Source organism: Patella vulgata, chromosome 1, assembly GCF_932274485.2.
Source record: "Patella vulgata chromosome 1, xgPatVulg1.2, whole genome shotgun sequence".
NCBI lineage: Eukaryota > Metazoa > Mollusca > Gastropoda > Patellidae > Patella > Patella vulgata.
The window spans coordinates 8,430,867-8,575,045 of NC_065879.2; the positions used below are offsets into that span (position 1 = coordinate 8,430,867).

The 144,179-nt window shown below is 36.6% G+C and overlaps 5 protein-coding genes, 3 long non-coding RNA genes and 1 other non-coding gene across 19 annotated transcripts; 8 read left to right on the forward strand and 1 right to left on the reverse strand.

Annotated features, from left to right (window-relative positions):
- Positions 1 to 20,655: 20,655 nt before the first annotated feature.
- Positions 20,656 to 40,743, forward strand: LOC126808398 (U4/U6 small nuclear ribonucleoprotein Prp4). The gene is made up of 16 exons (XM_050533085.2): positions 20,656 to 20,765; positions 21,754 to 21,974; positions 23,280 to 23,353; positions 24,094 to 24,166; positions 24,889 to 25,013; positions 25,699 to 25,778; positions 26,896 to 26,989; positions 27,946 to 28,040; positions 28,678 to 28,736; positions 30,511 to 30,634; positions 31,867 to 31,959; positions 33,016 to 33,138; positions 34,146 to 34,253; positions 35,646 to 35,764; positions 36,890 to 36,939; positions 38,761 to 40,743. Exons 2-16 carry the CDS (start codon positions 21,791 to 21,793, stop codon positions 38,917 to 38,919), a joined length of 1,560 nt encoding a protein of 519 aa, XP_050389042.1. The 5' UTR covers positions 20,656 to 20,765; positions 21,754 to 21,790; the 3' UTR covers positions 38,920 to 40,743.
- A 4,333-nt stretch (positions 40,744 to 45,076) lies between these two features.
- LOC130010251 (beta-1,4-galactosyltransferase galt-1-like) lies at positions 45,077 to 51,985 on the forward strand. Of its 2 annotated transcripts, none has more exons than XM_056098278.1 (2): positions 45,077 to 45,841; positions 49,870 to 51,985. In XM_056098278.1, the coding sequence occupies exons 1-2, from the start codon at positions 45,330 to 45,332 to the stop codon at positions 50,771 to 50,773; spliced, it is 1,416 nt and encodes a 471-aa protein (XP_055954253.1). In that variant the 5' UTR covers positions 45,077 to 45,329; the 3' UTR covers positions 50,774 to 51,985. The 2 variants fall into 2 exon arrangements, with proteins under 2 accessions (XP_055954253.1, XP_055954254.1); XM_056098279.1 differs by lacking the exon at positions 45,077 to 45,841 and adding an exon at positions 45,899 to 46,006.
- A 204-nt stretch (positions 51,986 to 52,189) lies between these two features.
- Positions 52,190 to 56,672, forward strand: LOC126808394 (uncharacterized). 5 transcript variants are annotated; one of them, XR_008785852.1, is made up of 6 exons: positions 52,194 to 52,622; positions 52,883 to 52,928; positions 53,158 to 53,415; positions 53,542 to 53,703; positions 53,823 to 54,011; positions 54,136 to 56,672. It is a non-coding gene; the product is annotated as an uncharacterized LOC126808394 (transcript). The 5 variants fall into 5 exon arrangements; XR_008785850.1 differs by having other exon boundaries at positions 52,190 to 52,622; positions 52,883 to 53,415; XR_008785851.1 differs by lacking the exon at positions 52,194 to 52,622 and having other exon boundaries at positions 52,802 to 52,928.
- Positions 56,673 to 60,565: 3,893 nt separating this feature from the next.
- Positions 60,566 to 81,177, forward strand: LOC130010250 (beta-1,4-galactosyltransferase galt-1-like). 3 transcript variants are annotated; one of them, XM_050533073.2, is made up of 3 exons: positions 60,566 to 61,405; positions 70,622 to 76,820; positions 77,796 to 81,177. In XM_050533073.2, exon 3 carries the CDS (start codon positions 78,305 to 78,307, stop codon positions 80,525 to 80,527), a length of 2,223 nt encoding a protein of 740 aa, XP_050389030.2. In that variant the 5' UTR covers positions 60,566 to 61,405; positions 70,622 to 76,820; positions 77,796 to 78,304; the 3' UTR covers positions 80,528 to 81,177. The 3 variants fall into 3 exon arrangements, with proteins under 3 accessions (XP_050389030.2, XP_055954251.1, XP_050389033.1); XM_056098276.1 differs by lacking the exon at positions 60,566 to 61,405 and adding an exon at positions 61,463 to 61,570; XM_050533076.2 differs by lacking the exon at positions 60,566 to 61,405 and adding an exon at positions 61,463 to 61,570 and having other exon boundaries at positions 77,796 to 78,621.
- A 344-nt stretch (positions 81,178 to 81,521) lies between these two features.
- On the forward strand, positions 81,522 to 89,056 carry LOC126808401 (uncharacterized). 4 transcript variants are annotated; one of them, XR_007674628.2, is made up of 5 exons: positions 83,374 to 83,538; positions 83,962 to 84,074; positions 84,741 to 84,850; positions 88,010 to 88,078; positions 88,499 to 89,056. It is a non-coding gene; the product is annotated as an uncharacterized LOC126808401 (long non-coding RNA). The 4 variants fall into 4 exon arrangements; XR_007674626.2 differs by lacking the exons at positions 83,374 to 83,538; positions 83,962 to 84,074 and adding an exon at positions 81,522 to 81,633; XR_007674624.2 differs by lacking the exons at positions 83,374 to 83,538; positions 83,962 to 84,074 and adding an exon at positions 82,352 to 82,540.
- A 4,936-nt stretch (positions 89,057 to 93,992) lies between these two features.
- Positions 93,993 to 96,176, reverse strand: LOC130010555 (uncharacterized). Its single transcript, XR_008785853.1, has 2 exons — positions 95,684 to 96,176; positions 93,993 to 94,891 (listed from the first exon to the last, which is right to left on the reverse strand). It is a non-coding gene; the product is annotated as an uncharacterized LOC130010555 (long non-coding RNA).
- Positions 96,177 to 98,249: 2,073 nt separating this feature from the next.
- On the forward strand, positions 98,250 to 100,220 carry LOC126829593 (toll-like receptor 4). Its single transcript, XM_050559578.1, has 3 exons — positions 98,250 to 98,328; positions 99,483 to 99,736; positions 100,212 to 100,220. The coding sequence occupies exons 1-3, from the start codon at positions 98,250 to 98,252 to the stop codon at positions 100,218 to 100,220; spliced, it is 342 nt and encodes a 113-aa protein (XP_050415535.1).
- Positions 100,221 to 131,755: 31,535 nt separating this feature from the next.
- On the forward strand, positions 131,756 to 134,252 carry LOC130010443 (toll-like receptor 3). Its single transcript, XM_056098277.1, has one exon. It carries the CDS (start codon positions 131,793 to 131,795, stop codon positions 133,446 to 133,448), a length of 1,656 nt encoding a protein of 551 aa, XP_055954252.1. The 5' UTR covers positions 131,756 to 131,792; the 3' UTR covers positions 133,449 to 134,252.
- Positions 134,253 to 135,233: 981 nt separating this feature from the next.
- LOC126808400 (uncharacterized) lies at positions 135,234 to 143,321 on the forward strand. The gene is made up of 4 exons (XR_007674623.2): positions 135,234 to 135,506; positions 140,281 to 140,458; positions 141,291 to 141,369; positions 143,184 to 143,321. It is a non-coding gene; the product is annotated as an uncharacterized LOC126808400 (long non-coding RNA).
- Positions 143,322 to 144,179: the final 858 nt, after the last annotated feature.

Below are 144,179 nucleotides of genomic sequence, written 5' to 3' on the forward strand. Positions count from 1 at the left end.
GGTCAGTCTAAACTCTTGGGGTTTTAGTTGTAATTTTGTGTGGTGTTGAAAGATGTTAGTTTATCCAAGTTATCATTTAGTACATAATGTTTGGTTGTATGGATTAGATAAAGAACAAGTGGCCCATTTAATATAAATAATACAGTATTTAAATGATTACTATGGAAACAATATGATTACTATATGAACAATAAAAACAATACAATATTCAAATGATTACTATGGTAACAATATCAAAAATACAATATTCAAATGATTACTATATGAACAATATAAATAATACACTATATCAAATGATTACTATAAATAATACAATATTTTAGTGATTACTATATTATGAACAATATAAATAATATAATATTCAAATGATTACTATATGAACAATATAAATATATGAACAATATAAATAATACAATATTCAAATGATTACTAAAAGAATACAAGATTTAAATGATTACCATATGAACAATATAAATAATACAATATTCAAATGATTACTATATGAACAATATAAACAAGACAGTATTTAAATGATTACTATATGAACAATTAAAATAATACAATATTCAAATGATTACCATATGAACAATATAAATAATACAATATTTAAATGATTACGATATGAACAATATAAATAATACAATATTTAAATGATTACTATATGAACAATATAAACAAGACAGTATTTAAATGATTACTATATGAACAATTAAAATAATACAATATTCAAATGATTACTATGGGAACAATTTAAATAATACAACAAAAGATTACTATAAATAATACAATATTCAAATATATTAACAATATAAATAATACAATATTTAAATCAAATTGATCAGGAGTAAATATCGGTTTGGTGGCTACTATCATTTAAAGAGAAGTGTTGACACGAGGGTGCGTTAATTAGCTCTCAATATAAACTTCTTCTTTTTTCATTTGCAAATTAAATTCCTAAATTATTAAGAAAACAAATAAAAGTACTGGAAGTGAATATAGATAAACAAAATATGTACTATTTAGTCTAAATGTTCACATAAAATAGTACTGGAAGGCGTAAAATAAGTAAAAGGCACTGATTCAGCCCTGGTCAGTTTGTATTACTACACCCGATGTAAAGAATGCACATGTTATCGGTGCCGTGTAGACCTGAGCTTTGCATTACCACGGGGGGGGGGGGGGGGCGAATGGTTAGCACGTGCGCACTGTATCATAAGTGCGATTCCACGGTTGTACGTGACAAGGAGTAGGGTCGCCTGTCCAACCTCGTCGGTTTTCTCCAGGACCTCCGGTTTCCCCCCACTGTTAAAAAGACCCTTAATTATTGAATTAAGATTGAACATATGTAAGTCCTGAAATGATCTAGTTTGTGTCGAGAGGGCGTTAAACTCTAACCTTTAGTGGTGTAAACCGATAACACCCAACTAGTGTAGAACATTACACCAATTCTGGTGGAAACTAGCTGCCACTTTCAGTAGTGTAACCTGCCTCGGGATGAGTGTTGCACTCAGACATTCTGATGAGGAACTTAAATAATTTACTTCCATGGGTGTGGATAAGCATTAAAGGGACTATCCCGTATTTGAACAGAGTCTCAAAACCAAAAGTCTGAGTATGTGTGAAATTTAAGCGCTAAAATATAGAGGAATGGTGTTTTGACCTTATCTCAAAATTTCAACTCAAAATTTTGAGTCGTTTGGACGTGACCGTCAAAACTGCTTATCCGGACACGTAACCCTTTTAAGTTTTCGGGTAAATTCTTTCGTTGGGAGACCTGATAATCGATTCCCGTTCATTGAGAGGTCTATACAGTGAATTACCCAACGAAAGGTAAATTGCACCTACACATTATTTTTATACAAAAAATGTCTGGTTTTATCTAGACACCGCATAATATAGCTTGGGACACTGGTCTCCATTTCCAGATGAAGACTGACGGGTTTCAGTTGTTTGAAAATTTATCACAAATATTAAGTTAGTTGCTCGGCCCTTAGGTAGAGGATTTTAAGGGATTTTAAAACAAAATTAAACAGTTTTATTCTCCAAAAAAATTATCGGGATTAGCCCTTTAAACTCAAAGGGTGTTTTGCAAATTACGCTTCCATATTAATTATTACACCACAGCGGGTGTAATTTGTTTTGTTGAAAACACTGTTGTAGAACAGTGTCGGGTTGGATGTTTTTTCAGGCCAACGTCTTCTATAAGTTCAAAAACTTAAAATTGGCTATGGAGAGAGAGAGAGAGAGAGAGAGAGAGAGAGAGATGGGGTTTTAACGACCACTCGACACAAACTAGGTTTAATTTTATTTCAATAATTCTTTAGCAGTGGGAGGAAACCGGAGGACCCGGAGAAAACCTACGAGGCGACCCTACTCCTTGTCACGTACAATCAGGGATTCAAAACCACGCCAGTTGACTCAATAACAGGCCTTATGATACAGCGCGCACGCGCTAATCATTCGGCCATCCAACCCCCCTAAAATTGGCTATGGGTCTCTATGATAATATGTATGAGTTTTAGTCCGACCCAGATTACATATAATCGTCGGCTACTTCGCTTCATTTCACAACGACATTAAATTGACAAATATCAAACTAGACCGATTCAAATTTATCTGCTGCTGGACAATTAGACAATCTGTATCAATTTAGAATTAATAAAAGCCATGAGGAAAAATCAATACACATATCCTTACAACATAGTTGAATAATGTGGTTTATTCATTTATCCACCTCACCTGAATTAAAGCTGAACTCCGGTTGCAAAAATACCGAAATAATTAAATAAAAAAAAGTTAACGCCCCCAAGCCGCCTTACTTGTTTCCAATCTGTGAAATAAATATGGCGGACATGGAGGCTTATGACCTGGAAAGGTTAGCCGATCTCACTTCCAGGTTGTTTCTTGGCGGCCAGCTGTACACATCCGGTGTTATGCTCTACACACACTTCACTATTGTTGATTCTGAATAGCAGTAATATTTAGCTTATTGGTTATTACAGCAGCTTTAGAAATTACGTTCGTTTTGTTTTTTAAATTGCTTTATCATTATCTGTACCATAAGGAGCGGCATCTTTTGGTTCAGTAGGCCTACAAATAATATGATACTAGCAGTAGTTTCATTTTACTTTTACAAGTTTCTTAAAACAATTGTTGAGTTGCCTAACGTGCGTGTTTCTAAATTCAATTTCTTGTTCCAGCTTTCTGTTATGTTTCGTAAAAAAGTAGTCTTGACTATCCCGGCCTGTTAATCAAACGTAGAATGGTCGGTAGACGGGTTAAGCGAGACTACGTTCAAAATGTTTGAAACTGATTTACAATATAAATATCGTGGTGTAATTGTCGAGATATTTGGAGACATTTATTTATGGTGGGACACCCTAGTATAGGTTAGCGAAATAAAGGCTCTTCAACAACAAACGAACGATTTCAGTTAGTATTTTCTGTGGCCGTGTCGTTTGGCTCGGTCACTTAATATAAACCAGGATGTTATCAACATCACGAGTTCATCACCAGGATTACTTTCCTATCACGGAATAAACAGTCTGTGTAAACATTGTGTTTAAAACTAAATCTCCTTAGACGTACATATATGATACGCAATATGTATTCAGTAAATATTTTGTTGTGAACAACTTTTTTTGAAGGTACAATTGAATAATTATTAATAAAATGTCGTCATTCAAGATGCCGGATCTCTCTGTTTTGGTTCAAATAGGGTGTTGATCTAGATAAACTACCAATTACCAATTTTAGTAGTAGTAGTAGTAATAGTAGTAATAGAGAGAGAGAGAAAGACCAGAAGTTGTTATATGGGACTGTCAGAGGATACCTGACAATTCAATAAAGTAATTGAATGTCATTAGATAAGAGAACACGAGAAAAATAGGAAATAGTCCGTACATTCCCTTGTTTATATTCATTCTATACCTTATAAAAACATGGTAATGCACGGACTTTTTCTGTTTTTCTTTCGTGTTCTCTTATCTAGTGGCAGTCAATTCTTTTTATGAATTGTCAGATATCCTCTCACAGTCTCACACAACAACTTTTGATCTTCAAAGGAATTGTTAGTGAGCAGAAATTCGGCCGTGTATCTGTTATCACTCGTCACATCAGTCAGTTATATAGAGGTATGACTCGTGTTTTCCTTTGGCGTTCGTCACTTCCGATTCAGGAAACCTGTATTACTCAGCTATCGTAGCAATGATATCTGTGTTAAAATTGTATTTGGAATGTGTTTAACCTCTATCACATATGTGATAATGACTAGCACCAATATTGTCCTTTAATACCAATCTGATTAAAACACAGATCCTATTTCGATTCGTTCTTTATAGTTTAAAATGAAGTTTTATTTGTCTGTAATACCCGAGGGTCTGGAAGAGTTGTTATATAACAGGCGTTCTGGATGGCGTGAGGGATTAGCCAATGAAACCATCTGTTACGTCGACTTCTTGACGTGCCATGCACGGAACTGTGGGTAAACCACTGAAAACAATGTCAGAGGCGAGGGCTGCTCGTACGACCCCTGACGCAACCTTCCAGTACAACTGGTCAAATCTTCATGTAGTGTAGGCGGGCCATCGAAAGCATAAAAAAACGAAACGAAATATAGGTCTGTATTTTAATTAGATTGCGTTAATAAATTAAAGATAGTTTCAGAAGTTTTACCCACATCAAAAATCTCATTTCAGTGTCATTGAACTGGGGAACCGCGATGACTCAATAAGTAAGGCAATGATTCACTACCCAGCAATCCAGAGTTCGATCCCGGTGATGGTCGAAAACGTTCCACGGAATTGTCAAGCGCGGTTTCCCCTTGCCAGTGGATATAGGACGGATGGCCTGCAAGGGCAGTGTCTAGTAGTTCGGATGGGACGAAAAACCGAGGTTCCGTGTACACGTTTGCGTGCACGTTAAAGAACCCTTGACAATAGGAATTCGAAGAAAGAGTAGGTCGTAGCACACAGTATGGCGTAGGTCCGTCTTCATTACAACATTCAGTGCAGAAAGTAGGACACAAGTTACAGCGAAGGACACAATTCTATACAATGAATTTTCTATTTATTACTGAGTGACGATTCGGCATGTACTTTCTAGTCTTTATCGTTTGTTTGATAAAGACATTTGTCAAAGCACTTATTATATTCAACACAATTCTATTCCGTGTACGTATTATATCCAATCATTCACCTTACTTAAAGCAGCCAAGTCTCTAACTCAATATCATCCAAAGTCTTCGACATTGAAAACACAAATTATTTGTCAATTTAAATCGACATTGATGTTGTGATCTTACCGGGAAAAGATGGGTTTCCAATATCCAATATTTAAGAGAAAATAAATATTTTACCATTGGTACACTAATCGTGTACCATAATGCTTTACAGCGCCATTTGTAACAAGGGACTTGAAGAACGAGGCTAGACATATTCCACGGTTACCTACAATCTCACCAACAATCACGTGTCCTAATCTTATTTACATCTTATTAACATACTATCCGTGTAGACTGGAATAATCAGAAGCTGGAGATAAAAATAGAAACGATTGAATGTAAATCAGTTTATATATATATATATACATTCATATTACATTATTATATGCGTTGCAACCCATTTGTGTCAATTTCTAGGCCCCAAATATTAGCGATTTAGCTCCTTTAACATACGCACTGTACCTGGGCGATACATGCATACAGAAAAAATAGGACCCACCTAAAAAAAAATTTGTTTAAAAAAAGGGTTATACTTGAAAGTTTTATAAATTGACAGACATTAGAAGAAAAAAAAGGATTAATGCACTCTTTGAAATTCTCACGTTCAGAAAAAAGATATCTATTAAGGGCAAATGCGTTGATGTTGACCTGGCTGTCTCCTTTTAACCGAGGCCAATTAATCCACATCTGATATATCGTAAAGTCCTACCAAAGCCTAAAATTTAGACATCTAATTTGCTGGTTGGGTTAGACTATCAGTTATATTATTCATGTCATTATGCATGAGAAAATGGTGGTTTAACGTCCTACTTGTCTGCACTAACCGTCATAATGAATACGTCAGACTTGTAATTATTTCCCCAAATTTCACGAATGTAGTGCGAGTTATAAATAGACAATTTTTTCCTTAATTTTTTTTTTCTCCCCTCTTCCTGCATTTTTTGGTTGACTTTTTGGTCTAGAATTGGAGAAAAGGGATCAAATTTGCCATTTCATAGCAGTTTTGGGTAATACTGATGATATTACAGCGGAGGGATAGGGGTGTAAAGTGTCTTTCTGCAGAGCAATCGTAGTGTCGGAAGTGAGATTTTCACCCCAGTCAACTCCAAATCCCCGTCGCAAAAAATCTAAACGGTCAACCCCCTACAAAATTATGATGAGGAGATTGCCTATAAAGATTGGAACCAACGGAATGTTGAGCAAAAAGCTACAGCCTAGCCTGTGATGTTACAGCCATTTAACATTCAAGTCAATGAGCAAATAATTGCTAGTCTGAGTCCATGTACTCTATGCATTGAAATTGCAATTGGTAAGGAACATAACTCGTGTATAAATCTGTATAGGGGTCAGACCACAGTTATTTAATCTGCGGGATTGCTTATTTAGAAAACTATCATCAGGAATGGAGGAATTTTAAAATTTCTAATAATAGTGGACACACATTCTGTTTGTATCCGTTTATTGAATGAAACTGTATTCACAAATTTTGATTGATTTTATAACAGACAGCTTAATCCTAGTGCGGATGGTTGGGGTGGGGTGGGGACGGTGTTGGATCGCCGAATGGTTAGCGGAAGCGCACTGTATCATAAGGGCTGTCATTGAGTCAACTGGCGTGGTTTCGATTCCTTGGTTGTACAGACAAGGGGTAGTGTCGCACGTCCAACCTCGTGGGTTTCCTCCGGGTCCTCCGGTTTCCCCCACCGCTAAAGACCCCTACGAACAAGCAAATTATTGAACCATATGTTAGTCCCAAAATGACCTAGTTTGTGTTGAGCGGACGTTAAACTCTCTCTCTCTCATTCTTTGATTGGATGGCCCCTGAAATGGATGCCCCTCTCTGCACCAGTGCACGCCACTTCGTCAGAGGGATTTTCGCTGTCTCCCAAAACTCTTTCTATACGTAAAACTGGCTGAAACAACTGATTCAAGGCGAATAACAAGGCCATAATAAACTAACAACTATCATATTTGATTTAAATTTGGTTAGCTTAGCAAATTTTGCTAAAGGCTCGTGACACAGATAATTTGGCCAATTTGCTGACAATAAAAATCACCGATAAAATATAACAAATAGGGTAAATATATTTAATACTCTATTACTTATGGGGTGATATTTATTTATTTATGATTTCTGAGATTAGGGTGGTCAAATGCGTACCGTTTGGGTTTGTCATGGGTCCAATCCTAGTGTTGTGAGTTTGAACCCATATACTTCGCCTAGCACTAGTTTGTGGTATTCGGTTGTCGCTCGCTCTCTCTCTCTCTCTCTCTCTCTCTCTCTCTCTCACACACACACACACACACACACACCCAGAGCACGATGTACACAACGTTCAAAGAAGTTCAATACGCTTTCACGCATGTATACAAGGCGTAGGAATACTATTAAACCTTTTGATCACACGGTCTACAACACGGCTGCTATATTGTCTAGTTTTGTCATTGAAAATCCTGGATGGTGAAGAATTGAATAACCGATAGTGATGAAGTAACGCAGTAGTATAATTCACATGTATTAGCTTATGGGCTCGCTTTTGTCTAGCCACGGTATGTATAGCCATGACGTCTATCAGTTCCGGCTTGCCAACTACTTTACAACGATTATTGTACTCAAATATATAGTTCTCTCGCCACACTTTTAACAATGTTCTCAATTTATAACGAGTCGCTAAATCTGTCTGACGATATCCTCTAGTGTCATCCGGCATATGTGTGTCAAAAAAAGTAGTCCTGAATGAAAAAGACGACGCTTTCGGTTCAGCTGGCGTCAAGTTGTCCATCATTTCCATCCAATCATTAAAGGTGTATGGAATTAAAATCTCGTCAATATCCACAACAACCACATAACGCGAGATACCGCGAGATCTATAAACACAGTCGTTCACTGCAGCAATTTGCCCAAAATAATGAACATCCTTCGTACCGATCAGTAATTTGTAGTTCAAAAGAGTTGCCTCCCCTCTTTTGACATAATCGTTTAAGACGATTTTGATTGATTGAGACGAAGACAAATGGTGGATTACGAAATGATTAGCTCCCAGAACTTTATCAAATTCAAGAGCTTCGACAAATCCCATAACATTCCCAAAGCTTGAATGCATCACAGAGAGACAGAGCGTGAAATTTCTCTGAACAGTTTTTTCTGGATAATGTAGAATCATACGATTGAGTGGTTTGTCTTTGATTGACGGTGTAACTGACACAGCATACCAAACCCCTGTATCATTTAGATCACACGTGACCATCATGGCACCATACCTGTATGTAAATGAAAAATACAATAACATTAGTGTAGCTTACAAAACGAAATCTAATTTCAAACACACAGTCTATTACGTTTCGTTTTTCATAGTTCAAAATTTCTCTTCAGCCATGACAAAAATTGAGCTGGCCTTAACAAATAGATGTAGCCATACACAAACGAAAACAAATCTTGATATTATTTTTACAGTTACAGACTTTTAAATGGTTTTCACAGAGTCAGAAACTAAATCTCTCGATTTAGGTCAAAATAAATGATTTAAGTTGTTTGTTCTAATCTGATCTGGTCTTATCTGATATTTCGCGGTCTCACTAATCACCGACAAGTACCGACAAATATTTCTAATTGGATTACATCACCAGTTACTATTATTTAACTTAATTACCATAACGTACAGAGTTACCCTACATTAACCGTTAATTGCAGTAAAACTGTTCGGCTGCACACAATCCAATATTGATTTTTGACTGTGTTAAACTAATAAATGATTTTGACCTAAATGAATCATGACCTAAAACATTCACGGAGTCATACTGGTTAATTTGATACCTCATATGTGGGAGTGGGGCACGGCGACGAAGTGGGATGGGCGAACATACATAGGCTACATACACACATACATATACACTTTATAGAGGGAGAGAGAGAGAGAGAGAGAGGTGTAGATAGATAGATATTGCTATAATTTTAGTACAGCATGTTAGATTCTGCATAGCCAGACACTGGGCTCAGAACTTTTCGTGTTGCATCTATTTTATTTTCGTATCTCCCTACTTAATTCTCACCGAATTTCAACATTACAATACTTACTAGAAACTTTTTTCATATTTATCCCCTGCCTTTAGAAGTAAGCAGGGGGGACTATTAAAATGTGTCCGTCTCTGTCCGTCCGTCACATCATAACTCTTGGGACACAATAACTCTTCTTCTAATTAAGCTAGATTGTTCCAAGTTGGTGTAGGTGTTTATTAGATCAATGCCTTGTGTAATACTTTTAGTAGAATTTTTGCTCGAGAAATAACATATTCGCATAATATGTGATATGTACTTAAAATACTTAAATCAACTTAGGGTTTGAATGACATATTGTGATATAAAAACACTTGTAGAGCCATAACATAACTGGTTCTATGTCAACAACATGTTAACAGATATCTCATGAGAATATTCTTCAGTAAAATTCCATTCCACCATATAAGGGTGGGTTGTCGACGTCATTGGGCTCAATTAACCAATCTCTATAATTATTTACATCATATTTGACCAATTGGATAATTGAATGTCCAAAACCAGTAGATACAAAATTAGGATACTGGTGAGAATTCGCCAGACTTCTATTAGGTTCCAGAGGGCTTACATCTGAGATCCTAGACAGCCGCGAGTCTGTCTAGGGTAGAGAAATGGTTTTAGCTTGTATTGTTATCGATTATGCTTGTATACCTGTATTCAGCTATATATATATATATAAAATATGTAGAAGCAAACTGTCGCATTGTTATTCCTGGTAAGACAGACGTCTTAAGAAACTGTAAGAAGTAAATACACAACGTGAAGCAGAAGTAAAGACAGCTAGAGACAAATTCTAGACGATCACAAGGCTACAGAAATATGTAGTAAGAAAAGATGCATGGGTCGTATGTAGGATGTGGCGACCGGTTTGACAATGTACGCTCTCCACGTCAGACAGAAGGCTCATGGTGCTACACTTGGTGGAGTCCGACGATGGGCATTTTCTGCTTAGGGTAAGCAGGGATAAACAATTTAATTGGCTGATGTTTTGGGACACAATAACTTTAGTTCTAATAAAGTGAGAGTGATGAAACTTGATGTATAGTTTTATCATACCCATACCTTGACTCAGTTCGATAATGAGCACGTTCAGCTCAGGGTAAGCAGGGCGATAATCAGTTTGATTGATCGAGATTTTGGAGCTCAGCAACTTTGATTCTAATTGAGTGATAGTGGTGAAACGTCGTGTGTCGTGTACAGTTTCGTTACATCAATACGGTAACAAAGTACGATGCTGAGCATTTTCAGCTTAGGCAAAGTAGAGACTTCAATCTGGTTGGTAGAGACTTTGGAACACAATAACCCTTCTTCTAATTGATGTAGAGTGTTGAAACGTGGTGTAGGTGTTTATTATGTGAGTACCTTGACAGAGTTCGACCAAGCCCATTTTCTACTGAGGCTAAACAGAGATGAGCAATTTGATTGGTTGAGACTTTGGTAAACGATAACTTTGGTACTGGGTGAGAGCAATGAAACTCCGAGTATAGATTCATAATATCAACACCGTGACTAAGTTTGATGAAGAAAATTTTCTGCTGAGTTCAATGATTAACAGCGGGAAGCAATTTTACTGGTTGATCATGCTTTGGGACAATATAACCTTAATTTTAACTGATGGAGAGTGATACTTCAAAACCTTGACTGAGTTTGATTGTGAACAATTTATGTGTAGACTAAGTATAGACAATCGATACTTTTGAAAAAAATAAATGTGCAATTAATTAATATGTGTCATCTATTTATTTTGTGATTTCGACGGGGGGGGGGGGGGGGGGCTTGTTCATTTATAAACATTATTCATTTCAGTTTAGTAGTGTGCCAATTTTTCATAATTGTTTCATACACTATTTCATTGCTTATGAGCTGTTTTGGGTTTTTTTTTAATTTTTTTGCAAAAACCTAATATGATCTACCCGATTAGATTTTATTACATACTTCGAGAAGGTATTTGTTGAGTAATAAAACCTTGGAGTAGTTTATCGAGGCTGGCCGTCCTTACCGCACGGTACAAATAAAACCTATCGAGGTTCGGGTGCTTTCGGAGTCCAAAATAGCCGCTTTATATAAATGAGAATTTTGGGGATAACTAACCCGAACCCTAACCCTTTTTAAAAGACTGAACATGGGTATAATTTAGTTTTTACTTCTCTTAAAAGGGTTAGGGTTAGGGTTCGGGTTAGTATTCCCCTAAATACTCATTTGTATAAAGCGGCCATTTTGGTATGAGTTCTGGCTTGTTCTGGAATTTGTTGCTTCTAGTGGTGATAATATTTGTACCGTGCGGTAAGGACGGCCAGCCCTCGATAAACTACTAGAAGGTTTTATTACTCAACAAATACCTTCTCGAAGTATGTAATAAAATCTAATCGGGTGTATGATCATGCTGTGGCGCACTATTGCGACGTAGATATTATTAACGTGTATGTCTAAATATCGCAGTTATTATCAAGATTTATTCAACTATTGCCCTCGTCGGTTATAAACAGTTTTTTTTACAAATACCTGTAGCTGGATCTGAATAATCATAAACTATACCTGTACAGTTAAAGGAGGCAATTCGCTAACTCAGTATCATCCACGGACATTGCAAACACGACTTATTGGTCAATTTTAATCAACATAGACGATGTTGTCTTACCATGAAAAGATGGGCTTATGATATCCAATATTTAAGACAAAATGAAAATTTTAACATTGACACATGAATCGGGTGCCAAAATGCTTTCGAGCGCCATTTGTAATGATGCAACTCGATGAACGAAGCTTAACATATCCCAAAGTTTGTTAACAAAACGACTTGTGCTTCATCAGTTGAACCGAATTCAATACTTTATATGGCCCTAAAGAGAAAGAATGGGGTTTAACGTCCAATCAACACAAATTAGTTCATTTTTGGGACTAACATATGGTACATTTTATTCCAGTCTTTCGCTTGGGGTTTGGGGGCCTTTAACAATGAATGAAAACCTGATAACCTTGAGAAATGTGGGACTGAAACTACGCCACTTGACTCAATAGCAGACCTTATGATCTAAAGCGATCGGGTTAAAACATATGGTACATTTTATGGAAGCACTCGAATTAGAACATTCGCAACCCGCCCTCCGTCTAACATACATTAAGAAGGTTTAGCTCCTTTTAAATTACATGGACACGGGATTACTGTAATAAATAACATTTTTTATGAGATTGTATTTCAGCAAACTGATACTCGGAATAGCGACACAATACATGTCAATTAATTTAATATAATAACAGTCTACTGTGAGGCTCGTCCAAGTGGCAATGTGACGTATTCGCAGATTATATAAAAGAAAATTTACCTATTATGTAAAATTACTCCTATTGTAAATAAGCATCAAGTCAGATCTAAATGTTTATTCACGTGTAAATTTACTTTAGGTGTATTCGGGTATAGTAAAAATACACGTTTATGTAAAAAAACTAAAAAAAAACTTGGACGCATCGAAAAATATGCTTTAAACATGGAAATAAAATTAGGTTTATCATCCTGCATAGATGAACAAAAACAAACAAACGCCATGCGGTGTGCCATATGTGTGACATTTAACCAGGGCAGTCAACTCTTCATCAATCTCCAACTGTCATTGGTACTTTTACGTGCACGCCATGGGGTACGTTGGGGAAGTACGGGTTTGGTAGCCACCCGAACGAATAGACGCCTTTCTTTCCAGACACCCCATCCTTACACGCATAGTGCAAGTGTAAAATCTAACCATCTGAACGGAGCTTAAATTAGTTGTCATTACCACTATTCCCTAATTTTATGCGAGTATTTTAATTGGAAATTCCGTAATCTGTTGTTATTGACTATTTTACAGACTTCTCTTTCGTTTAACATAAACTTATTTTCTTTTTGCCAGTTCCTTTGTAAAATCTAACCATCTGAACGGAGCTTAAATTAGTTGTCATTACCACTATTGCCTAATTTTATGCGAGTATTTTAATTGGAAATTCTGTAATCTGTTGTTAATGACTATTTTACTGATTTCTCCTTCCTTAACATAAAGTTATTTTCTTTTTGCCAGTTACTTACTGATTTTAGTTTAATTTTCTTTTTGCCAGTTAGTTATTGATTTTAGTTATAGATTCTAGTCCTATTGTACGGAAGCGTATAGGGGTCATGCAAAATTTTGTAGAAGGTCTCGAGATCCTGCGATCCTGTGATACTTTCTCGAAATCCCGTGATCACCTGGTAATTTTCTCGAGATCTCAATTTAATGTTCTCGAAATCCCTTGATAATTTTCCTGGGATATTGACATCCTGTGTAAATTTTCTCGAGAATTCGAGTTTATTTTCTCGAGATATTGACATCCTATGAAAATTTTCTCGAGATATTGACATCCTATGAAAATTTTCTCGAGATCCCGAGTTAATATGAAACCTTATATGATAGTGTCTCCACGTTGTGAAGCAACCATTGTCCCAATACTTCGTACCAAATTTGCTAAAAAAAAAATACTCCAACATTTGTTACAAAGGAAAGCTGCTAACTAATGAAAGAATAAACGGACAATCGATAGGGTACCCATGATTTACACTAAATTTGAAATATGATTAAACTCGATTGGGTTCTTCGTCATATGGCCCCAATACTTCACACCAAATATGAAATTCAAAACCTTACCACGTTAGCTTTAATGTGTAAAGCTTTGAATTACAGACTTGCTTGTTAAATTATTTCAATTTAATGTGTAGGAGACATTTAATTGAAAATGTCATATTTTGCATGGTTTTCGGACCATATTTTGTTTTAGAATAAAGCTGACATCGAGTTTATTGTCTTGTGGCACAAATGGTTCGGGGCAGATTTTAAATAAAAACTCTTTAAAAACCATATTTTGTTTTAGAATAAAGCTAGACAGAGAGTTTATTGTCTTGTGGTACACATGCTTCGGAGCAGATTTTAAATAATAAATCTGGAAAAACTCTGGGCTCTAACGCGTTCACAAGGTTTACCGGAAAATAGGAATAACGCTATAACAAAACTTCAGGGAGCGCGGCAAATCAATAAGGTTCATTGTTCCGCCGAAAATAAATAGGGTTCCTCTACTTGTGACTACGGAAGCGTAATAGGGCCACATATTTTTTTTATTATTCTATTTTCAAGTTACTAACTTGAATTTTCAAGATACTAACTTGAATTTTCAAGTTATTGACTTACAGGCTTTAATATTTAGAAAAGAATAAATTAATGGCCCTATTACGCTTCCGTAGAATTAACAGAAGGGGGAAAGAGTATTGCGTTTATACTCAGCTCTGATAAAAAAAACAACATGTCTTCTCTTCATAAACTGGCAGTATTGACCTAAATAAATGAATGAGTGAATGTTGTTTATAGCACGTCGACACCGTAAATCATGTCAATCTAAGTGTTATCGCCGATAATCTGCTTATGTTTTGGGAGTACCCCTAAGTGATCGGATAGGCTGCTCTCACACCTTGTCACTAAGATAGCAGAGAACGGGACTCGAACCCTCGACACCATTGGTGGCAGACCAAGGCGTAGCCTATCGGCCACCCGACCCTCTCCCCAAGAGTCGCCTTCTAGGACACGCTAGGAGTGGGGCGATGGACACATTCTACTATCTAACTCTGTACTATTGACCTGTAAAATAATGCACTGTAAAAGATTTATATTTATTTTACATTGTTTCTTGAAGTACCTCGTAACGTCCAGGGTTCTAAAGGGTGGGGGTGGGGGATGGCAGAGATGTCCTAGGGGGCAGATGTTCCAGAGCAAAAATGTCCGGGGGTGGGGGGAACTTTGGGGGTAGATGTCTTGGGGGGGGGGGGGGTAGATGTCCCAGGGTGGCAAATGTCCGGTGAGTAAAAGTCCGGGGGTAGATGTCTTAGGAGGGAAGATGTCTTCAGGAGGAAATGTCCTGGGGGTAAAAGTCCTAAAAGGGGGGGGGGGGGTATCCGGGGGCAGATGTCCGGCGGGGGAGATATCCAGGTGGGGTGGGGGGGAATGTCGTGTATTACGTTTGATTCGTCATTACGCACCACATTTAATTTTTTTTTGTACTTCAAAAAGGTTTTCTATAGGGCTCAAAACTGTTAAAATGAATGAATGAATGAATGAATGAATGGTGTTTTATGGCACGTCGACACCGTAATAATCTGGTCAATTTGCGCCAATCTATGTGCTATCGGAGATGATTTGCCTAATGCGCGGGGAGTAAATTCGCTGCAGGGGGAAACCAGAGTACCCGGAAGAAACCTGCGTGATCGAATAGGCTACTCCCGCACCTTGTCATTGAGGTCGGCGAGAACGGGATTCGTACCTCGACACCATCGATGACAGACCGACCACCCGACCACCCTCAAAACTGTTGGACTAGTAAAATAGAATTTAATGAGATGATTTAAACTGAAGGCAGAACACTAACACATTTAGAAATTAGAATAAGGCCTTTTTTGAACCAGCGAGAGTGGAATTATCCAATTTAGTATCTTGAAAATTCAAGTTAGTATCTTGAAAATTCAAGTTAGTATCTTGAAACTTCAAGTTAGTAACTTGAAAAATTGAAAATAGAATAATAAAAAAAATATGTTGCCCTATTAGGCTTCCGTATGTGACACTAATGTTTCAAAAGAAATTTAAACGATAGTCACGCAAAGTGTGGAGATACGCCCACGCGGCATCTATGCATCAACAGCAGACTATTCGAAAGGAAAACTTGGTTGTTTAATAAATTGTATAAGGGTCTAGCATTCATCAAGAAATTTAATCTCTATCGTGTTCGCGTGCTTGTTATATATCTCTCTGGGACAGAAATCTTATATTGCTGAAAATTAACAGGGGTTATCCTTGTCGCGGAACACTGAATATCGAAAATCCGTTAAAACACAAAATTTTAAACAAAACCGTTAAAAACTGTAGGCTCTATCGTGCTATTAAGGTTTTCGGGAAAGTGTGTGTGTGTGGGGGGGGGGGGGGGTAAACTCCGAAACAACAGGTTGTGGGGCGCTGAGAATACGTTAATACTACGCGCACACATAAAAATACCCGAGATCTCGAGAAAATTTACACAGAATGGCAAGATCCCGAGAACATTAACTCGAATTCTCGAGATCGTTAACGCAGGATGGGAGATTCTCGAGAAATTTATTAGGGGATTTCGAGAACATTAAATTGAGATCTCGAGAAAGTATCACAGGATCGCAGAATCTCGAGGTCTTCTACAAAATTTTGCATGACCCCTATACGCTTCCGTACTATTGAATAAATGTCATTTGTTTTAATCTGATCAAGTGTCTTTGTTTATATATTTGTAAAATTATTATTAATATTGTTAGATACATCTTCTTTAAGTGACATTAAGTAATTGAACAGTAACATACTAAACACTATGTATTGTTTAATGGTCGAGAGCGAGACATTAAGTAATATATTGTAACAACATGAGGGCCGTAGGCCCGAATGTTTTTACAATATATTACGCAATGTCGTAAGCTCGAGACCATTAAACATCTTAAAATACTGACACTCCGCACGAGCTTTTACGTCACACTAGTCCAATATCTCACTGGTATGAATAAAGTACTATTGGCAAGTTGCCCGTACGATTATTTGAAATAATAGTACGCCAACATCAAAGGGTGACGTCACATCTGTATTTTAATTATGGAATAACAATTACTGGTTTATTGACATGCAACGTTTCGAGGATGATACTCTCATCTTTATCAAGCAAATGATAAATCAAGACACTGTTTTGGTAGTCAAGTAGGAATGGGATCCAGCGTGCACGATGCTGATGCTGATGCTTTGATGATCTTAGTTATATCAAGATTAGATACGATTCTAAATGTTGAGAGTTGCACACCAGAGTTAGTATTACTATCCTGAGAGTCAGCGAGTGGATTTGTTCCAAGACCTGATCGTATAGTATCAACTTTGGTTGTAAAAAAATTAACAAAATCATTTGTCCCGATTAACTGAGAGAGTCTGATCTGGTCCGTCTTATTTGGGATTTTATTGAAAATCTTGTGAATTTCACGGTTATTACCGCAATTCTCAAGATTCATAACATGACGACGTTTTGCATTTCTTATTGTAGTGTTATTCTCATTTTTACATTTGATATATATTTGCCTGTGTATTTCTAGATTTGATATTCGCCACTGTTTTTCCGCTATTCATTTCCTCTGTTTACAGAGAGAAAGAGAGAGAGAGAGAGGGAGGGGGGTGTGTAGGTCATTTCGAGATTAACATATGATTCAATTTTATTTCAATAATTCGCTTGTGTGTATGGGTCTTTAGCTAAGGGGGGAAACAGGAGAAAACCAGAGAAAACCAGTGAGGTTGGCTAGTTAAAGTTATCTATGGGTAGTTTATCTTTTATATATAGTTTATTTTAGTGTTTGTATAATTGTTTTAATAAATATTATCTAACTAATATCTTCTACAATCAAACTTAAATGAGCTAAATCGCTAATATTTAGGACCTAGAAATTGACACAAATGGGTCGCAACGCATATAATAATGTATAGGAATGTATATAAACTGATTTACATTAAATCTTTTCTGTTTTTACTTTAATTTCTAATCACATGTGTTCGGAGAAATACGCCAGAAGTCTCAATTGAATGGCAATCTTTAGCGTCTGGTTATTCCAGTCTACACCGATGGTACTTATTGCGCATGCTCTCCAGATAAGAATATAGCGTCACCATTTGACATGACTTGTGGAATATGTCTAGCCTCGTTCTTTGAGTCCCTTGGCGCTGAAACGCATTATGTTACACGATTCGTGTACCAATGGTAAAATGTTTATTTTGTCTTGAATATTGGATATCAGAAGCCCATCTTTTCCCGGTAAGATCACAACATCAATGTTGATTTAATCTGACAAATAATTCGTGTTTTCAATGTCGAAGACTTTAAATGATATTGAGTTAGAGACTTAGCTACTTTAACGTTGTCTATCATTTTAATTAAAGTATTTATCATGTGGTTATTTCCAATAAAAGTATGGCAATGTTGATAGATATATATATATGGAAAGTAGAAACATCCAATCTTATTAGAAAAATACTGGATTCATTGAAACACACCCATAGAGAGCATACAGGACAAAAATGTAAGGGTTGCCGTAACCGGCAAAAAGTATGACCAGACACAATTCCATACATTTAAAACCAATCATGAATTTCTTTTATACTTACATAATAACATTAAAAACAAGTAAGATTTATGGAAGAAACTATCCCGTAAAAATAACAAAATGACAAAAAATGAGCTATGCTTTTCTTTTTTTGACGAGTATACATTGGGTGTACTTAATATTTATAATATCAGATGTTTTTGATTTAAATGTGGATAAATAATAAATTGTGTATTTTGATGTAATGATAGAGAGAGAAATGGGGTTTAACGTCCACTCAACACAAACTAGGTCATTTTGGGACTAACATATGGTTTAATTTTATTTCAATAATTCGCTTGCGCGTAGGGGTCTTTAGCAGTGGGAGAAAACCGGAGGACCCGGAGAAAACCCACGAGGTTGGACAGGCGACCCTACTCCTTGTCGCCTACAACCGGGGATTCAAAACCACGCCAGTTGACTCAATGACAGACTTTATGGTACAGCGCACACGTGCTAACCATTCAGCCATCCAACCCCCCCACGTATTTTGATGTAATGATAAATTGTGTAGGCCTATAATGATAAATTGTGTATTTTGATGTAATGATAAATTGTGTATTTTGAATATTTGATGTATTATGATAAATTGTGTAGGCCTATTTTGAATATTTGATGTAATGATAAATTGTGTATTTTGAAAATTTGATGTAATGATAAATTGTTGATAAATGATAAATTGTGTATTTTGAATATTTGATGTAATAGTCAATTGTGTATTTTGAATATTTGATGTAATGATAAATTGTGTATTTTGAAAATTTGATGTAATAGTAAATTGTTGATAAATGATAAATTGTGTATTTTGAATATTTGATGTAATAGTAAATTGTTGATAAATGATCCTACCTACGAACAAAACTGGCATGGGATCGATGTCAACAATTCATGGGTGCCCAAATCCTCATGTGCAACCTATGTGCTTTAATTTGGGGGTTCATAAATATCTTATTTTAATAATTCGCTTGAACGTTGGGCTCTTTAGCAGTGGGAGGAAACCGGAGAACCCAGAGAAAACCCACGAGGTTGGACAGGCGACCCTCCTTGTCACGTACATCAGGGGAATCGAAACCATGCCAGTTGACTCAATGACAGACCTTATGATACAATGCGCACATGCTAACCATTCAGCCATCCCCCCCCCCACTCCCCAAGCTTATAGTAATTATGACTGTTAAATAGAAACAATAATCATTTGTAGATTTGGTTATTTGTACATATTATTTTATTAGCTTAAACAGAGGCCAGTTATGTGCGTCCATTATTGTAAAAAAGAACACAACACATTTTACCTGCAGAAATTATTCATTCATATTTTAAACATTATAGCACATTAGGCCTACCATACATTATTATCTGATGGGCACCATATATAGCCAGGAAGCAATGCTCTAATTAAACACTTTTCAATGTCCGGCAGATTGGGTATTTTTTCACATACATTGTTATCAGCTCAACACACAGTGACCACAATCATTGTATTGTCCCAGTTTGTCAATTTATAATTGTTTTATAATATATTTCATTCAAAAGATGATGATGGTGATGGTGATGGTGATGTTGATGCCGGCAGTTTATGCATGTTATTTTTATCATCTGTGAATCGGCAGCCCAGATGATTGTGGCGTTGGTTTTGGGTCGTAGCCGATCCTGGCATGAATTGTTTCGGGTCTGTTCCCGAGAGGTAACATAATACCAAAACTATCCGCGCCAGTCAGATGCAAGGAATTGCCACTCTCTCCGATCGTTTTCTGTTGCCCTTCTAAATTCTCCTTTTTCACAATTTCATATTCCTCCAAATCATCAATTTTTAACTCAATCCTTGTTGGGTCATTTCTCAACATCGTTGTGTTTGAATAGTGTCCGTTCTATTGAACAATATCGATAATAAAAGTCAGAAGTTAAGGAAAGCGGCCAAATTTCATTTGTCTGGTAGTTATTTCCCTTGTATTTTACCCGAGTAACTCATATATTTCAATTCGCCACTAAGCATGGAATCGTACATTTTATTTCTAACTCCACCATTTTTTTGGGAAAACAGAACACTATTAATCACTTTCGCAATACCATTTGTAATTTAATTTACTTTATGTTCAATACAACCATTTACTGTACCCATTTTGTCTGGCAATATACAAAGCAAATATTGAAATGACAGTGAAACGTGAACCATTCGCGTTCTTAACAAAGATACGAGATTAAACGAGATTCAAGATGTCAGCGTCCATGAAAACGTTTTGAATACATGTACTTATACCAAAAAGTGACTGTAGTTTTATCTTTTAGGAAACGCAGGGTTCGACCTTCGAAATAAGGTACACGTATATATTTTGAGTGCGCAGAAACTTGCAACGGGTTTTAGAATGCAATTCAACCCATTTGTAGGCTGTCTATATTCCAGTTCTTACATATTCTTTTTTTTTATATTATATGCTATAGCCCAGGAAAACGTTGGGGCATTTTGCACTTTCGTACAAAAGGTTTTTATTTGAGCATTTGGTTTTCTTTTATATAAACATAATTCTAATATTAGTGAATAAATGCAGCTCCTTATAAAAGGATTTTATTTTGTTATACATGTAAAAACAACTGACAGAACTTTAATGACATTAAAAATTAAATAAAATATGAATGGTCTAACCTTTTAAATTCGCATGCAAAAACAGTTTTACCAGGTAAAGGTAAATGAAAAGAAGTATTAAGAATATCATAATATCCTAGCTCTATTCTTTGGAACATGAAAATGGGTCTAAACATGCCTCTTAATGTAATATGAATAAAATGATTTATATCCAAGTTTATTAAGCAAAGTTATCGTCAGTTCAACTCTGAACGTAGGTCTCATTACACTCGCCCTGTACGTTCAGGAACCGTCCTGATGAATCCTTGTTAGTGTCAGAATGTGCAACACAACATGCTGTTAATAATACGTCCCCTTCTGCTAAACGGCTTGGCAGACGCCATTGAAATCTAAATATAGGGTAACGCACAAATTTACGTAACTCGGCCATATAAGAGTAAGACAAAACGAAATTTATATAAGCAGGTGAAACAAAATTGGGATTTTTGAAAAAATTTGATTGTAAATTATTGTAATTGTGCTAGGCAAATCAATAAATGACTGAAGATTCTCAACTTTCCAAAGATTTGAATTTTTTTTATCCCAGGCTCACCTAAGAGGAGTAGGGTCGCCTGTTCAAGCTCATGGGTTTTCTCTGGATTCACCCACTTCTAAAGACCCCTACGTGCAAGCGACCCCCCCCCCTCTCTCTCTCTCACACTATTATTATTTATACAAAATAGAGTGCTTGGTGTGGAAACTTAGAAAAAGAAGCACAAGATGTCTGACATGTCAGATGATGAGGATGATAGAATAAAGATAGTGAAAAAAGATAAGGTTATCCAGTATGGTAGTCTTGAAGAAAAGGAGAAGGAAAGATTAGCTAATGCCGAGACTAGCGGATCTTTAGCTAATGACGCTCTTGAAGCCGGAAAAGCATCCGGCAATATCAATATATCTTCAGGTAAAAACAAAGAAGGGAATTTTTCTTTTCTCAACATTCGATTAATGGCTAAGACTCTTTGTCAGTGGGAAAAACAGGCAGTACTCTATGAAAAAACTAAAAGCAAAACAATTAAATTTTGATGGATTTCATAATGTACCTAAGTTAGTCTAAATATTTTGTTAACTTGTTTTGGAAGATGGCAATATATCTTCAGGTAAAAACAAAAAAGGGGATTTTTTTCTCACATTAGATTAACGGCTATGACACTTTGTCAGTGGGAAAAACAGGCAGTACCGGTACCATATGAAAAAACTAAAAACAAAACAATTAAATTTTGATGGATTTCATACCTAAGTTTACCCTAAAAATACTGTTAACTTATTTTGGAAGATGACAAGGTGAATGGAATATTTTATGTTTTTAAAATTGAGTGGTGGAAAAGGAGGTATTCAAATTAATTTTATGTAAATGTCCATAGCCAGGGTTCGATCTTGTTTCCATCCTGATTAAAATACAGATCCTATTTCGTTTCGTTTTTTTATACATGTAGTTCAAAATTTCGTTTTACTTGTCTTCACAACACTAGGATCTGGAAGAGTTGTTATACAACAGGTGTACTAGTTGATGTGAGGAATTAGCCAATAAAACAGTCTGTTACAGTGATTTCTTGACATTGGCTGACCAGTAAAATCAATTTGCATATATCCAATTTGCATATTGGTCAGCCAATCGAATTGCAGTATTTCTTAAAATTTCGATTGTATCTTAGTTTAAGTTTTCGTGAATAAGGGCCCAGGTCTATTAGTAGACAATTTACAGAATATAAAAAATTAGAATTTCAAAAAACTTAACCATCAAACACAATACAGTTATATTTATAGTACCTTGCAGGTTTCTTGTTTATGATGGGGATCACGGTGGCTAAGTGGGTAAGACGCTGGTTCGCTAGCCTGGAGGTCGGGTGTTCGATCCCTGCATTGGCCGAGAAAGTTAATCCAGATTTTCCGGCGTGGTTTCCCCTTGTCAGTGATGCAGGAGTGAGGGCCTGACAAGGACAGCTGTCTAGTCGTTCGTATGGGACGAAAAACTGAGGTCCTGTGTACACATTGGCGTGCACGTAAAAGATCCCTTGGCAGTTGGAATTCGATATAAGAGTAGGTCATAGTGCCGCTGCCCAGGCAAAATTTCCCTCATAGCACACTGTATGGCATATGCCCGTCTTCATTAGCCCAATTTAGGAGCAGAACAGTAGGATGTTAAACCCCAACTCATTTCATTTCTTTTGTTTATGATGATCATTTTGTCTTGTTTATATATTTACAGAACAGAGTCATTTTGATATAGATGATGATGCAGGTCAAGCTGAAGCCTTAGCTGTGTTTGAAAAGAGAAAGAGGGTAATTCTGATTGAAGTTTTATATTTTAATCCTTACATGACACTGGCTCATTAACTGTTATTGGATATCTTTTCACCCGTTGACCCCCAGTTGTACGTGACAAGGAGTAGGGTTGCCTGTCCAACCTTGTGGGTTTTCTCCAGGTCCTCCGGTTTCCTCCCATTGCAAAAGCCCCCTACATGCAAGCGAATTATTGAAATAAAATCAAACCATATGTTAGTCCCGAAATGACCTAGTTTGTGTCGAGTGGATGTTAAACTCTCTCTCCCTCTCTCTCTCTCTCTGGTATACATACCTGTACTACCTTATTTTTATGTTCCATCTGACCAACTAGTCACTTTTTCATGTCAGACCCTCCATTCTGACTATGGGAAACAAGGCTGAAGAATTCTGAGAATTTGTCTCAGCCAACATCAGGATGGAACTCATACTTTAATACATGCACTTTAGATCCTAAGGTTTGTCATTGAGTCAAGTGGTGTGATTTCCATTAGTGTCTCCTATCCGACGTGTTATTTCCGGGTCCTTTGTTTTCCCCCACTGTTAAAAACCCATTCGTGAAAGTCAATTATTGACATAAAATTAAACCATGTGTTAGTCCCAAAATGACCCAGTTTGTGTCAAGTGGACGTTAAACCCCATTTCTCTTTATCTCTATCTCTCTCTAAGATTATGTTAAAAAGCCAAATTCTTAAAGTAGATATTATTGATTGATGTATGTATTTTAATTGAAACTGTAGGCCAGACAGATCCAGGTATCCACAGATGATTTTGAAGTTAAAGCCACATTACGAGAGCTAGGCGATCCAATCTGTAAGTTTGTCTATATATACTTTATTAAATCTAAGCTTTATATGAATCAGTGATGATTATAAAGCATTGTAAGTTATATATTGATATATCGTTATCTTCTCGCAGTTAACAAGTAAATGTCTTCAGCCATTTTGGTGAGAATTCTGATAATTTCCTTAAAGGGTCATTCTGGGAGATTAGATAAAGAGCTGTCAGTTATCACTATAATAGTTAAAAACTAGATAATGTAAAGGGAACTTGTTGAAAAATTCAATCAAATTGATCCACTCTGAACCAAGATCTTAGCTTTTGAATTTTAGACCTAGCCTCGATCATCGTTACTTAAGTCGGTACGATAAAGAATGTAGTCTCGATTATCCAGCAGCAGCAGATTGGATTCAAATCCAGTAATTATTGCAAACTTACGATGACATCAAGAGTTGATTATGATCTGGATAGGTTAATTAATGTCTTATTAATAATTTAGATAACATTTCCAGCCTAAAGAAAGACCTGCAATAGGCAGATTTAGCTCTTGCATACTGTATGTTTAGGACTGAGATGCTTAGTGTATACTGTTTCTTACACAGTGGTGCTGGTGGCACAATACAGTGTGTAGTCTAATCACTACTTGCATTCTCTTCTTCTCTCCTCTCCATGACAAAGATCACTGAAACCCACAGCCTTGTTTAAGAAAGAGTCAAACTTTTTAAAAATTTAATAGGTTCGTTCTTCTTTTTAAGGTTTGTTTGGTGAAGGACCAGCAGAAAGAAGGGAGAGATTACGTCAATTATTAGCACAAATTGGAGCATATGCCTTGAAGAAAAAAGAGGAGGAAAAAGCTGCTGAAGCCAAGAAGAAAGAAGAGGTATGATAATATTAATAATGATATTTGTATCACACAACTATGGAGCCCCAGTGGCTAAGTGGGTAAGGCGCTGGCTCACTAGCCTGGAGGTCATGTGTTCGATCACTGCATTGGCCGAGAAAGTTCATCTGAATTTTCCGACATGGTTTCCCCTTGTCAGTGGTGCAGGACGGAGGGCCTGACAAGGACAGCTGTCTAGTCGTTCGAATGGGACGATAAACTGAGGTCCCGTGTACACAAAGGCGTGCACATAAAAGATCCCTTGGCAGTTGGAATTCAATATAAGAGTAGGCCATAGTGCCGCTGCCTGGGCAAAATTTCCCTCATAGCACACTGTATGGCGTATGCCCCATCAGAGCAGAACAGTAGGATGTTAAACCCCATTTCATTTCATTACAACTATTTAATCCACATGGGAATGCGCTGGAAAATATTCACACTTTGGATTGTTAATTATAGTGACTAAATAACCAAGTTTTCACTTTGGATTAAATAAAACTGACACAAAATTACAATCTCAGATATTTTTTGGAAGTGTATTCCACACAATTGATCCACTGTATACAAGATCTTAAAAAAAAAAAAGAAAAAAAAAAGGGAATATTATGTCATGTCCGTAAAAAAAAGAAGCTCTTTGTTTGATACTATTCTAGAGTTTAAATATTACTTGAATTTTTTTCTAAAGGAAAATGTAACATGGTATCATGAAGGTTCTGAAAGTTTAAAAGAAGCCAGATTATGGATAGGAAATTATTCTATACCCAGGTTAGTATTGTATTACTAATTTAAAGTTTGTCATTGAGTCGACTGGCATGGTTTCGAATCCCCGGTTGTACGTGACAAGGAGTAGGGTCGCCTGTCCAACTTGTGGGTTTTCTCAGGGTCATCCGGTTTCCTCCCATTGCTAAAGACCCCTACACGCAAGCGAATTATTGAAATAAAATTAAACCATATGTTAGTCCCGAAATGACCTAGTTTGTGTCGAGTGGACGTTTAACCCCATTTCTCTCTCTCTCTCTGTATTACCAATTGGAGCCACAGTGAATCGGGTGGGATGAAAAATGTGGTCCTGTGTATGTCTGAATTTGATGATGAGTAGGCTGGAATGCCACTATCCCAAACAATTTCCCTGAATGGTGTATTTCAGTCTTCATTGGTCCAGTAGGGAACCACGGTAGCTAAGTGGATAAGACGCTGGCTCGCTAGTCTGGAAGTCCCGTGTTCGATTCCTGCATTGGCTGAGAAAGTTAATCAAGATTTTCCGCCGTTGTTTCCCCTTGTCAGTGGTGCAGGATGGAGGGCCTGACAAAGACAGCTGTCTAGTCGTTCGGATGGGACGGAAAACCGAGGTCCCGTGTATACATAGGCGTGCATGCAAAGATTCCTTGGTAGTTGGAATTTGATGTAAGAGAGGCCATAGTGGCGCAGCATGACAAACTTTCCCTCAAAGCAAACTGTATGGCATATGCCCGTCTTCATTAGCCCAGTCGGAGCAGAACAGTAGGACGTTAAATCATTTCATTTCATTAGTCCAATAAGTGTAGAAAAATAGGACATTATATTCCACTTCATTTCTCTGATGGATGTTTATTCTTCTAAATGTATAGATAATAATTTGATGTATCTCGAATATTTAAAAAATATAGCCCCTCAGTAGACAAGAGATACGACTTGATGTTTGTATTTATATTATTTGTATATTGTAGAGATATGACTTGAAGTTTGTATTTATATTATTTTTATATTGTAGAGATACGACTTAATGTTTGTATTTATATTATTTGTATATTTTAGAGATATGACTTGATGTTTGTATTTATATTATTTGTATATTGTAGAGATACGACTTAATGTTTGTATTTATATTATTTATATATTGTAGAGCTAAAGAAAGAGTTGGTAAACAAAAAGAAGAGAAAAATATTCCAACTACTCAACTCAATGCGAAATTACAAGAATTACATAAACGAATTCGAGTAAGGGAAAAAAGTTTATTATGAAGTTTAATATATATCTGCGCTCAATTTGTACACAGTATTTACAGAGAAAAAATCACGTTAAAGTTATAAGAATTACATAAACAATCTGATTGAAATACAGATCTATATTTCGTTCCGTTTTTTATACCTTCGATGGCCTCCACTACATGAAGATCTGACCGCTTGTAGTGGGAGATTGTGTCAGGGGTCATACCAGCCGCGTCTGGCCCTATAACGTCATACATTTGATTAACCAATCAACGTATGGAAAAACAACTTTTGCTTTGTCTTCGCTGAAAATGTCTACCCACAGTTCCATGCACCGCATGACAAGAACTCTCCACAACAATTTCATTGGCTAATCCCTCGCATCAACCATCAACAACTTATACAATATCTCTTCCAGATCCTAGTGTAGTAAAGACAAGTAAAACAAGAAACTATATAGAATCTGTGTTTTAATCAGAATGGCTAAGCCTGTTCCCCAATCTCATTTAGACATCCTGAATAAAAATATTGTTTATAAAAAAAAAAAAAAAAAAAAATCAGAATGGGACATAAAGAAATGTAATACTGTCCATTTTGAAAAAATTTAACGAAAATTAATTAAACGGGTTGTCAGACTCTGTCCTTCCTTTCATCCTAGTTCTGTTTCTTACATACTCAATTCAATCTGTTATGAAACCAAATTTCACTTGGTATACAGGGACATCTTGTTGACTCAGTCCTCTAGGGTATTCTTGTTCATTTTAGGATTATGTCCCTTTATTAATTTTGAATTTTTTTAACATATTATGGATGTTTTTTTTGTTTCTAATTCCCTAAAAAATAACTACCAGAATAAATGTGGGAGATTTTTTCTCCAAAACTAAGTGTTAAAATGGTAAACCGTTTAAATGTGTTGTATTTTCAGAGTTTATTATTTACAATGAGATATGATTTATTTATTTTAGTCTGTTACCAATGATTGTAGTCAGATAGGAGACAGTAGACCATTGTCTTTCTGTGAATTCAGTCCAGATTCTAAACTTTTAGCAGTGGCCTCTTGGTAAGTTGACCATTAATTTAACAATATATACATCATGAATAGAAGGCCTAATCTTGGTTAGCATGTGTGCGCTGTATCATAAGGCCTGTCATTGAGTCAATTGGCGTGGTATTGAATATCCGGTTGTACATGACAAGGAATAGGGTCGCCTGTCCAACCTCGTGGGTTTTCTCGGGTCCTCCGGTTTCCTCCCACTGCTAAAGACTCCTATGTGCAAGCGAATAATTGAAATAAAAAAAATTAAACCATATGTTAGTCCCGAAATGACATAGTTTGTGTCGAGTTCACATTAAACCCCATTTCCCTCTCACTGCATTGGCCGAGAAAGTTCAACAGGACTTTCCCTCATGGTTTCCCCTTGTCGGTGGTTCAGGACGGAGGGCCTGACAAGCACAGCTGTCTAATCATTTGAATGGGCCGAATAACGAAGTCCAATGTATACATTGGCATGCACGTAAAAGATCCCTTGGTAGTTGGAATTCGATATAAGGGTAGGCCATAGTGCCGCTGCCCGGGTAAAATTTCCATCATAGCATACTGTATGGTGTATGTCTGTCTTGATTAGCCCAGTAGGAACAGAACATTAAACCCCATTATATTTGGTCATTGTAGTATTTTATATTGTGAATTATTTTAGGTCTGGTTTATGTAAATTATGGTCAATACCAGATTGTGAAATGGTGAGAGAATTGAGAGGTAATGAACTAGGATTAATTGTTTTAAATTTGATCTATTATCATGTAACTGTTGATTAAAATACAGATCTATAATATTCATTTCGGTTTTTTTACACTTTCTATGGCCTACACTACATGAAGATTTGACCGGTTGTAGTAAAAGGTTGCATCAGAGGTCGTACGAACGGCTTTTGACCCTGTGATGTCAGACATTGATTAATCAATCAGCGTTGAGATTTCTAGTGGTTTACCCACAGTTCCAAGAAGTCGCCATAACAGATGGTTTCATTGGGTAATCCCTCATGCCATGCAGAACGCGGGTTATATTAACAACTCTTCCAGATCCTTGTATTGTACAGACACATAAAACGGACTTTTGAACTATAATAAACGAAACGAAATAGGATCTGTGTTTAAATCAGAATGAGGGAGTCACAGTTGCCCAGCGAATAAGGTGGTGGCTCGCTAACCTGGAGGTTCTAGCTTTCACTGCCAGTGCTGGCCGAGAATTTTCTTCAGTTTTTTGTGGTGTGGCTTCCCCTTGTCAGTGGTGCAGGACGAAGACCATGACAAGGACAGTGTCTAGTCATTCTGATGAAAGACTGAGGTCTAAACATTGGTGTGCACGTAAAAGAACCGAAATAAGAATAAGCTGTAGCGCTATTGTTAGGGCAAAATTTCCCTCACAGCATACTGTATGTCATATGTCCGTCTTCATTATCCAACCTCGTGAGTTTTCTCCGGGTCCTCTAGTTTCCCCCCCACTGCTAAAGACCCCTATACGCAAGCGAATCATTGAAATAAAATTGAACCATATGTTAGTCCCGAAATGACCTAGTTTGTGTTGAGTGGATGTTAAACCCCATTTCTCTCTTTCTCTCCCGTCTTCATTAGCCCAGTGGGTGTAAGGCGTTAAACTCCATTAGCCCAGTGGGTGTCGGACATTAAACCCCATTAGCCCAGTCAGTGTGGGAAGTTAAACCCCATTAGCCCAGTTGGTGTGGAAAGTTAAACCCCATTAGCCCAGTCGGTGTGGAAAGTTAAACCCCATTAGCCCAGTCGGTGTGGAAAGTTAAACCCCATTAGCCCAGTCGGTGTGGAAAGTTAAACCCCATTAGCCCAGTCGGTGTGGGAAGTTAAACCCCATTAGCCCAGTCGGTGTCGGACGTTAAACCCCATTTTATTTATCTGTTGAAATGATAAATACTAAATGTTAGTCTCAAAATGATAAACGTCTCATGAGACATTAAACCCCATTTCCCTGTCTCCGTTAGCCCAGTCGGAGCAGATTTGGTAGGCCGTTAAACCCCATTTCATTTTATTTCAAAATGATAAAAGTATTGTGTTCATTAAACTCCATTTAGTTTAAGATGTTGTACATCTCTATATTCTTAAAAAAAATAACAACTTAAAACGCATTTATTTTAATCAGGCTTTTAACTGACTCTGTATACAATCGTTAACGTGTCCATAATCTAGTTGTTTCTTGATGATCACATTGTCGCTTTGTAACGTGCCCCTGAACATGTTAAATGTATACAATTGTTAACATGTCCATAATCTTGTTGTTTATTTATGATCACATTGTCGCTTTGTAACGTGCCCCTGAACATGTTAAATGAAAGGACGCACGATAACTGTATACAATCGTTAACATGTCCATAATCTTGTTGTTTAGTTATGATCATATTGTCACTTTGTAAAATGCCCCTGAACATGTTAAATGAAAGGGAACACGATAAATGCTGTAATAATAATAATAATAATTCTATGTATATTTATGTCTTTTACAGGTCATAGTTGTAATGTAGGAGCTATTGTATTTCATCCACAAGCTACACTATCATTAGATGATAATGCCTGTTGTATGGCATCGTGTGGACAAGATGGCACAGTTAAACTATGGAATCTAGTTAGGTAAGTTAAAATAGAGTTAAACTATGGAATAGATTCAGTTAAACTATGGAATCTAGTCAGGTAAACTATGGAATCCAGTCAGGTAATCTGTGGAATCCAGTCAGTTAAACTATGGAATCCAGTCAGGTAAACTATGGAATCCAGTCAGTTAAACTATGGAATCCAGTCAGTTAAACTATGGAATCCTGTCCATTAAACTATGGAATCCAGTCCGTTAAACTATGGAATCCAGTCAGTTAAACTGTGGAATCCAGTCAGTTAAACTATGAAATCTAGTCAGGTAAATTTCATTCCCGGGTTGTATGTGACAAGGAGTAGGGTCGCCTGTCCCACCTCGTGGGTTTTCTCTTGGTCCTCAGGTTTCCTCCCACTGCTAAAGACCCCTATGCACAAGCAAATTATTGAAATAAAATTGAACCATATGTGACGTTAAACCTCATTTCTACTCCCCACCCCCCTCCCCCCTTATCTATCCCATGAACAATATTCCATAAATATCAAGCACACATGCTGATTTAGTCAAATACAGTATAATATGAATGGTCATATGTCAGTGGTGTTCTTCAGATGAGATAAAAGTATGTTAGATATGTTTCAACAATCACTGTAACCCAGGTATCATTTAATCTTGTGTATCTAGCACTAATTTCTTTCATATTCATTCAATATCAAATCTTTATTTTAATTTCATAAATATTATTTAAAATAATTGAAAATCATCTAATTTGTATTTGTGTCCAGGTTAAAGCTGATTGATTAGTTTTGATAATGAGTGTCTAATTTACAAGTATTCAATTTCCTGACCAATGTACATCAATAATTAATTGGGTTGTTTATTTTTTAACAATGATCGAGAAATTAAATTGTAAATAGGACAGTTGTTATCAAAATTGAATTTTTTCAGCTTCAAACTGGACACAAGTGCAAATTAGATGACTTTTGGTGGTTTTAAACAAAAATTTGATATTAAACAAATATGAAAGAAATTTGTGCTGGATGCACAAGATTAAATGATACCCGGGTTACAGTGAATACAACCCTGCTTTTGTTCAGTCAAGTGTTGATTTTCAGTTAAGATTTAATTTAATTCTTAATTTGTGTGGTATGCATTACATTTTGGTGGTGGTGGTGGTGTGTGGGTGGGGGGTGTTACTATCTAATTTTTCATAGCTTAATGTCTGATAAAATGTATTCAAAATTGATAATTTTCATTGAATAAACATTTATTTCAGTGATGAGCCTATAGCTGATATAGAAGGACACGCACCATTCCGTGTATCCAGATTAGCCTACCATCCATCAGGTCGTTTTCTAGGAACATGTTGGTAAGACAGTTTATCTTATAGAAACAAGGGGCTTGGATGCATATGTTTTAGATCATAAGGTCTGTCATTCAGTCAGACGGGGTGTTTTCGAACCCACACGTGTATGTGACACGGAGTAGAGTCATCCGTCTAACCATCGTGGGTTTTCTCCAGGTTCTCTTGCTTCCTCCCAAGCAATATAAATCGCACATACATTAAGACATTCTTTAGACTCCCACCAATTCGAATTATTGCTCATCCAGAAACAGCAATTAAAGTTTTTTCTTCCTCTTTTGTCAAAAAGTATTTGGTTGCTCTCCTGAAAAGCGTTTAGTTCCAAATTTTTTACTTTTACAATTTTAGATAAAACATGGTTCAGAAGACTCCAGTGCATATTAATTTCTAAAAATTAAATTGGTTTGCCCTTAGTTACATAATACAACTTGTGATATTCTGTTTGCTTACTGGCCTTAATGATGTAACACAACTTATGATATTCTATTTGCATACTGGCTTAGTTACGTAATACAACTTATGATATTCTATTTGCATACTGGCCTTAGTTACATGATACAACTTATGATATTCTATTTGCATACTGGCTTAGTTACGTAATACAACTTATGATATTCTATTTGCATACTGGCCTTAGTTACATGATACAACTTATGATATTCTATTTGCATACTGGCCTTAGTTACATGATACAACTTATGGTATTCTATTTGCATATTGGCCTTAGTTACTTAATACAACTTATGATATTCTATTTGCATATTGGCCTTAGTTGTGTAATACAACTTATGATGTTCAATTTGCATACTAGCCTTAGTTGTGTAATACAACTTATGATGTTCTATTTGCATACTGGCCTTAGTTACATTGGCCCTAGTTACGTAATACTACTTATATGATATTCTATTTGCATGTTGGCCTTAGTTACATAATACAACTTATGATATAATCTATTTGCATACTGGCCTTAGAAATGAAATCTTAGTACTATAGTTATTTAATAATTAAATATTCCATTTTGATACATCTATTGTGACACCATTGTTATATTTCTATGTTTAGTTTTGATAATTCCTGGAGATTATGGGATCTTGAAGCACAAGATGAAGTTCTACATCAAGAAGGCCACAGTAAACCAGTTTATGATATATCATTCCAGATTGATGGTGCTCTCGCAGCCACATGGTAAATATCTCATAATCTGGGAGTCAAAATAAACAACGGTGTACAAACAATCTGATTAAAACACAGATCCTATTTCGTTTGGTTTTTTATAGGTTCAAAATTTTGTTTTACATGTTATATAACCCACGTTCTGGATGATGTGAGGGATTAGCCAATGAAACAGTCTGTTCCAGCAAGTTTTTGGCATTAGGTGCACGGAACTGTGTGTAACCCACTAGATACATCAACGCTGATTGGTTAATCAAATGTCTGACGTCATAGCGTCAAAAGCCGCTCATATGACCCATAACGCGACCCTCCACTACAACCGGCCAGATCTTCATGTAGTCGAGGCCATCGAAAGTATAAAAAAGTGATTTGAAATATAGAACTGTATTTTAATCAGATTGGTGTACAAAAGACATGATGTATGGTGGTTACGTAAATGTTCTCTAGTTATTGAGATGGGTGGTTTGGGGAGAGCAGGAGTAAAAAAAATGCTTAGACCATTTTCATTTGGATAAAATATAAAATGGTAAATTTCATTTTATAGCAGGAATGTAAATATGTGGTGATGCTATCTAGGGACGCCTCAATGGCTCTGTCCTGTGCTGTGGAGAATTCCCTTTGCTCTGCCCTGAGTTGTCACAAATTTAAATACACTTCCTACTGACTCGGTTGTGGGGAATTCCCTTTGCTGTGTTCTGTCCTGCTGACTTGGTTGTGGGTAATTCCCTTTGCTCTTTCCTGTGTTGTCATGAATTTAAATACTCTTCCTCTGATTTGGTTGTGGGTAGTGTCACCTGTCCAACCTTGTGGGTTTTCTCCGGGTCCTCGGGTTTCCTCCCACTGCTAAAGACCCCTACAAACAAGCAAATTATTGAAATAAAATTGAACCATGTGTTAGTCCCGAAATGACCTAGTTTGCATCAAGTGGACGTTAATCCCCATATCTCTCTCACTGTTAAGTATAAAATTTTGTGTTGATGTACTTGCGTATATATAATGGAGTGATTTGAATCTTACAGTGGATTAGATGCATATTGTCGTGTATGGGATTTACGATCTGGTAGATGTATCATGTTTTTAGAAGGTCATTTAAAGTCTATTTTATCTGTTGACTTTAGTCCTGATGGGTGAGTACATCCATTATATTATAGAGTATATGATATTGCTATTTGGGTTAAATGGAGAAATGGAATGTAGGGTTTTGCAGTGGTTGATCGAAACTGCAGTCATTTAATCTTTTCAGTCTGAGTGGGCTTATATATAATATATTGTTGCTATGTATAGTATATTGTTGCTATGTATAGTATAATGTTGCTATGTATAGTATAATGTTGCTATGTATAGTATAATGTTGCTATGTATAGTATATTGTTGCTATGTATAGTATAATGTTGCTATGTATAGTATAATGTTGCTATGTATAGTATATTGTTGCTATGTATAGTATATTGTTGCTATGTATAGTATAATGTTGCTATGTATAGTATAATGTTGCTATGTATAGTATAATGTGTATAGTATAATGTTGCTATGTATAGTATATTGTTGCTATGTATAGTATAATGTTGCTATGTATAGTATAATGTTGCTATGTATAGTATAATGTTAGTATAATGTTGCTATGTATAGTATAATGTTGCTATGTATAGTATAATGTTGCTATGTATAGTATATTGTCGCTATGTATAGTATATTGTTGATGATAAGACAAAAAACTGAGGTCCCGTGAAATAGGCCTTGACAGTTGGAATTCAAAATAAGAGTAAGCCTTAGTGCCGCTGTCCAGGAAAAATTTCCCTTGTTGCACAAAACATTGCATTACCTCATTTTCATTAGCCCAGTTTGAACAAATATGTAGAATGTTTTTAAACCCTATTTCATTTCATGCATATTTTTTATATTAATAATACATTATGGGAGATTCGATAACGAGTTGGCAGTTCTCACTATAATAGTTAAAAACTAGATAATGTAAAGGCAATTTGCTGAAAATTTCATGCAAATTGATCCACTATGAACCGAGAACAAAGCGATCGAATTTCCGCCTAGTCTTGATTATCATTACTAAAGTCTGTACGATAAACAGCATAGTCTCGATTACCCATTTAATCGTTAAATCATGAAGGAAAGTTTTGCAGTAAATCGGCTCACAATCCACCAAAGATCACAGACTAGCGATGACATCGAGAGTTGATTATGGTCTGGATAAGTTAATTAATGTCTAATTAATAATTGAGATAATATTTCAGGCCTAAAGAAATACCTGCAATAGGTAGATTTAGCTCTTGCATATAGGATTCTAATCCAGTAAATATCGCAGGCTAGCGATGATATCGAGAGTTGATTATGGTCTGGATAAGTTAATTAATGTCTAATTAATAATTTAGATAACATTTCAGGCCTAAAGAAAGACCTGCAATAAACAGATTTAGCTCTTGCATAATGTATGTTTAACTTTATGTTCTTTCATTTCATGTAAATTGTTATGTTAACTTGAAGCTCTCTCTCTATATCGACAGGTATCATCTAGCGACCGGCAGTGAAGATAATATGGCTAAAGTTTGGGATCTACGACAGAGAAAATGTGTTTATACTATTCCAGCTCATACTAATCTTATTTCCTGTGTTAAATTTCAACGTGAGTTATTTATTAATACAAAAGTACTAACTTATGTAAACTGATTAATAATTTCTAGAACTAGTAAGCATATCCTGCCTTATGGATGATACCCATCACTACTTATACTTGTAATCAGGTTTGGGGGATCACAGTGGCTAAGACGCTGGCTCGCTAGCCTGGAGGTCGGGTGTTCGATCTCTGCATTGGCCGAGAAAGTTCATCCAGATTTTCCGGCGGGGTTTCCCATGTCAGTGATGCAGGACGGAGGGCCTGACAAGGACAGTTGTCTAGACGTCCAGGCAAAATTTCCCTCATAGCACACTGTATGGCGTATGCCCTTCTTCATTAGCCCAGTTCGGAGCAGAACAGTAGGACGTTAAACCGCATTTCATTTCATTTGTAAACAGTTTTCTAGAACCAGTAAGCATATACTGCCTTATAGATGATATTCATCACTACTTATAGTCATATGAGAAGTGGCATCTAGAAGCAGTAAGCATATCCTGTCATGGGTATGACCAGTACTTCACGTTTAATTAAGGCGTGATTTCGCTCTTGTGCCTCCTGACATGCCTTGACTTATCTTCGGGGGAGTCATTAAATACACAAGCAAATTAGCTAAATCACTCTCCTAAATATTGAGATTCATAAACTACTGTACTTTCAGTTTTTGTTTATTTTTAAAACTGCATATGTTTGAGTATAGTGACCTTATCCTTAGAGCTTTGAGCATTTCCATGGTAAACTAGGGCTGCCATAATTATTCACCAAACATATTGAATGCTAATGTAATGCACGTTTAAATTGGATAAAAGTCTAAAATCAGCCAATAGAATACGATATGTAGCTGGATGTTGATGGAGAATATCTGCAGGAATGATAGAATGACACGTCTATTAATAATATTTCATTGTTTAAAATATTTTCATGTACCGCTTGTCTGATTGGCATTGTGTTGACAACAAACAATTCAATATAGTCACCAGCTTACCCCTGGTTATTCTAGACTATTCTAATGATAGAATGAAAGCACATCACCTGTGGTGGTAAGGTTTTGTAATTGACTGGGGCTAACTTAATAAAAAGGTCAACATAAATCTTATCAGAAATTATTTATCAAGTATATGATTCTGTTTCTTGCAGCTGATCATGGAAATTATTTAGTAACAGCTTCCTACGACGGTACAGCAAAGGTAATATTAAATATAGCAATTTGTTTTATTAAACATTGACTATACAAGAGCTAAATCTGCCTATTGCAGGTCTTTCTTTAGGACTGAAATGTTTTCTAAAGTATTAATTAGACATTAATTAACTGATCCAGGCCTTAATCAACTCTCGATGGCATCAGATTTCTCCGATATTAAATAGATTAGAATGGTTCACCGATACTTTGATTTAATCAAATATGGAGGACCAAGACTTAGCTTCGATCAACCAGTACAGTGGTTGAAATTATTGCACACGTCTGTCAAACCTTCAAAGGCTAATATCTTCGCTTGCAATAGAGTAATTTGAATGAAATTTTTAAATTATTCATTTTACATCATCTACTTTTCGAACTATTATAACAAGAATGGCTAGTTCTTTATCTAAATCTTACATAATGTATCTTTAACACAATCAACCATATTGTTCTGGCAAAACCAAGCACAATTGATTCTAACTAGTAGTCAAAATACAATGAACAAATTTGACAGAATTGAGTCATTACAGCGAGTCGTCTCACTAGTCCTAGGTGAGAAAAATTCCATAGTGGAAAGTGGTACCTGATGTTCAATTAAAGGTAGATATACTCTGTCATGCGCACAACATCCACCCCTTTTGTCATTTAATAACAGGGGGGTTGGGTGATCAAATGGTTAGCGCGTGCACGTTGTATCAAAAGATCTGTCATTGAGTAAAGTGGCATGGTTTCGATTCCCCACTTGTACGTGACAAGGAGTAGGGTCACCAGTCCAACCATGTGGGTTTTCTCTGAGTTCTCCAATTTCCTCCCACTGCTAAATACTCCTACACGCAAGTGAATCATTGAAATAAAATTGAACCATATGTTAGTCCCAGAAGTCATCGAATACCACATTGCCGAATGCTCTAGGCGCATGAAAGTGTTCACGTGGGTTAATTATAGTGACTAAACAGCCAGGTTTTCACACTTGATTTGAAGATAGACAATGTTTCACATTTTCGAATGGAAGGTGGTAGCGAATTCCATAGAATTGACGCATTATACTGAAACGTCCTTGAACCAAATTTCTTCATCTTATAAATCTGTACATCTAACAATAATTTATTCTCGGATCTCAGTGACCTTTTTGCTTGGTAGTGTGTCAAGAGATTCTGAAGATATCTTGGTGCTGTTTTATGTAACGTTTTGTATGTCAGAGTTAAAATTTTAAAATTAATTCTCTCACGCACTCGGAGCCAGTGAAGATTATTTATTATGATTATGGACAAATAACAAGTCAACTCTTGGCAAATCCAAGACGTGTAAACTGGTGAAATATGATTTCTACCAAAAAAGATAACTATTGGGTTAGGTAACATTGATAAGCATAATTTGAGCTCATATTTTCCGATATGGTAAATACATTCATTCTAATGATCTTTTAGAGGCATTTAGTAACTGGAAAGAGCAATAAACTATAACACATACTTATGGAAGAACAATTACTGATTTATTTAGGCGACATTTCGAGAGAATACTCTTCGAAACATCGCCTAAATAAATCAGTAATTGTTCTTCCATAAGTATGTGTTATAGTTTATTACTATAACATTCAACATTGAGAGAATACTCTTCGAAACGTGGCGTAAATAAATAAGTAATTGTTCTTCCATAAGTATGGGTTATAGTTTATTACATTCATTCTATATGGAGTGCCAGTTTGAGTTAGGTAACAACGATAAGCATAATTTGAGCTTGTATTTCCCGCTGTGTGATTGTGTTGCCAATCCAAACAGCCACATAAACATGTAATTATACATGTACTTAATATTATCTTTTTTTTCAGATTTGGGCACAACCAACTTGGACACCATTAAGAACATTAGCAGGACACGAAGGCAAGATAATGGGACTAGATATATCACCAGATTTAAAACACATGGCTACTTGCTCCTTTGATAGAACTTTTAAAATCTGGGTATCAGAGACTGCAGGCTCTTTATAGTCAATGATAACCAGACTTAACACAAGACACAATTCTATGGATTATTATGACTTGTTAATACTGAGCGATGTTTCCACTTACGTCTTTATCAGGGAGGTTGGATGGCCGAATGGTTAGCGCGTGCATGTTGTATCATAAGGTCTGCCATTGAGTCAACTGCCGTGGTTTCGATTCCATGGTTGTACGTGACAAGGAGTAGGGTCGCCTGTTCAACCTCGTGGGTTTTTTCCAGGTCCTCCGGTTTCCTCCCATGGCTAAAGACCCCTACGCGTAAGCGAATTATTGAAATAAAATTGAAGCATATGTTAGTCCCTAAATGACCTAGATTGTGTCGAGTGGACATTAAACCCCATTTCTCTCTCTCTTCTTGGTGTTTTACGTCAACATCCAACAAGGGTAATATCACAGACATGTTGCCTTATTTTTATTATCTTAGCGCACGTGCAGGGATGTTTCCTGTGGGGGTGAAACCCTAGTATCCATGGTAAACCTAAAAGGTTGAGAAGGCAATCCTATCTCCAAGGGATGAAAACCATGACCACAAGCCAGGGTAGACCAGACAGCTTAGAGCTTGAAGTGCGAAATTATCAGCATATTCTCTTTTGAGTATCTATTAAATAGCGAGAACTGTCAGCTCTTTATCGAAATCTTACCTTATATTGTTTTAATATTAGTCAAAACGGCTCAGTAATAAACCCTAATTGTATTCCATAAAATTGTGTCCCATGTATTTCCATTTCACTTATTAAATGCCATTGAAACAACCGTAACTAAGTAAGCATTTAATAATGAATAAATTTTGACAACATGTTAATCTGTGAACCAAATGCGCCAGTTTAATTTTGGCTGAAGTAGGCTTCTTCTGTATTTCTTTTTGAATTCGTATATTTTATCTCTACATGCTTGTTTTCAAATATCATTTAAATTATTTGAAATTCCGTTATTATCTTTATGATGTATTTAAACTTGTATCTAAACTCGACTGTCTGATCTTGAAAGTACTGCATTGACCAAGAAAGTTTTCTGACATGGTTTCCCCTTATCAGTGGTACAGGAAGGAGGAACTAACAAACCAAGGTTCCGTGTATACATTGGCGTGCATGTGAAAGATCCCTTTGCAGTTGTAATTCGATATAAGAGGAGGCCATAGTCTCGCTGCCCCGGGCAAAATTTCCCTCATAGCACACTGTATGACGTATGCCCGTCAGGTCTTCATTAGCCCAGTTGGAGTCGAGTAGGACATTAAACCCTGTTTCATTTTCATTTTGTAGTCAAAGTGTTGACTATTTCAACTAAAGTCATAAATAGATGGTGTATTCCAACAATTAAAGATGCATTATGTAAGATTTAGATAAATTTATTTATATATTTTATCAAGCATGCTTTTTATTATCTCATGTCATTATGTAAATATAATATTGTCTTACTCTATATAGCTTTTGTAAAGTGCACATGAGCACATTTATTTGACAGTTCTGTGCTATAGAAATGTGTAATAATAATAATAATTCTTGCTATAATAGTTCCAAAATAGATAATTCAAAATTAATGTATTGAATATACCTTATTCTGAGCAAAGTTATGACTGTTGAAGTTTTGACAGGACGTGGCATAGATTGTTTAATATCATAACAACGTTACTTGTTAATCAAGACTCAGCCTCGCTTCTCCATTTTTTTAATTAAATGGCAATCATATTTAAATCTACGACGTACGAGGGCCTAGGGTGTTGATTATAGGCTTGCAGGCCCGTAGCTAGTCGGGGGGAGGGAGGGGGAGCAGTTTAGCAGCGACCGGGGGCGGGGAGTTTAAATCTACGACGTACGAGGGCCTAGGGTGTTGATTATAGGCTTGCAGGCCCGTAGCTAGTCGGGGGGAGGGAGGGGGAGCAGTTTAGCAGCGACCGGGGGCGGGGAGTTTAAATCTACGACGTACGAGGGCCTAGGGTGTTGATTATAGGCTTGCAGGCCCGTAGCTAGTTGGGGGGAGGGAGGGGGAGCAGTTTAGCAGCGACCGGGGGCGGGGAGTTTAAATCTACGACGTACGGGGGCCTAGGGTGTTGAATATAGGCTTGCAGGCCCGTAGCTAGTCGGGGAGGGGAGGGGGAGCAGTTTAGCAGCGACCGGGGGCGGGGAGTTGCCCCTCCCCCCCCCTGCTAGCTATGGTGATAGGAAGATTAGGCTCTTACATAATGTATCTTTAATATAGTTAGAGAAAAGATCATAGTTTAACATTATGTTATTGAACATTGTAAATATATCAACATCATTATGTAAACTATTCATTATATATTTTGTACATGATTTTGTGAAAAGTTGATGACTTGAAATATAAAAGTTAAAACTAGATTAGAATAGTTAGGGGTTGTTCTGTTTTTGTTTTCATCTCGGATAGGTGGAGAGGTTTTAGTTTTGAAATGTTTAAGTTGTAGGTTGATTGTCCAAATGGAAACCAATCTCAGTTGTGTAAAATATGTCACAGTTCTGTTTGGATTCTTAATCAAAGTCATAGATGGGTGTGGAGGGATTGCAGGATGATTTATTGTATACTACCCAGTGCCACACAGTCGCGCCCAATACTACCACCCAGTCGCACCCAATACTAACACCCAGTACAACCCAATACTACCCAGTACCACCCAATACTACCCAGTACCACCCAATACTATCCAGTACCACCCAATACTATCCAGTACCACCCAATACTAAGCCAATGTTACCTCACTATTGACGAAGTTAGTACCTGAGAAAATGAGGTACTGTGTACATATTGTATTGGCGTGTACATAAAAGAACCATTGACAATAAGAGTAGGTGGTATTGTCGCTGTTTGGGCAAAATTCGCCTCAGCACTCGGAGATGTAGGATGTTAAACCACATTTCATTTCAACACTAACACTTAGCAACACTTCAATTATTTCAATATCAATGAGTTAATTCTCGGAAAGTTTTGTACGGTAGTCAGACAGTCAAACCCCATTTTTAAGACTTGACATGGAAATATAGTCCACCTAACGTTTTTTGATGGATTATATATCTTCAATACGTGTGCCAGAATGCTTTCGAGCGCCAGTTGTGTGAAGCGACAAGATCAAGGAAGCTAAAAATACCCCATAAAAGAAGAATACTACCGGCGTAGACTGGAATAACCGGACGCCATGGCTGTCATTCATTTCAGATTCTTAGCGTTTTTCACCGAACATAACTGATTAGAAATTACAGTGAAACGATTGAATGTAAATCAGTTTATATACATTCATATAGCATTATTATATGCGTTGCGACCCATTTGTGTCCGTTTCTACGTGCCAAAGAATAGCGATTTAGCTTTTTTAACGTGCCTACAGACAACGAACGTGCCTCTGGATAAAAAATCCATGCTTTAAAAATCTGAAATCGGTGCTTTGAAAAATTGCTATGTAGCCTTGTGAATCTGACAAGATTGTATGGGGAAACATAGCTATCATTATGATTATCGACAACTTTCGATTTCTATTTGGATCGACTTTACACTAAATAGGAAATAATTTTTACCTTACAAATACGTCAAACGTCTTTATTTATGTTTCTAATACATAAAAAAAATGTTTTAGAATTTAATTTGTATGAGGAAAAAAGTTAATATTTGTGGCTCATTAAGTCGCATCGATGTCATCCTTATCAGTGATTGTCGCGGCCTAGCGAATATTCATTGCTGATCAGTGTGGGAGTGGGGCAAAACCTGAAATGACCGAAAAGATTTCGGGTTATAGAACGATAATTGGTAGCCTAAGTTTGACGGCGCAAACGCGTTTTCCTGCTATTCCAACCTGGAATACAACAACTTCAGCAATGTGGCCCAGTATACCTTGCCCTAGGTGGCTGGCCTGGATCCCAAACAACCAATCGGTGGTCTCAGGGTATGGGGGCATCACGTTCCCCGAGAACATTTAAAAATAAAAACAAGCCGCAAATGCGTTTTCCTGCTATTCTGGAGCCATAAGTTAAGCAACTATGAAAATTTCCAATCTTTTTTTGCAAATGAAATCCCACTCTACCCCGATCTGAATTCCAATCATCCAATCAGACAGTTGCAGCTGCATTCACCAAAGTTATATTAATAATCTATGCCCAGAAAGTGTTGCACAAACTTGTTCTAGACAAAATGTTTTATTCCATAGTCAATTCAGTACAAATTCGTGGTATTTAATTAAAAGAAAAGTAATATTAGCGTTAGTTTTTTTATTAGATTTCGGGCACTTTATTTTGTCAAATAGATGAAATAATAATTTTTGTTTTCACTTTATCCGTCTGCCCAAAAAGCAGCTGTGTCTAGTTAGGCCTATTTGAAGCAGCTGTGTCTAGTTAGGCCTATTCCTTCGACAAATTAAATTCTAAAACATTTTTTTATGTATTAGAAAAAAAAATAAAGATGTTTGACGTATTTGTAAGGTAAAAATTATTTCCTATTTAGTGTAAATGAGTATTAAAAAAACAATCACGTAACTTTATTGCAGTGCAATAACTTAACAACTGGAGGGCTGAAAAGCCAAGTGATCCATGATCCAAGTGCACCTTTGAAGCAGATTCTTGATTGTATTCGTTGGCATGGTAACACTTGACGGCCATTTGACATCCACTAAATTGGATCGCTTTGCCGTGTACAGATTTTAATATATAAGTTTTTACCCAAGAGTAGTAGGAAGTGAACCGTTGTCGAAATGGATTATTATTATATTATCTTTATATTAGTCTCGGCCGAGAAAGTCCATCTTGTCAGTGATGCAGGACGGAGGGCCAGACAAAGACAGCTGTCTAGTCGTTCGGATGGGACGAAAAACCGAGGTCCCGTGTACACATAGGCGTGCACGTAAAAGATCCCCTGACAGTTGGAATTCGATATAAGAGTAGGTCGTAGTGCCGCTGTCCGGGCAAAATTTCCCTCATAGCATACTGTATGGCGTATGTCCGTCTTCATTAACCCAGTTCGGAGATGAACAATAGGACGTTAAACCCCATTTCATTTCATTCATTTTATATTAGTCTCGGTCACCCAGAACCCCGTAGCTTTATATATGTTTGGTTTGTTTTTTGATGGGTGCATGCACGACGGAGGGTCAGACACTGTGAATGATCCAAATAGATATGGATTAATCTTCCAGAAAGTCATAATAGAAATGCGGTTTTGAAAATATTTAGATCAGTAAATGTGTAACATAGTATCACATGACCTAATGTACAAATCACGTGCACTTCTTGTGTATTTTCTGGATTTCTCGTTGATGATGAAACAGAGACGTAACTACCTCAGAGCAACGAGGGTGTTGGGAAGTGTTCTCAGGGGGAGCTGTAAAATTGACGGGGGGGGGGGGGGGGTGAGTTACGGGCCTGTCATGAAATGAAGACAGGACTCTTGTGTTGATTGTTAATATTACTATATATTCTTTTGGTAAACAATAATCAACATAAAACACAGGCTTCACAGCAGACAATTAATAAAAGAATTATTGGTTCAATGCTTAATAGTAAATAAGCTCCAATGTGGATATGGGAATTGACATAAACTTATGTCTCCAAATATCCAAATACAGGTAAAAAAGGTCTGTCATTAGGAATGTGACCTAAGTTGATTTTTTTTTTTTTTTTTTTTTAGCCTTTAAAAATTTTAATGGGTCAATAAAAATACATCTTTTATTTCCAACATATTGCCAATATTGGTGGTAGCACGACATTTCGGCCCCGCGTCCATTTCAGACTCAACACAAACGTCCATTCGGACTCAGTTTGACGACGGTTCGGACTTACTTGACAACTTTTCGGACTGGAGACGGGTGATTAAAGAAATATAGAAGATAAGAAACATGAAACAAATATAAATAAATGGGTGTTAATTAGGTGGATTATGATCCATTAAATAATAGAGAAGTAGTGTTGTTGTGTTTTGTTATGAACATTTTTTACTAATAGAGTTCATTGCAGTAATCCAATTAACTATAATCGTACATGCATAAATGATATCATGAAATCCGATTATCTCACGATAAGCCTATACGACAGACTACATAACAATTAATGTGTGATAAATTATTGGACCACTATACATGATTATATAACTTGATCATTTACATACATCAGCGGGACTAATTGTATCTCAACTCACAGCTAGAAACCACAGCTGCTTAATATTATGTAATCCTTCTACGACATTTAGTAATTGAATGTATAATAATTAAACACAATTCATATGGAAAACAATCACTGAGTTTATTTCACATTACGTTTTAACAAGTTCCTGACTCAATGACAGAGCTTATGATGCAACGCGCACGCGCTAACAATTCGGCCAAACCATGTGACTTTTAAGCCCCCGAAAAATGTAATCGATTCGCATTAATAATACTTTTCGGCGTGTAGAGTGAATGTTTGAGGAAAATGAAACCCAGATTGAAATCGGCTTTATATTTGATATGCCTGCCATTTGTTCTTTTAATACTTTATACATACCAAAACTTTAATGGTGGAAGTATAACTTTTCAGCCGAAAATGTCGAACGGGAAAATTGGAACAAAATATTCCGAACGAATACCAGAGACAAGGACAAGCTCAAAACAAACGTATACAAAACAGGTTGTCGTCAAAAAAGCAATATCGCAATTTGACAACGAAAAACAAAGGAAGGTTGTGCCAGAGAAACAATGCGCCGTTAACCTCACCTGGCCTGAAAATAGTGATACATGGCAAATTGTTGATAATATGAACAATTCATTTGTTTTTTCTGCATTTGCGGAACCAGAGAATCATCGAGTGAAAATTATGGGATTACATCGCCTGAATTCAAATTCAAGCAAAAGTTGTATTTGCTGGTTTTACAAGGACGCAAATAAACCAAGGATTATTCAAACCAATGGCACCATAGTTCTTTTAAACGATCATCATGGCAAAACGTAAGTATAATTTATTCCTTATTCTTATATCCGGGCCTCGTTGGTTCATTGAGTTGGCTTTCTTGGATACAGTCAGGTTACGTCCATAGTAAGAAAACAAAGTGTATCTGACAATATTAATAATAATGTTGATAAATGTAGATAAAAATGAAATCACCATACGATGTAAGTTTTATTTATTCCTTATTCTTATATAGGAATCACGGTGGCTTACCGAGTAAGGTTCACCAGTTAAAGAAAGCTTTATTGAAAACAATCAACTACATCAACGAAACCAAAATGTATCTAACAATATTAATAATAATTTTACAAATATATAAACAAAGACACTTGATCAGATTCAATTCAATAGAATTAGAATCTATATATAATACACTAAAATCAATAACTAACTGGCAAAAAGAAAATTAAACTAAAATCAATAAGTAACTGGCAAAAAGAAAATAAGTTTATGTTAGACGAAAGAGAAATGAAATGAAATGAAATGGGGTTTAACGTCCTACTGTTCTGCTCCTATACTGGGCTAATGAAGACGGGCATACGCCATACAGTGTGCTATGAGGGAAATTTTGCCCGGGTTACGTGCATTCTAATGTATACACAGGACCTCGGTTTTTCGTCTCATCCGAAGGACTAGACAGCTGTCCTTGTCAGGCCCTCCGTTCTGCATCACTGACAGGGGGAAACCACGTCGAAAAATCAGGATGAACTTTCTCGGCCAATGCAGGGATCGAACACCAGACGAAAGAGAAGTCAGTAAAATAGCCATTATTAATAACAGATTACGGAATTTCCAATTAAAATACTCGGATAAAATAAAGGAATAGTGGTAATGACAACTAATTTAAGCTCCGTTCAGATGGTTTAATATTATACTTGCACTAGGTGTGTAAGGGTGGGGTGTCGGGAAAGAAAGAGAGAGAGAGAGAAATGGGGTTGGTTGGTTGTTCAGTCCCCTTAAATCTACTTTCAGAAATGTGATGACCGCCATCTTAAGATTATAAAATCATATGGAATGCTTATTGAAAACACGAATAGAGACTATTAGCATATGATACAAAACTTCTAATTATCATTCTTTACACAGTAGTTATTTAAATTATATTGTTGCTTTTTTATATCTCGAACAGATAGTTTAGTAGTATGATTTTATAACTCGAACAGATGGTTTGCTGGTATGACTTTATATTTCGACCAGATAGTTTGCTGGTATGATTTTAGTAGACATGATAGGGGTTTGGGTGCGTTCTATTCATACGATTTAATCATAGCCGACAAAGAATGGGAAATAAATAAATTTATTGCTGTTTTGCACACTGATCCGCAGTGAATATTCGCTTGGCCGCTACAATCACTGATAAGGATGACATCGATGCGACTTAATGACTACAAAATATTAACTTTTTTCTTTCGGCAAATTAAATTCTGAAACATTTTTTTTACTATAGCAAAATAAATAAAGGTGTTTGAAGTGTATCTTGATAAAAAAAATATTCCATAATTAGCGTAAATAGGTACAGAAAATAGTACGCGGAGGCGTAAAATGGGTAAAACGATATCATTCTGTCCGTACCGGTTCATATTACTACGTTCGATGTAAACAACGCACGTGTGACCATCAATTTGACGTTTTTTTTCTGTTTGTTTTCTCTGAATTCTTTCAGAAGTACATTTTTTACCGTCTAATCTGATTGACCTGCTCGTGTTTGTTTTAAAACAACAAAAACAAGCCACAGAAGTAATCTTTTTTGGCGTTATCGATGCCATCTTGCTTTGTTGGTAAACATTGTAATGTGACGTCACCCTTAGAACTACAGCGGTCTGACCTTTTAAAGGTCAGTCATCTTGGACAGAGATAAAAGACGGATGTCGCATTAGGTCTGTAAAATAGATTGGCTGTTTTGTTGTCGGTGTTATAGTAAATGAAAAAGGTTTTTGGTGCGTTTTGGTAGAGAAGTAATGAAACTTCGTGTATAGTTTCACTACCAGGTACTTCAAAACCTTGACTGAGTATGATCGTGAACATTTTATGGTTAGACTAAGGTCTAGATAATCAGTTCGATTGCTTGATACTTTTGAAAAAGATAAGTGTGCAATTAATTAATATTTGTCATCTATTTATTTTGGGATTTCGGCGAGGGACACCAACCTCACTGTTGGCCTTTTTTTCTTAATATTCAGAATCCATTAATCTGTCTTTGTTTTATGAATTGAGGAAATAATGTAGCCAGTGCCCTCAAAGTACTCAAACTGTTGTGGCGAATTACAGAAAATGAAATTGCCGAGAACAAATCTGTTGTTATTTTTTTTAAAACATACAGTCCACCTAACAACCTTATATAAAACTGCATCAATAAAAAAAAGTATTGAAATGTTGAAATTCGGTGAGAATTAAGTAGGGAGATACAAAAATCAAAACGATGCAACACGAAAAGTTCTGAGCCCAGTGTCTGGCTATGCAGAATCTAACATGCTGTACTAAAAGTGTGTGTGTGCATATGTATGTTCACCATCACACTTCGTCGCCGTGCCCCAACCCCATATATGAGGTATCAAATTAACCAGTATTACCCCGTGAATGTTTTAGGCAATGATTCATTTAGGTCAATATCAATTATTAGTGTAACAGAGTCAAAAATCAATATTGGATTGTGTGCAGCCGAACAATTTTACTGCAATTAACGGTTAACGGGAGGTAACTCTGTTTATTATGGTAATTAAGTTAAAGGACAATATTGGTGCCAGTCATTATCACATTATTATGTGATAGAGCTGGTTAAACACATTCCAAATATAATTTTGACACAGAGATCATTGCTACAATAGCTGGGATCTTCCAACTGCCAAGGGATCTTTTACGTGCACGCCAATATGTACACGGGACCTCGGTTTTTCGTCCCATCCGAACGACTAGACAACTGTCCTTGTCGAGCCCTCCGTCCTGCATCACTGACAAGGGGAAACCACGCGGGAAAATCTGGATGAACTTTCTCGGCCAATGCAGGGATCGAACACCCGACCTCCAGGCTAGCGAGCCAGCGTCTTACCCACTTAGCCCCAATATCAGATAAGACTAGATCAGATTAGAACAAACAACTTAAATCATTTATTTTGACCTAAATCGAGATATTTAGTTTCTGACTCTGTGAAAACCATTTAAAAGCCTGTAACTGTAAAAATAATATCAAGATTTGTTTTCGTTTGTGTATGGCTAAATCTATTTGTTAAGGCCAGCTCAAATTTTGTCAAGTTCGTTGAGGTGTAAATAAGGTTAGGGCACGTGATTGTTGGCGAGATTGTAGGTTAGAGTTAGGGTAAGCATTAGGAGTTAGGTCCAGGGCGAAGGTTGGGATTAGCGCTAGCCCTGTTTATATATCGTGACCTATGACGAAACATTAAGACGGCCTTATCATTTAGCACTAACAGTTTTTGTATACTTTCGATGAAAAGAAATTTTGAACTATGAAAAACGAAACATATGGATTACGGAAATAGTCTGCTCTGTGGTTTGCCAGCAACAACTCTTCAACCTATCCAAGGAATTCAAAATTTTACTGCAAAAATTCTTGGTGTTAATTACGGCCATAGCTCGACTGCTGCTCTGAAAGAACTTCATATATTGCCAGTTGAAGTCCGATGCCAATTCAAGCTACTGGTACTGGTGTATAAGTGTCTCCACAACCTTGACCCTGCCTACCTTTCTGAATTATTGCAGTCCCAAACTTCATCATACAATACGAGATCGTCATCAAAAAACATGTTATTTATACGCGGCTCCTGAATACCCTTCCAGAAAATTTGAAACAATGCCAAACTGTAACGGATTTTAAAAAGAAACTCAAAACATATTTTTTTCGTAAAGCATTTCTTTAACGTTTGTGTAAGACTTTGTGAAGCGCCATTGATCGCATGGCAGTAATGTGCACTGTGTCAAATGTAATATGTTATGTGTTATGTTATGTGTGTTTGAAATTAGATTTCGTTTTGTAAGATAAACTAAAGTTATTGTATTTTTCATTCACATACAGGTATGGTGCCATGATGGTCACGTGTGATCTAAATGATAAAGGGGTTTGGTATGCTGTGTCAGTTACACCGTCAATCAAAGACAAACCACTCAATCGTATGATTCTACATTATCCAGAAAAAACTGTTCAGAGAAATTTCACGCTCTGTCTCTCTGTGATGCATTCAAGCTTTGGGAATGTTATGGGATTTGTGGAAGCTCTTGAATTTGATAAAGTTCTAGGAGCTAATCATTTCGTAATCCACCATTTTTCTTCGTCTCAACCAATGAAAATCGTCTTAAACGATTATATCAAAAGAGGGGAGGTAACTCTTTTGAACTACAAATTACCGATCGGTACGAAGGATGTTCATTATTTTGGGCAAATTGCTGCAGTGAACGATTGTGTTTATAGATCTCGTGGTATCTCGCGTTATGTGGTTGTTGTGGATATTGACGAGATTTTAATTCCATACACCTTTAACGATTGGATGGAAATGATGGACAACTTGACGTCAGCTGAACCGAAAGCGTCGTCTTTTTCATTCAGGACTACTTTTTTTGACACACATATGCCGGATGACACTAGAGGATATCGTCAGAAAGATTTAGCGACTCGTTATAAATTGAGAACATTGTTAAAAGTGTGGCGAGAGAACTATATATTTGAGTACAATAGTCGTTGTAAAGTGATTGGCAAGCCGGAACTGATAGACGTCATGGCTATACATACCGTGGCTAAACAAAAGCGAGCTCATAAGCTAATACATGTGAATTATACTACTGCGTTACTTCATCACTATCGGTTAAAAAATTCTTCACCATCCAGGATTTTCAATGACAAAACGAGACAATATAGCAGCCGTGTTGTAGATCGTGTGATCAAAAGGTTTAATAGTATTCCTACGCCTTGTATACATGTGTGAAAGCGTATTGAACTTCTTTGAACGTTGTGTACACCGTGGGTGTGTGGGTGTGTGTGTGTGTGTGAGAGATGGAGAGGGGGTGAGAGAGATAGAGAGAGAGAGAGAGTCAACCGAATACCACAAATTAGTGCTAGGCGGAGTATATAGGTTCAAATTCACAACACTAGAATTAGACCCATTCCACTCGACACAAAGTCAAATTTATTTCAATAATTCGCTTGTGCGTAGGACCCAACCGAATGCAATGAAAATTTTTGCTACAGAATGTTGAACTCGACACGGCGAATTTGCACGCTTCAGTGGCTTGTTACGCAGTGCGATAACAGAGTCTACGAGTATAAAAATAGCTATAGTACGTCAAATTCTCTGCACATGTAAATAAATATATTGTTGGCGATTCTGAATAGCAATAATATTTATCTTTTTGGTTATTACAGCAGCTTTAGAAATTACGTTCGTTTTAATTTTTTAATTGCTTATCATTAACTGTACCGTTATTAGCGGCATCTTTTGGTTTAGTACAAATAATATCTCTGAAAGACTCGGGTTAGACGGGAACATGATACTAGAAGTAGATTCATTTTACTTTTACAAGGTTCTTAAACCAATTTTTGAGTTGCCCAACGTGCGTGTTTCTAAATTCAATTTCTTGTTCCAGCTTTCTGTTATGGTTCGTAAAAAGTAGTCTTGATTATCCCGGCCTGTCAAGACTTTGAATGGACGGTAGATTTGTTAAGCGAGACTAATGACAAATTGCTCGGATGATATGGCCGACACTAGTAACCATTTTTCAGTCTATTATTTACGGATGGTTAAATGGTCATAGCTTATTAAGTAAAGCATGACCGTTTATTTAGTGACTATAAATGAGCGAAACTGATTTAAGGCTTGGTATGTATCTAAATATTGTGGTGTAATTGTCGAGATATTTGGAGATATTTATTTATGGTGGGGCACCCTACCATAGTGCTAGGCGAAGTATAAGGAGTTCAAACTCACAACACTAGGATTGGACCCATGACAAACCCAAACGGTACGCATTTGATCTCCCTAATCTCAGAAATCATAAATAAATAAATATCACCCCATCAGTAATGGCGTATTAAATAGTTTTACCCTATTTGTATTCTTTTATCGTTTTTTGTTGTCTGCAAATCTGTGTCACGAGCCTCAAGCAAAATTTGCTAAGCTAACCAAATTTAAATCAAATATGATAGTTTTTAGTTTATTATTGCTGCACTGAAAAAAAACTTGTGTTGGATCTCAACACAAGTACTTGTGTGAAAATTATTCTACACAAGTTATGTGTTGTTTTGCATTGCATTAACACAAACTTGTGTTCTTTTTAATGCATTAACACAAATCTTGTGTATTTTCCATATAATTAACACAAGTAATGTGTTCCGTCAACAAATATTTTTTTTTTTAAAATTTGAACTCCATACAAAGTCTTAATCCGGGGGTCCACAAGTAAGAGAAAAGTATTTTTTACTCAGACAATATAGCCAGACAGACTTGAATGCTAATTGGTGTTAAGATGTCTGTAGTTAAAATAAAGTTGGGCCCAATAAACTGGTAGATCAAAGGCCTGTTGAGCGCTCATGCCCGGTGTGATTTTAACAATTGACTCCAAATGCGTTGACAAGAAAATAAGTGAATGTGATTGGTTGATAAAACCAACGTACTATAGGCTACATTTTGTCTGCGATATCATCTCGGTGGAAGCGGACATTAAATGAAGTGATTTCACACAATTAATTTAACATTTAACAACGTGCTGAAATGATTTTGGAGCAGTGATATGTTTGACAAATGTAAGTTAATGGTCAGATAGAATACAAGACCGCAGGTTTGTGAATATTTATATAAAAAAAAATAATACCATGTATGTAATTTAGCATCGATATTGTTTCTCTGTATAATATTAGTATTTCGTTTCCTTAAAAAAAACTCCAACAATTTTAACCGGAAGTTCATGTTTATAATATGGCGCGGTCAGGAAAAAAATTTCGGCATGTTATTATCAAATCTGTTCAATTTTTCTGAAATCATGCTTAATTAACATTAGTTGTTCTGCGCTACGATGTTGTTCAAATACTTACATTACAGAATCACATTATGATTAAAGCAGAAACGGCTCGACTTGAACCAGCAGGTAAGAATCTGTTTTGAAATTATATCTTGGGAGGTTGGATTGGCGTTGGAGACCCGATTGGCGGCCATTTTGATTCTTGTTTCATGATTTTTTTTATATTATAACAATTTTGCCAAGAGTAGACATAAACGCGGGCACAGACTAGAAAAAAATCTTTTTACACTTTTGTGTTAGTTAAATTGTAATCTAATTTATGTTTTAAAAAAACAACCTTAAATCTAATAAGCAGACGGAAGATATGGACGAACAACAAGAAGAAGTTATGGAGGCCCCAACAACTGAACCTATGGAAGTAGAAGAATCGTTTACAGCCGAAACCCGATACGATGTGCCAGTTCCGGTCATGGAGTCCTCCATCTCAGACGATGCCGACGTTAGTGTCTTCTGCGACGAAGAACCCGTAGTGGTGTATACGCAGGTAGAAGCTGGTACCTCCCGTGGCAAGTCCAAGTTGTTTGACAACCAAGGGTTTAGTTATACAATTAAGGTAGGGTGATTTATTTTACCTAGTTAACCTTGTTTTGAAATGTATTTCAGCTACAAAATGTAAAGATAATTAACTCGAGTTAACCTAGTTAACTCTATAATAATAAATGAATTTAATATATTTTAGACAGAGAAGAAAACTACGATTTGAAGGTGTTCCAAAAGAAGCGGACCAACACGATGTCCGGCAACAGTAATCCAAGATGGTGATACATACCAACCAGGCTTAAAGAACCATCTTCACCCAGCAGAACCCGGTATACAGACGGCTACCAAGATAAAAGTTACAGTAGGTTTAAAAATTATATATCAATTAAATTAAAAATTTATATATGTGTGTAAATAAATAAAATATAAATAAACCAATAATATATTTGTAGTTTAATATGTTTTATCTTATCATTACAGGCAAAGCATGAAGCCAAAGGAAATGTTTTTACCAAGTCATGTTCCTCAATAGCGGAGAGAGTTTTATCCAGTGTCGGTTCTGCAGAAGAACCCATTCATAGCAGACCACCCATGGCAGCACTTGTAAGGTCGCTACAAAGAACCCGACAGACTCTGCGACCAAAAGATCCCACTGACGTGTCGTCAAGCGTAAGTACTCATGCAATTAAATACCCATGTATATAAGAATTTATTAACATGTAATTAAATGTACAATTTTATTTATTTATTAACATGTAATTAAATGTGCTTTTTTATTTATTTTTTGTTTTAGCTTGACGAAGATTTCATCGATCATAGTGCACCGGGATTTTATCAAAAAAGAGTAAAAGTTGGGGAAAGGCGCCATCACATTTTTTGTACTGATAGACAGATGCAACTACTCGCACGCGCAAAAACTTGGTATATGGATGCAACTTTTCGGGTGGTGAACAAGCCATGGTCTCAGCTGTTTTCCATCCACGCCTTCATTAAGACTGGAGAGACCACCCGACAGTTACCATTGGTGTTTTGTGTAATGTCGGGTAAAAGCCAAGACGACTATTATAAGGTAAATAGCACTTACTGATTGAATTACTATTAATAGTAAAAAAGGACTATTATTTGGGACCTTGAAATTGTCACAAATGGGTCGCACTAACAGCGACATTTGTTTCAGGCATATTTGTTTCATCGGTGACACGTCTGGTGTCATGTGAATGCAACGACAACAGCCTGGTTGATTGATTTGTTGATTGGAGTTCAGATGTCTACATTAAAATCGACCACTTTCAGGTTGCCGTATTCACGGCCAGGCAAGATCGACTTGAAATTTCTAGAAATTTTTCTGGGGGAGACAGGCCCCAACAACTCCCCAGACGGTGCGTTTCACGACTTTGGCGCAAGACGGTGACCTTGAAGAGACGTGGAAAACCATTTAATAGACATAGTAAAAGTCATATCTTACGAGATTATCGCTGGTCTTGTCAGAAAATGCTATTTTATATATGACCAGTTTGTGTTTGAAAAATTTAAAAAGAAATTATTTATTCTCCCACCATTAAAGCACACTAATTACGAAATATCGCTCTCAGAAACTTCATGGTTTCTTTTGCAATTTGTTTGGGGTAAGACGTTATATAAATAATATCAATCTGTCTACCACAAAAATTTAACAGATACAAATGCATGTTATTCCACAGGTAGACAGACAGGGCCTCCTTTGAAGGGACTCAGTGAAGGGAACGCGGTTGGTTTAGAGTTTGTCTGACCCCTTTGAATATTTGCGTCTCATCTCCAGTGAAAACAATCATGTTGCTCTCATGCTGTTTTCAACCAGAATCAAACATATATCGTACCCGAGATTTGTTAGCATGTTCCACACAACCCAACATTTATCGGCACCGGGATTAAGGGTGTATATCTTTGTTTCTAACGCTTATTGGGAATACGCCACGGAAACTACAATAAAAACTTATTTACAAAAACATTCTAAAGAGTGAAAACTGACATATTTCAAGCTTTACTGTATTTAAAGAAATAATTTAAATCAGCCGGCTGAAACCCCGTCTCCGCTATTTGTTCAGTCATTCTTTAGGTATAGTGCCAGTTTCCACCGACAATGATATTGCAAACAAGTGTCCAATCTATAAAAGCATACATTCCTACAAAATGTTTCTTTAGTCAAGTGAAACAATAAATTCATAACTATGCGAGTAAATTCGTGGTAACAAGTCTGAAAAGGCTAATGTGACATAGAACAAGGTCACCTTGATGTTGACAAATACGTAAGACGATATGAACATCAACTAAAAAGATATGTAATGTGATTCAGCTACAAGGTGATATATGCATATATGCAGCATAGATAATTAAAACTTCTATTCAAGTTAAACCAACTGTAACTATTTATTTAAGTCTTACGTCGAGCTGAATACATTTTATGATTTATTGTCATCTATTGGTGGTTAACAGTGTAACTAAAAACTAAAATTGGATCTTATTATTGCCAATGATACAATGTACATGTAATAGCAAGTGTATATATATTTTTTGTTCAGTCTGTACACAGTAACATATCTGAGAACCATATTATTATCATTTCTGCCCAAGGCTCACTGTGCCTTATAGTTAGCAGTGATACAAGGCAATTACCAATTTTCCATGTTCTTGGCCTGAAGAAATAAAATAATAAAAGTCAAGTTTTTATTATTATGCAAGTGGAAAAATACAATTATTCATAGTATGATTTGAATAAATACAACTGATTTGAAGTTGGAATTATTATTTGTCTAAGATGACAAAATTAATGTATTGAATATACCTTATTCTGAGCAAAGTTATGACTGTTTGAAGTTTTGACAGGACGTGGCATAGATTGTTTAATATCATTAACGTTACTTGTTAATCAAGACTCAGCCTCGCTTCTCCATTTTTTAAATTAAATGGCAATCATATTTAAATCTACGACATACGAGGGCCTAGGGTGTTGAATATAGGCTTGCAGGCCCGTAGCTAGTCGGGGAGGGGGAGCAGTTTAGCAGCGACCGGGGGCGGGGAGTTGCCCCCCCCCTCCCTGATAGCTATGGGCCGGGGCTTGACATGTAAATAAATGTCTAAGGGTCACATTTGAAGCCGAAATAAAAATGGTGATAGGAAGATTAGGCTCTTACATAATGTATCTTTAATATAGTTAGAGAAAAGATCATAGTTTAACATTATGTTATTGAACATTGTAAATATATCAACATCATTATGTAAACTATTCATTATATATTTTGTACATGATTTTGTGAAAAGTTGATGACTTGAAATATAAAAGTTAAAACTAGATTAGAATAGTTAGGGGTTGTTCTGTTTTTGTTTTCATCTCGGATAGGTGGAGAGGTTTTAGTTTTGAAATGTTTAAGTTGTAGGTTGATTGTCCAAATGGAAACCAATCTCAGTTGTGTAAAATATGTCACAGTTCTGTTTGGATTCTTAATCAAAGTCATAGGTGGGTGTGGAGGGATTGCAGGATGATTTATTGTATACTACCCAGTGCCACACAGTCGCGCCCAATACTACCACCCAATACTAACACCCAGTACAACCCAATACTACCCAGTACCACCCAATACTACCCAGTACCACCCAATACTATCCAGTACCACCCAATACTAAGCCAATGTTACCTCACTATTGACGAAGTTAGTACCTGAGAAAATGAGGTACTGTGTACATATTGTATTGGCGTGTACATAAAAGAACCATTGACAATAAGAGTAGGTGGTATTGTCGCTGTTTGGGCAAAATTCGCCTCAGCACTCGGAGATGTAGGATGTTAAACCACATTTCATTTCAACACTAACACTTAGCAACACTTCAATTATTTCAATATCAATGAGTTAATTCTCGGAAAGTTTTGTACGGTAGTCAGACAGTCAAACCCCATTTTTAAGACTTGACATGGAAATATAGTCCACCTAACGTTTTTTGATGGATTATATATCTTCAATACGTGTGCCAGAATGCTTTCGAGCGCCAGTTGTGTGAAGCGACAAGATCAAGGAAGCTAAAAATACCCCATAAAAGAAGAATACTACCGGCGTAGACTGGAATAACCGGACGCCATGGCTGTCATTCATTTCAGATTCTTAGCGTTTTTCACCGAACATAACTGATTAGAAATTACAGTGAAACGATTGAATGTAAATCAGTTTATATACATTCATATAGCATTATTATATGCGTTGCGACCCATTTGTGTCCGTTTCTACGTGCCAAAGAATAGCGATTTAGCTTTTTTAACGTGCCTACAGACAACGAACGTGCCTCTGGATAAAAAATCCATGCTTTAAAAATCTGAAATCGGTGCTTTGAAAAATTGCTATGTAGCCTTGTGAATCTGACAAGATTGTATGGGGAAACATAGCTATCATTATGATTATCGACAACTTTCGATTTCTATTTGGATCGACTTTACACTAAATAGGAAATAATTTTTACCTTACAAATACGTCAAACGTCTTTATTTATTTTTCTAATACATAAAAAAAATGTTTTAGAATTTAATTTGTATGAGGAAAAAAGTTAATATTTGTGGCTCATTAAGTCGCATCGATGTCATCCTTATCAGAGATTGTCGCGGCCTAGCGAATATTCATTGCTGATCAGTGTGGGAGTGGGGCAAAACCTGAAATGACCGAAAGGATTTCGGGTTATAGAACGATAATTTGGTAGCCTAAGTTTGACGGCGCAAACGCGTTTTCCTGCTATTCCAACCTGGAATACAACAACTTCAGCAATGTGGCCCAGTATACCTTGCCCTAGGTGGCTGGCCTGGATCCCAAACAACCAATCGGTGGTCTCAGGGTATGGGGGCATCACGTTCCCCGAGAACATTTAAAAATGAAAACAAGCCGCAAATGCGTTTTCCTGCTATTCTGGAGCCATAAGTTAAGCAACTATGAAAATTTCCAATCTTTTTTTGCAAATGAAATCCCACTCTACGCCGATCTGAATTCCAATCATCCAATCAGACAGTTGCAGCTGCATTTACCAAAGTTATATTAATAATCTATGCCCAGAAAGTGTTGCACAAACTTGTTCTAGACAAAATGTTTTATTCCATAGTCAATTCAGTACAAATTCGTGGTATTTAATTAAAATAAAAGTAATATTAGTGTTAGTTTTTTTATTAGATTTCGGGCACTTTATTTTGTCAAATAGATGAAATAATAATTTTTGTTTTCACTTTATCCGTCTGCCCAAAAAGCAGCTGTGTCTAGTTAGGCCTATTGGAAGCAGCTGTGTCTAGTTAGGCCCATTCCTTCGACAAATTAAATTCTAAAACATTTTTTTATGTATTAGAAAAATAAATAAAGATGTTTGACGTATTTGTAAGGTAAAAATTATTTCCTATTTAGTGTAAATGAGTATTAAATTAACAATCACGTAACTTTATTGCAGTGCAATAACTTAACAACTGGAGGGCTGAAAAGCCAAGTGATCCATGATCCAAGTGTACCTTTGAAGCAGATTCTTGATTGTATTCGTTGGCATGGTAACACTTGACGGCCATTTGACATCCACTAAATTGGATCGCTTTGCCGTGTACAGATTTTAATATATAAGTTTTTACCCAAGAGTAGTAGGAAGTGAACCAGGTTGTCGAAATGGATTATTATTATATCATTTTTATATTAGTCTCGGCCGAGAAAGTCCATCTTGTCAGTGATGCAGGACGGAGGGCCAGACAAGGACAGCTGTCTAGTCGTTCGGATGGGACGAAAAACCGAGGTCCCGTGTACACATAGGCGTGCACGTAAAAGATCCCCTGACAGTTGGAATTCGATATAAGAGTAGGTCGTAGTGCCGCTGTCCGGGCACAATTTCCCTCATAGCATACTGTATGGCGTATGTCCGTCTTCATTAACCCAGTTCGGAGATGAACAGTAGGACGTTAAACCCCATTTCATTTCATTCATTTTATATTAGTCTCGGTCACCCAGAACCCCGTAGCTTTATATATGTTTGGTTTGTTTTTTGATGGGTGCATGCACGACGGAGGGTCAGACACTGTGAATGATCCAAATAGATATGGATTAATCTTCCAGAAAGTCATAATAGAAATGCGGTTTTGAAAATATTTAGATCAGTAAATGTGTAACATAGTATCACATGACCTAATGTACAAATCACGTGCACTTCTTGTGTATTTTCTGGATTTCTCGTTGATGATGAAACAGAGACGTAACTACCTCAGAGCAACGAGGGTGTTGGGAAGTGTTCTCAGGGGGAGCTGTAAAATTGACGGGGGGGGGGGGGGGTGAGTTACGGGCCTGTCATGAAATGAAGACAGGACTCTTGTGTTGATTGTTAATATTACTATATATTCTTTTGGTAAACAATAATCAACATAAAACACAGGCTTCACAGCAGACAATTAATAAAAGAATTATTGGTTCAATGCTTAATAGTAAATAAGCTCCAATGTGGATATGGGAATTGACATAAACTTATGTCTCCAAATATCCAAATACAGGTAAATAAGGTCTGTGATTAGGAATGTGACCTAAGTTGATCTTTTCTTTTTTTTAGCCTTTAAAAATTTTAATGGGTCAATAAAAATACATCTTTTATTTCCAACATATTGCCAATATTGGTGGTAGCACGCCATTTCAGACTCAACACAAACGTCCATTCGAACTCAGTTTGACGACGGTTCGGAATTACTTGACAACTTTTCGGACTGGAGACGGGTGATTAAAGAAATATAGAAGATAAGACAATATGAAACAAATATAAATAAATGGGTGTTAATTAGGTGGATTATGATCCATTAAATAATAGAGAAGTAGTTATATCCATATATACCTTGTGTTAAAAACACAACACAGTTTATATGGAAATACAATCACTGGTTTATAAGTATAGCACGACGTTTCGACAAGTATTCTCTTATCGTTATCAAGCACAAGCTTGTCGAAACGTGATTGTATTTCCATATAAACTGTGTTGTGTTTTTAATGTGTTCAATCGCTAAATGCCACTCAAGGATTATACCTTGTGTTGTTGTGTTTTGTTATGAACATATTTTACTAATAGAGTTCATTGCAGTAATCCAATTAACTATAATCGTACATGCATAAATGATATCATGAAATCCGATTATCTCACGATAAGCCTATACGATAGACTACATAACAATTAATGTGTGATAAATTATTGGACCACTATACATGATTATATAACTTGATCATTTACATACATCAGCGGGACTAATTGTATCTCAACTCACAGCTAGAAACCACAGCTGCTTAATATTATGTAATCCTTCTACGACATTTAGTAATTGAATGTATAATAATTAAACACAATTCATATGGAAAACAATCACTGAGTTTATTTCACATTACGTTTTAACAAGTTCCTGACTCAATGACAGAGCTTATGATGCAACGCGCACGCGCTAACAATTCGGCCAAACCATGTGACTTTTAAGCCCTCGAAAAATGTAATCGATTCGCATTAGTAATACTTTTCGGCGTGTAGAGTGAATGTTTGAGGAAAATGAAACTCAGATTGAAATCGGCTTTATGTACGATATGCCTGCCATTTGTTCTTTTAATACTTTATACATACCCAAAAAATAATTGTGAAAGTATAACTTTTCAGTCGAAAATGGCGAACGGGAAAATTGGAACAAAATATTCCGAACGAATACCAGAGACAAGGACAAGCTCAAAACAAACGTCTACAAAACAGGTTGTCGTCAAAAAAGCAATATCGCAATTTGACAACGAAAAACAAAGGAAGGTTGTGCCAGAGAAACAATGCGCCGTTAACCTCACCTGGCCTGAAAATAGTGATAGATTGCAAATTGTCGATAATATGAACAATTCATTTGTTTTTTCTGCATTTGCGGAACCAGAAGATCATCGAGTGAAAATTATGGGATTACATCGCCTGAATTCAAATTCAAGCAAAAGTTGTATTTGCTGGTTTTACAAGGACGCAAATAAACCAAGGATTATTCAAACCAATGGCACCATAGTTCTTTTAAACGATCATCATGGCAAAACGTAAGTATAATTTATTCCTTATTCTTATATCCGGGCCTCGTTGGTTCATTGAGTTGGCTTTCTTGGATACAGTCAGGTTACGTCCATAGTAAGAAAACAAAGTGTATCTGACAATATTAATAATAATGTTGATAAATGTAGATAAAAATGAAATCACCATACGATGTAAGTTTTATTTATTCCTTATTCTTATATAGGAATCACGGTGGCTTACCGAGTAAGGTTCACCAGTTAAAGAAAGCTTTATTGAAAACAATCAACTACATTAACGAAACCAAAATGTATCTAACAATATTAATAATAATTTTAAAAATATATAAACAAAGACACTTGATCAGATTCAATTCAATAGAATTAGAATCTATATATAATACACTAAAATCAATAACTAACTGGCAAAAAGAAAATTAAACTAAAATCAATAAGTAACTGGCATTAAGAAAATAAGTTTATGTTAGACGAAAGAGAAATGAAATGAAATGACATGAAATGGGGTTTAACGTCCTACTGTTCTGCTCCTATACTGGGCTAATGAAGACGGGCATACGCCATACAGTGTGCTATGAGGGAAATTTTGCCCGGGTTACGTGCATTCTAATGTATACACAGGACCTCGGTTTTTCGTCTCATCCGAAGGACTAGACAGCTGTCCTTGTCAGGCCCTCCGTTCTGCATCACTGACAGGGGGAAACCACGTCGAAAAATCAGGATGAACTTTCTCGGCCAATGCAGGGATCGAACACCAGACGAAAGAGAAGTCAGTAAAATAGCCATTAATAACAGATTACGGAATTTCCAATTAAAATACTCGCATAAAATAAAGGAATAGTGGTAATGACAACTAATTTAAGCTCCGTTCAGATGGTTTAATATTATACTTGCACTAGGTGTGTAAGGGTGGGGTGTCGGGAAAGAAAGAGAGAGAGAGAGAAATGGGGTTGGTTGGTTGTTCAGTCCCCTTAAATCTACTTTCAGAAATGTGATGACCGCCATCTTAAGATTATAAAATCATATGGAATGCTTATTGAAAACACGAATAGAGACTATTAGCATATGATACAAAACTTCTAATTATTATACTTTACACAGTAGTTATTTAAATTATATTGTTGCTTTTTTATATCTCGAACAGATAGTTTAGTAGTATGATTTTATAACTCGAACAGATGGTTTGCTGGTATGACTTTATATTTCGACCAGATAGTTTGCTGGTATGATTTAAGTAGACATGATAGGGGTTTGGGTGCGTTCTATTCATACGATTTAATCATAGCCGACAAAGAATGGGAAATAAATAAATTTATTGCTGTTTTGCACACTGATCCGCAGTGAATATTCGCTTGGCCGCTACAATCACTGATAAGGATGACATCGATGCGACTTAATGACTACAAAATATTAACTTTTTTCTTTCGGCAAATTAAATTCTGAAACATTTTTTTTACTATAGCAAAATAAATAAAGGTGTTTGAAGTATATCTTGATAAAAAAAATATTCCATAATTAGCGTAAATAGGTACAGAAAATAGTACGCGGAGGCGTAAAATGGGTAAAACGATATAATTCTGCCCGTACCGGTTCATATTACTACGTTCGATGTAAACAACGCACGTGTGACCATCAATTTGACGTTTTTTTTCTGTTTGTTTACTCTGAATTCTTTCAGAAGTACATTTTTTACCGTCTAATCTGATTGACCTGCTTGTGTTTGTTTTAAAACAACAAAAACAAGCCACAGAAGTAATATTTTTTGGCGTTATCGAAGCCATCTTGCTTTGTTGGTAAACATTGTAATGTGACGTCACCCTTAGAACTACAGCGGTCTGACCTTTTAAAGGTCAGTCATCTTGGACAGAGATAAAAGACGGATGTCGCATTAGGTCTGTAAAACAGATTGGCTGTTTTGTTGTCGGTGTTATAGTAAATGAATAAGGTTTTTGGTGCGTTTTGGTAGAGAGTAATGAAACTTCGTGTATAGTTTCACTACCAGGTACTTCAAAACCTTGACTGAGTATGATCGTGAACATTTTATGGTTAGACTAAGGTCTAGATAATCAGTTCGATTGCTTGATACTTTTGAAAAAGATAAGTGTGCAATTAATTAATATGTGTCATCTATTTATTTTGGGATTTCGGCGAGGGACACCAACCTCACTGTTGGCCTTTTTTTCTTAATATTCAGAATCCATTAATCTGTCTTTGTTTTATGAATTGAGGAAATAATGTAGCCAGTGCCCTCAAACTGTTGTGGCGAATTACAGAAAATGAAATTGCCGAGAACAAATCTGTTGTTATTTTTTTTAAAACATACAGTCCACCTAACAACCTTATATAAAACTGCATCAATAAAAAAAAGTATTGAAATGTTTTAATTCGGTGAGAATTAAGTAGGGAGATACAAAAATCAAAACGATGCAACACGAAAAGTTCTGAGCCCAGTGTCTGGCTATGCAGAATCTAACATGCTGTACTAAAAGTGTGTGTGTGCATATGTATGTTCACCATCACACTTCGTCGCCGTGCCCCAACCCCACATATGAGGTATCAAATTAACCAGTATTACCCCGTGAATGTTTTAGGCAATGATTCATTTAGGTCAATATCAATTATTAGTGTAACAGTAGGGGTGTCACAATCGGAAAAAAATTTGGGGTCGGGTTGTTTCTGAGGCAAAATTTGTCACTGAAGACGATTATGAGATTATTTTACTTCTATGACGTCATTTTCGGTTGGGGTTTTTCTGATTTCCAAAATAGCCGCCAGAATTTGACGAAAAATTAATTTCCAGATAGTATGGGTGATTATCACGCAAGGTATGGCTTGTAATATATCATATATAAGGTTTTTTAGTAATTGAACTGAAAAAATAATCTCTAAAACTAGTTTCCCCAAATCCAAGATGGCGGAAATTCAAAATGGCGGCCACAATTTACCTAAAATGGCTGATTTGTCAGATAAAAGTCATTTCACTCTTTGATATGATTTATAATATGTAATTTAAATGATTTTCAGTGTCACTAAACTTAAAATTAATCTAAATATAACGGGGTTCCAAAATCCAAGATGGCGGAAATTCAAAATGGCGGCCAGAATTTCCCTAAAATGGTCGATTTTTCGGATAATCGTCATTTTTAAGTTTGATATAGCTACCATCTTATGGAGACATAATGTGTGGTGCATTTACGGTCTTATAAAGCTCTATTCTTACATAAAGAATTCTTGATTGTCACGGAAGTGTTTTAGCCGTGATCATTTTAAGTCATGCTTATGCCAAGATCTGGGTAAGTGTTAATTTAACTAGATATCAGAAAAGTACCACGTTTTCAGAAATGTACTCTTTAGATAAATTGTACAATATATATCAGTTCACTAGTTACGTGTTGACCTTTAACATCACACTTAGATCCTGTACGCTTTGTGTCTTACAGTCAATACATGTCATGAAGAACTCTTTAGACATAATTTCGTTTATAATACTTTACTCGTTTCTATTGAGTTGTTTAGCAGAAGTAACCCATGACAACAATATGTTGAGACGACTACGTAACAGAATAGGACGATTCAATGTTATTAAAATGACACAATGACAATTTTAATTTTATTACCAACCCTTTCACAATATTTGAATGAAATATCTCACACAGGGTGTTAATCTGTTTTCAGTTTCTATTCCAATTCAATAAAACATTTAAAACATTTAATACATGTCTTGGCTTGATTCATTATTTACAATTTAATACGTTAATCGTGTATTTTAAATAATACAGTTCAAGAGATCAAAACATTTCCGAATTTATACATTCAACATTACACGTAGACCTAAATGTATTTTTCAAATACGTGTATAAACATTTATATGAAATATATTATAAACAGATATGCTATGACCAGCGTTGCCATTATCTTTATTATTCGACTGGAAAACTCCTGTCATTCACTCTGTCGTTCGACTGATCCATCATTCACGTTGTCATTTCCGAGTCTGAAATTTGGGGTATAGGGGTAGCTCATACCGGGGAGTAACATAGGCCAGGTGGCGTTAGTCTACCACTTCCGGTTTCGGAGTTATGACCCCCGAGCGAAGCCGGGCATTCTTCTAGTATATAAATAAATATATAAATAAATCATCTTCATGGTCATCATCATCGTCATCATCACTATTTAACACCAATCATCGTGGCCTGACAATTACCTTATCTATTCAAAGCGCTTGTTTAGTTTTAAATACTTGTGAACTTTACTAAAACTCACTTTGTTGAACGGGTTACTTTCGTTGGTATCGCCATATAGGAACGCTTTTGTATTTATGGATTTAAATGGGAGGGTATTTAATGTTGAGATACGCTGAGACGAATAATTTGGGCAGTGCAGAAAATAATGGTCGCTGTCTTCTTGAGTATGACCACAACTGCATGTCGGGTTATGTGAAATATGCATTAAAAATCTATGGAAGTTTAGAGCACTTTTACAATTACGAAGTCTGGAATGTATAATCTGAAATTTACGTTCTCCATAGTAACATCTTACTGACATCAATAAATACAAAAATATAAAATGGCTGATTTGTCAGATAAAAGTCATTTGACTCTTTGATATGATTTATAATATGTAATTTAAAGGATTTTCAGTGTCACTCAACTTACAATTAATCTAAATATAACGGGGTTCCAAAATCCAAGATGGCGGAAATTCAAAATGGCGGCCAGAATTTCCCTAAAATGGTCGATTTTTCGGATAATCGTCATTTTTAAGTTTGATATGGCGAGTGATATGCGATTTAAAGGGTTTTCTGTGTCACTCAACAACCTCAAAAGAAGAGTTTCCAAAATCCAAAATGGCGACCAGAATTTCCTAAAATGAACGATTTTTCAGATAATCGTCATTTTTTCGGTTTTGTATGGCTTGTAATAATGTCCTTTATTAGGTTTTCAAAGTCCACGAACTTGAAAATAACCTCAAAAATGAATTTTGAAAATGAATATTACCTCAAAAATGAATTTTGAAAATGAATATTACATCAAAAATGAATTTTGAAGATGGTAGATGATTGCTTAAAAATACAACAGGACAATCGTGAATTTTCCTATGGGATTGGCTTGTAATAGCAAAGAGTAGTAGTTATTTTGATGGTTACTGGAACTGTTATACTGGATCTCACATAAACAAGATTTAATATTATTCCAGCAAAACAGTGAGGTATATATATCCAGTTGTTAAGAATTTATCTATTGTTTATTCAGAAATGGTTCGAAATAGTGGTTCAGTGAGTAAGACTCGCTAAGAACGAGATCTGGGGTTCGATCCCTATGTTTGCTGAAAAAGTACCTTAGGATTTTCCAGTGTGGTTTCTCCTTGTCAGGATGCAGCACCGGGGGCTTCTCGAGAAACCAGGTTTATATGTACACGTTGACGTGCGCATACAAGAACCCTAGACAGTTGGAATTCGAAATAAGAGTACACCATAGTACCACTGTCTGGGCCAATTTTCCTCATAGCACACTGCTTGACGAATATCAATATTTATTAACTTTTGTTCAGAAGACTTATGTCCGGAAACCGTTTGTGGTATCATCTAGACAGATGAATTCATATTTGTCAGTCATGTATTTCATAAAGTGAAAAGTGTAAAATGAATCATCGAAGTCTCTGTGTCCGCAACTTGTGTGGTATGGTATCCACAGATCATATTCGTCTGTAATGTAATGCACACCAAGTTCTAAGTTAAAAATAATCATCACGAAAATAATTGGAAATGCATTTACGACTAGGTATCCCAAAAGTCACCCCCCACGATTTCCTCTTTTCTTATGTGTTGTTCTTACATGTAGAACTTGTTGTGAAATACGTAACTGACGAAAATGACCTGTGGATACAACATCTAGACTATACCACAAAAGTTACTGGACACGGAGTCTTCGATGCAAAAACGGACCACATTACCATTTCTGAACGAATAGGAGAACTTAAATTCTTAACGACTGGATATACCACAAATGATTCTCACTCCGGTAAAATGGTGCAAAGACAAAGGAGATGAAATTAAAAATGCGTCAGTTGGCCCCGTTGTATTGTTATGGGGGTTTTATGCATAAAAACAATTAAGCTACATTTATTGTGTCTTAAGGTTAAATTCTTTGAAATTCTAATTAGCTGACTGGTAAGTTCTGCACATGGTTTATTTATTGACAGGTAGATTCCTGGGTCAGGTCAAATTAAGTTGCCCTTAAAAAAAGTATTACAATTTGCTATTATAAACCAATCCAAGAGAAAGATTGATGATTGTCCCTTTTTTTTCTGAAACAATCATCTTCAATTATCAAATTCAGAGAGAAAGAGAGAGAAATGGGGTTTAACGTCCACTCGGCACAAACTAGGTCATTTCGGGACTAACATATGGTTTAATTTTATTTACATAATTGGCTTGTGCGTAGGGGTCTTTAGCAGTGGGAGGAAACCAGAGGACCCGGAGAAAACCCACGAGGTTGGACAGGCGACCCTACTCCTTGCCACGTACAACCGGGGATTCAAAATCACGCCAGTCGACTCAATGACAGACTTTATGATACAGCACGCGCATGCTAACCATTCAGCCATCCAACCCCCCTATCAAATTCAGTGACTCTGAAAACTTGATAGAGGACATATTACAAGCCATATCAATACAGAAAATTGACGATTATCTTAAAAATTGATCAATTTAGAGAAAATCTGGCCGCCATTTTTTTAATTTCCGCCATCTTGGATTTTGGAAACTCTATTTTAGATTGATTTTAAGTTCAATGACATTGAAAACCCTTTAAATTACGTGTTACAAACCATATCAAAGAGTGAAATGACTTTTATCTGACAAATCGGCCATTTTAGATAAATTTTGGTTGACATTTTGAATTTCCGCCATCTTGGATTTTAAAAACTCTTTTTTTCTTTAGATTAAGGTAGATTCCTGGGTCAGATCAAATTCAGTTGCCCTAAAAAAACTATTACAATTTGCTATTATAAACCAATCCAATAGAAAGATTGGTGATTGTCCCTTTTTTTTCTGAAACAATCATCTACAAATATCTAATTCAGTGACTCCGAAAACTTAATAGAGGACATATTACAAGCCATATCAAACAGAAAATTGACGATTATCTTAAAAATTGACCAATTTAGAGAAAATCTGGCCGCCATTTTTTAATTTCCGCCATCTTGGATTTTGGAAACTCTATTTTAGATTGATTTTAAGTTCAATGACATTCAAAATCCTTTAAATTACGTATTACAAACCATATCAAAGAGTGAAATGACTTTTATCTGACAAATCGGCCATTTTAGATAAATTTTGGTCGACATTTTGAATTTCCGCCATCTTGGATTTTGAAAACTCTTTTTTTCTTTAGATTAATTTTAAGTTCAGTGACAGTGAAAACCCTTTAGATTACATATTACAAACCAAATCAAACTGTGAAATGACTTTAATCTGACAAATCGGCCATTTTAGGTAAATTTTAGCCGCCATTTTGAATTTCCGCCATCTTGGATTTGGGGAAACTAGTTTTAGAGATTATTTTTCAGTTCAATTACAACAAAAACCTTATATATGATATATTACAAGCCATACCTTGCATGAAAATCACCCATCCTATCTGGAAATTCATTTTACGTCAACTTTTGGCGGCCATTTTGGAAATCAGACAAACCCCAACCGAAAATGACGTCATAGATAAAAAAAAATTCTAAAAATCGTGTTCAGCTAGCAATTTCGCCTCTGGAAATTGCTGGCCTGAAATGATTTGTAAAAAAAATGTCTTATTGTGACACCCCTAGTAACAGAGTCAAAAATCAATATTGGATTGTGTGCAGCCGAACAATTTTACTGCAATTAACGGTTAACGGGAGGTAACTCTGTTTATTATGGTAATTAAGTTAAAGGACAATATTGGTGCCAGTCATTATCACATTATTATGTGATAGAGCTGGTTAAACACATTCCAAATATAATTTTGACACAGAGATCATTGCTACAATAGCTGGGATCTTCCAACTGCCAAGGGATCTTTTACGTGCACGCCAATATGTACACGGGACCTCGGTTTTTCGTCCCATCCGAACGACTAGACAGCTGTCCTTGTCGAGCCCTCCGTCCTGCATCACTGACAAGGGGAAACCACGCGGGAAAATCTGGATGAACTTTCTCGGGCAATGCAGGGATCGAACACCCGACCTCCAGGCTAGCGAGCCAGCGTCTTACCCACTTAGCCCCAATATCAGATAAGACCAGATCAGATTAGAACAAACAACTTAAATCATTTATTTTGACCTAAATCGAGATATTTAGTTTCTGACTCTGTGAAAACCATTTAAAAGCCTGTAACTGTAAAAATAATATCAAGATTTGTTTTCGTTTGTGTATGGCTAAATCTATTTGTTAAGGCCAGCTCAAATTTTGTCAAGTTCGTTGAGGTGTAAATAAGGTTAGGGCACGTGATTGTTGGCGAGATTGTAGGTTAGGGATGGGTAAGCATTAGGAGTTAGGTCCAGGGCGAAGGTTGGGATTAGCGCTAGCCCTGTTTATATATCGTGACCTATGACGAAACATTAAGACGGCCTTATCATTTAGCACTAACAGTTTTTGTATACTTTCGATGAAAAGAAATTTTGAACTATGAAAAACGAAACATATGGATTACGGAAATAGTCTGCTCTGTGGTTTGCCAGCAACAACTCTTCAACCTATCCAAGGAATTCAAAATTTTACTGCAAAGCTAATTCTTGGTGTTAATTACGGCCATAGCTCGACTGCTGCTCTGAAAGAACTTCATATATTGCCAGTTGAAGTCCGATGCCAATTCAAGCTACTGGTACTGGTGTATAAGTGTCTCCACAACCTTGACCCTGCCTACCTTTCTGAATTATTGCAGTCCCAAACTTCATCATACAATACGAGATCGTCATCAAAAAACATGTTATTTATACGCGGCTCCTGAATACCCTTCCAGAAAATGTGAAACAATGCCAAACTGTAACGGATTTTAAAAAGAAACTCAAAACATATTTTTTTCGTAAAGCATTTCTTTAACGTTTGTGTAAGACTTTGTGAAGCGCCATTGATCGCATGGCAGTAATGTGCACTATGTCAAATGTAATATGTTATGTGTTATGTTATGTGTGTTTGAAATTAGATTTCGTTTTGTAAGCTAAACTAAAGTTATTGTATTTTTCATTCACATACAGGTATGGTGCCATGATGGTCACGTGTGATCTAAATGATAAAGGGGTTTGGTATGCTGTGTCAGTTACACCGTCAATCAAAGACAAACCACTCAATCGTATGATTCTACATTATCCAGAAAAAACTGTTCAGAGAAATTTCACGCTCTGTCTCTCTGTGATGCATTCAAGCTTTGGGAATGTTATGGGATTTGTGGAGGCTCTTGAATTTGATAAAGTTCTAGGAGCTAATCATTTCGTAATCCACCATTTTTCTTCGTCTCAACCAATGAAAATCGTCTTAAACGATTATATCAAAAGAGGGGAGGTAACTCTTTTGAACTACAAATTACCGATCGGTACGAAGGATGTTCATTATTTTGGGCAAATTGCTGCAGTGAACGATTGTGTTTATAGATCTCGTGGTATCTCGCGTTATGTGGTTGTTGTGGATATTGACGAGATTTTAATTCCATACACCTTTAACGATTGGATGGAAATGATGGACAACTTGACGTCAGCTGAACCGAAAGCGTCGTCTTTTTCATTCAGGACTACTTTTTTTGACACACATATGCCGGATGACACTAGAGGATATCGTCAGAAAGATTTAGCGACTCGTTATAAATTGAGAACATTGTTAAAAGTGTGGCGAGAGAACTATATATTTGAGTACAATAGTCGTTGTAAAGTGATTGGCAAGCCGGAACTGATAGACGTCATGGCTATACATACCGTGGCTAAACAAAAGCGAGCTCATAAGCTAATACATGTGAATTATACTACTGCGTTACTTCATCACTATCGGTTAAAAAATTCTTCACCATCCAGGATTTTCAATGACAAAACGAGACAATATAGCAGCCGTGTTGTAGATCGTGTGATCAAAAGGTTTAATAGTATTCCTACGCCTTGTATACATGTGTGAAAGCGTATTGAACTTCTTTGAACGTTGTGTACACCGTGGGTGTGTGGGTGTGTGTGTGTGTGTGAGAGATGGAGAGGGGGTGAGAGAGATAGAGAGAGAGAGAGTCAACCGAATACCACAAATTAGTGCTAGGCGGAGTATATAGGTTCAAATTCACAACACTAGAATTAGACCCATTCCACTCGACACAAAGTCAAATTTATTTCAATAATTCGCTTGTGCGTAGGACCCAACCGAATGCAATGAAAATTTTTGCTACAGAATGTTGAACTCGACACGGCGAATTTGCACGCTTCAGTGGCTTGTTACGCAGTGCGATAACAGAGTCTACGAGTATAAAAATAGCTAAGTACGTCAAATTCTCTGCACATGTAAATAAATATATTGTTGGCGATTCTGAATAGCAATAATATTTATCTTTTTGGTTATTACAGCAGCTTTAGAAATTACGTTCGTTTTAATTTTTTAATTGCTTTATCATTAACTGTACCGTTATTAGCGGCATCTTTTGGTTTAGTACAAATAATATCTCTGAAAGACTCGGGTTAGACGGGAACATGATACTAGAAGTAGATTCATTTTACTTTTACAAGGTTCTTAAACCAATTTTTGAGTTGCCCAACGTGCGTGTTTCTAAATTCAATTTCTTGTTCCAGCTTTCTGTTATGGTTCGTAAAAAGTAGTCTTGATTATCCCGGCCTGTCAAGACTTTGAATGGACGATAGATTTGTTAAGCGAGACTAATGACAAATTGCTCGGATGATATGGCCGACACTAGTAACCATTTTTCAGTCTATTATTTACGGATGGTTAAATGGTCATAGCTTATTAAGTAAAGCATGACCGTTTATTTAATGACTATAAATGAGCGAAACTGATTTAAGGCTTGGTATGTATCTAAATATTGTGGTGTAATTGTCGAGATATTTGGAGATATTTATTTATGGTGGGGCACCCTACCATAGTGCTAGGCGAAGTATAAGGTGTTCAAACTCACAACACTAGGATTGGACCCATGACAAACCCAAACGGTACGCATTTGATCTCCCTAATCTCAGAAATCATAAATAAATAAATATCACCCCATAAGTAATGGCGTATTAAATAGTTTTACCCTATTTGTATTCTTTTATCGTTTTTTGTTGTCTGCAAATCTGTGTCACGAGCCTCAAGCAAAATTTGCTAAGCTAACCAAATTTAAATCAAATATGATAGTTTTTAGTTTATTATTGCTGGGTTAATCGCCTTGAATCAGTTGTTTCAGCCAGTTTTAGAGAAACATCTTTGGGAGGCAGCAAAAATCCCTCTAAAGAAGTGGCGTGCACTGGTGCAGAGAGGGGCGCAGGGGCCGATGACCCCGGGCATCCATTTCAGATCCATCCAATCAAAGAGAGAAAGAGACAGAGAGTTTAACGTCCACTCAACACAAACTAGGTCATTTTGGGACTAACATATGGTTCAATAATTCGCTTGTGCGTAGGGGTCTTTCGCGGTGGGAGGAAACCGGAGGACCGGGAGAAAACCCACGAGGTTGGACGTACAACCAAGGAATCGAAACCACGCCAGTTGACTCAATGACAGCCCTTATGATACAGCGCGCTTCCGCTAACCATTCGGCGACCACCACCCCACCCTAACCATCCGCACTAGGATTAAGCTGTCTGTTATAAAATCAAATTTGTGAATACAGTTTCATTCAATAAACGGATACAAACAGAATGTGTGTCCACTATTATTAGAAATTTTAAAATTCCTCCATTCCTGATGATAGTTTTCTAAATAAGCAATCCCGCAGATTAAATAACTGTGGTCTGACCCCTATACAGATTTATACACGAGTTATGTTCCTTACCAATTGCAATTTCAATGCATAGAGTACATGGACTCAGACTAGCAATTATTTGCTCATTGACTTTAATGTTAAATGGCTGTAACATCACAGGCTGTAGCTTTTTGCTCAACATTCCGTTGGTTCCAATCTTTATAGGCACAATGGGGACCACATTTGGCGATCTCCTCATCATAATTTTGTAGGGGGTTGACCGTTTAGGTTTTTTGCGACGGGGATTTGGAGTTGACTGGGGTGAAAATCTCACTTCCGACACTACGATTGCTCTGCAGAAAGACACTTTACACCCCCTATCCCTCCGCTGTAATATCATCATTAAAATGGCAAATTTGATCCCTTTTCTCCAATTCTAGACCAAAAAGTCAACCAAAAAATGCAGGAAGAGGTGAGAAAAAAAATTAAGGAAAAAATTGTCTATTTATAACTCGCACTGCATTCGTGAAATAAGGGGAAATAATTACTAGCCTGACGTATTCATTATGGCGGCTAGTACAGACAATTTAAGTAGGACGTTAAACCAGCAATTTCTCATGCATAATGACATGAATAATATAATTGATAGTCTAACCCACCCAACCGATAAGATGTCTAAATTTTAGGCTTTGGTAGGACTGTACGATATATCAGATGTGGATTAATTGGCCTCGGTTATAAGGAGACAGCCAGGTCAACATCAACGCATTTGCCCTTAATAGATATCCTTTTTCGTAACGTGACAATTTCAAAGAGTGCATTAATCCTTTTTTTTCTTCTAATGTCTGTCAATTTATAAAACTTTCAAGTATAACTCTTTTTTTAAAAAAAATTTAAGTGGGTCCTATTTTTTTTTTTTTGTATGCATGTATCGTTCAGGTACAGTGTGTGTGTGAAGTAAGGTGAATGATTGAAGATAATACGTGCACGGAATACAATTGTATTGGATATAATAAATGCTTTGACAAATGTCTTTATCAACCAAACGATAAAGACTAGAAAGTACATGCCGAATCGTCACTCAGTAATAAATAGAAAATTCATTGTATAGAATTGTGTCCTTCGCTGTTGTGTCCTACTTTTCTGCACTGAATGTGGTAATGAAGACGGGCCTACGCCATACAGGGTGCTACGACCTACTATTATTTCGAATTCCTATTGACAAGGCCCAAGGGTTCTTTAACGTGCACGCAAACGTGTACACAGGGTCTCGGTTTTTTGGCCCATCCGAACTACAAGACACTGCCCTTGCAGGCCATCCGTCCTATATCCACTGACAAGGGGAAACCACGCTTGACAATTCCGTGGAACGTTCTCAACCGTCGCACTCGACACAAACTAGGCCATTTCGTTACTAACATATACATGGTTAAATTTTATTTCAATAATTCATTTGCGAGGAGGGGTCTAGCAGTGGAAGGAAACAGGAGGACCCGGAGAAAACCAACGAGGTTGGACAGGCCGTACACTACTCCTTGTCACGTACAACCGCCGAACCGGGGAATCGATGCTGAAATTGAAAACAACATCGAACGTGATATGGTTGGCAAATACTATTTCAAATACAAGCTGAACAACATTTGCGTTTTAGCTTATATTTGAAATAGTATTTCATTTTGCAAACTGTGTCACGTTCGATGTTGTTTTCAATTTCAACACTCCGCCAAACCATTCAACCTGACGAAGAGCTAGTCGTTGGTATCAACATAATGGTTCCGATTACACGGTGGCGACACCAAACGACGTCATAATGATGGTTGCTAAGTAGAAGTATCAAAATTCTAAATTTGTTTGACTTTCATGCTTAACATGTAAAGTGACAACAAAGTAGACATTTTTCGTCTTAATAATAGAAATAAGATGAAACAGGATTAAAATTTACACTGAACAAAAAAAGAAGTTGGATTAAACATTGTCTTAATTTAGAAATTACATGAATAGAAGTTAGAAATTAAATGAATAGAATTTAGAAATTACATGAATAGAAGTTAGAAATTAGACGATAGCATGTTAGAATTTTGAGTCTAATGTACTGCCATAATCTACACCCACGGGTGTAAATTATTTAAGTGCCTCATCAGAATGTCTGAGTGCAACACTCATCCCGAGACAGCTTACACTACTGGAAGTGGCAGCTAGTTTCCACCATAATTGGTGTAATGTTCTACACTAGTTGGGTGTTATCGGTTTACACCACTAAAGGTTAGAGTTTAACGTCCCCACGACACATACTAGATCATTCAGGACTAACATATTTTAATTCAATAATTAGGGGTCTTTTTAACAGTGGGGGGAAACCGGAGGTCCTTGAGAAAACCGACAAGCAACCCTACTCCTTGTCACGTACAACCGTGGAATCGAAACCACGCAGTTGACTCAATGACAGACCTTATGATACAGCACGCACGTGCTAACCATTCGGTCATCCAACCCCCCAGTGGTAATGCAAAGCCCAGGTCTCCACGGCACGATAACATGTGCATTCTTTACATCGGGTGTAGTAACACAAATCGGCCAGGGCCGAATCGGTGCCCTTTACTTATTTTACGCCTTCGAGTACTATTTTATGTGCCCATTTAGACTAAATAGTAAAAGGGTTTTTTTTTCTAGATTTACTTCTAGTACTTTTATTTGTTTTATTAATAATTTAGGAATTTATTTTGCAAAAGAAAAAAAAAAGTTAATATGGAGTGCTAATTAACTTCACTTTAAGTGTTAGTAGAGGCCAAACCGATATATACTACTGATCAGTTTGATATGGTGTTTATTTAAGTTGTTACCATAGTAATCATTGAATATTGTATTATTTATATTCTTTATATCATATAGTAATCATTTGAATATTGTATTCTTTATATTATTCATATAGTAATATTTAAATATTAAATTTTATATATTGTTCATATAATAATCATTTGAATACTGTATTATTAATATTGTTCCCATAGTAATCATATTGTTTCCATAGTAATTATTTAAATACTGTATTCTTTATATTAAATGGGTCACTGGCTCGTTATCTAATCCTTACAACCAGACATTATGTAATAAATGATAACATTGGATAAACTAACATCTTTCAACACTACACACACTCTGACTAAACCCCCACGAGTTTGACTGACCCAATAACCCGATTTGAATTCACGGGGAATATAATTTCCTTGTAACTGTCACATGAATGAAACAATAATTTAACTGAAAGTCGGGTTGGAGGATAAAACAAGAACAGTACTCGAATTGTTACAATTTCCTTATTTGTTTAAACAGGTCCTAGCTATTTAAATAAATAATCTACCACTTTATCCAGATATATAGATTTAATTTTAAACAAAGTCATAAATACAACAACATTAGACACGTCAAGTAGCAGTGAATCAGAACAAACTGATATACTAAGAGAGGACTGAAGTAGTTTAATTTAACTCCTCGAAAAGCACCGACCGATATGTACGACTCACTGATATTTAGAGGTAAGCCCATTTATTTTACGAGTCGTACGTTTATTCATAGGCCTACCCCTCGCCTTGGTTATATAGGCTGGATTTTTAATAATCAGGTGAATCTCAGATTTTGCTAATTACATTTAATGTCTTGATATAATTGATACTACCCCTTTAAAGGATCTAAGTCTCCAACTCAATATTTTTCATCATATTCGAAATTAGAAACACGAATTGGAATTCAATATTGCTCAATTTCAATCAATATAGATGCTGTGATCTGACCGTGAAATTATAGGATCCTAATATCCAATATTTAAGGCACAATTAACATTATATAATCAGTACACGAGTCGTGTACCCTATGGTTTATGGTGCCATTTTCTAATGAACAAATACAAACATATCCGACAATACAATGTGGAAACAATTAGTAAAGGCTGATTCACAAAGGACAACATAATTTAAATAAAAAACGTGAAGAATGCACCTAGCACGTGTAAATTTGAACTGTTCACGTATGTCACCGAACATAATTGATTAGAAATTAAAATATTTTTTGTTAAAAAGTGAATATAAACCACTTTACATACATTCATATTACAGGAATATATGCTTTTAGAACCATTTTTGTCTATTTCAAACTTTCAAAAAATAGAGCGAGACGCCCTTTAAATGGTTAGCATGTGCGCGCTGTATCATAAGGTCTGTCTTTGAGTCAACTGGCGAGGTTTCGATTTCCCAGTAGAACGTGACAAAGAGTAGGGTCGCCAGTCCAATCTCGTAGGTTTTCTCTAGGTCCTTCGGTTTCCCCCCACTGCTAAAGACCCCTACGCGCAAGCAAATTATTGAAATAGGATTGAACCATGTGTTAGTCCCGAAATGACCTAGTTTGTGTCGAGTGGACGTTAACCCCTCTCTCTCTCTCCCTCTCTCTCTGTTTAAATAGATGTAATTTATTATAGATGTTTTAGTATGTAAACTATTGTTTTTATATTATTATAGTTCAATGTTTGTACGCGAGGAATAAACAAAGGCTCTCACCTGTGTTGGATACACCACAATGTCATGAACTCGCAGCTATAGAGAGTTGGTGACCAGACTGTGTCTACGTTTAAAGAATTGGTGTCACAAAAAAAACTTTTTATCGATAATCTATATTCACAGACGTTATGCCACAACAAGATTTTTTTTTAGATAATCTTCATTCACAGAATCTGTGCCACAACAAGAACTTTTTGACCGAGAATCTATTTTCACAGAATATGTGCCACAACACGAACTTTTTATGTTTTCCTTGAATACAGCAGGAATGTTTGGTCGTTACTAATGAACGCGGGGAAAGTCTGGAACATCATGTTTTTGGAATGGTCATCGTTTATAATAGACAGATGTGACAAATATATACATCCGTTGTAACTTTTATTAACAATGCAGTCTATATGATGCATTTTTAAAAGACCTTTCTAGATTGTAGTCTACTATTACCGTTAAACAGGTGTAGACAAGACGCAATGGATATCTATAAAAGCGTACTTGGGATTATTTTTCTCCTTGATGCGGCCTATAGCCGGGGAATTCATCTAAACCCTAATGGAACTTCAGCTAATTCCTCTATTGTTCTTTCATCAAAGGCGAACCAAGATGGAACCTTACGCGAAATACCCGACGTGTTGATCGATAGTTACTCTTGTGGAGATAACATGTGTAATTGTACGGGGAATGTTGCCGTGTGTTCTGGGCATCGACACTTATTATCCTACATTCCCAAACTACCCGCTAATATCTCTCAGCTAACATTTTCGAATAACTTTTTACCACATATAAAAAACGACACCTTTTCTAATGTTTCGTCTTTGACGCATCTTTACTTAAAAGCAAATAATTTGAGCTACTGTTCGCGGTTTGCATTCCGTAGCTTAAAACAGCTTCAAATACTAGGAATTTATAAAGAGAAAAAAATAAAATATGGACTGTTATATTATTGTTTGATGGGCGTGGTAAGTCCGAAGCTTAAAGAGCTTCAGTTGATTAAATTAACGTTTAAGGATAGATTGAGCAAAACATACTTCCTCTCTGCGATGAAGAACAGTCCAGTATCTAAAATTGTAATGAACTCGACTTATATCGATTATTACAACCACACTGACTTCACTCACCTGAAAAATCTCTCTGTCCTCAGTTTACGTACGTGTTGGATACAAGAGATGGATTTTTCACCGATTCCGAAACCGAAACCGATCTCGACCTTAACGGAGTTGGTTTTATCAGACAATGCTTTGGTCAGTTTTCCCAAGTTCTGTGCCGATAATAACGCGATGTTTCCTAATTTGACACGTCTGTACATGGATGACAATTTTATTCGATTTATGCCACGACTGGGTCTAGATTGTATGAAGTTTCTTCACATCTTTTCTATTTCTGGTAACCCATTACACGAATTGGGGGAAAATACATTTTCCAGACTCCCCAATTTGCACACCATTTTCATCAGCGACAATTCAGGATCATCATTTCGGATCAGGGATCACGCCTTTAATAGTTCCAGCCTCATTAATCTTTATTTAAAGGGCAATGCCGAACACGTGCATCACTTGTATGTAGGGGCATTAAATAGTTGCGCAAACCTAGAAAAATTGGACCTATCCAATAGCCACCTTTACTCAAAATCAGACGAATACTTCGACGAACTCTTTGCAACATTGACCAAATTAAAAGTTCTGAAACTTTCTGGTACCGGTATTGGATCATTACCTCCTGTTATTCCAAGAATAATGCCGAAGCTGGAGTCTCTTGATGTAAGTTACAATCATATTTCATGGTGGACAAACGATTATTTTAGAAACTTAACGTCGCTGCGAATATTAAACTTGACGTCTAATCAAATTGCGACAATTAACAAACATTCGTTTTCTTATGAAACACTACAAGGTTTATCACGGCTTGACTTATCATACAATCCTTATTCTTGTTCCTGTGCGAATTTACTCTGGTTTGCGCGATTACTGAAGATCAAGAGCTTTGCTGAAAAGCTTCATAAGTTCCCGAATAAATATACATGTTCAACTCCTAGTGACTGGCGGGGCATGAGGATTATTGATACACCTATAAGTAATCGCTTTTGTTTGTTAACCCCCGTTATAAGTTTGATAATAACATCAGTATCGATAGGAGTACTTCTTTTAATACTCGCGATATCTCTGGTTTACAGATATCGTTGGCACCTTCGATACTTCGTCTACATACTCCGATACCACCACATCAGGCTCCAAAGATTCGCCACTGAAGGACGGAGCTATCGGTACGATATCTATTTAAGCTGTAGTGAAGACGATGTAGATTTTATTTTGGAAAATATTTTACCAAGACTAGAACACGAGTTGAATCTCCACGTCTTTCTCCCACAGAGAGATGGGGTTGGAAATAAAATTGACAGTATAATCGAGAATATGGATGCTAGCAGGAGATTCATCTTGTGTGTATCGGATACTTTCGCTGTTGATCATTACTGTGAGTTCGAAGCAAGCGTAGCTTATGAACGAATCTTAAGTGAAAGGCGAGATTTAATGATTGTGATTTTGTTAGAGGAACTAGGAGTTGTTAATGTTACTAAGACCGTTCATAGAATCTTAAAGGATGATGACTATATAAAATGGGGATGGAGTGAGGAAAGTATTGATTTATTTTGGCTGAAGTTAATTCAACATTTAAACTCTTCTGATGAACCTAGACCTTAGATTGTAGCTTAATTAAGGTAGGGGCCTGAGGGTGCCCCGTCTCATGCGTCACTTGGTAGCGAGCAGCTCTTATGAAAAAAAGAAATATTTTCTTTTGTGGACAGTCGTTCTGTACAGGACAATTGGCAGTTATATTTGTGCACGAAACCCAGCATTAGGGTCTTTGGCAGTTGGAGGAAACTGGAGGACCCGGAGAACACCCACGAGGTTGGACAGGTGACCCAACTCATTGTCACGTACAACCGGGGAATCGAAACCCCGCCAGTTGAATCAATGATAGACCTTATGTCACAGATCGCACGCGCTAACCATTCGTTCATCTAACCTCTCTAAATGGTTTGATGTTTCGATTTCAATATCTGATGTTACACGACAAAAAAAAACTAACTCCATGAAATCATCTCTACAATATGGGTCAGACAACACGTTTAAATATGAAAGTACCCTAGCAATTGTTGTTAGCTGTTAGCAATATAACCATCATCCTGCACTAAGATTAAATTTCAATTTCGTTTCGGTTTTCTTTTCCTTTTTTAACCAACTTCCTGCCATAATATCTAAACAACCCACTGACGACTGTATATCAATGCAGCCCATTTGATAACAAAAGCACTTGTACTTTTTTTTTAAAAAAAGGAAATATTTTGATCCAAACAATAGTAGGAGAGGGGTCATAAAGGCTATATCTGTTCCCTAATGCCTTTTCTGTCCGAGTGTGTGTGTGTGTGTGTGTGAGTGGGCAGATCATTGAATTGGGGGACAATTGTATGCTTGCACACCAACAATTGCTGGACCATCGGGTTTTCGAGGACCATAATCGGTCCTCGAATTTAGAAACCTGTGTAATCTACTTTCCACCCCCTGGCGAGTTTATTTTTAGAATATCTCGGTAGTGCTCGGTTAACCGTAAAATACCGACCCCTTGGGTGAAAGGGTGTGTTTTCCAGCCTGATCACCTCCCATGTCAGTTCATATTCACACAGCTCAGTTACATCATTTATCACGCATGCGCATACTGTAAGCGTATCTCCGCCATATTAATAATAGCTTAAATCACCTCGGTGGAAGTGGACGTAAAATACAACTTACAAACAACAACAATCACGGTAAGGCACCATGTTTAGTCGAGTTAGAAATATTCATGTTATTTTTTTGCTGACCATTTTCCACTTTTGTTGTTCTGGTCATTAACTGTTATGCTTGGTGTCGTGTACAAAAATTGGGATCGACTTTTTCGACATATGCAACGTAGTAGACTTGTCATTTAATTTAAGTTATCATCTGATCATTTGGGCCTAGTATCATTGATTCAGTCTTTGACTGATTGAGTCTAGGCCTATATATATGTATTTGTATGAATGGTGAACATATTCTAATATTCTGGTGTTCAGTAGAACGAAATCTTGTGATGTTGAAATAAATTAAAAATGTCTCGGAGGTTTGTCTTGCGCCAATGGGCAATCGAAATTGACCCATGTTTTCCCTATTTCTGAAATAAAATCGTTATTTCAGAAATAGAATATTTCTATTTCATGACATAGATAGAATTAAAAGTGCACCATTGTCATTTAGCTACAATTATGTATGTATCGGTAAGGCGGAAGACGTACATCAGTAGTGAAACCATTTCTACATTGTTATTGTATTTCCCAAAGTAAAGCGATAATTGCATATTTTCTAAGAAAGTCAAAACATAATTATTTCTATATCTACTACGTACACAATCATAGGAATCATTCTAGCACTTAAAAAAACATTCACATAAAATTTGAAATAATTTCTATTCGCGGACGGTATTTGGAAATTGTCACGCGGAACACTACGGTTTTTTTTGCGCTAGATGTAGATTATCGGCGAGTCTGTCGAGGTTTGCCGAATGCGAAATTGTATAATTTCTTTTCACTGGAAAACTATGTCTACACAACGGAAAGGGAAATTGTCTCGATTGTCAAAGTCGGCGGTTAAACAGATACAGGGATAATGATGCCATTTTTAGGATTATTCTTTAACAAGGTAGGACTGTGTATATAGAAGCCATGTATTTTAAGTCTTTATTTAAACATATTTTAAACATATGACTTAAAAAAAATGCAATTATCGCTATATTTAAAGTAGTTAAATCTCTAACTCAATATCATCCAAAACCTTCGACAATGAAAACACGAATGGTGTTGTGATCTTAACAGAAAAAGGTGGGCTTCTGATATCCAATATTTATGACAAAATAAACATTTTACGATTGGTACACGAATCGTGTACCATAATGTGTTTCAGCGCAAATTGTAATAACAAGCGACTCGAAGAACGAGGCTAGACATATTCCACAAGTCAACTCAAACGGTGACCCCATATTCTTATCTGGAGAACATGCGCAATAAATACTATCGATGTAGACTGGAATAACCAGACGTTAGAGATGGCCATTGGATTGAGACTTCTGTCGTATTTCGCCGAACATAACTGCTTTGAAATTAGAGTAAAAACGGAAACAATTGAATGTAAATCAGTTTACATACATTCATATTACCGTACATTATTATATACAATGCGACCCATTTGTGTCAATTTTTAGATCCCAAATATTAGCGATTTTGCCCCTTTAAACTATGTATTTTGTTTACAGTATGAACAGTTTTGTTAGCATACCACTGGCATTGTTATGTTTCTGCTTAAAGGAGCTAAGTCGCTAATATTTGGGACCTAGAAATTGACACAAATGGGTTGCAATGCATACAATAATGAAATATGAATGTATATAAATTGATTTACATTCAATCGTTTTTGTTTTTACTGTAATTTCTAATCAATTAGGTTCGGTGAAATATGCCAGTATTCTCGATCGAATTTCAATCTCTAGCGACTGGTTATTCCAACCTACGCCGATAGTATTTATTGGGCATGCTCTCCAGATAAGAATATACATGTAGCGTCACCGTTTGACATGACTTGTGGAATATGCCTAGCCGCGTTTTGCGAGTCCCTTATTACAAATAGCGCTAAAAAGTATTATGGTACACGATTCATGTACCAATTGTAAAATGTTTATTTTGTCTTAAATATTGGATATCAGAAGGCCATCTTTTCCCGGTAAGATAACAACATCAATTATGTTGATTTAAACCGACAAATAAATCATGTTTTTAATGTCGAAGATTTTGGATGGTATTGAGTTAGAGATTTAGCTACTTTAATGATGAATATTAAAGGTAAGAGACTACATGTAATTTGTAAAACATGACAATGACATATTGGGTTTAACAACAAAACACATACTTATGGAAAACAGCTACTAGTGTATTTAAGGCGACGTTTCGTAGAGTATTCTCTCAACGTTATTAGCTTGATAACGTTGAGAGAATACTCTACGAAACGTCGCCTTAAATACACTAGTAGCTGTATTCCATAAGTATGTGTTTTGTTGTTACTCTATCCAGTTACTAAATGCCATTTAAAGAACATATTGGGTTTAGTATTTTCACAAGAGTGACTAGTTCCGCAATGATGAGTAATGATGTGGTTGCTAATAACGGTCAAGATCATTCTGATAGTACGTGTTTTGTAAATTATATACTCTAATCGATGGTCATTTTGTCTGTCATTCAGAAGGATATTATAGAATACAAAAGCAATGTTTATTGAAGTTTTGATATTAACTAACGGCAAAAAAAAAAGAGAATTACTTTCTAAAGACATTAGCATGGCTTTTCCCGTTTGGGGTCCAGTAGTTTAAAGCGAGCGCTTTAGATCATAAGATCTCTCATTGAGTCAAGTAGCATGGTTTCGAGTCTAAGCTTGTAAAAGACAAGGACTAGGGTAGCCTGTCCAACTGCGTGGATTTTCTCCGGGTCCTCCGGTTTCCTCCCACAGCTAAAGACCCCTACTAAAGACCCCTATATAGGCACAAGCATGGGATGTTAAGTCCCATTTTCCACTTTCTCTTGCTTTTCCCCGCAAATCATGTATTATCTGCAGTTTGGTGATCTGCGATTCTGTATCATTAACATCAAAATGCTACTGTGCTTACGGTTAAATACCAGTGGCCTACAATATCAATTATGGTTAAGCTTCATTATCATACATGTATATTCTGTATGGATAAAACCAATTTATGTTTTTAGTTATTCATTTTATGTAAATTATTAAGTCATAATCTTTGTTCATACTGCAATACATGTAGATTTAAACATAAATATTTTTACATTTAATACTTCAGAGAATTACCAGTATATGTGGGCCTGGATGTCGAGGGGTATGGCCAGTCCAACTTAAACAGGGATTTGGGGACAACTTTGTGGATGTTAATTGTAATTCTGATGATGCAATGTAAGTCAACTTAAGCATTAATTAGGGTTTCACACTGCGTAGCTTGTGTGAAACACTATTGTTTTTGTTAAAATTATTCTTCTTATTATTATTTTTTTTTTTTTCCAATTTGATTGTATCTCAGAAACTACATGTCGGATCGATACGATTTCTTCGGTTTTATTGGGAAAAGTGGGTGTGACTTAGAGATTAAAGCTATTTTGGGCATTCTGTGACAATGCGAAATGTCCGAAATCACCGAAGTTGTCGTTTTGTAAAAGAATGCCGTAGTATTAACAATAATCATCGAATTTTAACATATGATGCATTTTGACATAGCCGGAGACCAGGCACATAGCTGTGCTACTTTTGATTTTTGATTGTCGACGAATCTTCGTAGATATTAAGCGCCAAATTTCGAAAATTTAAAATTTTACAAAAAACTTTTTTATTTATGAATATTTTTATATGGTATTTTAACCAGGGTTGAAGAGTTATCCGATTTGACTAAAAATTTAAAAATTTTTTGTGTCCGTAATTTTCCTTGGCCGCAATTGGCTAATTCAGTTTTTCAGTCCTAGATTAATTCTTTATTATTCGATTTGTACAAAAGAAAGTTCATATGCTGCGTGGTCCAAAATGTCATTTTTTTGGTTACCGGTAAAGATTCGTGTCGGCACCGGAAGTGAAGTAAAATCAGCAAAAACTACAATTTGGACAGATTTTGACAGTTCGGTACAACTTTTTGAAAGCAAATCTTATTTTTTTAAAATTTGATATTACCAAAAGTATACGCCATGCAAAGGCGCACAAATCATCGGACTCAGTTTTTTTAATTTCAATTTCGTTTTCCGGCTATTTCGATTAAAAGGTGAAAAAAGGTGTAAAATTAAGCTATTTACAACCCATCCACCGTCTTCATATTTCATCGTAACTTTCATAACCTCGTAGCAATAACCCATACAAAGAGAATGTATGTCAAAATTAGTTTGTAATATCAGCAGTTTTCGAGAAATAGGCAATTTTGCATAAGTCACATTTCGTGCTATTTTGCCTGTTCAAGAATCAATTATTATTCAATTTTCAATTTTCTTTCACCATTTGATGCCGAATGCCACATTTGACTAGATTAAATCATTTTAACACATTTACTGTCACCGGAAGTGAGGTCATTTGGGCAAAAACTGAATTTTAGCCTTCAAAACCGATATTTTTTTCAAATGAGTCATATACATGTATGTTATTTGTTTAAAAGTATGATATTTAATTTCAATCAACAAATAGAATGAACCCATACGACCATATAGATACCACAAAATGGGTTCTAACTTGTAAGGTTTCAGAGAAATAGACGATTTTCTACTAGTCACGTTTCAAGGTTTTTGGTCTATAACAGTGTCAAATATTATTCGATTTTCATAAAATTTTCACCATGTGATGCCTTATGCCATTTCTGATTTCCTAAAACTAATTTAACATTTTCATTCACACCGGAAGTAATGTCATTTTAGCAAAAACTGTATTTTAACCTTCAAAACAAATATTTTTTTGAAGTGAGTTATATTTAGTATTCGTTTATCATTATGATATTTCATTTCAGTGGAAATATAGATTGGATCAATACGATCATAAATATGTCAAAAAAATAGCTTCTAACATCTTCTTTTGCAAAGAAATAACCAATTTCGTCAGGATCACTTTTTAAGACTTCTCGCATTTTTATTACAGTTTATGGGTTCTAAATTAATTATTTATTGCCTGATTTGTATAAAACAAAAGCTCATATACTCCTTGGTGCAAATTCTCAACTTGTTTCTACCTATAAAGTATTCTGTCGGCACCGGAAGTGACGTAATTTTGCCTAAAATTTAAATTTTGGCGGGTCAGGAGGTCTTTTCCTAAGGAAAAATCTTGATTTCTACAAATCTTATCAATGAAGATGAATCCTCCTACTACAGGCGCAAAATATGTCGGGCTTAGTTTTTTTGGGTTTTTTTTATATCAGTTTTGTATTTGCGCCATTTGGATTTAAGGTTGAAAAAAGTAGTAAAAATCAGCTGTTTACAACCCATTCATCGTCTTCATATTTTAGATTATTTCTACGCAACTTTCATAATTTTGTAGCATTAATCCATACGAGGACAATGTATGTCAAAATTAGATTGTAATATGCGCAGTTGCAAAGAAATAGGCAATTTTGCATGCGTCACTTTTCACGTTATTTTGCATGTAAAAGAGTCAATTATCGTTCGATTTTCAATTTTTGTTACCATGTGATGCCTCATGCCACCTTTGACTAGGTCAGTCCAATTTAACTGTCACTGAAAATGACGACATTTGGGCAAAAACCCATATGACCATACAGATATCACAAAATGGTTTCTAATTTGTTCGGTTGCAGAGATATAGGTTTTGGTCTATAAAAGTGTCAATTATTATTTGATTATCATAAAATTATATATACCATTAAATCTCCCAGTTTGTACGCAGGAACCCATCTTAAATATTTATTTTGTACCTCTTTTATTGAAAGCAACAGTTCAGCTTTTACCCGATGAACACAAGGTATTACAAGACCAACCCAGTGTCACGCCTGTGGCTCCTCCCACAACAAGCCTTTCACCTTGCAAATTATGCTCCTACCCAAACCGGGGGGCTAGGATGACCTGGTGGTGTAGATTGTTGCGCTTCAACCTCTAGCTTGATAGTCACCTCTGGCATGTGGTTGTGGGTTTGATCACTGGTGCGAGTGTATGTGGTTTGGAGATTGGGGCACCTTCTCGACCCAATGGGTTTACTCCGGGTACTCCGAATTCCTCCCACAAAGGCCCTGCACATGTGCTGATTTGAATAAAATAAAGGTATCATAGAATTGTTCCAAAATGACCCCGTTGGTGTTGATTGGACATAAACCCACATTTCATTTCATTTCACACCCCCACCCCCAGCATGTTTATGTTCAAGATTTTGTTTACGTAGCGTTGAAATTACTATGCAGTAATTGTTTGAGTAACGACGGTATTCAAGAGTATAGAAATATAAATCAACATATAAGTTGGGTAATAGATATGAAGAATTTTTGCAAAGAACAGGCCTCTTGTCATGTAAATTTTTAATCTGACTCAGATTGAGAAATAATGAAATATCGTATATTTATGACAATTGTATTTATTATTTCAGTTAACCATACCTATCAGGTGCCAAGTTGTTTAACAGTGGATACCAGTTTGAAAGAAAAAAGAAACCCAGGTAATTTGCTGAAGTTCTTTCGTATCTTTAACTGCTTCCATTGTTCCCTTGGAGGTCAGTGGTGGCTCAGTGGATAATGTGCTTGCGACGCAATGTAAAATGACACAATGTGTAAATTGTGTTATGGCATCAATATTGTATTGCTCTTACTGTGTACAGAATTAACATGGCTTACATGTAACCCATCTTAATCAGTACAAGGAATTGTTTTGACATAAGTCCATCGCTACTTCAAAATAGAGGATTAGATGTTACACACCAATTTTACGCCCATGGTTTCCTTGGGGTTTCTTGTTTTAGTTCTTTCAGAGCATTGTCATTCTTATTGAGTATTTTTGTTATGATGTTTTACACAATGGATTAAAATTAAGATGTGGATGGAAAGATTTTAGTCTTATGTTAACTATTTAATATTTACAGGTGTTGGTGGGAAGAAATGTCCACATAAGTCATGGTCCCAAGCTGAAAAGAGTTACCTTTGAAAAATTCTTCAGTGATAATATAAGCAAATTACAGTTATCAGGTGTTGGTAAAAAGAAATGCGAAGAAGTGATTAAGTCTAGTCATGGTATTTTATGCTCTCGTAACTGGGTACATGTAAAAAGCCAAGTTAAGAACCTAATAGAGAAAAAAAAATAGTTTAGAAAGGCTTCTATTAGAGGAATTAATTTCTATTTGTTGCCATTTAGTTTTGCATAATATGAATGCAAATTATTCATATGTTTGTTTCAAATGTACACCAGGAGTGCTGTTTTCTTTGTTATTCAAATCTTTGATTTCATCTTCATGGTTACTGTTAATTCTTGAAAAATGTTTGTTGGGTTACTAGAAAGTTGGGTTTCCATAAGGAGATAAACCATATTGTACACTTCTATTTTCTCATTATCTGCCTATATGATCAGGAAAATTCAATCATTTTCGTATTTGTAAAATAGCTTCAATTATGGATTAAATCTTTAATAAAATACAGTTAGATATTCAGAAGTTAGTCCTCCTGTTTGTTTTAATATTTTCAATATGCAACTGAATTGAAATGAAATGGGGTTTTATGCCCACTCAACACCAACTGGGTCGTTTTGGGACAGTTCTGTGGTACCTTTATGTTATCAAATTTAACTCATGTGCACATGTCTTTGCTGTGGGAGGAAACTTGACTACCCAGAGTGAACCCAAGGCGGCACCCCTATCTCTATTTACTCACACCAGGGATCGAACCCACAACTGCAAGCCGAAGATGACCAACCAGCTAGATTGACAGTCTAGACCACAGGGCCATCCCACTCCCCGACCCATCCCACTCCCACACCCCTCAATACGCAACTGAATGTTGTCCCATTCCTGACCTTCTGCGAGATTTACCTTGTTGTGAGACGCATGTGTGATACCTTTTGTTATGGTATTCTCAGTATGTAACAGTCAAATGCTGGTCTTTACATCCTGTCCTCATTAGAATTGATGTTCATTCAAGTAAGGTATCTACCTTTGCTCAAAACTCCTGAGAGTAGGTCGGATAAGAGATCACGTAATGAGAGCCAGTGAGAGATTGGATTTATATTATTTTTAATAAAACAAAGGCACAGATATATATAATGGAGGGTACCACCCCACCTCTCCTGCCTATTATAAATGAAACGAAACAGGGTTTTAACATCCTACTTTTCTGCACCGTACCCGGTAATGAAGATGGGGCAATACACCAAGCCGGGTGCTATGAGGGTAATTTGCCCTTTTAACTATTAGTGGTATGTGCATTTTTGCAAAAACAATTGAAAGTTGTAGTTGTGGAGGGAAAAACACGCATATGGGGGCCTAACAAGTAACATTTTATTTAATGAAAGGAATAGTTATTAGTGTTTGGTGGTCTTCAGATCTACTAAACATTTACTTGAAACACTCATTTTTGGAAAAACTGAGTTTTGTGGTCTAAGGGGGGACAACCAATGCATTGTTCTCTCTTTCCTGTAATTAAACAAGTGTTTTTTTTTATCTGTTTAAAGTACTTAATTATTATGAGTGTTTGGTGGTCCTCAGATCTACTAATATTTACTTGAAACACCCAAGTGGTCTCTGAACACTTTAAAATATTGAACATGTGTAATGGAAGGTCCTCAGATCTAATAAGTTTCTACTGAACTTGAAACACTCAACTGGTCTCTGAATCCAGTGAAAAAACTGAACTGTGTGAAAATAAAGGTCCTCAGATTTCACTAATATTTACTGGTGTGAGTGTGTTCCTTTGGTCCTCTTTTTGTTGTAATACTTTTAATATGCAAGTGGGTGTTATGTTGATCCCCACATCCCCCCTCTCAACTTTACTTCTTGATAAAACTGAGTTTTGTGGTCTAAGGGGGGACAACCAATGCCTTGTTCTCTCTTTCCTGTAATTAAACAAGTGTTTTTTTTATCTATTTAATGTACTTAATTATTATGAGTGTTTGGTGGTCCTCAGATCTACTAATATTTACTTGAAACACCCAAGTGGTCTCTGAACACTTTAAAATATTGAACATGTGTAATGGAAGGTCCTCAGATCTAATAAGTTTCTACTAAACTTGAAACACTCAACTGGTCTCTGAATCCAGTGAAAAAACTGAACGTGTGTGAAAATAAAGGTCCTCAGATTTTACTAATATTTACTGGTGTGAGTGTGTTCATTTGGTCCTCTTTTTGTTGTAATACTTTTAATATGCAAGTGGGTGTTATGTTGGTCCCCATATCCCCCCTCTCAACTTTACTTCTTGATACACAGTTTCTATTTTTAGAATGGTCCTCCTACCCCATTAATTTACTGGTGTGAGTGTGTTACTTTGGTCCTCTTTTTGTTGTAATACTTTTAATATGCAAGTGGGTGTTATGCTGGTCCCCATATCCCCCCTCTCTACTTTACTTCTTGATACACAGTTTCTTTTTTTAGAATGGTCCTCTTACGCCACCAATTTACCAATATCACATATCTAGCATACCACTAAAGATATCGACTCTAGCATAGGCTCGGGGAGGTACACTACCGTCTTCGGGGTACCTGAGTCTATTTATGGCTTAATTGCAGTAGGGGTTACCATGGTCCCCAAAACAATGTAAAATGTCATGGTCCCGCAAAACCATAATCTGCCTGTATGGGTGTGTGTGTGTGTGTGTGTGTGTGTGTGTGGGGGGGGGGGGTCACGGTGGCTAAGTGGGTAAGGCGCTGGCTCTTTAGCCTGGAGGTCGGGTGTTCGATCCCTGCATTGGCCGAGAAAGTTCATCCAGATTTTCCGGCGTGCTTCATTTGTCAGTGATGCAGGACGGAGGGCCTGACACGTAAAAGATCCCTTGACAGTTGGAATTCGATATAAGAGTATATGCCGTAGTGCCGCTGTCCGGGAAAAATTTCCCTCATAGTACACTGTATGGCGTATGCCCGTCTTTATTTGCCCAGTTCGGAGCCGAACAGTAGGATGTTAAACTCATTTCATTTTATTTAACGTTAGCCAAGACAGCGTGTTAATATGTTAAAATAAGGGTTAGATTTACTATGGGTCCATCACTCACATCTTTCTGTAAATAAGACTGATTTATACGAGTGAAAGAAAGAAATTAAATGAAATGGGGTTTAACGTCCTACTTTTATGCACCCTCCGGGCTTATGAAGACGGACATGTGCTAAGAGAGACAATTTGCCCTGACAATGGCAATTCCATCTACCCTTCGTCGAACCACTGACAAGCGAAAACCACGCCGTAAAATCCCGATGAACTTTCTCGGCCATTGCATGGATCATAGAACTAAATACACTGGAACGCCAACGAGACCGTTAGAGCGAATTATGCTCGTCCTCGCATGCGCGAAGATAAAAGTGCCATGTTTACTTCCGGTAGGCTCGACGCTTTGGCGGATTATTTGGAATTCCAGTTTATCGATGTCATTTTAGACGTAGATCTAAGTGTTGGCTGAATTTTCTTAAAATAAATATTAATTTGGAAATATTCCAATGAAATACAAAATAAAATTCTGTTAAATGCTCATTTTTCATTCGTAATTTGTATTTGAAAGTAGCCTTTGGCTTGTATTCGGCAAGTGTCGGTGTCAAATCATGCGGCAATTATTAATTCGTGAGAGAAAAAATAAGCTTATCAATTTAGAATAAATCATTGGCCAATTATATTTATTCCCAAAATAAGAATTAATAAAAAAAAGTCTATAGAATTCTGTAGTACCCATTCTATTCCTACAGAAAACTGTAGTGATCCAATTGCCAAACTACAGAATACTACAGTATTAATTCCTATACGAGTAATACGGCATAACTCCTACAGAAAATGCAATAAAAAAAAATCTATAGGAGACTATAGTAGATTGTCCTATAGAAATTTTGCCAAAAATCTGTAGGAAAAACAATAGGATATGCACACGTAGAAGGTGTTCTGATTTGATAAGTAGGTAATTTGTGATATAGGCCTAACTTAGTACCTATTTCTTAAAACAGTGATCAGCTGTCAAAAAAAGTCACAATATGCAGGCAGAATTCTCTGCGCATTTTTATGAAGATTTGTAAATGTAAAATAATACTACTAGGCCTTGTAATATATTCCTACATATTTCTATAACAGGGTGATCAGCTGTCAAAAAAATAAATAATAATTGTGATGTGCAGGCAGAATATGTCACTGCATTTTTTGCAGATTTGTAAAGTTAAAATAATATAGACCCACTAGGCCTCATTATGCCCTGTCTATTTCTAAAAACAGTCATAAGCTGTCAAAAAAAAAGGTCACAATATGCTGGCAGAATTCTCTGAGCATTTAAGGAAGATTTGTAAAATTAAAAAAATACTAGGCCTTGTAATATAGGCCTACATATTTCTAAAAAAAGGGTGATCAGCTGTCAAAAAAAAGTCATGATAAGCAGGCAGAATATTTCACTATTTTGTGAAGATTTGCAAAATTAAAATAATATAGGCCTACTAGGCCTCATTTTTATATAGGCCTACCTACTTCTAAAACAGTGAACAGCTGTCAAAAAAAGGTCGAAATATGCAGGCAGAATTCTCTGAGCATGTTATGAAGATTTGTAAAATTAAAATACTACTAGGCCTTGTAATATAGGCCTACATATTTCTAAAAAAAAGGTGATCAACTGTCAAAAAAAAGTCATGATAAGCAGGCAGAATATTTCATTGCATTTTGTGAAATTTGCAAAATTAAAATAATATAGGCCTACTAGGGCTCATTTTTTATATAGGCCTACCTATTTCTAAAACAGTGATCAGCTGTCAAAAAAAAGTCAAAATATGCAGGCAGAATTCTCTTAGCATGTTATGAAGATTTGTAAAATTAAAATAATACTAGGCCTTGTAATATAGGCCTACATATTTCTAAAAAAAAGGTGATCAGCTGTCAAAAAAAAGTCATGTTAAGCAGGCAGAAAATTTCACTGCATTTTTTGAAGATTTGCAAAATTAAAATAATATAGGCCTACTAGGCCTCATTTTTATATAGGCCTACCTATTTCTAAAACACTGTCAAAAAAGGTCAAAAAAGGTCAAAATATGCAGTTAGAAAATTTCATTGCATTTTGTGAAGATTTGCAAAATTAAAATAATATAGGCCTACTAGGCCTCATTTTTATATAGGCCTACCTATTTCTAAAACAGTGATCAGCTGTCAAAAAAAGTCAAAACCAGACAGAATTCTCTGAGCATGTTATGAAGATTTATAAAATTAAAATAAATTGACATTTACAGGGAGGAAGGCGTTTGCCCACTATCAAGGAGATTTGGATTTTGATTCAGATGTTTGTTGAGAAAATTGCCTGTTTTCCCTTTTTGTCAGTGTGGCATCAGGTAGCATTGCATATACTGTATTATGGAAGCATGAAGGAGTGCATTAAATATCTAAACTAAATTTGGATTGGCACCAAGTACTGTGGATCAGAATGAAATAATTTTTTTTTTATTAAAAGGAAATAATAAATTTGAAATATGAAAAGTTGTGGATTTAAACGTTTATAATATGTGTATTTGCAATATAATAGAGACCCACAAATTGTAAAGACATTACTATTCTGAACTATGCTTATAGTGAAGTGACACTGTGTGAAGCTAATGTTTTTAGGATCTCGAAAATTTACCCAAGAAAATATACCATAGTTGCATTCACATTGAACCTTAAATTTGTATAAATTTATGACAATTTCACACATTTGATCAGAGAGAAAAGTTACCAGATTTATGCATATTTTCATTCACCCTATTGTAAATTGTGATCCGTGTGTCAAAGTTACAATAAATGGTTTTATGTAATCATAGAGGAGGGAGTGGGTAAATTTTACAGTTTACTGAATACACCTGTACCAGTACACACAAGACCCTGCATATCTTATGAATTGAATAGAAATTGACTTTAAACACATTGAGGAGAATTCATAATTTCATTGAGTGGACAAGATAGACAGTCTCTATCCCTAGTACATTTTCAAAATATTCACAATAATCCAATGATTTCATTCATTATATTTATTAAAATTATTTCCAAAAAATAGAATGTGTAACTGAAAGTGTATAATGTACAGTCAGTTGATAGCTGAGTCTATTCCAATTTTTCACAAGAAATATATAATATATTTCAAAGTCTTTCAGGCACTCGCATAACAGCCTGCTTTTCATTCAGTGCAACAACTATTTTAAAGTTAGGATTTAGGGATGAATCAACACTCAGTGCGGGTGGTTATTTAGGAACTATATTTTATTGTCCTTCTTCCATGTTTGAAATTCCTTGTTCACATCAAATGAAAGTTCTTCATAAAATTAAATACAATGGCTTTTGTATTATTGGTCTGAAAAAAAATACATATTAATTATTAGTAGTAGTATGTTTGAACATAAAATAGAGTTTCTTCAGGGATTTCTGTGTCTACAAATTACAAATAAATTTTACAGTTGAATAAAGAGAAATGCAGTTTTAGTTATACTAATATAATTTATGCATAAATTAAAAAGGCAGTTGGTGTCAGACTTTACAGATGGGTTTATATTCAAATCAGACTCAATACCAAGAAAGTACGACCGATTTCAGGTAATGCCATGGGAATTGGCACAAGAAAAACTTTCTTCAATCAGCATTATTCACTTGATAGCTCTTTTAATTTTACTCAAACAAGGCCTTCATTTATATACAAATCCACTCCTTCAATGACACAAATCTGATATCCTTTTCTTCTTGATTATCATGTGATTTTTTTCACAAAGAAATAATATTCAAAAGGAAAATTCCATTTGTACATTTTTCTTTGAATTAGATCAAATAATTTAAATTTAAAAACAAAATACCAGTATTCATTTTTTTTGTACTTTTATTTTATTAGTTCCCCAATATTGTAAAATTAGAAGTATGGTTGTGCTCACTGAAATATTACTAAATCAACTTTTTGAAATTCATTCACATTCCTGACAGGCCTATAAGTCTATAGTAAACAAAAGGGTTTGGTACGTAATTCCGTCCCCGACTTAAACCAGTCATTACATTATTATTTTGTAAATCGATTCATTTATGTTTTCTCAAAAAAAAAAACCGATCACTTGATTCTATGAATTATAGGCCTAATGACATTAGTGAATTTTCAACATACCTGTTTATAAAGACAGTGCGCAGTTTGTAAATTGTACTGTGCTGGCAGCCAGTCGACGTCGTCGCTTCCAGTTCTTCGTCATTTTACAACTCTCCCTGTTGCATTATTTATGACATTTTTTTTATATCAATAATATAGAGCGAAGCTCTACAGCATCGCGCGAAGCGCGGTGGTTGAGCAAAGCTCTTTTCCGGTAACACAGGAGCGTAACTGAAATTGTCACCCACAGACTGTTGATTAAAAAAAAATTCAGACAGGAACCGGATACACTGGGCAAAACAGGCAATGCGCATGTCAACTTACCAAATCTCGCCCAAGCGAGATTACGCGCCTCATAGAACTATTTCTATGACGCGTCTAATCAATGACGTCACATATTTTTGACGTCAATGAAAATAATTCTCACACTTTTTTGTTCTTTTTTAAAAAACAAAATTAATGTATACAAATTAGATCTAAATGAAAATCAATTTGGAAAAACTAAATTATTTAACATTTTTTGTATCACTTGAGAAAATTAATTATGAAGGTTTTATATTTGACAATAATCAGCTTCGCTCTACTCAGGCAATGCCTGTTACATATTAAATGATGAGCGAAGATCACAACATTTGTTTGGAGTGAGGCACAAATGAATAAATATTTAATCCAATTCACTCGCTTGCTTTCAACATTATCAGGCTAACAAAATTACGTGATAATAACAATATACCGGAAGTAAACTGGGCACTTTTTCGAAGCACGTCACACAGCCACAAATTTTACCGGAAGTAGACGCTCGTTGGCGTTCCACACACTGATCCGCAGTGAATATTCGCTTGGCCGCTACAATCACTGATAAGGATGACATCGATGCGACTTAATGACTACAAAATATTAACTTTTTTCTTTCGACAAATTAAATTCTGAAACATTTTTTTTTAGTATTAGAAAAATAAATAAAGGTGTTTGAAGTATATCTTGATAAAAAATATTCCATAATTAGCGTAAATAGGTACAGAAAATAGTACGCGGAGGCGTAAAATGGGTAAAACGATATAATTCTGCCCGTACCAGTTCATATTACTACGTTCGATGTAAACAACGCACGTGTGACCATCAATTAGACGTTTTTTTCTGTTTGTTTACTCTGAATTCTTTCAGAAGTACATTTTTTACCGTCTAATCTGATTGACCTGCTCGTGTTTGTTTACAAGCCACAGAAGTAATCTTTTTTGGCGTTATCGATGCCATCTTGCTTTGTTGGTAAACATTGTGATGTGACGTCACCCTTAGAACTACAGCGGTCTGACCTTTTAAAGGTCAGTCATCTTGGACAGAGATAAAAGACGGATGTCGCATTAGGTCTGTAAAACAGATTGGGCGTTCCAGTGTATTTAGTTCTATGCATGGATCGAACACGCGACCTCCAGGCTAGCGAGCCAGCGTCTTACCCACTTAGCCACCGTGGCTTCCCGATTTTTTGTTTGTTTCTTGTTTCCTTCCCATAGAAATAAAATATATGAGTGCAGTATTGAGTAAAACTTTATATGATGGATTTAAAGTAAACACCTGGGTCGTTTTCATTATCTTTCATGGAGGGATTGGATGGCCGAATGGTTAGCACGTGCGCGCTGTATTATAAGGCCTGTCATTGAGTCAACTGGTGTGGTTTCGAATCCCCGGTTGTACGTGGCAAGGAATAGGGTCTAAACTCTCTCTCTCTCTCTCCCACTCTCTCTCCCTCCCTCTCTCTCTCTCTTTCAATAGATGTAATTTATTATAGATGTTTTAGTATGTAAACTATTGTTTTTATATTATTATAGTTCAATGTTTGTACACGAGAAATAAACGAAGGCTCTAACCTGTATCGGATACACCACAATGTCATGAACTCGCAGCTATGGAGAGTTGGTGACCAGACTGTGTCTACGTTTAAAGAATTAATGTCACAGCAAAAACTTTTTATCGATAAACTATATTCACAGAAGTTATGCCACAACAAGTTTTTTTTGGGGGGATAATCTCCATTCACAGAATATGTGCCACAACACGAACTGTTTACCGTTAATCTAAATTCACAGAGTGTGTGCCACAAAAATAATTTTTTTCGATAATCTATATTCACAGAATACGTGCCACAAGAACCTTTTATCGATAATCTACATTATTATGTTTTCCTTGAAAACAGCAGGAATGTTTGGCCGTTACTAATGAACACGGGGAAAGTCTGGAACTTCATTTTTTGTAATTGTCATCGTTTATAATAGACAGATGTGACAAATATATACATCCGTTGTAACATTTATTAACAATGCAGTCTATATGATGCATTTTTAAAAAGCCTTTTCTGGATTGTAATCTACTATTACCGTTAAACAAGTGTAGACAAGATACCGTGGATATCTATAAAAGCGTACTTGGGATTATTTTTCTCCTTGATGCGGCCTATAGCCGGGGAATTCATCTAAACCCTAATGGAACTTCGGCTAATTCCTCTATTGTTCTTTCATCAAAGGCGAACCAAGATGGAACCTTACGCGAAATACCCGACGTGTTGATCGATAGTTACTCTTGTGGAGATAACATGTGTAATTGTACGGGGAATGTTGCCGTGTGTTCTGGGCACCGACACTTATTATCCTACATTCCCAAATTACCAGCCAATATCCCACAGCTCACATTTTCGGATAACTTTTTACCACATATAAAAAACGACACCTTTTCTAATGTTTCGTCTTTGACGCATCTTTACTTAAAAGCAAATAATTTGAGCTACTGTTCGCGGTTTGCATTCCGTAGCTTAAAAGAGCTTCAAATACTAGGAATTTATAAAGAGAAAAAAATAAAATATGGACTGTTATATTATTGTTTGATGGGCGTGATAAGTCCGAAGCTTCAAGAGCTTCAATTGATTAAATTAACGTTTAAGGATAGATTGAGCAAAACATACTTCCTCTCTGCGATGAAGAACAGCCCAGTATCTAAAATTGTAATGAACTCGACTTATATCGATTATTACAACCACACTGACTTCACTCACCTGAAAAATCTCTCCGTCCTTAGTTTACGTACGTGTTGGATAAAAGAGTTGGATTTTGCACCGATTCCGAAACCCATTCCGAAACTGATTTCGAAACCGAAACCGATTCCGACCTTAACGGTTCAGCATTTCGGATCAGGGATCATGCCTTTAATAGTTCCAGCTTTATTAATCTTTATTTAAAGGGCAACGCCGAACACGCGCATCACTTGTATGTAGGGGCATTAAATAGTTGCGCAAACCTAGAAAAATTGGAACTATCCAAAAGCCATCTTTACTCAAAATCAAACGAATACTTCGACGAACTCTTTGTAACATTGACGAAACTGAAAGATCTGAAACTTTCTGATACCGGTATTGGATCATTACCTCCTGTTATTCCAAGAATAATGCTGAAGCTGGAGTCTCTTGATGTAAGTTACAATTATATTTCATGGTGGACAAACGATTATTTTAGAAACTTAACGTCGCTGCGAATATTAAACTTGACGTCTAATCAAATTGCGACAATTAACAAACATTCTTTTTCTTATGAAACAATACAAGTTTTATCACGGCTTGACTTATCATACAATCCATATTCTTGTTCCTGTGCGAATTTACTTTGATTTGCGCGATTACTGAAGACCAAGGGCTTTGCTAAAACGCTTCATATGTTCCCAAATAAATATACGTGTTCAACGCCTAGTGATTGGCGGGGCATGAGGATTATTGATACACCTATAAGTAATCGCTTTTGTTTGTTAACCCCCGTTATAAGTTTGATAATAACATCAGTGTCGATAGGAGTACTTCTTTTAATACTCGCGATATCACTGGTTTACAGATATCGATGGCACCTTCGATACTTCGTCTACATACTCCGATACCACCACCTCAGACTCCAAAGATTCGCCACTGAACGACGGAGCTATCAGTACGATATCTATTTAAGCTGTAGTGAAGACGATGTAGATTTTATTTTGGAAAATATTTTACCAAGACTAGAACACGAGTTGAATCTCCACGTCTTTCTCCCACAGAGAGATGGGGTTGGAAATAAAATTGATAATATAATTGAGAATATGGATGCTAGCAGGAGGTTCATCTTGTGCATGTCGGAAACTTTCGCTGTTGATCATTACTGTGAGTTCGAAGCAAGCGTAGCTTATGAACGAATCTTAAGTGAAAGACGAGATTTAATGATTGTGATTTTGCTAGAGGAACTGGGAGTTGTTAATGTTACTAAGACCGTTCATAGAATCTTAAAGGATGATGACTATATAAAATGGGGATGGAGTGAGGAAAGTATTGATTTATTTTGGCTGAAGTTAATTCAACATCTAAACTCTTCTGATGATCCTCGACCTTAGATTGTAGCTTAATTAAGGTAGGGGCCTGGGGATGCCCCGTCTCACGCGTCACTTTGTAGCGAGCAGCTCTTATGAATAACAGATATTTTCTTTTCTGGGCAGTCGAAGGATACAGGACAATTGACGCAGTTATATTTGTTGACAATTGACACAGTTATATTGACACAGTTATATTTGTGGACAATTGACACTGTTATAATTTTGCACGAAACCCACGATATTTGTTACATAGTTTTAGTATGATTGATGTATATTGTGTTAAAATTTTTACGTGAGAGGTTACAGGACGTGTGTTAGGCGAAGGACTCCGACCCCTAACTGCTGAAACACTCACACAAGATCTTGAAGTTATGATTTAAAGGTTGTTCCGGTTTGTATGACAATGCTTGTTGTAGAATCTACATGTATCTAGTATATTTGTCTACTCGTGAACTTTCCAAGTAGTGCTACGTTCCCACTGTCGTGCGATGCGTTACGATAGGATTATCCCTATTGAGTCTACGATCTGGTATGTGCAGATACGTTCGGATACGTTTCGATACGATCAACACGATTGCTAATATAAGACCTGATAGGATCACCACGATTACTCCAAGATTAAAACCACGATTTCAACCGTATCGCGAATCGTGATAGTGGGAACCTAGCATAAACGAAAAGCAGTACCTTGCCTCATAATACATTCGTCAGACTGGGGTGACATCCTTACTGGGACGCTACGGCGACGGAAAATGGCCGCAGAGCGCGTCTAGATCGCCATAAGCGCGGTAAATGCGTGGTGGAAATGCCAGATATCGTGCTGTGGTCTCCATGGCCGTGAATGATCGCCTAGTCACCGCGTTTGTTTTAAGCATGTTCAACACAAACTAGGTCATTTCGGGACTAACATATGGTTCAATTTTATTACAATTTATTTCACACTACGTTCCAACGAGTTCCCCTTGTCGTTATCAAGTAAGTAATGACAGTATGATAGTAAGGGGAACTTGTTGAAACGTAGTGTAAATTAAACTCAGTGATTGTTTTCCTAAGTGTTTGATTATCTTAAAAATACTTTATGGGAGATTCGATAACGAGTTGGCATTTCTCACTATAATAGTTAAAAACTAGATAATATAAAGGGAATTTGCTGAAAATTTCATTCAAATTGATCCACTATAAACCGAGAACTAAGCGATTGAAATTCCCGTCTAGCCTCGATCATCATTATTAAAGTCAGTACGTTAAACAGCATAGTCTCGATTATCCATTTAATCGTTAAATCATGAAGGAAAGGTATGCAGTAAATCGGCTCATAATCCACTAAAGATCGAGATGCCATCTAGATTTGATTATGGTCTAGATAGGTTAATTAATGTCTAATTAAACATACATTATGCAAGAGCTAAATCTGATTATTGCAAGTCTTTATTTAGGCTTCAGATGTCATAGAAATTATAAATTAGATCTTTATTTACACAACAAGCACAAAATCAACTCTGTAGACCCATGGATGACTTGGATTCGGCTTGGATTTAAACAGGATTTCATTGATTGATTAAATTTTTAAATGGCGTCGTAAGCGGAGATTAACCGTTACGTTGACGTCATATTCCCGGAAATTTTAGATCGAGGCTAAATGATAGGGTGTACGAAGCGAGGGCGCTGTTGAGCGAGGCCGCATGTCAGTCAATTTGATTGGAAGTTCGATATATACGGCCTTGATATTATGTTTAATGAGAGTTTGGATGTCGGTAGTATACGCTCATTTGTCACTTGCGTTTACAAAAAAATTATGGAAATTAATAAACATCGCAATTCCTATTTGTCTGCTTCAAGAGTACACGCAGGCTAACAAGAAGTCGACTATAATTATGCCTCATTGATTTGGTCCATTCCTTTCAAACTTTCGCTTCTTATCTATATATTAAAAGTCTTATTTTTAATTTGTAGTAAAAATAAATGTGATACGAATTGAATTGCAACCCCGTCTCAAACCGAATAGGCTAACGGTACCACAGCCATTGAAAACGTTACTTGATAATCGAGATTATGTAGGTGGAGTTAACGCCTGTCAATCAAACGATCGGCCATTCTCGGAGACGGTGAAGAGAGAGTTGACTTCTATTTCTAGTCAAAAATTACAATGGTGATAACTTTGTTCAGAATAAAGTAATTTGACTGAAATTTTCAATATATTCTTCTTTCATCATCTGTTTTTGAACTGTTATAGCAAGAATGACCAACTCTCTATTAAAATCTCCCATAATATATGTTTAATAATTTAGATAACATTGCATGCCTAAAGAAAGACCTGTAATAGACAGATTTAGCTCTTGCATAATGTATGTTTAATATTATGTACACAGGTTACTTTAACTATTAACACAGGACTTCGATCTTTGACTCTATGAAATCTAATTCCGGGGATACACACATGGATGGGGATTACAAGTAACTTGAGATGTTGATCGCGCGGCTTTTAACACAGAGAGAGAGGATTAACGCCCACTCGACACAAACTTGGTCATTTCGGGGCTAACACATGATATGGTTCAATTTTATTTCAATAATTCGCTTGCCGGTAGGGGTCTTTAGCAGTGGGAGGAAACCGGAGGACCCTGAGAAAATCCACAAGGTTGGACAGGCGACCTTACTCCTTGTCACGTACAACTAAGCAATCGAAACCAAGCCAGTTGACTCAATGACAGAGCTTATGATGCAAAGCGCATGTGCTAACCATTCGGCTAAACCACGTGGCTTTTAAGCCCTTGAACACTGTAAGATTCGCATTAGTAATACTTTTCGGCGTGTAGAGTGAATGTTTGAGGAAAATGAAACCCAGATTGAAATCGGCTTTATGTACGATATGCCTACCATTTGTTCTTTTAATACTTTATACATACCAAAAAAATAATTGTGAAAGTATAACTTTTCAGTCGAAAATGGCGAACGGGAAAATTGGAACAAAATATTCCGAACGAATGATTGGAATACCAGAGACAAGGACAAGCTCAAAACAAACGTCTACAAAACAGGTTGTCGTCAAAAAAGCAATATCGCAACTTGACAACGAAAAACGAAGGAAGGCTGTGCCAGAGAAACCATGCGCCGTGAACCTCACTTGGCCTGAAAATAGTGATACATGGCAAATTCTTGATAATATGAACAATTCATTTGTTTTTTCTGCATTTGCGGAACCAGAAGATCACCGAGTGAAAATTATGGGATTACATCGCCTGAATTTAAATGCACGCAAACGTTGTATTTGCTGGTTTTACAAGGAGGCAAATAAACCAAGGATTATTCAAACCAATGGCACCATAGTTCTTTTAGACGATCATCATGGCAAAACGTAAGTATAATTTATTCCTTATTCTTATATCCCGGCCTCGTTGGTTCATTGAGTTTGCTTTCTTGGATACAGTCAGGCTACGTCCGTAGTAAGAAAACAAAGTGTATCCGACAATATTAATAATAATTTTGACTAGAACTGCGACGCAGTAATGACGGGTTTCACCGGTGCCATGTTAATCTTAATTATAAACAAATTACTAATACCACGCAGTTAAATAAAATATTTGCCCATATGGCGCGATTTCCGGTGACAGTGAAAATGTAAAATTGGTTGCGCCCAGTCAAAAATGGCATTGGGCATCACATGGTGAAAACAAAATAGAAAATTGGTTTATAATTAACTCGTTTACAGGTAAAATAACTTGAAAAGTGACTCATGCAAAATTGCCTATTTCTCGGCAACAGCTTATATTACAAACTAATTTTGACATACATTGTCATCGTATGGATTAATGCTACAGGTTCATGAGAGGTGTCAAGAAATATTTTAAAATATGAAAAGCCTGAATGCATTGTAAATAGCCATTAAATCAAAATGGCGCAAATGCAAAACCGAAATAAAAAAAATAACTAAGCAAGACATAATTTGCGTTTTTAGTAGGAGCATTTATCTTGATCTATTAGATTTGTAAACATTAATATTTTCTTTTTAAACGACCATTGTTACACACCAAAATTGAAGTTTTGGGCAAAATTACGTCACTTCTGGTGCCGACAGAAACTTTCATCGGTAGCAAAAAGTTGAGAATTGTCACCACGGAGCATATGGGCTTTTCTTTTACGAAAATCAGGCAACAAATAATTAACCCAGAACCCATAAACTGAAATTAAAATGCAAAAAAAAAATCTTAGAAAGTGTTCCTGACAAAATTAGTTATTTCTCGGCAAGGGAAGATGTTAGAAACAATTTTGTGACATCAATATGATCGTATTGGTTTATACTATTTGTCCATAGGACTCAAATATCATAATTTTATACGAATAATGAATATCGCTTCCTTCAAACAAGTATTTGTTTTAGAGGCTAAAAATACAGTTTTTGCCAGAATGACGTTACTTCCGGTGATAATGAAAATCTTAAATTACTTGTATGAAATCATAAATGGAATTAGGTATCACATAATGAAAATTTTATAAAAATTGAATAATAATTGACACTTTTATGGACCAAAAACCTTGAAAAGTGACCTGTTGAAAATCGCCTATGTCTCCACAACTGTACAAGTTAGAAACCATTTTGTGATATCTATATGATTGTATGGTTTCATTCTATCAGTTGATTGGAATCAAATGTCAAAATTTTAAACAAACAACAAATAAGACCCATTTGAATAAATTATTTGTTTCGAAGGCTAAAAAATACCGTTTTTGCCCAAATTACGTCATTTCTGGTGACACTGAAAGTGTCAAATTGGTTTGAACTAGTCACAATTGACATTACGCATCAAATGGTGTCACTGTTATGAAAATTCAATAATATTTGATTCTTTTACAGGCAAAATAGTGTAAAGAGTGACCCATGCAAAATTGACCATTTCTCGGCAACTGCTCATATTACAAACTAATTTTGAGATAGATTCTCTTCGTATGGATTAATGCTACAAGTTTATGAAAGTTACGAAGAAATATTTTAAAATATGAAAAGCCTGAATGGATTCTAAATAGCTCATTTTCACACCTCTTTTCACCTTTAAATCGAAATGGCGCAAATACAAAACCGAAATTAAAAAAAACGAGTCCGAGACTTTTTGGGCCTTTTGTAGGGGCATTTATCTTGATCTATCAGATTTGCAAAAATTGCGAAAAGATGTTCCGACTCGTCAAAATCAGAGGTTTTAGCAAAATTGCGTCACATCCGGTGCCGATAGAAAACTTTACCGGTAATACAAAAATTGAGAATTTGCACCGTGGAGCATATGAACTTTGTTTTATAAAAATCGGACAGTAAATAATTAATCTAGAACCGATAAACTGAATTAGTCAATAGCGGCCAAGAAAAATTTTCGAGACAAAAAATGTTCACATTTTTGCTCAAATCAGACGACCCTTTAACCCTAGGTAAAATGCCATAAAAAAACATTCATTATAAAAAAGGTTTTTTTGTCAAAATTTACAATTTAAAAATTTGGCGCCTAATATCTCCGAAGATTCGTCGAAATTCAAAATTCTAAAGAACCGTAGCTATCTGACTTGTCTCTGGCTATAAGAAAATGTATCAAATGTTAAAATCCAACGATTATTGTTGATAATACGGCAATATTTAAAAAAACGACAACTTCGGAGATTTCGGACATTTCGCATTGTCGCAGAACGTTCGAAATAGCTTTAATTTCTGAGACACACCTACTTTCCCAGGAAAACCGAAGACATCGAATCGATCCGACAAGTAGTTTCTGAGATATGCTCAAGTGGAAAAAAAAAAATAATAATAAGAAGAATAATAATCTATATATAATAAACTAAAATCAATAACTAATTGGCAAAAGAAAATTAATCTAAAATCAATAATAGTAAGTGCAGGGGGACTGCACCACACATAATTTACATAAAAACAAATACATGGACAAGACATCATACTCAGAAACCACAAATAAACAAACAATTAAAAAAAAAAATGAATGGATCCGGGGGCTAGCCGTAAGCGTCCACTGCAAAAAGAAAATAAGTTTATGTTAGACGAAAGAGAAGTCTGTAAAATAGTCATAAACAACAGATTACTGGAATTTCCAATTAAAATACTTGCATAAAGTTAGGGAATAGTGGTAGTGACAACTAATTTAAGCTCCGTTCAGATGGTTAGATTTTACACTTGCACTAGGTGTGTAAGGAAGGGGTGTCTGGAAAGAAAGGCGTTTATTCGTTCGGGTGGCTACCAAACCCGAAGTTCTCCAACGTACCCCATGGCGTTCAGTCTGATTAAAATATTGTGTATCAGGGTTGTGGACCCTATGGAGGTCACAATTTTCATTTGATTTGATGAAACTTGAAATGCATGTGTATAACCCAAATATCTTAGTTCCTGTCGATTTTCGTACATATCGAATCGTAACTTTCTGAATTATGGCCCCTGATCGTACGAACACCGCGTTTTTAGCTTGTGGTCCCTCTAGAGGTCACAATTATTATCCGATTTAAAAAAAAACGTTCAAATATATATCACCGTTACACAGTAATTTTGTCCGAGTTTAAATTTCATGAAAATCGGACCAAAACTGCCGGACAAAATGGCCGCCTTTCGTACGCAAATAGTTTAAACATCTGGTATATCAATTTTGTCAACCTCTAGAGGTCACAATTTTGATCTGATTTTGATAAAACTTGACATGCGTGTTTATAACCCAAAGATCTTGGTTCCTGTCGATATTCGCGCATATCGGATCGTAACTTCCTGAATTATGGCCCTTGATTGTACGAAAAATCGCGTTTTGAGCTTGCGGATTCTCTAGAGGTCACATTTTTTTCCGATTTTAAAAACCGTTTAAAAACATCACCATTCCACCATAGTGAAGGTTGAATTCGAATTTCGGGAAAATTGAAATGAAACTGCCCAGCAAAATGTCCGCTCTTTGTACGCAAATTGTGTAGAAGTGTGTAATACGAAGGTTGTGGACCCTCTAGAGGTCACAATTTTTATCCGATTTTTATGAAACTTAAAACATATCCTTATATCCCAAAGATCTCAGTCCTTGTTGATATATACACATTTCAGGACATACCTTTCTGGATTATTGCCCCTGAGTGTACAAAAAATCGCGTTTGTTTTTAGCTCATTCTCCTTCCATCTCTTGTAAAATGTGGGCGTATCCTGCCTCGCAGCCGCTGGTTACTACCCGAATACACCTGTATAAACATACATTTAGATCTGACTTGATGCATATTTACACTACATAGGAGTAATTTTACATAATATGTATAAATTTTCTTTTATATAATCTGCGAATACGTCACATTGCCACTTGGCAACGCCGGATTAACAATGGTGGGGGCCCTGGGGCCTGGAACATGTGGCGGGCCCCTGATCACCGACCGCGGAGCTGTGGCGGGCGAAACCGGCCACCACGAGCGCCGTAGACGCGAAGCCCCGCAAGTGGGGTCTGGGGGAGGGGGGTCTCCCCCCCTTTGAAATTTTCAGAAATTGGAGGCCGGAAACATGATTTCCTGGCATTTCAGGCACTTGTGACGGAGCCATTTAGAGTTATTCTGGAGTTATTTCAGTGGACCAATCCATTTGAGTGCTATGAAATGATGGCATTTCTAGAGGAGGGGGCTGGAGCCCATTGAGCCCGTTAAATCCGCCACTGTAAGTGAGCAAAGCTACATCAAACCTAATTTTGAAGTCGCTCAGTGTAAGTACCAAATGGTAATACGAGATTTAATCAAGAAATTTGAATATTTCGTGTGGTCATGATGTGCATCTCATCAAATTCAGCTTATACCTACAACAAATATCAACAACAAAAACAACAACAACAACAACAGCTTATATACAATCGTACGTCAATCTGAGGCAAAATTCGCGCTACTCGAAATGATGGGGGCGGGTAATTTGTTTGAGTTATACGATAATTCGAGTTAGACGATGTTCGGTCCGATAGAAGATCTCACGACAATAAAAGACTATGTGTTACACCCTTTGATAAAGCCACAAAAATCATTTATTTTTCAAATCCTCAAGTTTCCGGGAAAGTTGCCAAGGCACACTCGCCTGCAAGATCCATTATTTACAGTTCGAGTTAGGGGATGTAAATATAAGACTTCGATAAGGATTGTACCGGAAATTTGGTTCGAGCTATGCGATAATTCGAGTTACAGTTTCCGAGTTATTCGATGTTTTATAAAAGGAAAACGAAAGAAACTATTCGTTCAACGAATTTTGTTCGAGTTAGCGATAATTCGCGTTATACGAGGTCAAGTTACGCGGAGTTAGAGCTGAATGATAATGATCAATGGATGAACACTCTTCTTTTTTTGCCCTTGGCAAATTTTGCAATGGTTTTTTCGGCATTGATGGTGCGCAGGATATCGCTTTCAGAGGCCAGCCGAACCAAATACACTAGCCTATCCTGACCTATCGTAGACCGGAGATAGTTTCAATTTGGAGAAAGATCTCTCCCCCAGAACAATTAGATATCATCATACACAGATATATTCTCAATATTACTTCAACGTTGGGGAATGTGGCCCCAGGGACTTCCGATGGAGGGCCCTCGGAGCATCGGAGGGGCCCCGTCACTAGGTCACCGGTCATGCTCAAGGCGCGAAACTGTGATTTTTGTGGGGGCCTAGGGCACAGGCTGCCCCGTGATTAATCCGGCGTTGCCACTTGGACGAGCCTCATAGTAGACTGTTATTATATTAAATAATTGACATGTATTGTGTCGCTATTCGGAGTATCAATTTGCTGAAATACAATCTCATAAAAAATGTTATTTATTACAGTAATCCAATATCTTTGTTATTGTGTGCATGTAATTTTAAAGGAGCTAAACCTTCTTAATGTAGGTTAGACGGAGGGCGGGTTGCGAATATTCTAATGCGAGTGCTTCCAATCCCACATTTCTCCGGGTACTCCGGTTTTCCGCCACTTCTAAAAAGACCCCCACGCACGCGCACATAAAATGTACCATATGTTAGTCGGGGGGGGGGGGTTCTAATGCGAGTGCTTCCAAACCCAGATTTTTCCGGGTACTCCGGTTTTCCGCCACTTCTAAAAAGACCCACGCACGCGCACATAAAATGTACCATATGTTAGTCCCCACATCAGCCAGTTTGTATTGAGTGGACGTTAAACCCCATTCTCTCTCTTGAATATGACTCACATATCAGGCTCACGGATCACTGATCTGACTCACGGATCTTGGATATGGCCATGTTCCTGAAGCAACGACTGTGAGTTTAACAACATCTGGCCGTTGCTTGTTTACTGTTGTTAGTTAGTTGTATTTTACGTCTGCTTCCACCGAGGTGATATCGCAGACAATAACATTTTATGTATACTATATATATATATATATATATATATATATATATATATATATATATATATATATATATATATATATAGATGTATGAAGTTAAGCCGTAGTAGTGTTAATATAGAAAAAAATAAAGGTTAAAAATGCCTAAAGAAAGTATATACTATTGTTTAATTGTCTACATGTTTGCCTGAGCTTGTCAAGACATACAATAACAATAACAATGATGTGACGTCATGGAAGAATAAACATACAATAATATAATAATAATGAAGTAGATAATATATAGCATAATATTGTAATTATTTTGAAATGTTTAATTTGGTTTTGAATTTGTCAATAAAATATTGTTCCTTCAATCTCATTTTCATGGGATCTGAATACGGCATCTTAAAGAAAGGGTATATTTTGAACTCGCCCTTACCGCAGATATCAAGGTGCTCACTTAAAGGGATCTTCCTTAAATTTGGTTCCCTGATATGTTGTCTATGAACCGTTACTCTGTTTTGTAACTTGTTCGTGCAGCCGATGTGCAGTTCGGCACAGCCACCACATTTTATGACATATAATACATGAGTTACTTTATAGTTCATACTTTCATTGACAAAAAATTCTTTTCCACTGTCAAATATAAATGATTTACCTTCAATTAAATATCTACACGTGCCAGAATTATCCCTTCCACATTTTACAACTTGGTTAATTGGACTGAATGATTCAAATTTATCCCTAGTTAACAGTGATTTAAGGTTTTTAGGTTGTCTTTTTGACGGGATAAATGTTTGTGTATCAATAAGTTTTTTTAATTTTTTATCTTGTTGAAGTAGTGGAAAATGTGTTTTAATTACGCTGGAAAAATTAGGATTGTGAGGATTAAAGGTGGTGACAAATGCAATTATATTGTGATTTGTATCTTTTATCTTTACCTGCCTTAATTCCGTTATCGGTATTTTAATAGCCCTTTGAATTCCGTCATTAATTAATGTGGAGGGATATTTGTGGGCTAGCAGAAATTCTCTCAATTCCCGTAGTCTTTGAAATTTAGTTACTGTGTTAGACACAATGGTACAGATACGCCTGGCCAAATTATAGGGTACAGCCGTTTTTATGTGTTTAGGGTGACACGAATTGAATTCGAGATATTGTTTAGTATCAGTATCTTTATAATATATATCGTCGGTCTGGTCGATTTGTACGGTTGAATGGCAGGGGGGTGCAATGAAATGAAATGAAATGGGGTTTAACGTCCTACTGTTCTGCTCCTAACCTGGGCTAATGAAGACGGGCATACGCCATACAGTGTGCTATGAAGGAAATTTTGCCCGGACAGCGGCACTACGGCCTACTCTTATATCGAATTCCAACTGCCAAGGGATCTTTTACGTGCACGCCAATGTGTACACGGGACCTCGGTTTTTCGTCCCATCCGAACGACTAGACAGCTTTCCTTGTCAGCCCCTCCGTCCTGCATTACTGACAAGGGAGAACCACGCCGGAAAATCTGGATGAACTTTCTCGGCCAATGCAGGGATCGAACACCCGACCTCCAGGCTAGCGAGCTAGCGTCTTACCCACTTAGCCACGTGATCCCCGCAGGGGGGTGCAACTCTTCCTTGGGGATTGTTGGTGAGTGTAAGACCTGGACCATTCTTCCTTCTATTTGGTTTTGTTGTCCGGTGGTTGATTTCGTCTTTATTTCTGTTGTTCATTCCTTCGTTGTTGGTTCTATGTTATAGCTATGTTATCTACAGACACGCGAACAGTAGCGTCCAATCAGAGGTTATGACCTCCACGGAAACCTTGACATTGAATGAACCTTGAACTTTGCAACTCGATTATCACAGGTAGACATTTTAGCTTGAAAGCGCGAGACTTGGTATTCGCGACGATCGAGGAATCTGAAAGGCTCACAAGTTGGGCTTGTACCAAATCGAAATTAGTGCCGCAATATGCAGGGTATTACGTGAAGGCCTTGATAAGATGTACGTAGTTAAAGCGAGATCAAGCTTTCTATTGAAGATGGGATATGGCTAGCTTCGAATGAAAAGTACACACGTTATTTTTTAATTATCTTAAGTTCTTCGGATCCAGATAGTTGGCTGTTCAGCCCCTTTAAATCTACTTTCAGAAATGTGATGAACGCTATCTTAAGGTTATAAAATCATATGGAATGCTTATTGAAAACACGAATAGAGACTATTAGCACATGATACAAAACTTATTATTATACTTTACACAGTAGTTATTTAAATTATATTGTTGCTTTCTTTATATCTCGAACAGATAGTTTAGTAGTATGACTTTATATCTCGAACAGATATAGTTTAGTAGTATGGCTTTAAAACTATCTATCTATCTATCTATCTATCTAAATAAAATCAAAGTGTGTGTTTGTATATGTATGTTCACCATCCCACTTCATCGCCATTTCCCACTCCCACATATGAAGTATCAAATTAACCAGTATGACTCCGTGAATGTTTTAGGCCATGATTCATTTAGGTCAAAATCATTTATTAGTTTAACACAGTCAAAAATCAATGTTGGACTGTGTGCAGCCGAACTATTTTACAGTAATTAACGGTTAACGGGAGGTAACTGTTTATTATGGTAATGAAGTTAAATAATAGTAACGGATGATGTAATTCCATTAGAAAAATTTGAGTGATATTGAAAAATACCCCCCCCCCCAACACTTGTCAGTGATTAGTGAGACCTCGAAATGTCAGATAAGACCAGATCAGATTAGATCACAAACAACTTAAATCATTTATTTTGACCTAAATCGAGAGATTTAGTTTCTGACTCTGTGAAAACCATTTAAAAGTCTGTAACTGTTAAAATAATATCAAAGATTTGTTTTCGTTTGTGTATGTCTAAATCTATTTGTTAAGGTCAGCTCAATTTTTGTTGTTGAGCCCGACGTGTATCACTAATTCCTCTGGTGCAGGACCCATGTAGTTCTGGAGTATCTGTCTGATGTGGCTGATCTTGGCTCCAGAGTACCTATGGATGCAATCCTAGCCAGGTTAGAGGATCCAATAACCAGGGTCTTTGCCATGACGGGTGGTAGGAACCATAAATCCTTCTCGTCTTTACCTTTGTAGCTGTGAGGTCTCTTTAGGGATAGGTTTAGTGATCGCCTACATCTGGTGGAAGATCTGGTGGCGATTCTAGGGTTAGGAATGATGGGCGATCTAGGGGACAGACAGTCGACAAGCGCGTTTAGTGGCGATATAGATCCCGAGGAAGTAGGTGAGCCAGACACAGCCCGGGGCGAACTGGTTGATCTAGCTGCACGCTTCGAGGGAGTGTTAATGCAAGTGCCTTTTGGTGTGTCCCGGAGGAGGTTGTGCGTAATGTGCATGGGTGATGGGGGAGGGGGCGTGACAGTTTTAGAGACCGTGGACAGTAGGGCGTGGCTAGAGTACTCTTGTACAGCATCTTTGGAAAAGTGACGTGACTTCAAGTACTCCAGTTTCTCCGCTAGCATGGCTCGGTAGTGTGTCGACAGGGATGAGGCGACGTCCTTGGCCCATTTCAAGTTCAATGTCTCAATGGTAGTGGCTATGGTAGGCGTCTTCATGGCCGGCTTCACGAATTTATTCAGGTCTTGGATCTTCCAAGTGAAACTTCTGGTTGGTGTTCCATTCTCCTGACTCTCCATAATGGTCAAGTGGTGGAGGCATTGGAGGACCTGAAAGAAGGCTTTCACGACACCTGCATTTTCTGGGGGTGGTTGGCGCTGGTTTGGTTGTCGTTTTGGTTGGCGCTGGTTTGGTTGTCGACTTGGTTGGTTTGGTTGTCGACTTGGTTGGTGCTGATTTGGTTGTTGACTTGGTTGGTACTGGTAGCGGAATCCGGGTGGTGGTTGGTGGAATCCTGGTGGTGGTTGGTTGAAGCCTGGTGGTGGTCGGTTGAAGCCTGGTGGTGGTTGGTGGAAGCCTGGTGGTGGTTGGAATCTGCTTCGTAGCTGTGGCCATTCCATTGGTAGTTGAGTTGGTGTGGGAAGGAGTGGGCGTCTGGTGCGGGGCCTATCCATGTTCCAGTAGTGGTGGGGTTGGGGGAAAAAACTGCTTGTGTGGACGTGCAAATGGGACAAGATAAGAAAGCTGTAAAGACGAGATACAGTAGAGATTGAAGAGAAGAGGGGGGGGGATAAAATGTATCTATATAGAATGTTGTGCAGTATTTGTTTACTGTGGTATTTGTTCTAAGAAATGGAAAATGCGAGACAAAAAGTAAATTAGCAGAGAGACAATGTTAGATATTCGACGTATGTGAGTAGATTGGTAGAAGAGCTCGTGCTCAAGCGTGTACTGATTTCACAGCGTGTACTGGTAACGTAACGGAATGAAACTAGAAATATAACACGTATGAAACAAAGGGAAATCGTTTGAACTTTGAGGTTTATTAATTACACAGTATAGTATATTGTGTAATGTCAATTGTTCAATTTAAAACTATTAACAGATATAAAAATAAAAATACATAAAAATATAAAGAGAGAAAAAGAATCTCACATATAATATAGATGGGTCGTTCCTCGATTATATCGCGATGCACATTTCGGAGTGGTATCCTTTATCAAGCGATGATAGTCTAACTTAATTGAAACTTTCTAGCCTATTTGTACCCATCAAGAAGAGATAAGCCAATCAAAATTAATTTGGGCAAGCCCTGATTCTAATTAAACACATGAACTTTGAGGTTTATTAATTACACAGTATAGTATATTGTGTAATGTCAATTGTTCAATTTAAAACTATTAACAGATATAAAAATAAAAATACATAAAAATATAAAGAGAGAAAAAGAATCTTACATATAATATAGATGGGTCGTTCCTCGATTATATCGCGATGCACATTTCGGAGTGGTATCCTTTATCAAGCGATGATAGTCTAACTTAATTGAAACTTTCTAGCCTATTTGTACCCATCAAGAAGAGATAAGCCAATCAAAATTAATTTGGGCAAGCCCTGATTCTAATTAAACACATGAGTGATATGTTTGTGAGTTATTGAGTGGATGATTAAGTAGCGGCTTTAATTGAAGTGATGAGTAAATTGAACAGATTAAGATGAGTATTCAGTATGGCAGCTCATTGTTTTGATTGGATTTGATCAAAAGATAATGAATGTTTTAATTTTAAATTTCTGCCGTGTTTGCATTGGTGATTGGTCGATCAGTGGAGTGATTACAGTGAAAGGATTTTGAATAATGGAAATTAATGATTCAAATAGGGAATTAAGCGGGTTCTTTTTAGCTATTGATGGAACAAATAGGCCCGTCTGCTTCGGAGAATCAGTTAAGGCGAGGAAATATTAAGTATGGACATAAATATAGAAACTGAGTTTTAAATTTTATGATGCAATTCTAATCGATGGATTTTTACTAAAGTTGTTAATATTTATATACATTGCTTTAGGAGACTATTTAAATGGCACATATAACATAAAAAATAATATAATATCAAGAAGAACATGCATCATAGGCTAACAAATATTCTAATATAAAAATATAAGACATAAATTATGAAATAATAAGAGTAATAGAATATGTGAAGAACAAAATTATATAAACAGGCGTGATTTGACTATCTCTATAAGGGAAATATCTCGAACCAGGTTGACAACAGCCTGGCGCGGGCGAGGGTTAGGTTTAAGAATTTGGGGGGAGAGGTTAAGTCTCCACGTAAGCACTGACCTAGGATGATGAAAAATTAGTTCGTGATATTTCCTAGTTTTATTAAAATACATACAATACATTAGATTTATATACAAAGGCGATTTCACTGTTTATTGGTGTTGGTGGCGCTGATGGTCTTCCTTGGGTGGTGCTTCTGGTATTCTGGTATTATTGTTTCTGAAGAAAAAAGAAAAAAAATTTGAGGCTCTCGGGAGAGAGCCACATTAGTGTGTTTCCTACAACGGATTGGATTTTCTAAAAAAAATCGTGTTTGTTCCACATCACCGGGTTACGGCTAGGGATTCTTATATCTAATTGATTTTAATTACTAACGGTTAGGCATAGGATTTGATATATGGTTTGTTTTGGGTCAGGATGGAGACTGGTCTTATTTAATCTAATTTACTGTGCACTAGGATGTCGTTCAGATTTTTATTTTTAAAATATGCAATTATAAGTTTCTGTGTGAATATTTTCGGGTGATTTTCTTGGAGATCAGTATAGTGTTTTCTGATGATTTTGGACGCACTTGCTGCTGTTGCGCTAAATGGAACTACAAAAGGAGCTATTGCGCTAGCCGTATGAATATTCAAACCTAGGGGGCTGTTGTTTTCAATTTGTCAATCCAGAATTTTTCTCTTGTTAGCCTAAACGTTTTAATTTCTTCTGAAGTTTCAAAGTCGCTCTTGGTCTTTTCTATTGGCGTGACAATGAGATCTGAAATGTCATGATTTGGTTGGTTGAAATGAATTGAGACAGGTTTGTCTTTTTTGGTGACTATGTCAGACCGGTGACCGTTAATTCTTTCCCTAAGTGCATTTTGAGTCTCCCCTACGTATTGCTTGTCACATTTTCTGCATGAGATAAGATAAATTATGTTTGAACTACTGCATGAAAGTTGGTCTAATATTGGGAATTTTGTGCCAGATGTTTTGTTATGGAAATGGTCGGATATGTTTAAGATTTTGCATGTTTGACATCTTGGATGGCCACAAATTTTGGTTTTATGTGCTGATTGTATATTATTTGTTTCTTTGGCGACAAGCTCAGCTAGAGTGTTGTTTTTTATACGTCGTAGATAGCGTTTGGAGTATCCCCTTTCCCGTAGTTTGCTAAATACCAATGTACATGCTGACTCAAAGTCGGTCTTCTGAGTACATATCCTATGAAAACGGAGAATCTGAGATTTTATGATGCCAGAGAATGTATGTTTTGGGTTAAAGGAGCTTTTGAACAATAATTGATGTGTGTCGGTTTCTTTGAAAAATACTTTAGTTTCCAATTGGCCTGTGATTTGGGTGTTGTTACTTTTAAAAACGGTAGTATCAAGGAAATCTATGCTGTTATGGCTTACATTTGCGGTTAATTTGACAGATGGATGATGATTGTTCAGAATGTTGAAAAACGTCCAAAATTCGTCTAGTGTGTAGGTCCAGACTATGAAAACGTCATCTAAAAACCGCCCATAGAAATCTGGTTTTAATGGACAGAGTGGCAGAACTTCCCTTTCCCACTCCGCCATGAAGAGATTTGCATAACTCGGGGCAAATCGTTTTCCCATCGCAGTTCCGGAAGACTGAAGGTATACTTGGTCGTTAAAAGCGAAGTCATTCCTCCTCAGACAAATGTTGAGTAGTTTGAGGATTTCTTCGTCCGGCCTGGATGCTTGCGGGTTCCTAAGAAATGCTTTCCTAACTGCTTCAATACCTGTGTTATTATCAATGTTCGTGTACATGCGTTGTACGTCGATGGATATTAAAACGGTGTGTTCGGGGACTCTTAACTGTTTGATTTTCTGAATGAAATCGTTAGTGTCTTTAAGGTAGGATGGGTGTTGGCATGCTAGGGGTAATAAGAAATGGTCTATATATTGTGATACGTTGTATGATTCGCTGCCACAGTCTGATATTATTGGGCGTCCCTTGGGTATTTTATTAGGTATAAACCATTCTGTTTCTGGATTTTTATGTATTTTTGGTAGTGTATAGAGATGTCTTTGTCGGCAGTCAGATTTAGCAGATAGATAATCATATTGTTTTGCTGTTATGTATTCCTTATCCTGCAATTCATATAAGATGTTGTTTATTAAATTTGCGGTGTCCTTAAAGATGGGTTGGTCTAATTTAGTGTAATGTATAGGATTACTTAATTGTTTTTCTGCCTCTGAGATATAGTCTGCACGATTCATTATGACACAACACGAGCCTTTGTCGCTTTTCTTAATTATTATGTTTTTGTCCTTTTTAAGGGTGTTTAATGCCGTTTTAGTTGCTCGGTTGAGATTTGTTTTTTGTGACTGTGGTTGAATGGATGATATTTCTATATTCATTTCGTCGAAAGTTTTTAGGATGGCTGGTGATAATGACTTTTTAGGTGGTTTCCATGTGGATTTTACTGTGAATAATTTTTTACCTCTGCCGGGTTTGTTCCTAAAAAAATAAGTCAACGAAAGTGTTCTTTGGAAGCGATCGGTTGCCTGGGTGATGTGGTCTATGGATGTTATTGTGGGGGTTGAGATGAATTTAAGACCTTTATCAAGAATGTTCATTTCTAGGGGGTTGAGAAGTCTGTCGCTCAAATTGACAACTGTCTGTCCTAAAGACGGCTTCTCATTCCTTTTCCCTAATCCTAGTTTAAATTCCTCATCCAGCAGTTGATGATCTCTCTGGTCGTGTCTGGGCTCCAGTGGATTGCGTCGTTACCTTTCAGTTCTATTTTGCCCTTGAAGGTTGGTAATGTGGTGGCGTTTGGTGAAGGTGCAGTGGAGATCAGTTGGTTGTAGCTGGTGATGTTTTGGTAGGCGATCGGATTTTCTTGTCGGAGTCGGGAAGAAGTGGGGATCTGTGTGGCGAAGAGCTTGGTTGTTGGGAAAGCTGCTCTGGTCACCTTGAGTAGATCTAGCATCTGCTCGTGTATCCTTGGTCCACTTTCCTCCCTGTTGTTGAGCCCGACGTGTATCACTAATTCCTCTGGTGCAGGACCCATGTAGTTCTGGAGTATCTGTCTGATGTGGCTGATCTTGGCTCCAGAGTAGCTATGGATCTCCCAGTCCCCGACGAAGGATGTAATCCTAGCCAGGTTAGAGGATCCAATAACCAGGGTCTTTGCCATGACGGGTGGTAGGAACCATAAATCCTTCTCGTCTTTACCTTTGTAGCTGTGAGGTCTCTTTAGGGATAGGTTTAGTGATCGCCTACATCTGGTGGAAGATCTGGTGGCGATTCTAGGATTAGGAATGATGGGCGATCTAGGGGACAGACAGTCGACAAGCGCGTTTAGTGGCGATATAGATCCCGAGGAAGTAGGTGAGCCAGACACAGCCCGGGGCGAACTGGTTGATCTAGCTGCACGCTTCGAGGGAGTGTTAATGCAAGTGCCTTCTCCAGGGGATAATTTTCTCTTGTTGGGTGTGTATCGTTTTGGTGTGTCCCGGAGGAGGTTGTGCGTAATGTGCATGGGTGATGGGGGAGGGGGCGTGACAGTTTTAGAGACCGTGGACAGTAGGCGGTGGAACTCTGTCTTCACACTATCCTGAAGTCGCTTGCCGTAGGACTTCTTGGCCCATGCTAGGGCGTGGCTAGAGTACTCTTGTACAGCATCTTTGGAAAAGTGACTTCAAGTACTCCAGTTTCTCCGCTAGCATGGCTCGGTAGTGTGTCGACAGGGATGAGGCGACGTCCTTGGCCCATTTCAAGTTCAATGTCTCAATGGTAGTGGCTATGGTAGGCGTCTTCATGGCCGGCTTCACGAACTTATTCAGGTCTTGGATCTTCCAAGTGAAACTTCTGGTTGGTGTTCCATTCTCCTGACTCTCCATAATGGTCAAGTGGTGGAGGCATTGGATGACCTGAAAGAAGGCTTTCACGACACCTGCATTTTCTGGGGGTGGTTGGCGCTGGTTTGGTTGTCGTTTTGGTTGGCGCTGGTTTGGTTGTCGACTTGGTTGGTTTGGTTGTCGACTTGGTTGGTGCTGATTTGGTTGTCGACTTGGTTGGTACTGGTAGCGGAATCCGGGTGGTGGTTGGTGGAATCCTGGTGGTGGTCGGTTGAAGCCTGGTGGTGGTCGGTTGAAGCCTGGTGGTGGTCGGAATCTGCTTCGTAGCTGTGGCCATTCCATTGGTAGTTGAGTTGGTGTGGGAAGGAATGGGCGTCTGGTGCGGGGCCTATCCATGTTCCAGTAGTGGTGGGGTTGGGGGGAAAAAACTGCTTGTGTGGACGTGCAAATGGGACAAGATAAGAAAGCTGTAAAGACGAGATACAGTAGAGATTGAAGAGAAGATAAAATGTATCTATATAGAATGTTGTGCAGTATTTGTTTACTGTGGTATTTGTTCTAAGAAATGGAAAATGCGAGACAAAAAGTAAATTAGCAGAGAGACAATGTTAGATATTCGACGTATGTGAGTAGATTGGTAGAAGAGCTCGTGCTCAAGCGTGTACTGATTTCACAATATGTACTGGTAACGTAACGGAATGAAACTAAAAATATAACACGTATGAAACAAAGGGAAATCGTTTGAACTTTGAGGTTTATTAATTACACAGTATAGTATATTGTGTAATGTCAATTGTTCAATTTAAAACTATTAACAGATATAAAAATAAAAATACATAAAAATATAAAGAGAGAAAAAGAATCTTACATATAATATAGATGGGTCGTTCCTCGATTATATCGCGATGCACATTTCGGAGTGGTATCCTTTATCAAGCGATGATAGTCTAACTTAATTGAAACTTTCTAGCCTATTTGTACCCATCAAGAAGAGATAAGCCAATCAAAATTAATTTGGGCAAGCCCTGATTCTAATTAAACACATGAGTGATATGTTTGTGAGTTATTGAGTGGATGATTAAGTAGCGGCTTTAATTGAAGTGATGAGTAAATTGAACAGATTAAGATGAGTATTCAGTATGGCAGCTCATTGTTTTGATTGGATTTGATCAAAAGATAATGAATGTTTTAATTTTAAATTTCTGCCGTGTTTGCATTGGTGATTGGTCGATCAGTGGAGTGATTACAGTGAAAGGATTTTGAATAATGGAAATTAATGATTCAAATAGGGAATTAAGCGGTTTTTTTTAGCTATTGATGGAACAAATAGGCCCGTCTGCTTGGGAGAATCAGTTAAGGCGAGGAAATATTAAGTATGGACATAAATATAGAAACTGAGTTTTAAATTTTATGATGCAATTCTAATCGATGGATTTTTACTAAAGTTGTTAATATTTATATACATTGCTTTAGGTCCAGGGTGAGGGTTGGGATTAGCGCTAGCCCTGTTTACATCTCGTGACCTATTACGAAACATTGAGCTGGCCTTATCATTTAGCATTAACAGTTTTTGTATACTTTCGATGAAAAGAAAATTTGAACTATGAGAAACGAAACGTAATAGGATGTGTGTTTGAAATTAGATTTCGTTTTGTAAGCTACTCTAATGTCATTGTATTTTTCATTTACATACAGGTATGGTGCCATGATGATCACGTGTGATAAAGGGGTTTGGTATGCTGTGTCAGTTACACCGCCAATCAAAGACAAACCACTCAATCGTATGATTCTACATTATCCAGAAAAAACTGTTCAGAGAAATTTCACGCTCTGTCTCTCTGTGATGCATTCAAGCTTTGGGAATGTTATGGGATTTGTGGAAGCTCTTGAATTTGATAAAGTTCTAGGAGCTAATCATTTCGTAATCCACCATTTTTCTTCGTCTCAACCAATCAAAATCGTCTTAAACGATTATATCAAAAGAGGGGAGGTGACTCTTTTGAACTACAAATTACCGATCGGTACGAAGGATGTTCATTATTTTGGGCAAATTGCTGCAGTGAACGATTGTGTTTATAGATCTCGTGGTATCTCGCGTTATGTGGTTGTTGTGGATATTGACGAGATTTTAATTCCATACGCCTTTAATGACTGGATGGAAATGATGGACAACTTGACGTTAGCTGAACCGAAAGCGTCGTCTTTTTCATTCAGGACTACTTTTTTTGACACACATATGCCGGATGACACTAGAGGATATCGTCTGAAAGATTTAGCGACTCGTTATAAATTGAGAACATTGTTAAAAGTGTGGCGAGAGAACTATATATTTGAGTACAATAATCGTTGTAAAGTAGTTGGTAAGCCGGAACTGATAGACGTCATGGCTATACATACCGTGGCTAGACAAAAGCGAGCTCATAAGCTAATACATGTGAATTATACTACTGCGTTACTTCATCACTATCGGTTATTCAATTCTTCACCAACCGAATACCACAAACTAGTGCTAGGCGAAGTATATGGGTTCAAACTCACAACACTAGGATTGGACCCATGACAAACCCCAACGGTACGCATTTGACCACCCTAATCTCAGAAATCATAAATAAATAAATATCACCCCATAAGTAATAGAGTATTAAATATATTTACCCTATTTGTTATATTTTATCGGTGATTTTTATTGTCAGCAAATTGGCCAAATTATCTGTGTCACGAGCCTTTAGCAAAATTTGCTAAGCTAACCAAATTTAAATCAAATATGATAGTTGTTAGTTTATTATGGCCTTGTTATTCGCCTTGAATCAGTTGTTTCAGCCAGTTTTACGTAGAGAAAGAGTGTTTGGAGACAGCGAAAATCCCTCTGACGAAGTGGCGTGCACTGGTGCAGAGAGGGGCATCCATTTCAGGGGCCATCCAATCAAACTAGGTCATTTTGGGACTAACATATGGTTCAATAATTTGCTTGTTCGTAGGGGTCTTTAGCGGTGGGGGAAACCGGAGGACCCGGAGGAAACCCACGAGGTTGGACGTGCGACACTACCCCTTGTCTGTACAACCAAGGAATCGAAACCACGCCAGTTGACTCAATGACAGCCCTTATGATACAGTGCGCTTCCGCTAACCATTCGGCGATCCAACACCGTCCCCACCCCACCCCAACCATCCGCACTAGGATTAAGCTGTCTGTTATAAAATCAATTAAAATTTGTGAATACAGTTTCATTCAATAAACGGATACAGACAGAATGTGTGTCCACTATTATTAGAAATTTTAAAATTCCTCCATTCCTGATGATAGTTTTCTAAATAAGCAATCCCGCAGATTAAATAACTGTGGTCTGACCCCTATACAGATTTATACACGAGTTATGTTCCTTACCAATTGCAATTTCAATGCATAGAGTACATGGACTCAGACTAGCAATTATTTGCTCATTGACTTCAATGTTAAATGGCTGTAACATCACAGGCTGTAGATTTTTGCTCTACATTCCGTTGGTTCCAATCTTTATAGGCACAATGGAGACCACATTTGGCAATCTCCTCATCATAATTTTGTAGGGGGTTGACCGTTTAGATTTTTTACGACGGGGATTTGGAGTTGACTGGGATGAAAATCTCACTTCCGACACTACGATTGCTCTGCAGAAAGACACTTTACACCCCCTATCCCTCCGCTGTAATATCATCAGTATTACCCAAAACTGCTATGAAATGGCAAATTTGATCCCTTTTCTCCAATTCTAGACCAAAAAGTCAACCAAAAAATGCAGGAAGAGGGGAGAAAAAAAAAATTAAGGAAAAAATTGTCTATTTATAACTCGCACTACATTCGTGAAATAAGGGGAAAAAATTACAAGACTGACGTATTCAATTTCAAAGAGTGCATTAATCCTTTTTTTTCTTCTAATGTCTGTCAATTGATAAAACTTTCAAGTATAACCCTTTTTTTAAACAATTTTTTTTTTAGGTGGGTCCTATTTTTTCTGTATGCATGTATCGCCCAGGTACAGTGCGTATGTTAAAGGAGCTAAATCGCTAATATTTGGGGCCTAGAAATTGACACAAATGGGTTGCAACGCATATAATAATGTAATATGAATGTATATATATATATATAAACTGATTTACATTCAATCGTTTCCATTTTTACTCTAATTTTCAATCAGTTATGTTCGGCGAAATACGCCAGAATCTCCAGCTTCTGATTATTCCAGTCTACACGGATAGTATGTTAATAAGATGTAAATAAGATTAGGACACGTGATTGTTGGTGAGATTGTAGGTAACCCGTGGAATATGTCTAGCCTCGTTCTTCAAGTCCCTTGTTACAAATGGCGCTGAAAAGCATTACGGTACACGATTAGTGTACCAATGGTAAAATATTTATTTTCTCTTAAATATTGGATATTGGAAACCCATCTTTTCCCGGTAAGATCACAACATCAATGTCGATTTAAATTGACAAATAATTTGTGTTTTCAATGTCGAAGACTTAGGATGATATTGAGTTAGAGACTTGGCTACTTTAAGTAAGGTGAATGATTGGATATAATACGTGCACGGAATACAATTGTATTGGATATAATAAATGCTTTGACAAATGTCTTTATCAACCAAACGATAAAGACTAGAAAGTACATGCCGAATCGTCGCTCAGTAATAAATAGAAAATTCATTGTATAGAATTGTGTCCTTCGCTGTAACTTGTGTCCTACTTTTCTGCACTGAATGTTGTAATGAAGACGGACCTACGCCATACTGTGTGCTACGACCTACTCTTTCTTCGAATTCCTATTGTCAAGGGTTCTTTAACGTGCACGCAAACGTGTACACGGAACCTCGGTTTTTCGTCCCATCCGAACTACTAGACACTGCCCTTGCAGGCCATCCGTCCTATATCCACTGGCAAGGGGAAACCGCGCTTGACAATTCCGTGGAACGTTTTCGACCATCACCGGGATCGAACTCTGGATTGCTGGGTAGTGAATCATTGCCTTACTTATTGAGTCATCGCGGTTCCCCAGTTCAATGACACTGAAATGAGATTTTTGATGTGGGTAAAACTTCTGAAACTATCTTTAATTTATTAACGCAATCTAATTAAAATACAGACCTATATTTCGTTTCGTTTTTTTATGCTTTCGATGGCCCGCCTACACTACATGAAGATTTGACCAGTTGTACTGGAAGGTTGCGTCAGGGGTCGTACGAGCAGCCCTCGCCTCTATGACATTGTTTTCAGTGGTTTACCCACAGTTCCGTGCATGGCACGTCAAGAAGTCGACGTAACAGATGGTTTCATTGGCTAATCCCTCACGCCATCCAGAACGCCTGTTATATAACAACTCTTCCAGACACTCGGGTAGTACAGACAAATAAAACTTCATTTTAAACTATAAAGAACGAAACGAAATAGGATCTGTGTTTTAATCAGATTGGTATTAAAGGACAATATTGGTGCCAGTCAGTCATTATCACATATGTGATAGAGGTTAAACACATATTCCAAATACAATTTTAACACAGATATCATTGCTACGATAGCTGAGTAATACAGGTTTCCTGAATCGGAAGTGACGAACGCCAAAGGAAAACACGAGTCATACCTCTATATAACTGACTGATGTGACGAGTGATAACAGATACACGGCCGAATTTCTGCTCACTAATAATTCCTTTGAAGATCAAAAGTTGTTGTGTGAGACTGTAAGAGGATATCTGACAATTCATAAAAAGAATTGACTGCCACTAGATAAGAGAACACGAAAGAAAAACAGAAAAAGTCCGTGCATTACCATGTTTTTATAAGGTATAGAATGAATATAAACAAGGGAATGTACGGACTATTTCCTATTTTTCTCGTGTTCTCTTATCTAATGACATTCAATTACTTTATTGAATTGTCAGGTATCCTCTTACAGTCCCATATAGCAACTTCTGGTCTTCGAAGGAATTATTAGTGAGCAGAAATTTGGCCGTGTATCTGTTATCACTCGTCACATCAGTCAGTTATATAGAGGGATTACTCGTGTTTTCCTTAGGCGTTCGTCACTTCCGATTCAGGAAACCTGTATTACTCAGCTATCGTAGCAATGATCTCTGTTTTAAAATTATATTTGGAATGTGTTTAGCCAGCCAGGGCCTAAAATAACGTGCCTTGGAGCACGAACGTGCATCGAAATGAAAAATCCGTGCTTCGAAAATAAGAAAACCGTGCTCTGAAAAATGGTGTAGTGCTCTAAAAAAGTGTAGTCAGCGATGCCTCCTGACCCCTAATTGGGTGTTTCTTCTTGTGTTCTTGTGGTGTGGTCAGTTGCACAGATCAGATCAGATCACCTGGCGCTCACTCGCGACTACCTCGGATGAGTCGAGTGAGCGCCAGCCGCATCAGCATACTAGTCAGGTTTTTCAGTAGGCTTGGTATCCAGTCCGCTCCGCTGCGACCTTGACCGTCATTTTACTTTCACGTTAAAAAAGTTTGTTTTTGACTTATTTTCACGTATTTTCGGTGTTATCTGCGATTTTAAGGATTTAAATATGGATGGGGAACCGGAGCTCGATCCGCCGCCGCCTAAAAAGCAATGTAGGCAAGTGACATTGGGGGTTTTCCTGAAAAAAACTCCCATCCAGGGTCAAGCAACGGTAGCGGACCAAAGCGAAAGTGAAGAAGAAAAAGAAGACGAAATTCAGGGGGAGGGGCCCGCTCATGTAGACGAGACAGAAGGGCAGGATGAAACTCCTACTAAAACGGCTGAGCCGACAAAGCCACGCCAAACAGCTTGTCAGTTGAGTTTTCATGCGAAAAAAGCTGCTCGCGACAAATTAAATTCCTTTGTAAACTGCACCAGAATAGTCCACAGATGCCGGTTTCAAGCTCTCAATTTTCAAAATTTTCTGGGGGAGGCCTACCAGACCCCCCGTCGGCGCGCCTCGCGCCTTCGGCTCTCGCGGTCGGTCGGCTTCACCGATCGCGGCTCCGCGGACTCTAAATCCGTGCCCTGAGAATTGGTAGTTTATCTAGATCAACACCCTATTTGAACCAAAACAGAGAGATCCGGCATCTTGAATGGCAACATTTTATTAATAATTATTCAATTGTACCTTCAAAAAAAGTTGTTCACAACAAAATATTTACTGAATACATATTGCGTATCATATATGTACGTCTAAGGAGATTTGGTTTTAAACACAATGTTTACACAGACTGTTTATTCCGTGATAGGAAAGTAATCCTGGTTTATATTAAGTGACCGAGCCAAACGACACGGCCACAGAAAATACTAACTGAAATCGTTCGTTTGTTGTTGAAGAGACTTTATTTCGCTAACCTATACTAGGGTGTCCCACCATAAATAAATATCTCCAAATATCTCGACAATTACACCACGATATTTATATTGTAAATCAGTTTCAAACATTTTGAACGTAGTCTCGCTTAACCCGTCTACCGACCATTCTGCGTTTGATTAACAGGCCGGGATAGTCAAGACTACTTTTTTACGAAACATAACAGAAAGCTGGAACAAGAAATTGAATTTAGAAACACGCACCTTATGGTACAGATAATGATAAAGCAATTTAAAAAACAAAACGAACGTAATTTCTAAAGCTGCTGTAATAACCAATAAGCTAAATATTACTGCTATTCAGAACCAACAATAGTGAAGTGTGGGTAGAGCATAACACTGGATGTGTACAGCTGGCTGCCAAGAAACAACCTGGAAGTGAGATCGGCTAACCTTTCCAGGTCATAAGCCTCCATGTCCGCCATATTTATTTCACAGATTGGAAACAAGTAAGGCGGCTTGGGGGCGTTAACTTTTTTTTATTTAATTATTTCGGTATTTTTGCAACCGGAGTTCAGCTTTAATTCAGGTGAGGTGGATAAATGAATAAACCACATTATTCAACTATGTTGTAAGGATATGTGTATTGATTTTTCCTCATGGCTTTTATTAATTCTAAATTGATACAGATTGTCTAATTGTCCAACAGCAGATAAATTTGAATCGGTCTAGTTTGATATTTGTCAATTTAATGTCGTTGTGAAATGAAGCGAAGTAGCCGACGATTATATGTAATCTGGGTCGGACTAAAACTCATACATATTATCATAGAGACCCATAGCCAATTTTAGGGGGGTTGGATGGCCGAATGATTAGCGCGTGCGCGCTGTATCATAAGGCCTGTTATTGAGTCAACTGGCGTGGATTTGAATCCCTGATTGTACGTGACAAGGAGTAGGGTCGCCTCGTAGGTTTTCTCCGGGTCCTCCGGTTTCCTCCCACTGCTAAAGAATTATTGAAATAAAATTAAACCATATGTTAGTCCTGAAACGACCTAGTTTGTGTCGAGTGGTCGTTAAAACCCCATCTCTCTCTCTCTCTCTCTCTCTCTCCATAGCCAATTTTAAGTTTTTGAACTTATAGAAGACGTTGGCCTGAAATAAACATCCAACCCGACATTGTTCTACAACAGTGTTTTCAACAAAACAAATTACACCCGCTGTGGTGTAATAATTAATATGGAAGCGTAATTTGCAAAACACCCTTTGAGTTTAAAGGGCTAATCCCGATAATTTTTTGGAGAATAAAACTGTTTAATTTTGTTTTAAAATCCCTTAAAATCCTCTACCTAAGGGCCGAGCAACTAACTTAATATTTGTGATAAATTTTCAAACATCTGAAACCCGTCAGTCTTCATCTGGAAATGGAGACCAGTGTCCCAAGCTATATTATGCGGTGTCTAGATAAAACCAGACATTTTTTGTATAAAAATAATGTGTAGGCGCAATTTACCTTTCGTTATCAAGTACAGCATTTGGGCCATTCACTGTATAGACCTCTCAATGAACGGGAATCGATTATCAGGTCTCCCAACGAAAGAATTTACCCGAAAACTTAAAAGGGTTACGTGTCCGGATAAGCAGTTTTGACGGTCACGTCCAAACGACTCAAAATTTTGAGTTGAAATTTTGAGATAAGGTCAAAACACCATTCCTCTATATTTTGGCGCTTAAATTTCACACATACTCAGACTTTTGGTTTTGAGACTCTGTTCAAATACGGGATAGTCCCTTTAATGCTTATCTACACCCACGGGTGTAAATTATTTAAGTTCCTCATCAGAATGTCTGAGTGCAACACTCATCCCGAGGCAGGTTACACTACTGAAAGTGGCAGCTAGTTTCCACCAGAATTGGTGTAATGTTCTACACTAGTTGGGTGTTATCGGTTTACACCACTAAAGGTTAGAGTTTAACGCCCACTCGACACAAACTAGATCATTTCAGGACTTACATATGTTCAATCTTAATTCAATAATTAAGGGTCTTTTTAACAGTGGGGGGAAACCGGAGGTCCTGGAGAAAACCGACGAGGTTGGACAGGCGACCCTACTCCTTGTCACGTACAACCGTGGAATCGCACTTATGATACAGTGCGCACGTGCTAACCATTCGCCCCCCCCCCCCCCCCGTGGTAATGCAAAGCTTAGGTCTACACGGCACCGATAACATGTGCATTCTTTACATCGGGTGTAGTAATACAAACTGACCAGGGCTGAATCGGTGCCTTTTACTTATTTTACGCCTTCCAGTACTATTTTATGTGAACATTTAGACTAAATAGTACATATTTTTTTTTTATCTATATTCACTTCCAGTACTTTTATTTGTTTTCTTAATAATTTAGGAATTTAATTTTCAAATGAAAAAAGAAGAAGTTTATATTGAGAGCTAATTAACGCACCCTCGTGTTAACACTTCTCTTTAAATGATAGTAGCCACCAAACCGATATTTACTCCTGATCAATTTGATTTAAATATTGTATTATTTATATTGTTAATATATTTGAATATTGTATTATTTATATTGTTAATATATTTGAATATTGTATTATTTTAATTGTTAATATATTTGAATATTGTATTATTTATAGTAATCTTTTGTTGTATTATTTAAATTGTTCCCATAGTAATCATTTGAATATTGTTTTATTTTAATTGTTCATATAGTAATCATTTAAATACTGTCTTGTTTATATTGTTCATATAGTAATCATTTGAATATTGTATTATTTATATTGTTCATATGGTAATCATTTAAATATTGTATTCTTTTAGTAATCATTTGAATATTGTATTATTTATATTGTTCATATAGTAATCATTTGAATATTGTATTATTTATATTGTTCATATAGTAATCATTTGAATATTATATTATTTATATTGTTCATAATATAGTAATCACTAAAATATTGTATTATTTATAGTAATCATTTGATATAGTGTATTATTTATATTGTTCATATAGTAATCATTTGAATATTGTATTTTTGATATTGTTACCATAGTAATCATTTGAATATTGTATAGTTTTTATTGTTCATATAGTAATCATATTGTTTCCATAGTAATCATTTAAATACTGTATTATTTATATTAAATGGGCCACTTGTTCTTTATCTAATCCATACAACCAAACATTATGTACTAAATGATAACTTGGATAAACTAACATCTTTTAACACCACACAAAATTTCAACCCTGACTAAAACCCCAATTGTTTGACTGACCCAATAACCCGATTTGAATTCACGGGGAAAATAATTTCCTTGTAACTGTCACATGAATGGTAAAATGATGTAACGGGAAGTAAGAGCTATTAAAATGATGTAACGGGAAGTCTTAGCTATTAAATAAATAATTTACTACTTTATCCAGATGTATGAATTTAATTTTGAACAAAGTCATAAATACAACAACTTTAGACACGCCAAGTAGCAGATAATCAAAGCATTCTGATATACTAAGAGAGGACTGAAGTAGTTTAATTTAACTCCTTGAAAAGCACCGACCGATATGTACGACTCACTGATATTTAGAGGTAAGTCCATTTGTTTTACGAGTCATACATCTATTGGTACCCCTCACGTTGGTTATAGGCTGAATTTTTAATAATCAGGCGAATCTCAGATTTTGTTTATGACACTTAATGTTTTGATGCTACACCTTTAAAGGAGCTAAGTCTCTAACTAAATATTTCCATAATATTCGAAATTAAAAACAGGAATTAGAATTCAATATTGATCAGTTTCAATCAATATAGATGCTGTGATCAATTTCAATCAATATAGATGCTGTGATCAATTTCAATCAATATAGATGCTGTGATCTGACCGTGAAAATACACGATCCTAATATTCAATATTTAAGGCACAATTTTAACATTTTATAATCAGTACACGGGTCGTGTACCCTATGATTTCGGGTGCCATTTTGTAATGAACAAATACAAACATATCCTACAATACAATGTGGAAATAATTAGTAAAGGCTGATTCACAAAGGACAACATAATTTAAATAAAAAACGTGAAGAATGCACCTAGCACGTGTAAATTTGAACTGTTCACGTATGTCACCGAACATAATTGATTAGAAATTAAAATATTTTTTGTCCAAAAGTAAATATAAATCACTTTACATACATTCATAGTACATTAATATATGCTTTTAGAACCATTTTTGTCTATTTCAAAGTTTAAAAAAATAGAGCGTGACGCCTTTTAAATGGTTAGCATGTGCGCGCTGTATCATAAGGTCTGTCTTTGAGTCAACTGGCGAGGTTTCGATTCCTCGGTTGTACGTGACAAGGTGTAAGGTCGCCAGTCCAACCTCGTGGGTTTTTTTTTCCGTGTCCTCCGGTTTCCTCCCACTGCTAAAGACACCTACGCGCGAGCGAATTATTGAATTAAAATTGAACCATGTGTTAGTCCCGAAATGTGTTAGTCTCCCTCTCTCTCTCAATAGATGTAATTTATTATAGATGTTTTAGTATGTAAACTATTGTTTTTATATTATTATAGTTCAATGTTTGTACACGAGGAATAAACAAAGGCTCTCACCTGTATTGGATACACCACAATGTCATGAACTCGCAGCTATAGAGAGTTGGTGACCAGACTGTGTCTACGTTTAAAGAATTAATGTCACAGCAAAAACTTTTTATCGATAATCTATATTCTTAGAAGTTATGCCACAACAAGATTTTTTTGGGGGGATAATCTTCATTCACAGAATCTGTGGCACAACAAAAACTTTTTGACCGAGAATCTATTTTCACAGAATATGTGCCACAACACGAACTTTTTATGTTTTCCTTGAATACAGCAGGAATGTTTGGTCGTTACTAATGAACGCGGGGAAAGTCTGGAACATCATGTTTTTGGAATGGTCATCGTTTATAATAGACAGATGTGACAAATATATACATCCGTTGTAACTTTTATTAACAATGCAGTCTATATGATGCATTTTTAAAAGACCTTTCTAGATTGTAGTCTACTATTACCGTTAAACAGGTGTAGACAAGACGCAATGGATATCTATAAAAGCGTACTTGGGATTATTTTTCTCCTTGATGCGGCCTATAGCCGGGGAATTCATCTAAACCCTAATGGAACTTCAGCTAATTCCTCTATTGTTCTTTCATCAAAGGCGAACCAAGATGGAACCTTACGCGAAATACCCGACGTGTTGATCGATAGTTACTCTTGTGGAGATAACATGTGTAATTGTACGGGGAATGTTGCCGTGTGTTCTGGGCATCGACACTTATTATCCTACATTCCCAAACTACCCGCTAATATCTCACAGCTAACATTTTCGAATAACTTTTTACCACATATAAAAAACGACACCTTTTCTAATGTTTCGTCTTTGACGCATCTTTACTTAAAAGCAAATAATTTTAGCTACTGTTCGCGGTTTGCATTCCGTAGCTTAAAACAGCTTCAAATACTAGGAATTTATAAAGAGAAAGAAATAAAATATGGACTGTTATATTATTGTTTGATGGGCGTGATAAGTCCGAAGCTTCAAGAGCTTCAATTGATGAAATTAACGTTTAAGGATAGATTGATCAAAACATACTTCCTCTCTGCGATGAAGAACAGTCCAGTATCTAAAATTGTAATGAACTCGACTTATATCGATTATTACAACCACACTGACTTCACTCACCTGAAAAATCTCTCTGTCCTCAGTTTACGTACGTGTTGGATAAAAGAGATGGATTTTTCACCGATTCCAAAACCGAAACCGATTCCGACCTTAACGGAGTTGGTTTTATCAGACAATGCTTTGGTCAGTTTTCCCAAGTTCTGTGCCGATAATAACGCGATGTTTCCTAATTTGACACGTCTGTACATGGATGACAATTTTATTCGATTTATGCCACGACTGGGTCTAGATTGTATGAAGTTTCTTCACATCTTTTCTATTTCTGGTAACCCATTACACGAATTGGGGGAAAATACATTTTCCAGACTCCCCAATTTGCACACCATTTTCATCAGCGACAATTCAGGATCATCATTTCGGATCAGGGATCACGCCTTTAATAGTTCCAGCCTCATTAATCTTTATTTAAAGGGCAATGCCGAACACGTGCATCACTTGTATGTAGGGGCATTAAATAGTTGCGCAAACCTAGAAAAATTGGAACTATCCAATAGCCACCTTTACTCAAAATCAGACGAATACTTCGACGAACTCTTTGCAACATTGACCAAATTAAAAGTTCTAAATCTTTCTGATACCGGTATTGGATCATTACCTCCTGTTATTCCAAGAATAATGCCGAAGCTGGAGTCTCTTGATGTAAGTTACAATTATATTTCATGGTGGACAAACGATTATTTTAGAAACTTAACGTCGCTGCGAATATTAAACTTGACGTCTAATCAAATTGCGACAATTAACAAACATTCGTTTTCTTATGAAACACTACAAGGTTTATCATGGCTTGACTTATCATACAATCCTTATTCTTGTTCCTGTGCGAATTTACTCTGGTTTGCGCGATTACTGAAGATCAAGAGCTTTGCTGAAAAGCTTCACAAGTTCCCGAATAAATATACATGTTCAACTCCTAGTGATTGGCGGGGCATGAGGATTATTGATACACCTATAAGTAATCGCTTTTGTTTGTTAACCCCCGTTATAAGTTTGATAATAACATCAGTATCGATAGGAGTACTTCTTTTAATACTTGCGATATCTCTAGTTTACAGATATCGTTGGCACCTTCGGTACTTCGTCTACATACTCCGATACCACCACATCAGGCTCCAAAGATTCGCCACTGAAGGACGGAGCTATCGGTACGATATCTATTTAAGCTGTAGTGAAGACGATGTAGATTTTATTTTGGAAAATATTTTACCAAGACTAGAACACGAGTTGAATCTCCACGTCTTTCTCCCACAGAGAGATGGGATTGGAAATAAAATAGACAGTATAATCGAGAATATGGATGCTAGCAGGAGATTCATCTTGTGCATGTCGGATACTTTCGCTGTTGATCATTACTGTGAGTTCGAAGCAAGTGTAGCTTATGAACGAATCTTAAGTGAAAGACGAGATTTAATGATTGTGATTTTGTTAGAGGAACTGGGAATTGTTAATATTACTAAGACCGTTCATAGAATCTTAAAGGATGATGACTATATAAAATGGGGATGGAGTGAGGAAAGTATTGATTTATTTTGGCTGAAGTTAATTCAACATCTAAACTCTTCTGATGAACCTAGACCTTAGATTGTAGCTTAATTAAGGTGGTGGTGCCCCGTCTCATGCGTCGATCACTTTGTAGCGAGCAGCTCTTATGAATAACAGATATTTTCTTTTCTGGACAGTCGAAGGATACAGGACAAATGACGCAGTTATATTTGTGGACAACTGACACAGTTATATTTGTGGACAATTGACACAGTTATATTTGTGGACAATTGACACTGTTATATTTGTGGACAATTGATACTGTTATAATTTTGCAAGAAACCCACGCTATTTGTTACACAGTTTTAGTATGCTTGATGTATATTGTGTTAAGCTTGTAGCTTAATTAAGGTAGGGGCCTGAGGGTGCCCCGTCTCATGCGTCACTTTGTAGCGAGCAGCTCTTATGAAAAAAAGAAATATTTTCTTTTGTGGACAGTCGTTCTGTACAGGACAATTGGCAGTTATATTTGTGCACGAAACCCAGCATTAGGGGTCTTTAGCAGTTGGAGGAAACTGAAGGGCCCGGAGAAGACCCACGAGGTTGGACAGGCGACCAAACTCATTGTCACGTACAACCGGGGAATCGAAACCTCGCCAGATGAATCAATGATAGACCTTATGTCACAGATCGCACGCGCTAACCATTCGTTCATCTAACCTCTCTAAATGGTTTGATGTTTCGATTTCAATATCTGATGTTACACGACAAAAAAAAACTAACTCATCTCTACAATATGGATCAGACAAAACACGTCTAAATATGAAAGTACCCTAGCAATTGTTGTTAGCTGTTAGCAATATAACTATCATCCTGCACTAAGATTAAATTTCAATTTCGTTTCGGTTTTCTTTTCCATTTTTAACCAACTTCCTGCCATAATATCTAAACAACCCACTGACGACTGTATATCAATGCAGACCATTTGATAACAAAAGCACTTGTACTTTTTGTTTAAAAAAAGGAAATATTTTGATCCAAACAATAGTAGGAGAGGGGTCATAAAGGCTATATCTGTTCCCTAATGCCTTTTTTGTCCGAGTGTGTGTGTGTGTGTGTGTGTGGGTGTGGGTGTGTGTGTGTGTGTGTGTGCGTGTGTCAAGGGGGGGGGGGGCGCTCCGTCACTGCAGCTTTGGATGGGCTGTAAAACGAACAAATGAAATGGAGTTTATATAACGTCCTACTGTTCTGCTCCTAACCTGGGCTAATGAAGACGGGCATACGCCATACAGTGTGCTATGAGGGAAATTTTGCCCGGACAGCGGCACTACGGCCTACTCTTATATCGAATTCCAACTGCCAAGGGATCTTTTACGTGCACGCCAATGTGTACCGGGACCTCGGTTTTTCGTCCAATCCGAACGACTAGACAGCTTTCCTTGTCAGCCCCTCCGTCCTGCATCACAGACAAGGGAGAACCACGCCGGAAAATCTGGATGAACTTTCTCGGCTAATGCAGGGATCGAACACCCGACCTCCAGGCTAGCGAGCTAGCGTCTTACCCACTTAGCCACGTGATCCCCGTAAAACGAACAAATGAATATATTTATTCTGCAAGTTTATCATTAAATAATGCACGAAATTATACAGATTGACCCGTGTTCGATTGTATTATCTCAATCGAGCGCTCGACTTAGTATCTCGAGCGCTCGACTTAATTATCTAGAGGCACTATATAAGAGCGTTTCTAATTTAAATAAATATTAAGCCACCGTAGTATAACCTTTGACTTAAGAAAATAATTAAATAATGGTGAATCACGACACTCGTGATATCTAATATCCGGTAGGAGGCTTATGTCATAAGAATGGTTTATTTTTAGATTTTTCTGAAAGGAAAGGAAATCGAAAGTATAAGGTAGTATTTACAGCATTGATTGCATTCTGAACATCAGAGACACGCTACCTGCGGAGAAGTAAAGGCCAGCTACCATTTAATTTTCGTACGTTAGTTACTCACGCATTGATTGGACATTATGAGACCGAGTTGGGCAGAAAATATGCAGCCACTTGTCTTCGCCTTGAGTTTATTATTTTTAAATACTGATTTGTCAAATTGTTTACAGTGTTTAGATTACGAAGGAAAACCAGTTGACTGGTAAGTATTAATAATTCATGGTTCCAGCATATAGAACTATACTGTATGTATAACTTTAACTTTTTTATTTGCATATTATTACGTCCATTATACAAAACATACGCATACATTAATATACATGTATACAAAATATATATTTTACATGGAATAATATATTGGAATAACATGATATAATGAAATGAAAATATATAAAATGAGATATATATTCGATCTATATGTTTATGGATGGTTCCAGGCAGTAGCCTATATCATGGACCTTATAAAATAATGTATTATAATTTAAGGTCCATGCCTATATTTACATGGTAACCGACGTACATTTTGAACTCATCATATTTTTAATACTTCCAATATTATCAAACCCTGAATAATTAACAGTTTGGTTGTTATAATATAGCATTAAAGACATACGTTTTAAAGGAGCTAAATCGCTAATTTTGTTTTTGTCACCTAGCAATAAACACTGTAGTAGGGAATGTGGTAGGGTCGCCCTATGTCAGTATGTAGTATGTGCATAAAAAGTTTCAAACTAGTCGCCTAAACCCCTCAATTTATACTTGCTTGGCGTATGCACTATGCAAGCCAATCAATTATTGTGCAAGTGCAACCGTCGTGCATGCTTCGACTATAAAACTTGGTGCGTATCATTCATTGTGGGAGGAGGGGGGATAGGCCTAGTGATCTAGTGTGCCGTGGTTCGACCTCGAGCTGACTGGTCACCTCTGGCTTGCGGTTGTGGTTTTGATCCCTGGTGTGAGTGTATGTGGCTTGGAGATAGGAGCGCCTTCTCAACCTTGTGGGTTTACTCCGGGTACTCTGGTTTCCTCCCACAGGAAAGACCCCTGCGCGTGCACTAAGATAACAAAAATGAAAAATAAGACAACTTGTCTGTGATATCACCTTCGGTGGAAGCGGACGTTATAGGTAAGGTAATCTTATCATATGTAAGACACAGACCGGTAGTCAGAGTCGATAATCACCTCATATCAACCAGATTGTGTTGATTTTCATTTTCTTTCATTTGGGCTAGATTGTTTGAGCACATTTCTTACTCTTAGATAATAGATTCAGGGGGAAATTTGTATAATAAATATCTACTTGTTGCTTCACTGTGGGGAGCGCTGAATCGATGCACATACTTAACCGTATCGTAATTTAGTCACTTGATTCGTGAGGACGAATTCGGTGATTTTGTTTTTAATTGTAGGTTAACCTGCTGTACAGGATCGATGAATCGATTCACCACAGTGGATTAATTCATTCTTTTGTTTGAGAAATAGACTTTGGCGTATACATTTCATGATTTCGATTTAGTATTTCGGGCAAATCATTTATTTATTTGAGAAAGTAAGGGCACATGTCACATTACCAGAATCCATTGTTTAATTTAAAATAAAAAATATCAAATTATATCTTGTTTATTGTTTGTTTCATGACATAGCTGCCGCTGCATCCAGTATCGATCCCTGTCCTACCTACAGACACAAATGGGTCTCTACGCATACAATAATGTAATATGAATGTACATAAAGTTTATAAACTGATTTACATTCTTTAATTGAGGAATCCTATTCGGATATCTCTAAAGATGATTTTGACATTGCTTCCTTTGATGAAGACAGTCGCCTCTCCTCAGATGAAGAGGAAAGTTAAATTTAGGTTGATTGGGTCTGCAATAAAATGACATAGGTCTATGTTTTAAAAACCCAATACCACTCTTGTTGTAACTGAATAATATGTCCCAATCTTTATTCTGGTCAACAAATTGTACTATTTTACAATATTCCAATTAATTGATGATTCAAATTTCATCTTAACACACCTAATTTAAAAAATTGGAAAAATTCAACTAAATGATTTGAAAAGCCTGACGTAAAGCTTTTCAAATGTGACTTGGATTTAAAAATATTTTTAAACCCTTTGGACAAGTAAAATAGGATTTAATGGATAATTTACACAACAGGTAGGACACTAACATATCTAGTACTTAGAATAAGGCTATTTTTTATTTTCTGGAGCTGTCAAGCCAGCAAAGAGTGTTATTGTCCCTTTAAATGATTTTTAGTATGAAGGCAGTGGGCGATAATTACTGTATCACTGTTAATATCAAGATAAAAATTAGCATTCCGGCCATATTTTACTGCTTGTCACTTATTTTTGATGTATTGGACACCTGCTGTTCTTAATTTCATTTACCACCAAAAATATTCATTCATAAGTTAGTGGTGTGTATGGTATGGCAGCCTTCCTGTTGATAATTAGGGTTTTAAATCAACAAATTAAAGATCAAAAGTGTGATGAAATGAACTAAAAATATTGAACCATTCGGAAGTAATCGCTGGATTTGCCATACAGGCGTAACTCATTCAACGAATTTCACTTTTCAATTGAAAATTGTCATGCCTAGATTATGAGCCCTTTATTGTCGAATGTATTCATTATGTTTGGATGTGAATATGAGTATTACAACTATTATCAATGTCGCCTATATAACTTTAAAGTGTGTTTATGCATCATATTATAAAGGCCACACATCCGTTATATCATTTCATACTGTGGTATTCCGATCAAAATAGGACAGGGTCTGTGGTGGCAAAGTGAGTAAGATGCTGGTTTGCTAACCTGAAGATCTAGGGTTCACTTCAGGTGGTGGCCACAATGTTGTCAGTGGTGCAGGACGGAGGGTCTGGCAAGGAACAGTGTCTAGTCATTCTGATGGGACTAAAATCTGATGTCCCGCATACATACATGTATTTGCGTGCACGTAAACGAATTCCTTTCTTGACATTTAAAATAAGAGTATGAGTATAGGTCATAGTACCCCTGTCCATGCAAAATGTCCCTCATAGCACACTGTATGTCATTTTTCATTAGCCCAGGCCAGTCGGTGCAGAAAAGCAGAACGTTAAACACCATTTCATTTAAAATAAGACTGTAAAATCTCTTTTTATCCCTTGAAATAGAGGTGTTTTATAGATAAGTGGTTGTTTGAAGGTCCAATTGGAGTGGTGATGGGTGAACGGAAACATTCTAATTGGTGACCTTTGACCTCTTAGATTCAGTGGCCTTTTCACAACAAATTTTGTTCTTAATTTAGTGATTCTAACTTGTGTTATCTATCAGTCCATTGTAATGTTAGTTTCACAGATGCACCTTTCATGCTGAATAAATCAGTAATTAGTACTAATTGACCTTGTTCTTAAATGACCTTTCCACCAAAAATCCCATTCTTAATTAAATTATATTTCCTTATTCAGGGCACTTGTGAAACTAGATAACAAACCTTAATCTCTCAACCCTCCGTGTTTCGAGATAAGAGATGAGGCCATTATTGCATTTGTAAACAAAATTGACAATATTTTTAATCAAAACAACGATTGGTTATTGTTATTTATAATATTTCTGCCACACCCAACTACAATTAAGCATATAATCCTACCTGAAACGGGTACAAATCCCCTCTTTTTAAATCAAAGCGACAGTAGATCGCCTTTTCCGACATTTTAAATTTACGTCTGTACACACATAAAGGAGGGGCCTCGTGTGCAATAGCCAATCAAAGTACCCATCTGATCAGAGTTGCGCAGTAGGTATTACGGCGTAATTATGAACGTCCGAATCAATTTTGATAAAAACAACGCTTGATTTACTTTATTGTCAATATTTGCTAATAAATGAATGTTGTTTCAGTAGATTGGACTGCGTATGTGTAATAAGTACTAATAGTATAAAATTAACTTATTTTTAAGATGATACATACATTAATAAAGAAATTGAGTTTGCCACTTGGAACTAAAGGCATCCAATCGTAGCTAAAAACAAGCACATCAGTATATCTCAGCGTTTTTAGTTACGTTGTCGTAGCTATTGTGAAACTTGCAGCTTCCATATGTTGAATAAACCAATTTTGAGTTGGTACTATGGGTGGCACCCCCTACCACATCCACCACTGACAACTTAAGAATTGGGTTTCTGGGGTCTCCCATCCCAGCCATACACCACTAGCATCCTAAATCTTCTGCATCTTCCATGTTGAACAAAACTCGCCTAGCTCCTGGACTATATATGAAACCCCAAGTTATTCCGAGAATTTTTACAAATCTTTTCTTTTTATGGTCATTATAATAAGAATGGATGATTTTAGCTATAAATATGAAGTTTTAAACAATTCCGTATATAATAAATATGAATGAGAGAGAAAAAAATGTAAATATTTGTAAAGGACATACTTCGCGTAATGATATTTTTTAATGTTGTATACTATCAGAAAAATGTATTATTTTTATATTCTCATATAGATATCATGTTTATATACATTGTCAGCTAGCTAATGCCAAATCATTCATTATGATTTAAAATAATCAAACAAACACATCTATGTTCAATGGATACAACACAAAATCATTAACAGTGCCTATTGAATGATCATTGACACAGCGCAATTCATAACCGTGCTGTGAACACTTGTCTTGGCTATACTACTAAAAGTGAAAAAGTTGAATTTCATGATACACCCTGTTGAAGCCAATAGGGACCAGAATACATCAAAGAAAAGGAAAAAATACTGAAAATAATTATTACATTACTTTGTTGACCCGATAGTACAAAAATATGTATATGTTTCTGATTTTAATCTTAAACGATCTATGAGTTTATATGACACATAATGACTAATATGTATGATACAATATGTTGACTATGACTAGATAACAGCTGATCAATTTAAGCTTTGGAGATTACCCCAAAATTTTTATATTTTAATATTGTTTTTCAGGTTTGTTGTATACAAGTTACCAAAATTAGATCAAAATAAATCGAGCCCTATTCTTCATCATGGGTTAGGTCATTTTTATCTGGATGCCAATAATCCAGAATTTCAACTATCAAAATATTCTTTGAACTCTTCAAATGATGCCATTTATTACACTCTACAACAGATTTACACTGCCAAGGTATTGATACGAAAAGTTTATTTGCAAAATTTAATATAAAAACTCAATTTATATGGAAAACAATCACTGATTTTATTTCACACTACTTTTCAACAAGTTCCTCTTGTTGTTCTCAAGTAAGTAATGACAGTATAATAGCAAGAAATCAAATTATATACAACAAGGTAACAAAAACAGTAACTAATGTGAAACCGTCTAAGGGCTAATAAAAAGGACAATAATAACAATACAAAATGGACATCAAAGATATTGATTAAGGATTATTTAAGATATCATAACTCCTTGACCTTGGAAGATATAATCCCTCGTCTCTATATTAAGTTCAGGATTAAATCTCTTGATTCAGATATTTAATTTTCCAAAATGCCAAAAAAGTGATTTTTTATGACCCTTAAAATGGCTAAATCTCTTTGATTTGCCAATTTTATTTGATTTTATATGTTGTTCTCTTTTGTGGGATGACAATCTGGCTTTGTTTAATTAATAAAATTTAATGTCTATAGATAAAGCTAATGATGAGATAGAACTGATTTTATGTCCCTCCGTTGACACAGCAAGTCATAATGTAAACTAAAATTGGTAAAATCTCTTGAAACATTTGAAATAAGACATCACATAAACCCAAATTAGCATTTTATTTTGATCTAAATCAAAGCAGTTTAGTTCCTTCAAGGCTAATGTTCACCAAAATCAACCATTTTACATTATATTAGAGATTTTACTTTTTATTTACGCAACAAATTATAATGCAACAACATTTATCGACTGCTCGGATGACTAGCTGCTTTGGGAGTATATTTCATTGCAAAATTACATTGTTATTTTAATTTAGGATGACTCAATATTATATGGTATGTATAATGATGAACCACCAACCCAATATGGATCCGTCACCAATGGCCATACAAAAGGTAGAAGTTAGCCTATAATCATTAATCTGCATTATACAAAATATACTAAACAGCAAAAAAAACGTCAGTACGATTTCAAAATCAGAGGCACTTTAATCAAATCATTCTAGAAAACGACTTACTAAATAGATCAAAGCAATTTTTTGTAAACAGTATGTTGACACATTAGTGATTAATTCATCACAATTCCAAGACATTACGAGAAGGTTTAGTGTGTGTACACAGTCTATACATCAGTATTTGGTGTGTCCACAGCGAGTGTCAATAACAGCAGCGCAGCGTCTGTACATGGAGTGAATCAGACGATTGATGAACGCCATTGGCACCTGGAACCACAGCTTGGCACAATCCATCAGCTGTGTTTGGTCTCAGTACAATGTTATTAAGTCTCCTCTGAATTTCATCCCAAAGATGTTCAATCGGGTTTAAGTCCGAACTAAGGGCTGGCCAGTGCATAACGTTGACACCGTTCTGCCGTAGAAAGTCCCGAGTAACTCTGGCGGTATGGGCATGGGCGTTGTCATGCTGGAAAACGTTGTTTCGATGACATGCGAAATGTGGTATGACGTGGGGTCTGAGAGCTTGATCGATGTAGCACACTGCTGTGATGCCACCTCCTCTCCCTGGACAAAGATTTTGGAACACCACATTACCCACTCTCTGGTTCTGGCTGATTCCACCCCAAACCATTATGCTTGGATCTGCCCATGAGTCTCGTTCCATGACCTATTGCTCAGAATAACGCTGGCCACGTCGACGCCATATTCTGATCCTGCCATCTGTGAACTGACTCTCATCTGTGAACTTATCGGTACTGATGGGTCTTTCGTGTGTTCCCACTGTCTGACGTGCCGTCTCAGATGTCTGTGTAAAGGGATTCTGCCCGTGCTGTCGCACAACATGGTGGTCTTGTCGCCTTGTGGTAACCCTTGGTCTACCAGTTCGGGGGTGATTATCTGTGGTGTTGGTGGCCCGAAAGCATTGCTGAACCTGTAGATGGTCTGCACATTGACCTGGAAGTGATTGGCAACGGTTTGGGCAGTGTGGCCAGCATCGAGTCTTCCAAGGGCCTGGTTCCTCTGAGCTGTCGTGAGTCGTGGCATGCTGCTGACGTTGTAGTGTGGATAATTCAACCAAGTATGGGGGTACATTTTATAGGGCTGGTCCCGGTGAACAGCACATGCAGCATGAGTTAAGTGAAAATGATGGAGAACACATTACCATCTCAGAAGTCAGGTTGCGTTTTTGAGAACATTTCCTGGGTTCAATTCTTTGTTTGGGAAGGGGCCTTATTGCTCAGGCGAAATTGGAGATGTGGTCACATATATACAATAAAAACATTTGGCAAGATTTATGCAATGCGTCTATTCAGACTCAGAGTAACATACCAACCTGACGCTTCTTTTTGCTGCTTTGTATATATAATATTGTAGAATGAGGGACAAAATGAAAATTGATAGATAAATTTGGTGTTGAGAGGAGTGAGGTCAGGAATTGGGTCATTAAAGGACTATTATGCTGTTGTCACAGGGCCAGAAACAGCACATAATAAGAACTATTCTAATTACATTTCTGATGGAATGTTAACAATATCAGAAGTAATCATAAATAAGACTAACCTGTTATTTTTAGGTGCATGTGATGGGGGCCTTCATTGAGGAATAGGACGTGAGTGATATCATTTTTCGTCATAAAATACATGCAAATATCATATTTGATACAGGGATCTTAATTGGGAGATTATAGGTGGCTGCAGGCTTTAATGTTTGAAAAAAAAAACAATTCATAAAATTTAAGATAAATGTTTATTATAGGTGTGATAGCAAGTAATGAAAATCAAGGCTATTGGTTGGTACACAGTGTACCCAAATACCCTCCACGTAAAAGTGAATCTTACACCTGGCCAGAAAGTGCGACAATTTATGGTCAGAACTTCTTATGTATCACAATTGATTATGAGACAGTTGACAAGATAGGTATGTAGTCTTACAAAACATAACATCACTGTGTATACAAAACTTTGTGCTTGTACTGTGATAGCTGTTCTTCATATATAGACTCTGAGCTTGTTAGATCAAATGCTATCACATGACCTGCTCTGTTTCAGTTTTGTTAAGATAGAGACGACAGAAATACCCTCATGTCACAGGCAGCCATTTTTACTTGTAGAGCAAGGTTGTAATTAATAACAATACCAAAATTTAATCAGCCAAGACGTGAAACATTATTTAAATTTGAATATTTGCGTGAGCACTGCAACTTTTCAGGGTAGGATGAAAAACTTAGATCCACCAAATAATATAATGTTAGCTACCTTTAAAGGAGCTAAATCGCTAATATTTTGGACCTAGAAATTGGCACAAATGGGTCGCAACACATATAATAATGTAATATGAATTTATATAAACTGTTTTACATTCAATCGTGTCTGTTTTACTGTGAATTGTCATTAGTTATGTTCGGCGAAATACGCCAGAAGTCTCAACCGCAAGTCAGTTTCTAGCGTCTGGTTATTCCAGTCAACACCAAAATTATTTATTGCGCATGCTCTCCAAATAAGAATATGTTATCACCGTTTGACATGATCGACTTGTGGAATATGTCTAGCCCCATTCTTTGAGCACCTTGTTACAAATGGCGCTGAAACTCATTATGGTACACGATTCGTGTACCAATGGTAATGTGTTTATTTTGTCTTAAATATTGGATATCAGAAGCCCATCTTTTCCAGGTAAGATCACAACACCAATGCTGATTTAAATTGCAAAAAAAATCTTGTTTTCAATGTTGAAGATTTTGGATGATATTGA

Coding starts and splice junctions, on each gene's coding strand:
- LOC126829593 (XM_050559578.1), top strand. CDS start 98,250: ATGTGTAATTGTACGGGGAATGTTGCCGTGTGTTCTGGGCACCGACAC. Junction 98,329..99,482: donor CATTCCCAAATTACCAGCCA/ATATCCCACAGC, acceptor TAATAACATCAG/TGTCGATAGGAGTACTTCTT.
- LOC130010250 (XM_050533073.2), top strand. CDS start 78,305: ATGGATATCTATAAAAGCGTACTTGGGATTATTTTTCTCCTTGATGCG.
- LOC130010443 (XM_056098277.1), top strand. CDS start 131,793: ATGAAGAACAGTCCAGTATCTAAAATTGTAATGAACTCGACTTATATC.
- LOC130010251 (XM_056098278.1), top strand. CDS start 45,330: ATGAAACCCAGATTGAAATCGGCTTTATATTTGATATGCCTGCCATTT. Junction 45,842..49,869: donor AACGATCATCATGGCAAAAC/GTAAGTATAATT, acceptor ATTCACATACAG/GTATGGTGCCATGATGGTCA.
- LOC126808398 (XM_050533085.2), top strand. CDS start 21,791: ATGTCTGACATGTCAGATGATGAGGATGATAGAATAAAGATAGTGAAA. Junction 23,354..24,093: donor TGTTTGAAAAGAGAAAGAGG/GTAATTCTGATT, acceptor TTGAAACTGTAG/GCCAGACAGATCCAGGTATC. Junction 36,940..38,760: donor CCTACGACGGTACAGCAAAG/GTAATATTAAAT, acceptor CTTTTTTTTCAG/ATTTGGGCACAACCAACTTG.